We start from the raw sequence: 144,179 nt of genomic DNA, 5'->3' as shown, positions 1-144,179 counted from the left end.
ATGAATTGGTCAATTGGGATTGACATGTATACACTGATGTGTATAAAATTGATAACTAATAAGAACCAGTGGTATAAAAAAATAAGTAAAATTTAAAAAATAGAGTTAAACAACTACCGTGTAGTCCAGGGAACTATATTCAATATCTTGTAATAACCTATAATCAAAAAGAATCTGGGAAAGGAGGGGGAAGATGGCGGAAGAGTAAGATGCGGAGATCACCTTCCTCCCCACAGATACATCAGAAATACATCTAAACGTGGAACAACTCCTACAGAACAACCACTGAACGCTGGCAGAAGACCTCAGACCTCCCAAAAGGCAAGAAACTCCCCAAGTACCTGGGAGAGGGGATTAAGAGCGCTGCTTAAAGGAACTCCAGAGACGGGCGCGAGCCACGGCTATCAGCGTGGACCCAAGGGACGGGCATGAGACGCTAAGGCCGCTGTTGCCGCCACCAAGAAGCCTGTGGGCGAGCACAGGTCACTATCCACACCTCCCCTCAGGGGAGCCTGTGCAGCCCGCCACTGCCAGGGTCCCGTGATTCAGGGACACCTTCCCCGGGAGAACGCACGGCCCGCCTCAGGCTGGTACAACGTCACGCTGGCCTCTACCGCTGCAAGCTCGCCCCGCACTCCGTACCCCTCCCTCCTCCCGGCCTGAGTGAGCCAGAGCCCCTAATCAGCGGCTCCTTTAACCCCGTCCTGTCTGAGCGAAGAACAGACGCCCTCCGGCGACCTACACGCAGGGGCGGGGCCAAATCCAAAGCTGAACCCGGGAGCTGTGCTAACAAAGAAGAGAAAGGGAAATTTCTCCCAGCAGCCTCAGGAGCAGCGGATTAAATCTCCACAATCAACTTGATGTACCCTGCATCGGTGAAATACCTGAATAGACACCGAATCATACCAAATTGAGGAGGTGGACGTTGAGAGCAAGATATATTATTTTTTTCCCCTTTTCCTCTTTTTGTGAGTGTGTATGTATATGCTTCTGTGTGAGATTTTGTCTGTATAGCTTTGCTTTCACCATTTGTCCTAGGGTTCTGTCGGTTTGTTTTTTTTTTTACTTTAAAAAATTTTTTCTTAATAATTATTTTTTATTTTAATGACTTTATTTTTATCTTACTTTATTTTATTTTATCCTCTTTCTTTATTTCATTCTACTGTTTCTCCCTTTTATTCTGAGCCGTTTGGATAAAAGGCTCTTGGTGCTACAGCCAGGAGTCAGTGCTGTGGCTCTGAGGTGGGAGAGCCAACTTCAGGACACTGGTCCACAAGAGACCTCCCAGCTCCACGTATTATCAAACGGCGAAAAATCTCCCAGAGATCTCCATCTCAACACCAACACCCAGCTTCACTCAACGACCAGCAAGCTACAGTGCTGGACACCCTATGCCAAACAATTAGCAAGACAGGAACACAACCCCACCCATTAGCAGAGAGGCTGCCTAAAATCATGATAAGGCCACAGACACCCCAAAACACACCACCACACGTGGACCTGCCCACCAGAAAGACAAGATCCAGCCTCATCCACCAGAACACAGGCACTAGTCCCCTCCACCAGGAAGCCTACACAACCCACTGAACCAACTTTAGCCACTGGGGACAGACACCAAAAACAACGGGAACTACAAACCTGCAGCCTGCAAAAAGGAGACCCCATACACAGTAAGATAAGCAAAATGAGAAGACAGAAAAACACACAGAAGATGAAGGAGCAAGATAAAATCCCATCAGACCTAACAAATGAAGAGGAAATAGGCCTTCTACCTGAAAAAGAATTCAGAATAATGATAGTAAAGTTGATCCAAAATCTTGGAAATAGAATAGAGAAAATGCAAGAAACATTTAACAAGGACCTAGAAAAACTAAAGAGGAAACAAGCAATGATGAACAACACAATACATGAAATTAAAAATACTCTAGAAGGGATCAATAGCAGAATAACTGAGGCAGAAGAACGGATAAGTGACCTGGAAGATAAAACAGTGGAAGTAACTACTGCAGAGCAGAATAAAGAAAAAAGAATGAAAAGAACTGAGGACACTCTCAGAGACCTCTGGGACAACATTAAACGCACCAACATTTGAACTACAGGGGTCCCAGAAGAAGAAGAGAAAAAGAAAGGGACTGAGAAAATATTTGAAGAGATTAGAGTTGAAAACTTCCCTAATATGGGAAAGGAAATAGTTAATCAAGTCCATGAAGCACAGAGAGTCCCATACAGGATAAACCCAAGGAGAAACACACCAAGACACATTAATCAAACTGTCAAAAATTAAATACAAAGAAAACATATTAAAAGCAGCAAGGGAAAAACAACAAATAACACACAAGGGAATCCCCATAAGGTTAACAGCTGATCTTTCAGCAGAAGCTCTGCAAGCCAGAAGGGAGTGACAGGACATATTTAAAGTGATGAAGGAGAAAAACCTACAGCCAAGATTACTCTACCCAGCAAGGATCTCATTCAGAGTTGATGGAGAAATTAAAACCTTTACAGACAGGCAAAAGCTGAGAGAGTTCAGCACCACCAAACAAGCTTTACAACAAGCGCTAAAGGAACTTCTCTAGGCAAAAACACAAGAGAAGGAAAAGACCTACAATAATAAACCCAAAACAATTAAGAAAATGGGAATAGGAACATACATATCGATAATTACCTTAAATGTAAATGGATTCAATGCTCCAAGCAAAAGACACAGACGTGCTGAATAGATACAGAAACAAGACCCATATATATGCTGTCTACAAGAGACCCACTTCAGACCTAGAGACACATACAGACTGAAAGTAAGGGGATGGAAAAAGATATCCCATGCAAATGGAAACCAAAAGAAAGCTGGAGTGGCAATTCTCCTATCAGACAGAATAGACTTTAACATAAAGACTATTAGAAGAGACAAAGAAGGACACTACATAACGATCAACGGATCGATCCAAGAAGAGGATATAACAATTGTAAATATTTATGCACCCAACATAGGAGCACCTCAATACATAAGGCAAATACTAACAGCCATAAAAGGGGAGATCGACAGTAACACATTCATAGTAGGGGACTTTAACACCCCACTTTCACCAATGGACAGATCATTCAAAATGAAAATAAATAAGGAAACACAAGCTTTAAATGATACATTAAACAAGATGGACTGAATTGATATTTATAGGACATTCCATCCAAAAACAACAGAATACACATTTTTCTCAAGTGCTCATGGAACATTCTCCAGGATAGATCATATCTTGGGTCACAAATCAAGCCTTGGTAAATTTAAGAAAATTGAAATTGTATCAAGTATCTTTTCCGACCACAATGCCATGAGACTAGATATCAATTACAGGAAAAGATCTGTAAAAAATACAGACACATGGAGGCTAAACAATACACTACTTAATAACGAAGTGATCACTGAAGAAATCAAAGAGGAAATCAAAAAATACCTAGAAACAAATGACAATACAGACACACGACCCAAAACCTATGGGATGCAGCAAAAGCAGAGGGAAGTTCATAGCCATACAATCCTACCTTAAGAAACAGGAAACATCTCAAATAAACAACCTAACCATGCACCTAAAGCAATTAGAAAACAAAAGAACAAAAAAACCCCAAAGCTAGCAGAAGGAAAGAAATCATAAAGATCAGATCCGAAATAAATGAAAAAGAAATGAAGGATACCAAAGGTCAATAAAACTACAAGCTGGTTCTTTGAGAAGATAGACAAAATTGATAAACCATTAGCCAGACTCATCAAGAAAAAAAGGGAGAAGACTCAAATCAATAGAATTAGACATGAAAAAGGAGAAGTAACAACTGTCACTGCAGAAATACAAAAGATCATGAGAGATTACTACAAGCAACTCTATGCCAATAAAATGGACAACCTGGAAGAAATGGACAAATTCTTAGAAATGCACAACCTGCCAAGACTGAACCAAGAAGAAAGAGAAAATATGAACAGACCAATCACAAACATTGAAATTGAAACTGTGATTAAAAATCTTCCAACAAACAAAAGCCCAGGACCAGATGGCTTCACAGGTAAATTCCATGAAACATTTAGAGAAGAGCTAACACCTACCTTTCTCAAACTCTTCTAAAATATAGCCAGAGGGAGGAACACTCCCATACTCATTCTATGAGGCCACCTTCACCCTGATACCAAAACCAGACAAAGATGTCACAAAGAAAGAAAACTATAGGCCAGTATCGCTGATCAACACAGATGCCAAAATCCTCAACAAAATGCTAGCAAACAGAATCCAACGGCACATTAAAAGGATCATGCACCATGATCAAGTGGGGTTTATTCCAGGAATGCAAGGATTCTTCAATATATGCAAATCAATCAGCGTGATACACCACATTAACAAATTGAAGGGGAAAAACCATATGATCATCTCAATAGATGCAGAGAGAGCTTTTGATAAAATTCAACACCCATTTATAATAAAAACCCTGCAGAAATTAGGCATAGAGGGAACTTTCCTCCACATAATAAAGGCCATATATGAAAAACCCACAGCCAACATCGTCCTCAATGGTGAAAAACTGAAAGTATTTCCACTAAGATCAGGAACAAGACAAGGTTGCCCACTCTCACCGCTCTTATTCAACATAGTTTTGGAAGTTTTAGCCACAACAATCAGAGAAGAAAAAGAAATAAAAGGAATACAAATCGGAAAAGAAGAAGTAAAGCTGTCACTGTTTGCGGGTGACATGATACTATACATAAAGAATCCCAAAGATGCTACCAGAAAACTACCAGAGCTAATCAATGAATTTGGTAAAGTAGCAGGATACAAAATTAATGCACAGAAATCTCTTGCATTCCTATACACTAATGATAAAAAATCTGAAAATGAAATTAAAAAAACACTCCCATTTACCACTGCAACAAAAAGAATAAAATATCTAGGAATAAACCTACCTAAGGAGAAAAAAGACCTGTATGAAGAAAATTATAAGACACTGATGATAGAAATTAAAGATGATACAAATAGATGGAGAGATATACCATGTTCTTGGATTGGAAGAATCAACATTGTGAAAATGACTCTACTACCCAAAGCAATCTACAGATTCAATGCAATCCCTATCAAACTAACACTGGCATTTTCACAGAACTAGAACAAAAAAGTTCACAATTTGTATGGAAACACAAAAGACCCCAAATAGACAAAGCAATCTTGAGAACGAAAAATGGAGCTGGAGGAATCAGGCTCCCTGACTTCAGACTATACTACAAAGCTACAGTAATCAAGACAGTATGGTACTAGCACAAAAACAGAAAGATCAATGGAAGAGGATAGAAAATCCAGAGATAAACCCACGCACATATGGTCACCTTATCTTTGATAAAGGAGGCAGGAATGTACAGTGGAGAAAGGAAAGCCTCTTCAATAAGTGGTGCTGGGAAAACTGGACAGGTACATGTAAAAGTATGAGATTAGTTCACTCCCTAATTCCATACACAAAAATAAGCTCAAAATGGATTAAAGATCTAAATGTAAGGCCAGAAACTATCAAACTCTTAGAGGAAAACATAGGCAGAACACTCTATGACATAAATCACAGCAAGATCCTTTTTGACCCACCTCCTAGAGAAAAGGAAATAAAAATAAACAAATGGGGCCTAATGAAACTGCAAAGCTTTTGCACAGCAAAGGAAAGCATAAACAAGACCAAAAGTCAACCCTCAGAATGGGAGAAAATACTTGCAAATGAAGCAACTGACAAAGGATTAATCTCCAGAATTTACAAGCAGCTCATGCAGCTCAATAACAAAAGAGCAAACAACCCAATCCAAAAATGGGCAGAAGGCCTAAATAGACATTTCTCCAAAGAAGATATACAGACTGCCAACAAACACATGAAAGAATACTCAACATCATTAATCATTAGGGAAATGCAAATCAAAACTACAATGAGATATCATCTCACACCAGTCAAAATGGCCATTATCAAAAAACCTAGAAACAATAAATGTTGGAGAGGGTGTGGAGAATAGGAAACATTCTTGCACTGCTGGTGGCAATGTGAATTGGTACAGCCACTACGGAGAACAGTATGGAGGTTCCTTAAAAAAATACAAACAGAACTACCATACGACCCAGCAATCCCACTACTGGGCATATACCCTGAGAAAACCATAATTCAAAAGGAGTCATGTACCAAAATGTTCATTATAGCTCTATTTACAATAGCCAGGAGATGGAAACAACCTAAGTGTCCATCGTCAGATGGATGGATAAAGAAGATGTGGCACATATATACAATGGAATATTACTCAGCCATAAAAAGAAATGAAATTGAGCTATTTGTAATGTGGTGGATGGACCTAGAGTCTGTCATACAGAGTGAAGTAAGTCAGAAAGAGAAAGACAAATACCGTATGCTAACACATATATATGGAATTTAAGAGAAAAAAATGTCATGAAGAACCTAGGGGTAAGACAGGAATAAAGACACAGACCTACTAGAGAATGGACTTAAGGATATGGGGAAGGGGAAGGGGAAGCTGTGACAAAGCGAGACAGAGTCATGGCCATATATACACTACCAAATGTAAGGTAGATAGCTAGTGGGAAGCAGCCGCATAGCACAGGGAGATCAGCTCGGTGCTTTGTGACCGCATGGAGGGGTGGGATAGGGAGGGTGGGAGGGAGGGAGACGCAAGGGGGAAGAGATGTGGGCGCATATGTATATGTATAACGAATTCACTTTGTTATAAAGCAGAAACTAACACACCATTGTAAAGCAATTATACTCCAATAAAGATTAAAAAAAAAAAAAGAAATTAAAGATGATACAAATAGATGGAGAGATATACCATGTTCTTGGATGGGAAGAATCAACATTGTGAAAATGACTCTACTACCCAAAGAAATCTAAAGATTGAATGCAATCCCTATCAAACTACCACTGCCATTTTTCACAGGACTAGAACAAAAAATTTCACAATTTGTATGGAAACACAAAAGACCCCAAATAGACAAAGCAATCTTGAGAACGAAAAATGGAGCTGGAGGAATCAGGCTCCCTGACTTCAGACTATACTACAAAGCTACAGTAATCAAGATAGTATGGTACTAGCACAAAAACAGAAAATACAGATCAATGGAACAGGATAGAAAGCCCAGAGATTAACCCACGCACATATGGTCACCTTATCTTTGATAAAGGAGGCAGGAATGTACAGTGGAGAAAGGAAAGCCTCTTCAATAAGTGGTGCTGGGAAAACTGGACAGGTACATGTAAAAGTATGAGATTAGAACACTCCCTAACACCATACACAAAAATAAGCTCAAAATGGATTAAAGATCTAAATGTAAGGCCAGAAACTATCAAACTCTTAGAGGAAAACATAGGCAGAACACTCTATGACATAAATCACAGCAAGATCCTTTTTGACCCATCTCCTAGAGAAATGGAAATAAATACAAAAATAAACAAATGGGGCCCAATGAAACTGCAAAGCTTTTGCACAGCAAAGGAAAGCATAAACAAGACCAAAAGTCAACCCTCAGAATGGGAGAAAATACTTGCAAATGAAGCAACTGACAAAGGATTAATCTCCAGAATTTATAAGCAGCTCATGCAATAACAAATAACAAAAAAACAAACAACCCAATCCAAAAATGGGCAGAAGACCTAAATAGACATTTCTCCAAAGAAGATATACAGACTACCAACAAACACATGAAATAATGCTCAACATCATTAATCATTAGAGAAATGCAAATCAAAACTATGATGAGATATCACCTCACACCACTCAGAATGGCCATCATCAAAAAATCTAGAAACAATAAACGCTGGAGAGGGTGTGGAGAAAAGGGAACCCTCTTGCACTGCTGGTGAGAACGTAAATTGATACAGCCAATATGGAGAACAGTATGGAGGTTCCTTAAAAAACTACAAATAGAACTACCATACAACCCAACAATCCCACTACTGGGCATATACCCTGAGCAAACCATAATTCTAAAGGAGTCATGTACCAAAATGTTCATTGCAGCACTATTTACAATAGCCAGGACATGGAAGCAACCTAAGTGTCCATCATCAGATGAATGGATAAAGAAGATGTGGCACATATATACAATGGAATATTACTCAGCCATAAAAAGAAACGAAATTGAGTTATTTGTAGTGAGGTGGATGGACCTAGAGTCTGTCATACAGAGTGAAGTAAGTCAGAAAGTGAAAAACAAATACCGTATGCTAACACATATATATGGAATCTAAGAAAAAATGAAACGTCATGAAGAACCTAGGGGTAAGATGGGAATAAAGACACAGACCTACTAGAGAATGGACTTGAGGATATGGGGAGGGGGAAGGGTAAGCTGTGACAAAGTGAGAGAGTGGCATGGACTTATATACACTACCAAACGTAAAATAGATAGCTAGTGGGAAGCAGCCACATGACACAGGGAGATCACAAGCTTGGTGCTTGTGACCACCTAGAGGGGTGGGATAGGGAGGGTGGGGGGGAGGGAGATGCAAGAGGGAAGAGATATGGGAACATATGTATAACTGATTCACTTTGTTATAAAGCAGAAACTAACACACCATTGTAAAGCAATTATACTCCAATAAAGATGTCAAAAAAAAAGAATCTGAAAAAGAATAGATATATATGTATAACTCAATCATTCTGCTGTATACCTGAAACTAACATTACATTGTAAATCAAGTATACTTCAATAAAAGAAAAAAAAGAATTTTAAATCATCATGAAAGATATACCATGAGCAGATATATTTAAAGTTACCTTTTGGCCTCTAGAGAAGATTATTACAAGAGATTCGGGGGCTGCAGGGGTCACTTGGGGTCACTTACTGTCTCTTAAAGCAGGATGGGTCAGAAAGGAAGCACGTTTGAGCCAGAATCTCGGTTTACCAAGCCAACTTGAACATGGCCTATTGAGAGACCTGGGCTCCCTCAGAAGAAACTAGGGGATTTCCCAGAAAGGATAGGAACCCTCTTTCCCATTAAGAAGAAAATCCCAGAACACCATGCTCTGGAAGTTTTCCTCAGAAGCCCCCTCTCTCTCAGGAGAATTTCAACACTTGGAGCACCTACGTAGAGCTTGGTTTCAGGTGAGCAGCCTTCATTCCCAGGCAATTTCCCTCTTTTCCTCCTGAATAAGAAGAGCTGAGCCTCGGGGTGATGTCAGGACTGACAGCTCCCAGCTGGGGCAGCAGGCCTGTCTTTTCACCCACTGTGTCACTTCCCTCCTTCATTCATAATTACTCTCACTCCCACCACCACGCTCAGGGAGCCGCTGCCTGGCAAGGTGCTGTCATTCTGGAAGTCTCCAAATGTGAGCAGGTGTGGTGCTCAGGGGGAGGGGAAGGCAATTATCTCCTGAAATGTACAGCCACCAAAATAGCAAAGTGGTGAGTCACCAAAAACTGCCAACCATGAGGATCATGACAGTGATGTCATCACAAAGAGGAGGAAATAGGACGAAATACTCTCGAATTCATCTTCTGAAAAGAGGTGGAATATGAAATGGGGGCGAGAGGGCAAGAAATCGCTCTCAGCAATGAGCACGACACCTCCCCACTTCCTACCAGCCCTTCTACACCCTCTCCTGGAAAAGGGGTCCTTGCTGCCCTAAGGGACCGTCTTGAGATGATGCAGACACTGTTCTGCACCTACTATGTGTTCAGATGAATCAAGTGAGCCTCCAAAACAGTCTTTGCAAGGCACTCGCTCGAGTCCGATTTCAAAATTCCTCACAATCTCATCTCTTGACCGTTTTTACCTAAAACCTGCCTGAGAAAGAGCTGCCACCTAAAAATCAATCCCATTCAACTCAGTTTCCAAAGAGAACAGCCTCATCTGCCTCTTGGAAGAATTTGTTACATCCTGTACATGACAACACAGAGCTATGAGGGGAAGCGAGTGCTCCTTTAAAAATCTAACAACAGAATAGCTGGGTGCCGGCAGCTCTCTGCACCCTGGAGATGGGGTGATGCTGCCTCATCCAGCTGACCCCTCCTCAGGGGTCAAGACAGCCAAAGACAAAAGCTGCGGCCACACTGCGGCGCCTTGTAGAGCCAAGGAGGGCCCTTGCCCGGGAAGAGTTAGACCTCAAGGTCACCACCCTCTCTTGGGAACATCCTTAACATCCTTCGGTCCCCTCAATAATTAATGAGTTCAACAAATCTTTGACACATTTTCATTCTGTATTTGTTTGAGTGGCATTTTGAACATTTTGAAAATTATATATTTGACAAATCCAATAGCATTAGACAGCATATAAGTTCCAGTTTGGGTTTGAACCCATTCATGTGAAGGTTTGGGAATATTTCTTGGTGGAGGAGGAGGCGGTAGGGATGCAGCTGAAATGCATGGTTAGGGTTTGGGGGACGGGAACTTGACCATAGCAGCTATTCACGATAGTTTGGGATTCACTCGTCAGTCACTACCAAGCTCCTTTTATTTACAATCCTCCTTTAATTCCTTCCTACCCTCCAAACATCTCAATCCATCCTCTTTCACAAAGAAACTTATTGTAAGGTCCTGCCCTCTTTTCACGGAGGAGAAAGGAAAAAAATCATATTATTTCCTGCTCGGAGATTTATCGGAAGTCCTAGAAGACAAAATTACATCCAAGATCAGTCAAAACCTCAAACAAAGAGAAGAAGCAGATTGCAGGGCTGAGGCCTGGAGGGAACTCTGCTTGCCATCTGGGGAACAGAGGGGACTCAGAGGCCAGGAAGCCCCACCAGGGCCCCCATCCCTTGCTCCGAAAGGGCTGTACATTCTGTCCAGGGCCGCCTCTCTGTGACACTGTTAATTTTCTTCACCTTGCTGTGATTCATGGTTCCTGATGTGTTTCTGTGGTCTTTTCTCACCCACCTTTCCCTCAGCAGTGATGTCAGTGATAGAAATGAGGAGTTAAGAACATGCCTATTTGAAATAAGCTGAGGATGGTCTTGGTGAGTTGTCAAAGAATGGCAATTAGCAGCTAAGTGCCGTGTCCTTCCTCTGTCATTTTCCTTAACTCGATAACGAATAAATTAGGCTGCTTTGGGATTTTCTCTTTTCATTTTCAATTACAAGTAGCTGAAGCCTAAAATGTCACAAATACAAAAATAACATCTCTTTACATTTTGCCACTGAAAGGCATTTCAGAGGGAGAACTCTATATTCTGTTTGTCTACATGCATTTAGCTTACATCATTCTTTCCCACCCATGTCCAGCTGGTATAATCCCTGATTTCTTTCCTGTCCCTCTGGTTTTGCTCACTTTTCCATCTTATAAAGGATTTTTCCTCTCTCAACTTCCCGCTCTCCTCTGGTTCTAAACCTGCCCACCAGTCTCCCAGCACCACAGCCTTTAACCCAGGAGTGCCCACCACCTTGTGTGCGGGACCCAGGTTCCTTAGATTATGAGATCTTCTAGCTCTCAAACCTGCCCTGTCAATCTCTGGGCTGATGCCTGGCCTACAGATGCTGGAGCTGGGGCTCGGGTGACTGAGGACCTGGGCCCAGCTCCAATGCCATCATTTATCCGTGAGCGGACTGGAGCAAATCAATGGCTTTGATCCTGTTGCCTTGCCTACACAATGTGAGTGACACATCTCAGGGGCGTGGAGGGGACCAACAAGATGATTTGTGAGAAAGCACATCAAAGGGTCTGGAAAGCACTAAACAGATGCTAACTCTGGTTTTCTTTCATCAAATGCCTGGCCATGATTTCTCTCACTGAGAGATTTCCTGCAAGGTTTTCTAAGACAATCCAACAGGACACCTGCTTCTAGAACAAGGCTCTGGCTGATGCCTAGAGGACTTAACCCTGGCCTCTCAGCAACTGTGTGGCCCTGAGGAAGCGTTGATTCTCCCAGGGCCTCACTTTCCTCATCCATACGGTATGGGTAACAAACACCTCCAGTCTTTCTCGCAAGTTATCAGGAGGATCAAATGAACATTTTTTGAAATCATAAATGTTATAGAAATGAAAGGCATTATTGTTTCTTTTTTTTAAGATTTTTTTGATGTGGACCATTCTTAAAATCTTTATTGACTTTGTTACAATATTGCTTCTGTTTTATGTTTTTTAGTTTTTTGGCCACTAGGCATGTGGGATCTTAGCTCTCTGACCAGGGATCAAACCCCACCTGCATTGGAAGGTGAAGTCTTAACCACTGGACCACCAGGGAAGTCCCCATTATTGTTTCTTAATTTGTAAAAAGGAAGTAGCGCTTGGCTTCAGCTCAAAAAATTTTCCCATGACCTCCTGCCTCTCCTTGTGGAAAATCTGACTCTTAGAAGATTTCTCCTAAGAAATCTCACTCATTCATTCATTCATTCATTCACTCATTCAGTCAATCAATCCATCAACAAAAATTTCCTGGGGCTTCCCTGGTGGCACAGTGGTTAAGAATCCGCCTGCAAAGGCAGGGGACACAGGTTGGAGCCCTGCTCCGGGAAGATCCCACATGCCACAAAGCAACTAAGCCCGTGCACCACAACTACTGAGTCTGCGCTGTAGAGCCCGCGAGCCACAACTACTGAGCCCATGTGCCACAACTACTGAAGCCCGCACACCTAGAGCCTGTGCTCTGCAACAAGAGAAGCCACAGCAATGAGAAGCCCACACACCACAACGAAGAGTAGCCCCCCTTGCCACAAGTAGAGAAAGCCCGCGTGCAGCAACGAAGACCCAACACAGCGAAAAATTAATTAATTAATTAAAAACAAAAATTTCCTGAACACCTCCAATGTGCCAAGACCCTCCGCCAGGCACTGGGCATCAAAGTTGAATGAGACAGAGTGCCCACTATCAAGACTCGTGGGAGACAGACAGGTACCAGCTGAGATGGGCTTTGATGGAGCAGGACAGGAAGCTACAGAAGCAGAGAGGAAGGGGGTCAACTCCATAAACCCTCTCTGGTCTAGAGGGTCCTGGTGTGAAAAATAAGGGGCTTGAACGAGACAAGCCCTAGGCTCATGAAGATTAAAAAAAATAGGGTTCTAAGACTCAGGACGCCTGTATGCTCTAGCTAACTGAGATACCACACACACTGAAACTCTCTCTCTCTCTCTCCCTCTCTCTCTCTCTCTCTCTCTCTCTCTCTCTCTCTCTCTCACACAGACACACACACACACACATATACACACACACACACACACACACAGAGGCACAGCCCCCTTGCTGTGGGAAGGGATTTGGCACATAATTCATAACCAGGCACATTCCATCTAGCTCCCCCCACTCTTTTGCTCATGGCTGAGGGCACTGCAGGGGTTTTCTGAATGTAGCTCGAAGAAATCCAGGTTGGGCCAGCCTGGCACAAAGCGGCTGAAATTAGTATGGAGGCTATCCCGGTGCAGGAGGTGGCTCCGGGGCTACTTTTAGACTTTTCAATATGCAGAGCTGCTGCTTCACAATTTCCATTAACCCCTCTGAGGTTTTCACTGGCAGACTAATTTCCCAGGTCTCCAAGGAATGCTGGACCTTTATTAACCTCGTTGGACCATTTTCTTTGGGGGTTCTTTTCTCTGTATGTGGAAAACACTCGACATCTTCATAGATCTGCTCAATCTACCTTGTGCTTCTTCAGCCAGAAAAGTCAAAAAGAGCTTCCAGATTTTAAGACTCCTAAGCACCCTTCCCCAAACACCTTTCAGAGCAAACAAACTCACCATGGGGGCGTGCAGTTAGGAGAAACAATGCATGTATAAGCATGGTGTCTACATACACAAATAAATGGTAATATGTATGACTTCATAAGTATTTATGTAATCAAACCACAAAAAAGACTATCTGTATATATGTGCCACATCTTCTTTACCCATTCATCTATCGATGGACACTTGGCACAAGGAGATCAGCTCAGTGCTTTGTGACCTCCTAGAAGGGTGGGACAGGGAGGGTGGGAGGGAGACACAAGAGGGAGGAGATATGGGGATGTATGTATATGTATAGCTGATTCACTTTGTTATAAAGCAGAAACTAACACACCATTGTAAAGCAATTATACTCCAATAAAGATGTTAAAAAAAAAAAAAAAAGACTATCTGTGTGACCTGAGTTCCAGTTCTAGCTCTGCTGCCAACTATCTACATGACCTTGGGCTCAGCCTTCTATCTCTTTGGGCTTAAGTCGCCTTTTGTATCAAATAAGGGAGTTGGACTAAATCAGTGATTTTCAAAATTTTGAGCAGCAGAATTCTTTCTTGAGACCAATGAGATTATAGAGGTGCTCAGCGTATATAAGAGATGTTCCAATATATAAGGGAGATGCTCCAGTGGGTCGTGCAGGTCCTGAGTCCCACCTGGTGGGTCTCTCTTATCCCCATCCTGGAGCCCTCTGGGATCGCTGAAGCACAGCTTGAAACCCCTGAACTGAATGAGTGTTAAATCCTTACTAAATCCCAAGCTGTGTTATTCTCATTGCCAAGTTCTTGCCTCCACTGGCACAGCCACCATCTTAGGCTGTTCTGCTGTTTTAAACAGTTCAGATCTACAAGCAAAACCTTCCTGACAGAAACTCATAACGGCCACTTCACTTACGGTGACGCTGCACGACTCAGTGAGGTTCCCTCACCCCGTAGCACTGGAGCAGAAGTGACCCACTTCACAGGAAGATGCCGTCGAGTGGGGAGACTGGACAAATGGCTTGAGATCTGCAGTGATAATCCAGACCTCCCAGCACACACAGAGCACCTCTCAAAAACAGGGGTCCACCCCGCGGGCACCAGGCACTAGCAGAGAATGCAGAGACGAAGGTGAGCCCTCAGAGGAAGTCACCTCCACTGGGTGACATCCAGCTCTGAGTATCAGTAACTCTATGGGAGAACCTGGTGGCTGTGGACAGGGCAGAGTGAGCGCCATCCTGAGGGCCATGGCCTGAAACCCAACCATCCTAGATGGGGAGGGGCCGCTTTATCTTCCATCCTAAGGGCGTGGCTCACAGATGAGAGCCTCCAAAACTCTGGGGGTTCACTGATCCCTGTAGACAGTACCCTTGGTCAGGAAATCGATTTCAGGAAGTGTCTGCAGGCTCCACTGACTGTTCCATCAGGCAGACAAGTTCCCACAGGACCTGATGAGGAGAGATAGCAACTCATCCTCACCTTCAACAAATACTGAATGCCCACCATGAGCCCTGAAATGCACCAGGAATTAAGCAATAAGCAAGACAAATATTCCCTGCAAAGCCACCAAATCCAACAGACATTTATCAGTCCTTACGTCGTGGAACTTTCAGCATTTGACATAACTGACCACCCCCTTCATGGATCACTGGTTTTCCATGGATTTTACAGACAAAACTCATTTTCCCCCCTACCTGCCAGGTCTCCCTTCCAGCCCTTCTCAGCCTTATCCTCCTCTGCTTGGCCCAAGACCCTATCCTAGCATCCTAAGCACTCTCTTCCTCTTGATTTAGACCAAAGGGTCTTAACCTGGGGTCCCCAGGCCCCTAGGGGGTCAGTGAACTTGGATGTGAAAAAAACTGCATCTTCTTTTTCACTTTCCTCTTACTGACATTTAGCAATTCCTTCAATTATGAATGCAAACAACAAACCACAGCAGTATTAGCAGAACCTGTCACCTCGTCCTCAAGAAAAATTCCAGGGATCTTCATCCCACACAACAGCTGTAGCAGACTTCTCGAAATCTGTATTCATCACTACTTTACAATTATAGTAATTATTAGAACTGCCACTGGGTATTGTTATTTAATGAGTTAATAAAGAAATATCTATACTTCTATATCACAAATTTATTTTTAGTATTTTGATAACTGTATTTCAACATAATTGGTTTCCATTGTTATCTTATACATTTTATCTCACACATTTAAAATCATAGGCATTCCCAGACTACCAAAGGAATCCAAGGCACACAAAAGATGAACAGCTGGGCTTCCCTGGTGGCACAGTGGTTGAGAGTCCACCTGCCGATGCAGGGGACGCGGGTTCGTGCCCCAGTCCGGGAAGATCCCACATGCCGTGGAGCGACTAGGCCCGTGAACCATGGCCGCTGAGCGCGTCTGGAGCCTGTGCTCCGCAGCGGGAGAGGCCACAACACTGAGAGGCCCGCGTACCGCAAAAAAAAAAAGCAAAAAAACGAAGAGCTGCCACCCTTCATATGCCACCCCATAGAGGGTCTTATGTATGACTGCAGCTTTAGTTATGACCACCCCACATATATCTTCAGCTCAGACCCCTCCTCTGAACTCCAAACCTGTAAAACTGCCTGCTCTAGAGAAACCTTTGAATATCTCCAAGTTACCCTAAACTCATCATGTTCAAAGCCAAGTTCATGGTATCCCCCAACCCAGCAGAGAACACCCAGTCTAACTCCCAAAGCTTGTGCTGTAACAATGTCTGGCCCTCTGTCTCTGCCCTCCAGCCTCCCTTGTCAGTCCTTTGTACCCCACATTCTCCCTCCCACCAGAAGTGGGGTCACAGCTGTCTCACTCCACCCACTCCACCCTCCACCTCTGCCTAATTGACACTTACTTTCCACATCTCAGCCCACAGCAAAACCTTCCCTGCCCTCCTACCTGTCAAATTGCCCCATGGCACCATGTAACCCTTCTTTGTAGAACTATCTCCACTGCAATTTTACTTTTGCTTTGGTAATTACTTCTTAATGTTGGTGTCCCCATCTGATTACAAATTCCCTGAGAAAGGAATTGGGTCTATTTTTTCACCACCCATATCCCCAGCACCTCAGCACAATGCCTAGCACAGAATCGGCATTTAATAAACATTCGGTAAACAGATGAGTTAATTAATTGAAGTCCATGGAGTTTACAGTCTAGGAGGAAACACATATGACACAAACATTCAAAATAATAATTATTTAATTCCAACTGTTGTGAGCGCTACTGAGAAAAGAATGATGTACACTGCGAATTTATAACTGGAGAACCTGATCTACTTAGTCCAGATTAGTCAACGAAGATTTTCCCGAAAAAGCAACATTTGAGCTGAGACCTGAAAGATGACGACCAATTGTCCAGCTGAATGAAGGAATGGCATTTCAGGCAAAAGGATCAGCATGTGTGTAGTCTCGGGAGTGGGAAGAGCTGGGCAGCTTCAAGGGACTGAAAGGAGGCCTTTGGGGCTGGAATGCCAAGAAGTAGAGGACAGGGACCAAATCACAAAGAATTGTATAGGCCAGGGTAAGGGTTTGGGGCTGTGGTCGGTTGCAAAAGTGGCTACAGTTATTCCCCTACCAGAGTCTAGCCCCTTTGCAATGTGATTTTGCAGCTCCTCCCATCAAGAAGTGGAATCCGGGCTTCCCTGGTGGCGCAGTGGTTGAGAGTCCGCCTGCCGATGCAGGGGACACGGGTTCATGCCCCGGTCTGGGAAGATCCCACATGCCGGGGAGGGGCTGGGCCCATGAGCCATGGCCGCTAAGCCTGCACATCCGGAGCCTGTGCTCTGCAACGGGAGAGGCCACAACAGTGAGAGGCCCGCGTACCGCAAAAAAAAAAAAAAAAAAAAGAACTGGAATCCACCTCCCCACCCCTTGAATCTGACCTGGACTTTTCTCTTGATTGAGCCAAAAGAATGCAGAGGAAGTGATATGCCAGTTCTGAGCCTGGGCCTCGAGATGCCTTGAGCCTCTACTCTCTCTTTCTCTTAGAACACTTCCCAGATCCTGAAGCGTGAGAGATTATGTGGAACAAAGCCCAGCCATCCAAGCTGAGTCCCTCCTAGACTGTTCCCAGCTGACCCTAGAATCATGAGTCAGCCCAGACAAGCCCAGAAGAACCACCCTGGTGAGTCCAGACCAAGTTACAAATCATAAGCCATACATGCCTGTTAGTATCTATGTTTGGGATCATTTGTTAGGCAGCAAAACCTAACTGATATCACAGCTTTATCCTGAGATCCATGGGATGCCTTTGAAGGGATTTAACAGCCGAGTGACAGGGTGAGATGTGCCTTTGTAAGAACTACTCTGGCTGCTGTGTGAACATTGTGTGGAGAAGGGGCAGGACTAGCTCAGAGACCAATTAGTGAGTGCTGCTGCCACCCAGGGGGAGGGGCTGCTGCCCTGGCCTAGGAGGTGTCAGTGATGTGATGAGAAGTGGACGGGCACGGGACCGCTTTGAGAAGTGATAGCCACAGGACTTGGTGACTGATTCAGTGCCGTAGGTAATGAGAGAGGATGACGCCTCTGTTTCTGCTTGAGCAGCTGGGAGGACAATTGTATTAGTCAGGCTTCTCTAGAGAAACAGAATTCATAGAATGTGTATATATAGAGAGAGAGAAAGAAAGAGATTTATTTTAAGGAATTGGCTCATGCAATTATGGGGGCCACAGTACAGATCTGCAGTGTGGGTGGGCAGGCTTGGGACTCGGGAGAGCCGATGGTGCAGATAAAGCCCAAAGAAGTCTGCTGGAGAATTTTTTTTACTTAGGGAAGGGTCCGTCCTTTTGTTCTACTCAGGCCTTCAGCTGGTTGGATGGGGCCCACCCACATTACGGAGGGCAATCTGCTTTACTCTACCAATTGAAATGTTAATCTCATCCAAAAACACCCTTGGAGAAACATCCAGAATAATGATTGACCAAATATCTGGGCACCCTGTGGCCCAGTCAAGTTGGTACATAAAATTAACCATCAACACTGGTGCCGCCAGTTACTGAAATGGGGAGGCTGGAGGAGCAGGCTCGTGAGCTAAGGTGCCGAGCTCAGGAAGCACGAGGCTCAATGGACAGAGGCTGCTCTGGCTGGGACCAAGGCAACCCAGGGAAGCCTGAGCAGTGAGGCTAGTTGCTTCCACCCTTGCAGTCATTCCATCACTAGATCGTGATGTGACCCTAAGAGCTCAGCAGCCACTGAAGAGACCACGGCAAAACAGACGGCACAGCCCACACCCCGGCAGATCCTGACAGTCTAGTTAGAGGAGAAAAGTGGAACTCAAGGACACTGGACCCCAGCTGGACTCATGGAAGAGATCCTGGGGCCGCCCTTCCAAAGCAGGCCCCCACTGCAGCCGTGGGCCCTGCAGCGGGCAGCCCGACTCCATGACTGCCATGCTTCGTGGCCTGTGGGCCTGTGTGCTGCACACAAGGCCCTCCGGGGTCTGGGGCCATTCAGCCTGCCTCTCCAGACTCGCCTTCCCTCACTCTGCCCTTCCAGGAAAAGACACCCAGAAAAGGGAAGTGGTTAGGAACACAGGCTTTGCTTTAAGGCTGCCTGGGAGCAGACCTTCACCCACTGGTAAAGGGCTTCAATCCCTTAACCATTCCCCAGCGTCCTCTTCTGTGAGGTGGGGATAAAACAGGACAGACTTGCATGTGTTGAGAATTAAGTGAAATAATGCTTAGCGCAGTATCTGGCGCTTAGTGAGTATGCAGTGAGTGTTAACTACTATTGTTAGATTTTTGCTGCCACCACTATCATCCCTCTGGGCTTTAAGGTCCAACAAGCCTAGTCCACTCCTTACTAACTACTAATTAATGATGAATCCTGGCTACGTCACTTAACCTCCCTGTGCCCCAGGCCCTGAACTGTGAGATGGGACAATGGTTCTTCCTTCTCAGGGATACTGTGAGGACTAAAAGAGATGGAGCCTTGAAAACACTGAGAACCTTCCCCTCCCTGGTGCTTGGTAAGTGAGCAGTACACTTTAACCTGGAGCAGCACGGGGTATGGTAGTTCTCAAAGTGCGCCATGCTGCTTGGCTCCCCTGTGACTTTTCTGTTTGGGCACCCCTGTCCATCGGCCAAGCATCATTCATTTTGTGAAGCCTGCTCAAGTCCCTACTCCCCTAGAAGCTTCCCGGGTATCTGCCTCGACCCAAGCATCTTCTCCTGGGTATACCTGCTGTCAAGGATATGCCTGTATCACTTCCCATGTCTCATCACATCGAGGACACCTGCTTACATGTCTGGACACCGCGGGACCTCCAGAGCCCAACACAGGGCCTGGTACACAGCAGAAGTTCTATAAATGCTGGTAACACTGAACCAACTTGTCAAGAGAACATTCTGGATTGATAAAAGGTCTGCAGCTGCAGGTTCACAGCCCCTCAGACCTGTGGGTCTCTGAGAAAGGCAGGGAGACACTGAGACTTCAGGGAGGTAGCCTCTGTGCCATCTTTTCCCTACCACCTCACACTCTCTTTCCTCCAGCCTCCCCTGGAGCCCCCTGCCAACCCCAAGAGAGCAAGAGGGAAGCCACAAAGAAGGGAGAGGATGAGCAGCTGAGGAAATGCCCCAGGCCTTCTCTCCTGCTAAGAGGCCTGAATTTGCAGGTTTCCTGTGGCCCCAGCCCAACCCTTAATGAGTTGACAAGAAAAGATGCCTCGGCCCGGTTTGCTGGTCCTGCCAGAGTCAAAAAATGCTAACTGGCATCGCTCTGCTCCACAAGGCTGGAGGGTCACGCTGGGCCTGCCACATTAGATGACACGCCAGCAGCCTGGGACTCATGTGAACCTGGCCACACCTTCCTGCCACCTGCACTCCCGGTAATTGGACAGGGCTCTCCATCAGGCCCTGTCCCCAGGGCTAATGGCCTCACAGCCTGGCCCTGCCGAGGGCTCTGTGCACTCTCCCCAGAATTGTCTGCAAAAGCTCTCAGGGCTCCCCTCCACCATTAATTCAAAGCTCCTCATGTCCACACAGACCCTGGGAGGTGGGCCTGGAAGCTGCAGCCTTCACACCAGAAGCCACCCACCTGTCCTATTAACTGTCTCATCAGAGCTACTGCACGTGGGAAGGAGCCGTGGGCTGGGGGGCAGGGGGCAGAGGGCAGAGAGATATTCGCAATTTTCCTGAGAAACCTCACACAAAACCGAAACTGTTCATTCACTCGTGTATTCTTTGGAAATTTACCAAGCGCCCACTATATGCGGGGTTCTGTGTTAGATGCTAGACTACCAGTGGCGAGCAAAGCAAACATGATCCCTTTTCTCGCTGGTGGGGTCCGCATGCTGCTGGTGAGACTGGATTTGAATCAAGGAATCACAAAAACAAAAGCTTGATTCTACTGTGCAAAGCTGCTATGGACTTCAGAGTGACAGCCTGTGTCCTACACTATAGGACAAGGGACCCAGACTGAGTCGGGGGCTCGGGATTAAACATCTCCAGAGATGCTTAAAAGGCATGTAATGAAATTGCATACATTCTTAGGATGATTTCATTCTTAATAAAAAGAGGAATTTTTTGAGAATTCCCTGGCAGTCTCATGGTTAGGACTCCTCGCTTCCGCTGACAAGGGCCCATGTTCAATCCCTGGTCGGGGAACTAAGATCCCATAAGCCGCATGGCATGGGCACCCCCTGCCCACAGAAAAAGAGGAACTTTTTTACAGATTATCTTACAAACCTTTAGAAACAGTTAGTTCTCCCCAGGTTTCATCCTTTCTTTCTACAGTAATCAAACACCTGAATATTAGCTGGGTACTTGGCTACCTAGAATAAAATTACATTCTCCCAGCTAAGTGTGACTATGTAACTAAGTTCCACACAATGGGATATAAAGCAGAAATGGTCTGAGCAACTTCCTGGACATATACTTACAGGGAAAGAGAATGTCCCTTTTATTCCCTTCTCTCCTTCCTGCTGCTGGAAAAGTGGTCATGACTCCTGGAGCTGGAGCAGCTGCCTCGGACCACAAGTGGAAAAGGAATGTTGTAGATGACAGAACAACAATAGTTCATTCTAATTTAAACAGAATTTGGTACCCGCAGGTGGGGAGCCTCAGATAGCAAAGCATAAATGAGACGCTGTCCAAGTGGAGCCAGTGGGACAGCCGATGGCAAAGGTGCAGACGTGATATCTCATCATATCTAAGGTGCACATTTTTTTGTCCATTTTAACATTTCTGAAATTGATTTGCATCTTATAATTGAGGGCACATTACAATCGCCATGGGCCATTTTTTTACATTTTAACATTGTTGAGTAAGAGGTACCCAGCAATTACTAACATCTCACATAAAATATGGCATCACAAGCTGGTCATATGATGACTTGTTATTCCACACAGAGCTCTTGGTTAAACCATCACTCATGGTACCTTGGAAGACAGACAACCTTCCAATGAAGGTGAAGCATTGGGGAAAATTCCAAATTTTGATGGACTTTAGCTGTCTTTTTCTTTCCTTCCACCCAACATTACAAGGGAGATTAACTCAGTCTAAAGCCAGCCAATCACAAACACAGATGGAAGAGGACATAATTCTGCTAGGAGAGGTACTTTCTGTCTGTGGCTAGCAATCTAAGTTGACTGGAAGTCAGTGCATTTATGGTCTTTAACAATAAAAGACAAGGAAGAAAGTTGCCCACAGGCAGAGCTGGGGATTTCAGAAGACAATGACTTTTTCCCAGGGAGCAGAATGAAGTGGTCCAAATGGACGAACCAGTGAAATGTGTTCTATAGCCAGAAAAGGGAATATTTGTCATAGCCCAGTGTAATTTCTGCCATGGACCAATGTCTATCATATCTCCCATTTTCCCTTTTCAACACGGAGTTCCTGTTGTGATTAACCTGTGTCCACTGAGTTACTACATATTGGCCATGCTGTGATTAGATCATTTCCCTTTTAGTTTAAAGACCACCAGATCAAGGGAAGACTATCTTTTTGGGAGGATGGGTGGGAGATGCTCTGAGGAAGCAGCCTGCTTTCTGTTGGTCCTCAGATATCTCCACCTAGTGAGTCTGTAGGATTTGTGCTGTGACATTCAGAGCCAAACCTCTTCAATAAAACGTTGAATATTTTATATATTTGTAAAAAGTTTTACATTTTTAATTATTTTGGTTCCTAGCATATATTGTTCCCTCCATGACACAATTAACCTCAACAATGAATTTAATTTTTTTAAAAACAAAACAACTCAACAAAATAAATTATGATTCTAAATTTGATCTTCTCATACTGTGGACTGAAAAAAACTTAATCTCATAAAATAAAGATAGGACCAACTGACAATTTCTGAAAAACAAATCAAGGGAAGACTATCCTGGTCTGATGGACAGGACTGAGCATCACCCACAGATCCTGGCTGTTCACCTAGAAGCTGACCCAAGTGGGACTCTATTCCCATTAGGGGGTGGGGATGTTCTACAGAGGGAAAAGGTACACACACAGATACTTGGCTAACCCAAAGAATTGGCTATACTGAAGGTTACTAATGATGGATGCTTACCTAATGTAACAGGTATATATCTATATCTATTTTTTAAACCAGCCTCACGTTTAATGGGAAAACACAAGAAGCACTCCCATTAAAGCCAGGAACAAAATAAGAACGTCCACTATCACCCTTATTATTTACAATGGTTCTGGAAATACTAATCAAAGCAATCAACAATAAAGAGAAATATAAAGTATAAAAAAATTTAAAAGTGGAGGCAAAGTTATTTGTAGTTGGTATGATTATCAACCAATAAAAGTCCAAGACAATAAAAAAAATTTGTAGGCTGAATGGATACAAAATTAATGTAAAGAATTTAATAGCCAGTTAGAATTATCAAGGAAGAAAATATCTCATTTATAGTAACCAAGAAGGATAAAATATACAGAAATAACCTAAGATGTGCAAAATTGATGTGAAGAAAATTTAAATTACCCCTGAGGGATGCACACCAAAAAACGACTTGCATTAATGGGAAGATGTGCCATATTCTTAAATAGGAAATACCTCAAATGCAAAAAAACAAAACAAACAAAAAAACCCAAGCAAACGTTTTTAAGAAAAGTCTCCTTTTAAAAGCAAGGTGAGGGAGCTTCCCCAGTGGCGCAGATGGTTAAGAATCCGCCTGCCAATGCAGGGGACACGGGCTCGAGTCCTGGTCCAGGAAGATCCCACATGCTGCAGAGCAACTAAGCCCATGCGCCACAACTACTGAGCCTGAGCTCTAGAGCCCACGAGCCACAACTACTGAAGTCGGCGCGCCTAGATCCCGTGCTCCGCAACAAGAGAAGCCTCGCAACGAGAAGCCCGCGCACCGCAACAAAGAGTAGTCCCAGGGCTTCCCTGGTGGCCCAGTGGTTGAGAGTCTGCCTGCCGATGCAGGGGACGCGGGTTCGTGCCCCGGTCTGGGAAGATCCCACATGCCGCAGAGCGGCTAGGCCCGTGAGCCATGGCCGCTGAGCCTGCGCGTCCGGAGCCTGTGCTCCGCAACGGGAGAGGCCACAACAGTGAGAGGCCCACGTACCGCTAAAAAAAAGAAAAAGAGTAGCCCCAGCTCGCGGCAACTAGAGAAAACCCAAGCACAGCAACAAGACCCAATGCAGGCAAAAATAAATAAAATAAATAATTTTTTTAATTAAAAAATAAATAAAAGCAGTGTGAGGGCGTGAAGGTGAGCAGAGGCCTGGCCTATCTCCCCTCCTGCCCCGGCCGCCATGTGGCCCTTCCTCAGCCGCGCTCTCTTCCCACACACCACAGAGGCCTGACAGAGGGCTTCCAACCCCGAGGCCCAGGGCTGCGGGGCCTGGTGCCGCCGGGCCGGGAAGACCCCTCTGGGCCCCAGAGCTGGAGACAGGGAGGAGGAGGAGACAGGGGAAGCGGGGGAAAAGGACGAGGAAGACGCGGGCTTCCTGCCGTCTCTCTTGGAGAAGGAGGACCTGGCCGAGTGCCCGGTACCGGACCGGGAGCTGGAGGCCATGAAACTGAAGCTGTGGGCCATGGAGCAGGCCCAGGGCCCAGAGGGGGAAAAGGAAGACGCCGGGGCCCTGCTGGCCGGGCAGCTGCTGAGCCCCAAGCCAGACACCCCCATGGAGAAGGTGGAGGCCGACCACAGATCCAACTACATGGGCAATGTGGACTACGGCGGCACGGCCCAGGAGCTGGAGGCCTATTTCAACCACTGCGGCGAGATACTCCAGGTGGCCATCCTGTGCAACAAGCTCTCCCAACACCCCAAGGGCTATGCCTGCATAAAGTTTGCCACCAACAGCTCGGCCCAGGCCACCGTGGAGCCGAACAAGAGCGTCTTTCAAGGTGCTACCCAAAAGAAACAACTTACCAGGAATCAGCTCCACGGACCGCGGGGGCCTTCAGAGACACCCAGGCGCCAGGGCGGACCCTCTTCCCACAGCAGCCTCCAGGGTAGGGCCCGTGTCAGACCACGAGGGCGGAACCTGGGGCGTGGCAGATTCTCCCCGTAGTTCTCACCGTACTGAAGGGAGGACCCGATTTTGAGAGTGAGGCTGCAGCTGGGTCAAGTGTAAACACCTGTGCTCCTCATAGGACCATTTACTCTGCGCAGAATCACTGCCCCGCCCCCTTCACTCGGCGGGAGGACGGCTCAGACCCCACGGCCGAAGCCCTCAGTCACGAAACAAAGCACGGTGTGGGCCTAGCACTGGGGCTACTGGAGGCTTTGGAGGGCACCGGGCAAAGCTGCAGCCAGGTGAGGCCCAGGCGGCGCTGGGTGTGCTCCCGGTCGGCATACTCAGGGCTGTTCGACAAACGCCTTTTATTTATTTATTTATTTTTGCAGTACGCGGGCCTCTCACTGCTGTGGCCTCTCCCGTTGCAGAGTACAGGCTCCGGACGCGCAGGCTCAGCGGCCATGGCTCACGGGCCCAGCCGCTCTGCGGCATGTGGGATCCTCCCGGACCGGGGCACGAACCCGCGTCCCCTGCATCGGCAGGCGGACTCTCAACCACTGCACCACCAGGGAAGCCCCCAACGCCTTTTATAGAAAAGTAGAATCGTGTGTCTTAATGGTTATTTTTTTTTTTAAAGCAATGTGAAAATGGAAATAGACCCACAGACACAGAAAATGAACTTATGCTTACCAAAGGGGAAAGGGGGGGAGGGATAAATTAGGTGGTTGGGATTAACATACACTACTATATATAAAATAGATAACCAACAAGGACCTGCTGTATAGCACTGGGAACTATACCCAATATTTTGTAGTAACCTATAATGGAAAAGAATCTGAAAAAGTATATATATGTGTGTGTGTATGTATATATATCTGTGTAACTGAATCACTGTGCTGTACACCTGAAACTAACACAACACTGTAAATCAATGATACTTCAATAAAGAAATAAAAGCAATGTGAGAGGACTGCCAGATATTAAGATATATTACAATACTACAGTAATTAAGTTAATATGGTGCTGGTACATGAAAGGACAGATAGATGAAAGGAACAGAATTTAAAGCCCCCCAAAATATCCATCAATAAATGTGTGTATAAATAGATAAACATTTAACATATGATAAAGATGATATTCTGAATCAGTAAGAAAAATATTTTTTTCAACAAAATAATGTTAGGAAAACTAAATAGCCAGATAGCAAGGCTGCCACACATTGCAAATAGTTTTTCCTAATTTGTTGTTGGTTTTTTTACTTTGTATGTGGTGTTTTTTTGCAGTGCAGGTGTTTTTTATTTCTATTTTGCTTTAGGTGGTCAAATACATCAATCTCTTTTACTATGACTTCTGGGAAAGTCTTGCCCATTTTGAGATTAAAACTATTTTCATATTTTCTACTAATACTTTATGACCTTATTTTTTTAATACTTAAATCTTTGCTCCACCTAGATCTTATCTTAATGGAAGATGTGACGTGAGGCCAAGTTTATTTCTCCTAGTGTGATTTCTCGGAGAACCAAGGTGTGTTCAGAAAAGAAAAGTGATTCTTCCTCTGCTTCTAGGACAAGAACCTGCTCCCAACTGCAGAGAATCAAACAGCCTGCACTGGTCAAACCACCTCTTCAGCTCTAATCCTGAGAATCTTCACAATAAAACGTGCAGTCACCAGTGGCCCTGCACTGCCTCCAAGATAAAGGTCAAAGGCAGGCTGAAAGCACTTTGACCTTGCCCTGCTTTTCAGTGCAATATCCCTCTGGCTGGCTCCCTGCCCCAGAGCACCCTCATTCATTATCTGGATAAAATGCCTTGTGAATACTGGGGTTCACTCTTCACCGCATTCTTTGTCTGGCTAACTCATTTTTCAAATCTAAAGTCAGTCATTACAGGGAATTCCCTGGTGGTCGGCGCTTCTGTTGCAGGGGGCATGAGTTCAATCCCTGGTTGGGGAACTAAGATCCCACAAGCTTTGTGGGATGGCCAATAAATAAAATGTAAAAAAAAAAAAGTCAGTCATTACCTACTCCTGAGCTGCCTTGCCTTACATAAGACACACACACACACACACACACACACACACACACACACACACACACACATATTCCCCGCCCACATCTCTCCCTCTGGGCCACAGGCACATGCCCCAGACCCCTCCACACACATCACTACCAAAGCAGAAGCCACATTCCACATTGTGCTGTCCACTACTGTGTATCTTCCCTGCTGGACTCCAGACAAATGTACCCGCTGCTTCTGCCCTCCCCCAACCTAGTGCAGAGGGACGCTGAATGAATGACTCCAGAATGAGTGAAGATCTTCCCACCTTGCTCCCTTAGTAAGTATTTTTCTAATGCCGAGAATGGTAAAATCATCAGGAAGAATGTGATGTTCATAGCAGTGATACATGTAATGTGCAGAGTAATGCACACTATAAATGCTTCATTTCTAACAGAGTGATACTCAGTCTGCCATTCTGGTATACAACAGCATGGTAGTTTTTGCAAAAATGGCCCAAATTATGCTCTTCCCTGTATCCATACCTGTTTTCAGTGTGATTTTGCAGCATCTTCCATACAGAGGTGGAGTCCTTGTGGCTGACCTTGGAACTTGCTTTAGCTAATTAAGCGTGGCAGAAGACACACTGTTCCCATTCCAAGCCCAGAGCTCAGGAGTCCTTGCACGTTTTTTGCTTGTTTTCTTGCAACTCCATCCAGTCATGTGAAAAGTTCCATCTAGCCTTCTGGAAGATGAAATACATACAGTCAAGTCATCTCCATCACACCAGGTGACCCTGCAGCACCCAGTAGCAGACTCTCTAACTGACCAGCAGCAAACCACAGGCATACAACTAACCCTAGTCAGGACCAGTAGAATCACCCAAACCCCAGCACAAATTGCTGACCCACAGAATCATGAGCTAAGCATACTGCTTTTTTTTAAGTCACTAGCTTTTGGAATGGCTTACTATATAGCAAAAGCTAATTTACAACTGGTTATTGAATTGTTGCAGTCCTTCCATATCACTTAGTAAATATCCACTACCAAATTTGCCATCACCAAATGGACCCCTGACCACTCTACACCCAGCAACAAGAGCTAATGCCAGGTCCAGCAGGGGCCTTCAGTACATGCTCTGTTTCTATAGCCTGGTCTCTCTGACTAATCGATGTTAATGAGGTATCGGTTATTAAATATTTTTTCAAATAACCTCTGATCAAAGGGGAATGACTAAGTGAGCTATAGCGTATCACAATATTACATTGTCACTAAAAATAACCATATGAACTGTCAGTCCATAAAACCCTGTCTATAAAATACTGTTAAGTGGAAAAGAACAGATCACTACCAATTGGTATGCACCCACTGTAATAACATCAAATGTCCATGTACACAATGACAAAAATGAGAATTGAAATTATAGTACCAAGAGCTTGGTGTTTTTGTTCTCTGTAATTCTTTTATTCTAGTGCATAATAAGACAGAAACAACTCTAATCTTTCTTAGTAGAATGCATTTTGGAAACTTGTCTTCTTGGAATTGAATTTTCTCAGAGCAAAGTCCTGACATTGAGTAGAATGCATTAAGAAAAAAATATTTCGTTTCCTATAGGCAATATATCCTAAATGTCTACTTAGATTTCTAACTTACTTTTTTTTTTTTTTTTTTTTTTTTGCAGTACGCGGGCCTCTCACTGTTGTGGCCTCTCCCGTTGCGGAGCACAGGCTCCGGACGCGCAGGCTCAGCAGCCATGGCTCACGGGCCCAGCCACTCCGCGGCATGTGGGATCTTCCCGGACCGGGGCATGAACCCGTGTCCCCTGCATCGGCAGAGAGATTCTCAACCACTGCACCACCAGGGAAACCCTCTAACTTACTTTTAAAAGCTAAAAAGTCAAAAAATGAAAACTAAGTCAATGTGTTCTAGAATAGATCTTGCTTATTTAAGCAAATACTAATTCACGTGTGGATAACTTTGCTCCATCAGCTTCTCTCCCACATCCCAACGTGGACAAGAGCCCTGTTTTTACTAAATCCGCCCTCAAAATTCTTGTGATGCAAAATCTAGAGGATGAGTATACCAGACATTGCCAACTTCTTACCCAATATCTCTTCTTCCCATCTTTATTAACAGGACCCTCATTTTTTTCCCCAGGGTTGCAAGGTGAAAATTATACTTACTTCCCCAGGATCCCTTGCAGCTAGTGATGGCCATGTGACCATTTCTGGCCAATGGGATGTAAGTATCAATCTACTGGATGAGGCTTCAGGGAAAGTAACTGTTTTCCCAATATAAAGAAACCATTCAGATAAAGAGACAAAGAAGATGTGGTACATATATACAACGGAATACTACTCAGCCACCAAAAGGAATGAAGTAATGCCATTTGCAGCAACATGGATGGACCCAGAGATTACCATACTCAGTGAAGTAAGTCAGACAGAGAAAGACAGATATATGATAACACAGGTAGAATCTAAAGTATGACACAATGAACTTATTTACGAAACAGAAACAGACTCACTGACATAGAAAACAAGCTTAGGGTTACCAAACGGGAAAGGGGGTGGGGAAAGGATAAAACAGGAGTTTGGAACTAGCAGGTACCAACTACTATATATAAAATACATAAACAACAAGGTCCTACTGTATACTACAGAGAACTTTATTCAATAGCCTGTAATAAACCATACTGGAAAAGGATATATATATTCATATATATATATTCATATATATATATGGATAGCTTTGCTGTACACCAGAAACTAATGCAACACTGTAACCAACTATACTTCAATAAAAAAAAAATTTTTTTTTAATAAAGAAACTATTCATCAGGCACATGTCTTCTGCCTTTGTCCATTTCCCCTCTTCTGGCCTGGAATGCAAACTCGATGCCTACAGACGCAGCAGCCATCTGTGAGAATGAAGAAAGCTACACAGCATAAATGGCAGAGCAGAAAAGCAGAAGGACCTGCTGGACCAGCTGTGGAGCACCTTGCTATGGACTTTTTTGCGGGGAGAAAAAGAAACCTCTTACTTGTTTTAGCCACCGTAGGGAGGCTTCTGTAACATGTAACCAGACACAACCCTGACTGATATAAAGGTGGGATGGGCACTGAGAAAAAGGAGGATGGGACAGAGGGTATGGACAGAGAGGCCAGGCCAATCCATTTATGAAAGAAGTAGACGAGAGGAAGGAAGGAGCAAGAGAAGATCCAGCCCCAGTCTGTGGTTAGGGAGCCGTGTCGGTGTTGGCACAGAGGCCACCTGGAGAAGCTGAGAGGGGAGAGGAGGAAAGTCCTTTGGAAGTGTTACTAGAGCTCAGGAATCACATCCCCTTAAAGGTCTTCAACAGAGCCCTGTAACAATGGAATTCCTTCTCAATTACCTCTGGCTGCTTCATTTTATTTTTGTGAATTGGTGGGGGGAGGGGGGTGTCTCTGCAGTGACCCAGCCATGTAGAGCCCCAGGATTTACTAGGGTTATGTAAGCATCAATTCAGGGAAGTTTTGAAAGAGCAGAGACAAGGCAGCGGGAGATGTGAGGTGAAGTCCTCATCCTTTCATGATTTGCTGTGGAATCTCAAGCCAGTACATTGCCAAGTGTGGCTTCAGGTCCCCCTTTGTGAAAAAGGGGAGCAGATCAAACGTGCCGGAAGAAGCCTTCCATCTCGGTTCCTATAGTAGTCCAAGCGTTACAGCAAGAGAAGCATATCTAGACTCCTAGAAGGATATCCCCCCTTTGGGTAGCCTTCCTTTTGGGCTTTGATGGCAATCCATGGTGTGAAGAAAAGAAGCGTGTGCAGGGAAAATGAAGGCCATCCCACGTCAATAAACATCTGTTGACCAGCTGCTCTGAATTGAGCACTCCGATGAAGATGGCCAAAGAATACAGTCTAAGCTCCGTAGCCAGGGGCAAAGTCCTCCCCACCCGGCCCCCTCTAATCCAGGGCCTTTCTCCCCCTATCTCCCACACACATCCTCACTTCTGACACTCAAGCTGCTCACAGCACCCTCAGCCTCTTGTGATACTCCACGCCTCCCTCAATCTCCTCCAGCTATACCCCCTCTCCACGGGAGACGCCTTCCCTCTTTGACCTGGAAAAAGCCTACTCACCCTTCAGTGCCCAGATCGAGCATTTTGAGAAGAATAAAAGCAGCTAGTCATTGGCCCAGGTGCTACCAGCTAGGCTGTGATGTTCCCCTGATGAAATTAACAATTTCATAGACTATCAACGCCAGTCGAGAACTCCAACAAGACACAAACGATACCACTTGGGAATCATACCTGAGTAGAAATTGAAAACAAAGACACTGTGCAACAAGGAGAAGGACCACACCTCCCCTCCTGAGGCTGACGTGAGCTGCCATGGCTTCTTTTCCAAGGACATCTCTATCCCCACTCCATTCATCCCATCTCCTAGACTAAAGGTATTAAGATGCCCAGTCACCAAATTGCCCCTCTTTCTAACAAGACTGACCCAGAAGAGACCCCACTTCCTTGTACTCAAATCACCAAACACAAGCCCAAGCCTCTATGAAGCCCCTCCGAACCGCTCTTACCCAGACACTCCATGGTTCCGTGGGGTGCATGTTCTCTTTTCATGTAGCAGGTTACAAACCCAAGTTCAACTACATGTGTATTCCTGGTGCCCTTGGCAGGTGGTCAGTGACAATCTCTTCCTCTCTGACCTGCTCTAATCCAGCAGAGCAAATCTCCTCTCCCATGGACATCTACATCCCCTGTGCACACCTCTAGTTGCTGGAACACTCTGCTGGAACATCTCTCCTCAGTTCCACTGTCTCACTACCTCTCCCCAAAGCCTGTTCATCCTCTCATGACAGGGTTCACATCTTCCTCTGCACTGAGCAGGTCCCTCGGGTGTCTGTGGAACAAATGTCCCGAGACCCCACACCACAAATCAGCATGGCTAGGCCCCCGAGAGTCTCAACCCCAAGCACCAAAATGTTCATAACTCTTCCCCCTTCCCGGACCACACATCACGTGGAACCACAGGACGGGAATATTAGAAAGTCTGTCTTCATCAGCACTTCCCATACTGCATCTCATTTTTGCCGTGTGCGCTGTTCTTAAACTTGCAAATTTGCCATCACTGCTGATCGCCCATCGAGGCCACCTCTGTGACATGAACCTCCCCTGACAGTGCGATGCCACGTTATTGCAAGCAGAGGATTGCAACGGCAGGCAAATAACAGGAACATAAGTTAATGAGTTGAGAGCACCAAGCTCCTTCACCAGAGGGAAGAAAGGAAGAGTCCTGAGGTTTAAATCACGTCCATAAAACATCTGCAAAGAGGAGTCAGAGGGGCTGCTGGCAGCCTAGCAAACAGCAATTCTAGGAAGCAGCCTTTTAGAGATCAGTATGGCCTGAAGTGTACCTTTCTATTTCTTTTTCAGTTAAAACACATCGACGTGGAGGCCAGCTGCATTTATCCTGGCCCTGGCACGACAGGACACCACCAGGAACGGCGGCAGCAGCCCATCTTCAAAGGCTCTCTGCGAGAAACCGCATCTGCTTTTACCAAGGAAAATGTGATTTTGCTCAGCCTTATGGAATGTGGAACAAATACTTTTTTTAAAAAAATGACAGGTTTGGTTGGGGTTTTTCTCCCTCTCCAAAATGGTTCCCTAGATGACAAGGCGTAGTGCAAACACCACTCACTTACCAAAGCTTAAAATGAAAACTTCTTAAGTCAGACAGAGAGAGACAAATATATGATAAAGCTTATATGTGGGACCTAAAAGAATGATACAAATGAACTTATATACAAAACAGAAAGAGACTCACAGGTATAGAAAGCAAACTATCGTTACCAAAGGGGAAAGGGAGTGGGGGAAGGATAAATTAGGAGGTTGGGATTAACAGATACACACTACTATATATAAAATAGATAATCGGGCTTCCCTGGTGGCGCAGTGGTTGAGAATCTGCCTGCCAATGCAGGGGACACGGGTTCGATCCCTGGTCTGGGAAGATCCCACATGCCGCGGAACAACTAGGCCTGTGAGCCACAACTACTGAGCCTGCGCATCTGGAGCCTGTGCTCCGCAACAAGAGAGGCCGCCATAGCGAGAGGCCCACGCACTGCGATGAAGAGCGGCCCCCGCTTGCCACAACTAGAGAAAGCCCTCGCACAGAAACGAAGACCCAACACAGCCATATATAAATAAAAATTTAAAAAGAGTTCCAATTTCAACGGTCAGCTACTCTTACAAATTCCCACAATCAGAAAAATGCAAACTTTAAAATATATATATATAATCAACAAGGACCTACTGTACAGCACCGGGAACTCTACTCAAGATCTTGTAATAACCTATAATGGAAACGAATCTGAAAAAGAATACGTATATATACGTATAACTGAATCACTTTGCTGTATACCTGAAACTAACGCAACATTGTAAATCAACTCTGCTCCAATAAATTTTTTTAAAAAAGAAAATTTCTTGTCTGCTCCCATTTCCCCACTCACTCCTGCAGTATCAGCCCCCATACTCCAGTACCTCATCAGAAAGGAAATAGGGTCACAGACACACACACCGGAGAGAAGGGGCCCAGGATGACTCTCTGAAAAAGAAGAGAGTTTTTCTTGTTGTCTCTTCTGCCGTTGTTGAGGGGAAGTTGAAATATAACAAAATGGCCTCTTTTTTTTTTTTTCAACAAAAATTAATTCTGCAGCCATGGGAAGGGTTGTAAACCAGATGCCTCCTCTCAATAGTTTAAGAAACATGGGATCTGGAGGATCATCTCAGTTTTGTCACCCGTAAAGCTGGGTTCTTTTATCTGACCCCAACATCAAAGGGATGTTATAAGAAACATTGGTACAATAGCTTTTTTTTTTTTTTTTTTTTTTTTTTGCGGTATGCGGGCCTCTCACTGTTGTGGCCTCTCCCGTTGTGGAGCACAGGCTCCGGATGCGCAGGCTCAGCGGCCATGGCTCATGGGCCCAGCCGCTCCGCGACATGTGGGATCCTCCCGGACCAGGGCACGAACCCGTGTCCCCTGCATCGGCAGGCGGACTCTCAACCACTGCGCCACCAGGGAAGCCCTGGTACAAAATCTTTAAAGTGCTTGTGATTTCTCAGAGAAAAAAAAAATTGAATATGAGGTGAGACTGTAAAATAAAGCGTAGGCCTGTCCAAAAGCAAATGAAACAAGTTCTTAGACTACATGCCACACTGGCCTTGCTGCTCAGAATGCCAGCCTGGCCACGACTGACCACAGCTGGGGAAACACCTGGGCTCCTGGGGAGCACTGCCCAGCGTCCCACAGAGCTCTGCACCTGAAATGCACTGGAATCGGAGACAAACCTGATTCCTGAACATGGGTCTGCTTTGTAGTCACAGCATGGTGGGCCTCCAGGGAGTCAGAGGGGAGGGTCCGTCCTCCTACCTCACCACTGAGTCCTCCTGGTGCCTGAGCACCACTGCTGATGACTCATTGCTTCACCGTCAACACCAGCTAGTCATCATCATTCCCCACCTAGACTACCAGCAAAGATGCACCATCACTCCACCCACACCCCTCATCACCCACCATCACCTCCCCACCCCCACCAGCACATGCTGGTTTGCAAACTAACCCTACACACGGAGGGCAGAGAAGGATCAAGTTTAGAGGCAGCCACTCCAGATGAGGAGGCAGCAGGTGTGACAAGCCAGGGAACTTGCACACGAGGCTGGTCTTGGGCACCACACAAGGGGATCTCCCGCCCGCCTGCCAGAATTTTACAAGTTTATACAGAGGCCTTAACTGGGTTCAGTCACATATACTGTCCAGATGGTTCCAACACCTTATTCTCTCAAGGCTGTGTCCTTGAAACCGGCTCCACTGGGGGATGGCGAGTGGAAGGTACATTCCAAGGACAGGGGACGGGGTGCAGCTCTCATGTCAACCTCAGAGGAAACAGGGTCCAGGGACCTGAGACCACTGGTCCAGACTGTCTAGTAGATTCACACAAACCTTTACATTTGTCATCAGACAACATTTAACAAGTTGCCTAGGGCAATAATAATAATAGCTCATAATTTTGAGAGCTTACTATGTGTCAGAGACCATTCTAAGAGCTTTTCATGCATTAGCTCATAATAACTTCAGGCAGAAAGCGCCATTACTGCGCCTATTTTGGATCTGGGGAAGCACAGAGGCGAAGTCATTTGCTTCAAGTCCTGCAACTAATAAAGTGTCAGACCCCCAGCCCCAGAGCCCATGACTTTGCCCACTTTGTCACACTGTCATCTCACAAAATAAATCTAGGGCACGTTAGTGAAGAGCATTTGTTAAGTTCACCGGGTTATTGGGGTACCCGTGCCAGAAAGCCAAGCAGAAGTTGCAGCCGCTCACACTCTGGGCTACTGGTATTTGCATGCCCCAAGTACACCACACGCTCAAGGACAAAGCTACGATCCTCGGTGGTAACAGCCAAGCATGGCGCTAACCGTGTACACACTTGGTTTTCTTTATTCTCACAATAATCTCGTGAGGTAGGTGATACTGATCCCACTTTATACAAGAAGAAACTGAGGCGCAGATCAACAACTTGCCTGATGGGCATGCAATAGACACACCTGAAAAGATCCTGTTCAGAGCGGTCACCTGGACCCAACCTGTGCTGAGTTCTATAAGGAGCTAGAAGCCACAGCCCTTGGGTCCGGTCTGTGCTATGGCCTCAGCACCCAGGATGGAGCCTGAAAGGTCAGCTCCTGTAGATGAAGGCATGCATGCTTGCAGGAAGGAATGAATGATTGAATGAAACAGTGTTGCTCATAATTAAAATAAGAGCCAAATATACCTGGAGAAAACCATAGTTAGAAAAGACACACGCACCCCCAATGTTCATTGCAGCACTATTTACAATAGCCAGGACATGGAATCAACCTAAATGTCCATCAACAGATGAATGGATAAAGAAGATGTGGTACATATACACAATGGAATAAAAAAAGAATGAAATAATGCCACTTGCAGCAACATGGATGGACCTAGAGATTGTCATACTGAGTGAAGTAAGTCAGACAGAGAAGGACAAATATCTTATGATATCGCTTATACGTGGAATCTAAAAAAATGGTACAAATGAACTTATTTACAAAACAGAAATAGAGTCACAGATGTAGAAAGCAGTCATGATTACCGGGGGAGAAACAGAGGAGAGATAAATTGGGAGATCGGGATTGATATGTACACACTACTATTTATAAAATAGATAACCAATAAAGACCTACTGTATAGCACAAGGAACTCTACTCAATACTCTGTAACCTATATGGGGAAAAAAGTCTAAAAAAAGGGGCTATATGTATATGCATAACTGACTCACTTTGCTGTGCAGCAGAAAGTAACACAACACTGTAAATCAACTATACTACAATAAAAAATTTTTTTAAAAAGAAAAAGAAATGAAAAATTCGAGCTTATATTGAACCAAAAAGTACAGAGTACCCATATCCTAGAGATTATTTAATGTTGTGATATTAAATAAAGCTAGTATTTTATAATTTAAAAAATAAGATAACAGCCAACAATCCTTAAAGGTCAGAAGAGCAGGAAGTGTAACAAAGGTTAATTTTAGAGTCACTGCGGGAGGTTGGAACACAGAATCACCCCGCCCACCAAGTCATTTTCCTCCAGGTCGACCTACTTCTGGGCGAGTGAGGGTTTGCATAGCTGTTCCTCTGTCCCAGGCTGACTTGTAAAAGTGGCTGCTGCCCTTTTCAATTAGACACTCTCAGACCTCCATTCTGAGCCCTTAAATATATACAGTGACCTATGCACTGATGTAGCCAAAGAAGGAGGAACATGTGAAATTGTTCCCATTAAAATCAGCCCTGGGGCAACCACCGCGTCGCCAAGTGGCAGGCCTGGCTGGGTCCTCGGTTTGTAGTATAGGATCGCGGTCTCTCTGCGCCTGTAAAGTTCCGGTTTTACAAAGTCCCTCTCTCCTACCGCATCTCCCACCTCTGCCCCTTCCCCTCCCACACACAAGTGCAGCCACTTCCAACAGCCGCTGACTTAATGAAAACCCTTCAGCTTTGTTTCTACCCTAACAGCGGATCTGTTCCTACCAGAATAACAAACCAATTATGTTCTCTGCTTCACAAGTTTGGTTGTTTTTTGTTTGTTTGTTTTTCTTTGGGCGGGGGGGAGACAGCAAATGAGCTGTGGGCACTAAACTAGTTCTCATCTGGTGCCTGGGAGACTCACTTTTTCGCATCACGTCTTCCTGGACTCACAATAAAGGATGCTTCAGCTCTTGGCGGGGTATCAGCTTCAGAGCCTTATCACAGGACCCCAATTACATTGTTAACAGTAAAGAAGAAAGCTTGAACCAATTTTAGAACAAGAGTTAAGAGGAATAAAGATCCCCGCCGTGATCTTTTAAAGCATTAGTTGGGAAATAGTTCCCTCCTGTGGTGTAAGTGGAAATTGCCGCTCTTACCCATTGGAAAGTTCTCCAATGTCTAGAGGTTAATAAATTTTGTGTGCTGCTATGAACCATATGGGCAGTCAGGTAAAGCCTGTGGACCTCTTCCCAAATGCATAAAGTAAAATACATAAAATTACAAAGGAAAGCAATTATATTTAGATTTATTTATCCAATTATTAAACAAGTGGGGTCTATACTAATATATGTGCTTTTTGACAGTAAATAACAAAGACTTAGTGGCAGGTCTATTTACCATAAATGCAAAGTAGTGATAAGTATAAATGACGTTTTGAGAAATCAGTGGCAACTTTAACGTGATATACAAATAGCTAGGATTTCGAGACGGGACAAAATCACAGGTTCTAGTAATACCACAAAGGTCAATATTTGACCTTTTGTCACCATTTATAATTGAAGGAATTCTGTATTTCAGTTAGAGCGTAGTAAACACAAAGCCTCAGTTTTTTCCCATTCTAGTAGAGGAAGAGACCTCCTGAATTCCATCCCCTTGGGGACCCCTTTGGGGTTGGTGGAGCCCAGCTAGTCTCTCCACCTTAATCTATTCATGGAGCAGTTTCCGCACCTGAGGCAAGGAGGTTACCAATTTTGTAGTATTTCAGGGGGAAAATGCTATTGTTACCTCCAGGGTGTGACAACTGGGGAATCTGAATGCAATGGCCATTCCAACACTTCATGTAACTGAAACAACACTGCTCTGAAAACCAGGACACCAGTTTCTCTTCCATCCTGGCTAAACTGGCAGAAATGGAAGCAAATTTCAGCAAGATAAAATACATATAAGCCTAAAGTCAGAGAAGGGCCAACAATCTCACCAAATTCTCCCCAAGTTATGGGGAGTTTGCAGGTGCTGAGAACAATTATAACAGCCAGCAGCTCTGAGCACCTACCCGGGTCGGTCCTTCGGGCGCTGCTCCTTTGCTGCTGCACCATCAGGGAGATGGAGGCTAAAGGCCAGAATCACAAAGGATCCAGACCAGGTCAGGCTGCTTCTAACAACCAGCCTTTAGCCTTCGCACAGCGCTGCTGGTGGTTTGTAAATTTGGGACTTTCAGGGATGAAATCTGAAACTAGCCCCGGACTCAAGGGCAGGGGAAGAGCAAACAAAGCGGCAGCCAGTCCAGATCTTAGGCGGCGTGTTAACAAGCGCAAGAGCTTACCTGCGAGGTCGGTCTTGGGCGCCGCAGGGTGAGTGGGTCTGCACACCCACCCACCAGAATTTTACACACTTATGTAGAGGCATACTGGGTTTGATCATGTATACCGTCTAGAGGGTCTCAACACCGCGTACCCTCTCAAGGCTGCATCCTTGAAACCCTCTCCACTGTGGGCACCACAGATGGCGCGTGCATTTCAAGGACTGGAGGGGGTGGGGAACCTCCTGTTGCCTGGCTCAACTGCAGGTCCCGGTCTCTAGATGACCTCCCCCAAAAGCTGCCTCAGTGGGAGGGACCCTGACCCCAGGAGACCCCAGTGATACCCACAACTTGGAATGAGAAGTTGAAGGGGAAGTGTGTCCTCTGGGAAAGGCAGCACGTGAGCAGAACCCGGCGTTCAGCGGAGGGCCTCCCAGCCGTGGAGAATGACACAACAACATGGGCAACCAAGGACCCCTTGGCTGGAGTGTCCCGCCCACTTTCCACAAGCCTCTCGTCCACCAAGCAATTCCACAGCCCGTCCAAATGTGCCCCTTCTCCCTGCTGGACTCCCCAGACCTCACCTGCCTGCACCCCTCTCCTGCCCAAACCTTCTTGGGGCCTCTTGCCAACGGAGCTCTCTCACTGCTGCCCTTTCTCACCCCTGGACTCCTCACACATTGCCTTTGTCTAAACACTGCCCAACCAGCCCACCACCGCCTGCCCGCTACACACACACACACACACACACACACACACACACACACACACGGTGAGGGGGCTCTCCCTTGGCCGTCTAGACACGGTGGGAAGGGATGGAGATGAGATGGCAGAGTCGCAGGACTTGAGCTCATCTCCTCACAAAAACCCCAAAATCACAACTAACTGCTGAACAACCATCAACCAAAAAAGACTGGGAACCTACCAAAAAAAGGTATCCTACCTCCAAAGACAAAGAAGAAGCCACAACCAGACGGCAGGAGGAGCACAATCGCAATATAATCAAATCCCACAAACTGGAAAATAATTCTGTTGCAGAGGTTCTCCCACAGGAGTGGGAATTCTGAGCCCCACGTCTGGCTTCCCAGCCTGGGCGTCCGGCAGCGGGAGAAGGAGCCCCAGGAGCATTTGGCTTTGAAGGCCAGCGGGGCTTGAGTGCAGGAGCTGCACAGGACTGGGGGAAACAGAGACGCCACGCTTCTTTTTTTGGCCATGCCGCACAGCTTGCGGGATCTTAGTTCCCTGACCAGGGATCGAGCCCGTGCCCCCTGCAGTGCAAGCGTGGAGTCTTAATCACTGGACCGCCAAGGAATTCCCGTTAAACTGCACTCTTGGAGGGCATACACAAGGTGTCATGTGCACTGGGATCCAGGGCAAAGCAGCGACTCCAAAGGACCCTGGGCCAGACCTACCTGCAGGTCTTGGAGGGTCTCTTGGGGAGGCGGGGGTGGCTGCGGCTCACTGTTAGGACAAAGACACTAGTGGCAGAAGCCCCAGAGAATATTCCTCCACGTGAGCTCTCCTGGAGGCTGCCATTTTCTCACCAAGATCTGGCTCCACCCAACAGCCTGGGATGCCTCAGGCCGAACAACCAACAGGGCAGGAACAGAGCCCCACCCATCAGCAGACAGGCTGCCTAAAGTCTTTCTGACCCCAAGGCCACCTCTAAACAAACACACCCTTTGACACAGCCCTGCCCACCAGAGGGACAAGACCCAGCTCCGCACAAGAGTAGACAGGCACTGGCTGTTCCCACAAGGAAGACTGCATAAGCCCCTGGACCAACCCCACCCGCCATGGGGCAGACACCAGAAGCCAGAGGAGCTGTGATCCTGCAGCCTGCAGGACCAAGACCACGAACACAGAAAGTTAGAAAAACACCACAGAGAAATATGTTCCAGACGAAGGAACAAGATAAAACCCCAGAAGAACAACTAAGTTAAGGGGCGATAAGCAATCTACCTGATAAAGAATTCGGAGTAATGATAGTAAAAGCGAGCCAAGGTCTCGGATAAGCATGGCGGGAAGTAACAGCAGTGGTGCCCCACCGCCCACGCTCTGCATGCACCCCCTGGATTCCTGATCCACCCCAAGTCCTCCTCAGCCAGCTCACCAGCTGCAAGCTCCATGGCTGAAACCTCGTGAAATGCCCCAGGCCTCCCCACAGGCACACAGTTGCCTCCTTAGGACACCCTTTCTGAAGCAGGGTGTCCCTTACCTGTCTCACCCCGCTGTCTGTCCTAAGCAGGTATCTCCCCAGAGTGCCCAGGCCACCCCATGAGGACGGGCTGAGGATTGCCCTCACACTTGGGATGCAGGCTCCACACCCATTTCCTGAGAGTCTGAGACATATCCCCATGTGTTGGCCTCAGTGGCAGGGCCTGGATCTCCCCACCCTCTAGTACCAGCCTTTATGGCATCAGTGGTTGGAGAAGGTGTGAGGGTCGGTCAGATAGAGCTTGGGATGGGAGGTGCCACTCAGGTCTGTCAACACCTGTTCTGAGTGTCCAGGCCTTGCCTGTGAAGTCCAGAGCTCTGGGGAAGAAGGCCCTTCTGACCTACTCTCTGACCAGTGGGTGCAGACACGTTCCAGCAGACTGCTGTGTGCTCATAAGGGGTGCAGCCCCTGAGAGCCTGCTGGGGAGTCCGCATCACCCACTGAGCCTCCTTTGCTCCGAGAGCCCCGGAGGCCCAGGACGTCACCCCTGGGATTTCATTCAACTCTACAGTTTCTCAGCTACCAACCTGCTGCATCTCAGGAATGAGCCCCAAAGACAGGCAGACTCTTCTTCTGGGACCAAGTTGGAGCTTCATCCCCCAGCACCCACAGCTTCTAGTGGGCTCATCTCTACCATAGCAAAACAGGCTTCCCCACAACTGGGGCAACCCCTTGGCCTGGGCCTTACATGGCATGACCAGGCTGGGGCCATTTTAGGATTCAGGCGGCTCCCTGTGAGGTAGAGGGCACTTTCAGCTGGGAATGAGAAACATGAATCTCCTCAGCACTGTCTAATGAGTGATTTACCTTCTCTCCATCCTGCCAACCCCCATATCTGACCAGCAGGTGAAAGCATTCAGATCACTCTTAAACATCAGCAGAGGCTTCCAGGGGCCCTGTTATTTCTGCTCACCAGTTCTCCAGTGGGGTCTCAGCCAGTTCAACCAAACGAATGCAGTGCTATTGTTGGAGCACGGCATGGCATGCATGGCATGAACATTCTTTGCCCTCCCAGAGATGGCCTGAATGCAATAGGCAGCTAGCTATGAATTGAAGCTGATCAGCCCAGGTACATAAGAAATATCTATTTATTGATTGATTCAATTCTGACTCTGAAGCCCATCCCACAGGGTGATGAGAAATTCAGTCTCAGTCATTACTGGCTTCCCACACAAATACCCAATGTGGTGCCAAGTCCTGGGTCACCATTCCATGCTGCCCAGACTCATGGTCCCTTCATTACGGAAGCTCCACCTCATTTGGAGTGTGATACCCACTGGGCCTGCAGTGATCCCTCTAAAAAAGCTAACCCCTCCGAGGTGTTGCTGCTTCCTTTAACTCCTGGCCCCAGAGACTCCACCCTGCAAACAACCCCTGGAATAGGAACATGCAAGGGGTTTAGCTACCTGGTTGGCATTGAAAGGAGGGAGAAGGAAATGGAGAACTCCCACAAATTCACACTTAAACCTATCATTGTTCCCAGTTCAATTTCACTCTTCCTTGGAATATTAATTCCTTGAGGGCACAGTTGTATTCGCAGCACCTAGAATAATCAATAATCTCTCAATATACAATTTTGAATTATTGGGGAGAAAAAAATGAATAGGTGAATGGAGAGATGGATGTGAGGAATGAGAGCAAATGCCCTACTATAAAACAAATACTCCAAGAGACAGGATAAACTTTAAAAAGCCTTTAACTTTTCATCTCAGTGAGATCCCAGCTCCATCACTCAGCTCCTCTGTGCCTTCTTTCCTCCTGTCCTGCAAAATGGGATGAAGTCACTGGCCATCTCACTAGTGACTGCTCAGCTAAAATAAGTTAATGGAATTTAAATGCTTAGAAGAGGACCTGGAATGTGGCAGGCACTCAGTAGATGTCAGCTACTTTTAGCAGTAACAACAGCACGCAAGAGGAGCTATGTTTGTCATTGTAGATGTTCAGATCAGAGATGGCCGCTGAAAAGATCCCCAGCTCAGCCACTCGGCAGCCATGTGACCATGGACAAGTTGATCAACTTCTCTCCAACAAGTTGACTCCTCTGTGTAGCGTATGAATAAACATATCAATTTCATAGGGCTCTTCTGCAACAAATGAATTATTATTTGAAGACTCAGTACAGTCCTTAGAACCAGTAAGTACACAGTTGATGTTGAGCAAGTTATTATATGAAATAAGAGTAGGCAGCCATGCTATCAGTGGAACACAGCCAGCAGTGGACTAGAGAGAGAAAGGTGAGATCAGTACACAGGGCATCAGAATGTAAAGATGAGATGTGAAGTCATTAGGGGTAAAACTCCCAAAACTGGAGACACAGACGAAGACAGAGAATCACAGGTTACTGGGAGCAGAAGCCATTGGAGGCAGAATCCTGGAGGAAAACACAAACCTGAGCACAAAACAGTTTTATTCATAATCGCCAAAAACTAGAAGCAACAAAGCTGACATTCCAAAAGTCATAAGAAAATAATACATTAACAATATAAGTGCAAACCCTGTTTACAAAAATACATATAAAAAAGACAAGATTTAGCTGAGGATGGGAGGGAAGAAAATAAGAGTATTAGTGTTCCAAATAACTAGAAAAAAAGAAAGCATAATCCAAGCAATGAAACACAGGAAAAGGAAATAGGACAAAAATATTCCAAACAGACAAAATGTCTAAAGATTATATGATTATAATTTTAACAAAGTTGCAAATTATTTTAAACTTTCCTATTAGATTACAAAACAAAAACAAAAAAAACGAAACAAAAAACACTAATGTATCCAGTTAGAAAAAACAGTGGAGATATTAATAATAATATATATTAAAAAGGATCACTTCATGTTCACAATAATTGGCTTGAATATGAATCACGTGGCTTCAAAATGTGTAGAGACTAGAAGAGTTACAAATACAGGAAAACTTTAAAAGAAACACAAAGGTTATAGACTTGAACATATCCACCTGTATCACTTGGTGTCACTAGTTGAAAAGGACGTAAGCAGCTTTTAAGCAAAAAGGAAGGTTATCAGGAGCCACAGAGATGACACGAGCCAGGATCCCTTGCAGGTAGAGTACTAAGGCAAACAACTTGGATGTGCCCCAGTTGAATTAACTACAAAGGCAAGACCGGTCAGTGGATGGGGACCCTGGTTAGCAGGGGCCAGCGGCTCTCTGGTACACAGGTTCTAGGCAAGCTCCTGTCTGCTCACAGGCAGTGCCCAGGCCAACCCCACCCACCCTGTGGTCATAAACTGAAACAGCCCCAGCAGCAGAGCTGCTCAAGTCACTGTCCTAGATTTAGGTTGCAGCTGAACTCCAGTTCATGGGAGGGTCCCTTAGTTCCCCGTGTTCTCCCACCCCACATGCCTAGGTTCCCAAGCCCCTCCGTGAGAACTCTACTGTCCAACCCAGATGCCAGATAAGTGAAAACAAACAAAAAAGATTTAACTATACCCAATAGTTATGTATCTTAAATGTATATAATAGGGATTCAGACTATAGATGCATTCCTGGAGGTAGCTTGTTCAACTTCAACACACTTCAAAGACATACAAAGCCAACACATTCTCTGATAAATTGTGTATCCTGAGCTACATAGGAGAACAGCTGCATCTGACCTTAAAACATGGGAGAAGTAGGAAGAAAAGAATATAAATGTTTTAAAAGACGAACACATTTCACCATCCCCCTTTCCCTGGTCAATTGACTGTGGTAATCTCGCCAAACATTTCCAAAATTTAACCCAAAAATGACACCTGAAGAAGAAATTACTCATCTGAAAGATCTGGGTCAAATCGTAAGCGATGAAAATCATGGTCCATCCATGATCAATTATAGGGTTGACAGCTGTAAGAAAACATTTAAACAACACCGTCTTCTTGTCTCATGCAGTTAGTCAAAGTGGGTATTTTTTTATTTCCCAACCCACTGTTTGTCAAAGAAATTAGAGAAATATAAAAGCTGAAGCATAAACACTTTAAATAAGAATTCATACTACAAGGAAGTAAGAATCTTTCAACTTTTATTTCTAGGATACATTTCATCCGGAACCTTTTGTTTTCTTTACAATTTCCCCCTAAGAGAAATGAATACAATAAAAATATCATCCAACTACCAGCAATGTTTGTAAGCAGAAAAGAATCTAAAATCTCTGGTGTGATAATATAGGATTTCTTAAAAAATATAAACTTCATACCAGAAATAAAGCCTGAATATTCTCTTTTTCTCTAAAAATATAATTTTTCCTTCTTTGCTCTTCCATGTAAATCTTATAATCAACCATTTAGTTCTAAAGTCTATTTTTAAACTAGTAATTATAATGCTATAGCACTGTTTTTCTCCTACTTTGTATCCTGTTCTGTATTGTGAATCAACTAATAATTGTGGAAGTGTAAAAACAAAAAAAACAAAAATAGATGCTGCTAGGTTGTAGCAAGATTTTCCAAGATATCCTGATCATCCAAAAAAAAAAAATTCCCCATCAGCAAACTGAAGTCTACTTAACAAATTGCATTTTGCCATGTTTATGAAATTAGAAAATGTGTAGAAAAAGCACTTTTGCAAACTGTAAAGCTCTAATGGAAAATATCTTTTTAATCTTTTTTGACTAGATAGGCTGCTGACTGGTACAGAAAACCAGGGACAGAGGCTCTGTGAAAACTTTTTTTTTTTTGGTAACTACTTAAATTTGGGGAGAGATTATAAATTGCAAAGAAGTTGGATGCACAGATCTCACAAAGATTGACTGGTTTGCAGTGACGTATGACTATTTTTCTTAAATGTAAATAAAGACCAAGAGGCACAAGAGTAGACCAATACTTTACACCAGACTGAGAAGTCAAGCCATCTGTCTCCAACTAGGAATAAGAAATAAGTTAGTTTTTTCCCCACTTCAGACCAGCTCCTTTATGCAGAGCTTCATTACTTATAGTCCATTTTAAAATAGTATTCCAAAGCCTGACATAAATAAATAAAACAAATAGTGTCCTTTCTTTAGTTTAGGAAGATAATCAAAAAGCCTAATTATAAACATAGGTACAACATACCTGAACCAGAGTGATAACTCTCGTACCTCTAAATAAAAAGCATTATCCACAACAACTTTTTAGGGTATTTTGTGGAATACAGGAAGTTAAGCAAAGGATAAAAAAGTCTGGTAAGAAAAATAATCCCAGTGAGGGCTTGCTTCTTCTTTGCTAGAATGCAAAACGGACATAAGAGAAACTTCTTTCCATGAGCCACCTTAATGAAACTAGAGTCCTATGAAGACACACCCAGCAATGAAGGGCTGCAGAAATTTGGTCATCTGTACCTAAGACACTAGGTGACCAAAGGAAAGCATCCTCAATCATCTAAAAGATGAGTGAACCAACAAGAGGGAATAGGCCTGGGTTTGCTAACAGCTGAACGAGCTGGGTATGCTGAGGAGGCTGCCACGAGGGGCTGTGGAGCCTCCTTCCCTAAAGTTTCTGAACCACCTTCCTGAGCCCTCTGAGAGAACAGAGGAGGCCTAGTCTAGCACAGGGAATGGGCTAAATGGCCTTGTAACTTCTCTGGTGGCCCTCCGATGCACTTACTCTTTTCTTTAGTGCCTTCTTTCCCCAAGAGAATATTCAGGCCAATTTTGTTTTGTTTTGTTTTGTTTTTGCATTAGTGAGAATTATAAACTAGCAATTTGGAATACCCCTAATCTCACTGAGTATCTTCCGATAGAAATGATAACTTGAGTAATAATAAGAAGGAACTTAAGTGCCATTTACACAAGTCAAACAAGCCCATGTCATATTCTCATGATTCCACATTAATAGAACTTAGCTATGATATGTAAAAAACTATTTTTGCCAAGGTTTTAACTACTGAACTTTAAACCAATTTCAGTATTCCATGTAAAGGTCATTTATATTGAAGTAACATGCCTTCATGTTTTCTACATACAACAACAAAGATTTTTAAAGATATACATATATTTTAAACCAATTCACTCCCTTTACAATCACACCTTCAGTCCCACATTTAAAATATAAACCCAAACTGTCAAATGAAAACAACAGCGGACCAACTGATAGTATCATTTAAATGAAACAGTAATTCAAGAGAAGGTTAGCATTAAAACTTAGAAAATAAACAGATTCATTGGACATCTACTCATATGCCTGGTATGTTCTGAAATGAACCTCACACAGAACAGACCCCACTGGGATATGAGACAACTCATTCCTTTCTCACTTTCTCATTCCATGAGGCATGTCTATGCACTCCACTAGGCAAGTCTCACTGAGGTTTATACAGTGATTAGTTTATCCTAACAGCGGAGACTAATATTAAATACACAGCCTATTCCAGAATTGGCATATGCTCCCAACAACTGTTTTGTGCACTCCCTGAATTATAAAATAGTCCAATCTTTTAGGAGCATAAAAATGAAAGGGCTTAGATCTATTCATATACATTGTGCATTAAATGTTAGTAGGTTAAGACAGTAAGGTGAAAAAAAGGAACGGAAGGGTACAGTAAATTTTCTTTAAACAATTCCATTACATTAGACAGCATTGTTAATGACATGTATTTATTTTAACCAGATTATGAAAAAAAGAAAAAAAATTACCAGAATTTGTATCAATTTCTTGGAGAAGCTAATAATAAAACATTAAATATACATATTTACTTGTATATTTATTTGAAGAATCTTTAGTAGCAATTGTGTTTCTTCCACATTATAGGATTTTTCAAAATAAATGTCAAAATTAATTTACTAACCAGCATATGAAGGATAAATTATGGTTATTATTCTTTTGGTTTTCCTATAAAATGTACTTGAGCCTATTAACTTGCATTAATCATGCACTTAACTCATGATCTGTTTAACTTGTGTACACATAAAATGAGAGACTAATACCAGAAAGAAATTAGACAGGAATGAGAATCAATGACAAAACATAACAATGACAACTGTTCTTAAGGAATTTATTTTTAAATTATAAGATTTACAATGTTTTGATTATGCAAAATAGCATAATGAAAATTAAACCAAATCAATAAACCAAAAGAGAAAGATAACTTAGCTTTCTTGAGTATCAGTACTGAAACCATCATTGTAAGCCTCTGATGTTCCCATCATGTCTTATGTAGAACTAAGTATAATAATTTCAAACGTTTCACTTGTGGGTTTAATTTCTCATTTTCAACTTTTATGAACTGTAATGTAATTTATTTCAAATCCTATTAAACTTAGTCTTTATACTGCAACAGCAGCAAATGGCCCATGTGCAATCAAATGTGGAACTGGGGCACAGCTTCTAGCCGCAGACAGAAATTACACACTGCACTCAGTACATCGGAGTACGTTATATTAACCAGAGCGTAGGGTTTAGTACACTTATTGCAGGGTTGGTATTTCTTTCCCTCTGAGCTGAACCAGCTGAGCTTCTGAGCTGACACACTACTGCTGTGGATAGTAAGGCTGCTGTGGGGGCTGAGGGAAGGGGTATGAAGGCTGCTGGGGTCCTGGGTACGGAGCCTGTCCAGGGCTCTGGTGATACACTGGCGGATATGGCATATTATACTGGCCGTACGCGTAAGGATTATAGCCCATGGGCATGGGCATTTGGCAATACCTGATGGGAAGAAGAACACAAGAAAGCTGGATTGGTAAATCAAACACTAGAAAATGAAACATACAATAATTATTCTAAAATGAAGTTTTTTCAAGAAAGCCATTCAATGGCGAGAAAAAACAGCTGTTTCAAGGTACTTGCTAGAGAAAAGTGTTCTATCCTGTTATTAATTGAAATGCAAGAAAAAAGTGTTGAATGCTACCCAAAAAATAAGATTGTTGAAGGAAATAAGACTAAATATTCAACTATGAACAAGGAATAAAAACGGAAGCCCTTAAATCTAATGTGGCAATCTAAGTACACTTCTGTTTCACAAGATTCAATGTTCACTGTAAGGCTCATAAATTTACTATTTACAAAGTTTTAACGTTTGGAAGATACAATGTACTTTACTAAGTTTGGAAGACATTTTAAAAGATAGTTAAATGTCTGGATTTTTAAGACTAAAAAAACTATCACAAAGGCAGCCGATCTTTCAGAAAACACATGCCATAATTAGATAGATTTCTATTTAAGAGTTGATCAGAATGCCAAGACATCAAAGTACAGGTATGTAAAGAAGGCCTTATCAACCTTGCTATGCTAAGCTCAGAAAAGGCACCTACCTGTTTGTCACCTAAATAAAGAAGACCAAGGAAACATTCTGAATTCCATACAGAAGAGATATATTTAATATAAACCCAGTATGTAAAAACTAAAATTAAATAAGCCTGGGAAATGGCTATTCAACGACTCAAAAAAAGTGACTATAACTTACTTTTATTTCTACGTGAGCTGACAATGTAGCTTACTCATTCATGACACCTCCATTCAGAGAAGGGGTGAGCTTGTTTTTAAAAGACTAACCAGAGCTAGAAACATTAGCCAATTCATTGGGATATACAAAGTTTCAGCCTTACCCGGGATACCCTGGATAGGTGGGGTATGGGGGTCCCTGGGCCTGCAGAGGGGGAGCTGAACCAGGAGTTTGTGATGGAGCTGGTGCAGTGGTCCCAGTGCTCGCTGGAGCTGGAGCTGGAGCAGTAGCCGGAGGAGTTCGATTTGCTGGAAGCACAGGAGGTGGAGGCCGGGCTGGGGGCTGGGGCTTAGTAGACTGTAAGAAAAAGTCAGCACTGACAAAATGTGTCAGGTTTCTGTCAAATTGCTATCAATCAAAATAAAAGGGCATATGAGAAACTCTAGAATCCAACCAAATATATTTCTAATTCCCATTCTTAAATGTGGGCTTATTACTCCAGAAATGTACTGTAGCTGAAAAGTAATTCTCCAATTTGTGGATACTCCATAGCCACTGCTCTTTCCCTGATGCCTAATATTTAATCATTTACTGTTCACTACTGCTCCCATCAATGGTTAGACATTTGAGGTGGGAGGAAGGAGCAGGTCAGGTACCGTTTATTCCTGTTATCTCTTCCTGGCCCCATGAATTTTCATATGAAAATTTTTAAACACCAGAAAACTTAAAAGAATAGTATTATAAACAATCACGTTTACCAATTAAATTAATTATTAACATTTGGCCATCTTTGCTTTATCTATATCCATATATTTATCTATCTATATATTTGCAGAACCATTTGAAAGTTAAGTTGCAAACTTCAGGACACCAGCCCGAAAGACTTCAGCATACAAGTCCTAATATTCTCCTACATAATCACAATACCATTTCGCCTGAGAAAATTAATAATTATTTCCTAATATCATTGAGTATCCACTCCACATTCAAGTTTCCCTATTTATCACAAAATCTCTTCTAGGCGTTTTTATGAACCAAGATCCAGCTGAGGTTCATGTATTGCATTTGATTATTATGAATCGTCCCTCTCTTTTAATCTAGAATATGCCCCCTGTCTATTTTTTTCTATGACATTTGCTTTTAGAAAAGACCAAGCCAGGTGTCTCACAGAATGTTCCAGTTCTAGACTGTCCAACTGTTCCTAACAGCACAATTTAATTTCTTGTTTTATCACTGTATTTGCTATAAACTGAAAGTTGATTCTAAAGACTTCATTAGATTTAGTTAAACATTTTTAGGCAAGAATCCATGAGTGATGCTGTATTCTTTATACTGCAAAACATCAGAAAGTTGAGGTTGGTCACCTGATCAAAGTGGTGACCACCAGACCTCTACAATGTAAAGTCTGTGTTATCCTTTACAGCAAGCAAGCTGTCAAGAACACATAAAACTTGCATTTTAACAATGTGGTTGCTCACTGACCGGCATGGTTCTCGGCGCTGGAGTTGGAGGCATTGGCGTGTGTCCCCCTGCAGGAGAGGACTGATACGCAGGTGTAGGAATTGAAGGAGCACTAGGTTCTCTGGCAATGCTTTGTTGCAAGTCCCTTATTAAAGACAGAAGTGTTAGAAATTAACACAATTTTGAAAACCAACACACACAAGATACCAGATCTTTTTCTTACTTTCTTTTCTTCACATATGAAACACAGAAAATATACTCAAAACAATGACGGTATTTTAAAATATACTACATTTCTGTTCTTGACTAGAACTAACTGAAATCTTCTTTCTTCCTACTACTGAATAAAATAAAGTTAGTTCTTATTCTGTTTCTGAAGACCAGGGAAAAAGGTAAACTTTTTCAGAGATCATAGTTAGAGCCAGACTAAGGAACATGTCAAACTGAGCAAGTGAGCCTAAGAAACTGCCCTCTCTCTAACAGGAGGTCGTCCCCTAGATGAGAAACTCGTAACATAATAATCTAATAATTATCAGAAAACTACAACTGTACATAGTTACCCAGCTAATATTTTAATCGCTGTATTGTATCAGTGTTTACAAAAAACAACAACCTATTCGAAACCACTGAGCAAATTTCTTGATGAAAACTTTAAAACCATTGTGCAAATTTCTTGATGAAAGCTTTCTGAAAGATATTCGAAATGTGGCACTGAGATAGTTTATGTTAAAAGATACCTCATAATCTATTATTAAGGTAAATTCATTAAACATAGAGGTTGAAAGGACTATTAAAATACAGTATTAAAAATTTTGTTAATGTTTTAAAGTCTCCTCTAACAGTAAATTGGAATCTCACTAAACAAAACCCTAAAGTAAAATACACTCTATGAAATGCTTGGTATTGATCAACTTCTCACTGTACTGATTCACAAGCACAGAGCAGTAAACATGACGTGTCCTGAAATGTCTGCAACAGGACCTACTGTCTTGATGTAACAATTAACAGCAACTCCGAGTCCCCCAGACCACACTTTCACTGTCAAAAACAATCCCAGTTGTAAGATAAATTAGAAAGAAAGAAATAGAAAGAATACTTACACACATTCATCAAGAAATCAAAACTACTTCATAATGTTTGTAAATTTGTAATAAATGCTTACAATATAAACTGTAAGTTTTTAGTCAATATTAAAATTTGAAAAAGGTCAAACTTTGAAACATCTAATATATATGTGTGTATATATATAACTCACATATAATAAATATAACAATTATATTTAATATTTTAAATATTTTACTTATTTATTATAAAATTATCTTTACAACTATTTAATTAGATTTTGAGTATATTTAATCATAAACACAGTATCTAGCCTATATGATTATATTATAAAGCACATAAGACATAATATTTTTTCCTTTGATAGACTCCAGAGATGGTTGCAGTAAATAACACATTTATAGGACAAATGAGAATTTCCTAGCCACTTACTAATTATATAAATCAAAGCTATTAAATCACAGAGCCATTTCTGTTTGTTTCACAAACTGGGCTTCTCTGCAAGATTCAGTCTGAACAAAGGGTTCTATGGCTAAAAACAAAAAAAGGCCAGGGGTACAGATAAAATGTCAAAAATAAAGTTAGACTAGTTGGTGGTACTATAAAAAATATGAAATCCCTATAATTATTTAGATTAATATAATTTTCTGAAAAGGTAATATATTCACTTGATTCAAAAACTAAAAAGTGACAGGCCACTCGCTATCTACAAATTCTCATTCCACCATTCACTACCACAAACAGACAGCCACTATTTTTTATTTCTTATGAACCTGACCAGAGCTTCCTTATCAGAAATAAACCAATTCAAATGTGTTGTGTTTTTTTTTTGGTACGCAGGCCTCTCACTGTTGAGCGGCCATGGCTCATGGGCCCAGCCGCTCCGCGGCATGTGGGATCTTCCCAGACTGGGGCACAAACCCGCATCCCCTGCATCGGCAGGCGGACTCTCAACCACTGCGCCACCAGGGAAGCCCTGTATTTTTATCTTCTCCGTTTTTACATAAGAAGCATACTTTACACTGTCTGTAACCTTATTTTTTTTTACCATTAATTATTTATCTCAGAGATTTTTCTACATGGGTAAATAGAAAACATTCTTTTTTTTTTTTTTAAATAGCTGCATAGTATTTCACTGCACAGATGTAGCTTTATTTCACCAGCCCAACCAGGGATCGAACTCGTGACCCCTGCAGTGGAAGCGTGGAGTCTTAACCACTGGACCACCAGGGAAATCCCTGAAAAATGTTATTTCAGAGTAATTTTAATTCATATTTATTTTATATTGAGCAAGGGTAAGTATTTTTTCATATGCTTAAGAACCACTCATATTTCATCTGCAGAATTTCTGTTCACATCCTTTCCCAATTTTTCTACTGAGTTTTTTCCTCCTCATTAGTATCTAGGAGTTCTTTATAAATTACGTATATTTGCCTTTTGCCCATGAATAAGTTTCAAATATTTTTCCCCAGTTTATTACATTTTGACTCTTCTTATCATGTTATGATGAACTTTTTTTTTTTATGGCTTCTGGGTTTGAAGGCAGAATTACAAAGACCCTTCCTATTTCAGCTTTACTAAGAAATTCTCTCATATTCTCTCTTCATTTCATTTTATACATTTCAATTATGATCCTTTCAGAACTTATTCTGAGGTAAAAGTAACTTTTGTTTTCTAAATGGCTAAGCACATGTTTCTAACTTCTTACTGATTTAGGATTTTTTCTTTCATTAAATTCACATATGTATTTGAATCTACTCCTATCTTCTATTCTGTCTTTGGTCTAATCACGTGCCAGTATCACTGTGTTTTAGAGACACTATTACATATTTTAGTGTCTGGCAAATTAGTTTCCCCTTACTGTTATTATTATTCAGTTTTCCTAGCTAATCTTGTTTAATTGTTTTTCTACTTGAGCTTTAGAATCAACTTGTCTAGTTTTACATGAAAATCTGTTGATTCCTTTTTTAATCAAAGTTATGTTGAGGGACTTCCCTGGTGGTCCAGTGGTAAAGAATCCGCCTTCCAATGCAGGGGATGCGGGTTTGATCCCTGGTCAGGGAACTAACATCCCACATGCCACGGGGCAACTAAGCCCACGCGTCACAACTACTGAGCTTGCGTGCCTCAACAAGAGAGCCTGCATGCCGCAAACTACAGAGCCCATGTGCCACAACGACAGAGCCCACGTGTCCTGGAGCCCCCACACCACAACTACAGAGCCCATGCGCCCTAGAGCCCACGCACCACAACTAGAGAGAAGCCCAAGTACTGCAACAAAGAGACCACGTGCTGCAACGAAAGATCCCGCATGCCGCAACTAAGACCTGATGCAGCCAAAACAGTTTAAAAGAAAATAAATAAATAAATATTTTAAAAAATTATGTTGAGGGCTTCCCTGGTGGTGCAGTGGTTGAGAGTCCGCCTGCCGATGCAGGGGACGTGGGTTCATGCCCCGGTCCGGGAGGATCCCACATGCCGCGAAGCGGCTGGGCCCATGAGCCAATGGCCGCTGAGCCTGCGCGTCCGGAGCCTGTGCTCCGCAGTGGGGGAGGCCACAACAGTGAGAAGCCCGCGTACCACAAAAAAAAAATTATGTTGAATACATAAGTTTCTTTAGAACTGACATCTTCATGAAGCTGTCTCATCCTATCTAAGGACATGATACGTCTTTCAGCTTGCTCAAGTCCTCTTTTGTGTCCTTGAATAGTGTTTCAAAGTTTTCTTCATACCGGTCTAATAAATGACAAATTTATTCCTATGTATTTTATCTTCCTTATTGCTATTTTAAGTGAAGTCTTTTCCTCCATTATATCTTCTATGTGTTTATTTGTATGAAGGCTATTGATTTATTTTTAAATATTTATTTATTTATTTATTTGGCTGCACTGTGGGACCTTTCTTTAGTTGCTGCATGTGGGATTCAGCTCCCTGACCAGGGATCGAACCCAGGCCCCCTGCCTTGCAAGTGCGGAGTCTTAGTCACTGGACCACCAGAGAAGTCCCAAGGCTATTGATTTCTACAAATTATTTTTATAATCACCTATCTTCAGTAACAATTCCTTTATTATTTGCAGAGTTTGAGGGTTGATTCTTTTGGGTTTTCAAGATGTGTAATCATAAAGTCTGTAAGTAGTGATAATTTTACCTCCTTCTTTCCAATTTTTCTATCTCTAATTTCTTTTTCTTTTCTAATGGTGTAGTCTGGTACTGCCAATATAATATTAAATAATAGCATTGATAATGGGCATTTGTTTTTTGGGGAAATGTTTATAGCATTTCTCCATTAACCATGAAGCTGAGTTTTGTGCAGATATAAACAGATAAACAGATCTATTGTACATATACACACATACACATATATTTTCATGTTAAGGAAGTCAATTAATTCCTATTTTGAGTACCAGAATAGTTATTTTCTCATGCTTTTTCCTCATCTATGAAGAGAATCTTTTTCTCCTTAGATGTAAAAATACTGAACCAATCACTGCATTACTGGAATAACCACCCACTCCCCCTTGGTCATGCTTCTTTATTAATATACTAAAGAATATCAATGGCAAGTATTTTATTTAGAAATTTCGCATCCATAATCATAAATGAAACTGGTCTGAAGACTTTTGTTTTAATCTTTGTCAGATTCACTTATCAGTAAAACTAACTTGGAGGGTTTTTTTTTTAACCTCTAGAACCATTTAAAAAGCATTCTAATTATTTGCTTTTTAAAGGTTTAGTAGAAAAACTGCAAACAACTGGCCCTGCTCTTTCTTGGGGGGTGGAAGAAAGTAGCTCTTAACTTCGTCCACTTCTTCAATGGGAAACTGTATAAACATGGACAGAGACAAGAATAATGGTCAGGTCATCTGAAGGGCTCAAGAAAGGCTCATGAGTATAATAGTCTCTGGGTCCTTTACATTCATTACTAATTGAGCACATGGCTCTGTATACACCTGAAGGACAGGTTGACTGGATATAAAATCCTTGCCTCACATTTGCTTCGAGTTCCAACAAGCAATCATTCCACTCTGTTCTAGCATGCAGTGCTGCCAGCCTGAATTTTTTTCACCTTTCTATAAACTTACCTGATCTTTTTGCCTGACTGCCTTAATAGGATCCTACCATTATCTTTTAAGACTAATAATTTATATGCTGGGGTGTTGACAGTTCTTGTTCATTTCTCCTGACCATATTATATACCCTTTCAACAAGCCTTATTTTAGGAAAATGTTCTTGAGTAATATCATTAAATATTTGTTCTGTTCACTGTTTTGGTTTTTCTTCTTTGAAGGGAATTCAATTTTACATATATTGGATCTCCTCTGCCCACTTTCTCTAATCCTTTCCTTACTTTGGTTTCATTTTCTTTGATTTCTTCTTTTCTACTTTGTGCTCCTGTGTTTTCTTCATCGTCTATCCTCCATTTTGCTCCTTCCCATTTCATCTTATACCTGTGATGGCTTTGTTCTTCTCTTCCACTTGTTTCCTGAATCCCGACACCTCACGTTTTAGTGCCTCCTGTTTTCTTACCATTTTCCTTGAGTTCTGGCACTTGTTTGTGGTGATCCTTAATGATTGTTTCCTAGCCTTTTCTTTTTTTTTTTTTTTTTAATTCATGGTAAATTTTTTATCTGTTCTGTGATGACATTATTCTGGTGAATGTTCTTCATCTATTAAGTTTAGTAGAATTTTGTTCTCTTTCTCACCTCAATGAATATAGTATATTTGTATCGATGCTGTGTCAACTCTCTATTCATTACTCCACATGGAATGAGTCCTATGTTACTCGCCCAGCTTTCCCAGTAGGCCCCTGCAGAAAGTGACTTTACTGACATTTTCTGAGCTGTAAACCCTCTCTCCCTCATGTTCTGTGCCTCTAGCTTCATGTAAGGAATCTATTTGCCACTTCAAAGTAAACTGCTTATGCTTATTCGCATTTCCTAAGATCTGTTACCATGAGCTATTCTGCTATCACTTCTGTGGTTCTCAGATCATGCAGTTGTTTCCTTGCTGCTTTGTAAAACACCATGGAGGGGACTTCCCTGGTGGCGCAGTGGTTAAGCATCCACCTGCCAATGCAGGGGACACGGGTTTGATCCCTGGTCCGGGAAGATCCCATATGCCATGGAGCAACTAAGCCCGTGTACCACAACTACTGAGCCTGCGCTCTAGAGCCTGCAAGACACAACTACTGAGTCCACATGCCACAACTACTTAAGCCCGCATGCCAAGAACCCACGCTCCACAAGAGAAGCCACCGCTCGCCACAACTAGAAAAAGCCCGCGTGCGGCAACAAAGACCCAACACAGCCAAGAATAAAAAATAAATAAATAAATTTATAAAAAAGCAAATAAACAAACACCATGGAGGAAACGAAAGAAACTGCCAACTCACCACAAAAGTCTCCACATATGATTTTTTTAAAAGAGGTAGCAAGAATATTTTTTTAAAGAAAAATACTTCAGAAGTACAATTTAATACACAAAATAAACTTACTTTAAGAGTTCATCCCTCTCTGTCTTCCGTGCAAACACTATATCACTGCATTTGTTCTGGAACCTGATGAGTATTTCAGTCAGCTCATTGTAAAACTACAAGTAAAGAACAAACACAAGTGATACACCAGAACAATTTTTAATCTAAGAGGAACACAATCTAAAGCTCCTGTGTCAGTAACAGTTAAAGCTAAAGAGCTAAAATCCTATGCATGAGAGACAGTCATACCACTTAAGTCCAGTAACTTAATATTAAATATGACCTAAGATTCCCTAAGAAAATAAAAATAATAAAATCATCGTTAGAAAGCACTGCCACCAAAAATTAAGTGGCAACAAGTTAAAAGTTTCATGATCGTGAACAAGTTCCCAATTCCTAGAGAAAAGTCAACTTCTTAATAAACACTCTAAACCTATTTAAGTGGAAGTATTAGATCTGCACATTCACTTCAGAAATGCAGGCATCATTTCAGAAATCCTCAGAAGAATTTCCAAAGGCACTCTGGTGAGTTTTCTCAGCTTATCTATTTCAACAAAGCATTTTAAACCAAATTAAAATGGCATTTTACTATCCTCTCTCTTTGGAAGGCTTTGGCAGTATTTCTATGCTCTCTTCAGAGGGTTTTACATTATATCTACCGTATTTACATCAAGATAACTTTATTAAGTGATCATTATGGAGTTAAAGTACCAAAAGGAATTATGTATTTGAAAAACTTAAAAATCACTTGTTCCCTCAAAAGTAATTGGTAAAAACAAATATAAGCATTTCCCTAAAATATCTAAAGGAAAGGCAAGAAAATACTTAAACATATTTAGTAAGCACTCTGAGTCATAAGCAGATCACAAATCTATCATAATCCGCACCACCAGCACAGAATACAAAAGCCATACACACCCCCTTCCCCACCACGTATCAGCTTTGACTACTACTCCTCTCCCCTCATAATTCACTCAGATTGGCCAACTTTCTACCCCCCAACAAAGTGTCACTGACCTTTTGACCTCTCTGTGTTAATTCCTGCTACCTGAAATGAATGCCTACACATCCTCTTTCTGCCTGGTGAAATATAAAATTCATTCTGCAAAGTTCCCATGAAATACTCCCACCTTCATTAAGCTTTCTCCCATTTATACCAAAGCTCTCAGGAGCCAAAGTCATTAAAGCTAAGAAATTCAAGACAGAATGATTTGGTCCAACTGGAAATACCAATTAACTTCCCAAACTATATCCTCACATCCACACTGGTTAGTTAGCTCTTGTTTCTTTTGTGCTTCATACCTTTGTGCCCTCCTTCAAATTAGCTACAAGTTCAACAAAGTTGTCATACGCAGTGGCTAAATTCTTCAAAACTTCTTCTCTTAAATTAGCTTCATTGTTAGACTGTTTCATTTTTGAAAATTCCTGGTGTGAGACCTTGTTAAAAGAAAGATTTATGCAGTTACACTTATTATCAACTTACTATAGCTCATAACATTTGTACTGATACTTTCCCAACTACGAAAATCATATATGATTTCCTGCAGTTATTACTAGATATTTACCTAATATATTCCTTTTGGAGTAACACAGTACTTTACAGCTTTCCTTAAGTAAAAAATACCACAAATTCAGTGGGCATGAAAATATAACCAATAACGTTTACAGATTTCTATTAATATGTAACATTTGCAAAAAACACAATCCTAATTGGATACAGATTTAGTCCAGGTTTATCCTTCCTGTAATTTTTTTAATAAAAATCTTACTAAAGTATATAAACTTTACCTGAATATTTTTAAGAAGTCCTTCTTGTTTCTTTAGAGATTCTTGGACTTTAGTTGTAAGACCCCCATAGATTCGATCCAGTTCAGTAACAGAAATAGCTTCTTCATTTATCACACCATCTTGAGCCAGAGCAGTCAAAAATTTGCTCGTCATGTCAAAATTCACTGATTTCAGGTCATTCTCCAGCCCCTCTCTTTCCTTCTTTACTTCATCAAGATTTGTCAGTAAGGATTTTAAGACATTTACAACCTAAACAATTTAAGAAACTTAGTTTAACCGCCCAAAAAACAGAAGCCAATTTCAAGAAAGGAATTATATATAAAGGTTCACCAGGGTCAGGGAGAGACGATCTCTCAGAGAGTCAAGTATAAATTGTACATCAGGTTTATTTAGATACAGACATTGCTGTACCTTTAGTGGATTCAGATTGCAATAGCAGCAGCAATAATGAAAACAGATCTACTGAACATCTATTATGTGCGAGGCACTGTCCTAAACACTTTACAAATATAATTTAATGTATTCCTTGCAACACCCTATAGGGTATATATTTATTACCTCTATTCCACAGACGGAGAAATTGCATCCCAGAAAAATTAAGTTAACATGCCTAAGGTTGCACAGCTACTAAAAGGAGCAGAGGTGAAATCTGAGACCTAAGCCTGCCTAACTCCAAACCAATCTCTTAACCTCGCTACACTACACTGCATCCTTGTCACGAGGTAGAGGAAAGTATATATATATATATTTTTAAATATTTATTTAATTTAATTAATTAATTTATTTTTTGGCTGCGTTGGGTCTTAGTTGCAGCATGTGGGATCTTCACTGCAGCACACAGGATTCTCTCTAGTTGTGGCGTGTGGGTTTTCTCTCTCTAGTTGTGGCAGGTGGGCTCCAGAGTGAGTGGGCTCTGTAGTTTGCAGCACACGGGCACTCTAGTTGAATCACGCAGGCTTAGTTGCCCCGCAGCATGCGGGATCTTAGTTCCCTGACCAGGGATTGAACCCATGTCCTCTGCATTGGAAGGCGGATTCTTTACCACTGGACTACTAGGGAAGTCCCCAGAAGGTATGTTTTTGTCAAGTAAAGAGATACCCTATTTTGCCGACCTAGCGAGACTGAGAGAGAGAGGGACATGGAGACAGAAACAGAGATACGGATATACACGGAGAGAGCACTCGAGAGAGACAGACAGACAGAAAGCTATAAGCTGTATGTTTCTTTTATATCCTGGGAGAGAAAGAGCGGGCGGGTTCTGTATCTCTCTTCGCATCATGAGTTCTGCCTCTTACTCGGTCCAGGCAGTCTCTAACACCCACATGATTCATAAACACCCCGTTGTAGTAACAGTGTTAGAGTGTTCAAGCGCCCTCTAAGGCCACACATGAGCTGCCCCCTTTCACTCACATCTCTTCACACTTCTGCTAGGACCAGAAGGGAGAACAGCAACCCCAAGCCCTCTATTCTGCTTGCCCCAGGGATGCTTATAGAAAGAAAGTGCGGAAAGACAAAGGAAGAAGGGGCCGTCCATGAACCCCACCTACACCTCTGTCTGTCTTCTTACCAGCAGCACTTCCAGCTCCAAAGGATCTGCTCACCTACTGCCTGTTTCTAAGAAGCTCTGTCCGGCTCTTCAGTCCATGGCCTTAGTTAGCTCCCTGACAAGAGGGTCCAGAGCGACCTTCCCATGTGAAAACCAAAGCCCTGAGGAAAAGTCTCAAGTTTCTTCTACATTTTGGCCTCTGTTACCACCGTATCTCCTAAGTGTCCTTCCTATCTTAAATTCACTCTCTTAACATGCAGAGCAGTGCAAAGAAATGGTCTTAGAGGCCCAAGAAGCATCAAACCACAGACACTCTTAAAAGGAAGGAAGAGGAGAAAGAATCATACCTGGATGGACATGGCAAAGTCTATTAAAGGGATCTAGTAGAATTTGATGTTAGACAAAGTGGAGCAAAGTCTTGCTTCCAAATGACTTCCAGGACATATTGTTAAATGAAAAAAGGTACAAAAGCGTTATGTATGGTATGTCGCATTTTGAGTGAGAAGGGAAATCAGTATATAAAAGCTATACACACACATAATATATGATATGTATCTGTATGCATATGTATTTTTCACAAAAATAAAAGCACTAAGCACAAACCAAAAACTAATGAATATTGTTACTTACATAGAGCAGATGGGAAGAAGGTAGAAAGAAAAGGGGTGAATTTCTCTGCATGAACCTTTTGAATCATGAACATTCTTTTACACATCCAAAACACAAAATTAAATCAAATCGTGAATACAGAAACAAATGAAACTAGTTGTCTAGCAAAGTGAAATATGATGACATAGAAAAAAATACTTCAACTCTGACTACACTCCCTTAGTGAATATAATGGGCTTAGTTACTGTGTAACCAAGGGCAGTTTACCTGGAAAACTCAATTTTCTCATCTGCAAAACAAGAATAATAATAGTACCTATATGTCAGGACTGTTGTAAAGACTGAAACAATCCATATAAAGTGCTCAATGTAATTTCTAACATAGGCTAAGTGTTCAGTCAGTAGTAGCCATTATTATTAACTGTTAGTTAGGTTTCATGGTTTAACTCTATACTTCATGTGCATTGTGGACTAAAGAGGCTTAGGCATCTGAGCACTCAGACAAGAACAGAGTAACAACAAGGAACAGACCAAGAATTAAGTATCCCTTATTTTGCTGAATTATAACTATTTCTGTAACTATGTGACACATTTTGTATTGGGGGTATGTAACAGCATATAAATTTGAAAAGGCTGCAACAGTTTTATCTGTTGGCATATTTAAACTGATAACGGAAACTCAACCATGACTATGACCCTATGTGAAGGTTGTTTGGCTATTAGGAGAGTAAGAAAGGTCATTTTCCTCTGTATATAAGTTATGTCTAACAAAAGTTAGAAAATGTTTAAGTAGCCAAGTGAAATAAAGCTGGGGGAGAAATAGGAATATGCAGAATTGGTCTTAAAAAATAGTCTAGTAAACAAAGCTGAAAGTCAGGAACACTATTATCTTGAAATAGATAACTGTCTCTTACAGTATAAAAACGAAGATCCTCTAAGTACCTAAAACCAGATGCCCAAACAGAACAAAGACAAATAACTAGTTAGTTGGCCTGTTCATAATGAAAGAAAAAAACAGCCCTACCTGTTATGCTTGGACCTCTTAATAAAACATGTACTTTGTATCACTTTAATAATCAGCAATTCAAATGCTTGAGTTTTTCTCATAAAAACTCTGGCTAATGTGTCACCAACTACGATGACAACTATCTGAAATAGCTTTAATAAACACACGATGTTTGCCTTTTCTGATAAAGGCACATGATGAATGAATATTTAGAACACTGAAAATTGTTGATTACCTCTATGCAGAAAATCTAGTTTCAGTAAAATAACTTCATATTGACTATAAAAGTTTTCTTCCCCTATGTAATACCACTGTGAATTAACAAAGCAGCTATTACTGAATAAAATAACATATCAGTACATGCTCATTCTGATTTTGCTTAGCAAGAACCATTTTTGCTTTTCTATAGAAAGCAGGAGAATAAAAGGACAAAAGCCCTATAAGTTCTGAGTCACGCATGTGACACTAAAAAGAAAAAACGAGGATACTAAACAGAGATGTTTTTTTCTAAAATAAAAAGGGGCCAGAAAGTGTTGCTGTTCTATGGGTCTGCAGGCTCTGTTCTTCACAAGTTAATCTTCTAACCACCTTCCTTTTCTCCCCCACGTCCTCAAAGCATCTAACTGACAGTCACTGTTCCCTCAGGCACCCCTGCCTTGAGACGCAGGCTCTGTGCCCATCCACCAGCGCCGTCTTCTCTTCACTTCGGGGGCTGCTTCCACAGAACCTCAGAAACCGCTCTGGACACACCCACTCACTCAATCTTCTCGGATCCTACACATGTCCACTTTCCTGCCTGTCTACTGTTCTCATAAAGTGCCAATTTCTTAAGCCTCCTAAGCTTAAGGAGCTCCAAATGCTGAAACATAACTACTTCGTCACCTAAATTCTCACCGTATAGTTGCGACACTTTTCAATTTCTACCCTGTATTACAGTAATCCTTGTATACGTCTCATCTTCCACACTGGATCGTGAACTGAAGGTAAAGGCTGGTTATCATGTGCATGTAGCATAGTGCCTTACACAGTAGCTATCCATTAAGTCTTGGCTGAGTAAATACATGAAATGTTTCTGTGCAAAGACAAATAAGGAATGACAGTGATAACTTCTGAGAACTACTATTCCAGGAAATTCACCTTTTTCAAGAAGTTTTCAGCGCTATCTCTTGCCCTTTGGCTTATTTTCCTGTGTGCTTCGGGTCTCGTCTTCTCCTACACAACTTCACAGTGTTCAGCCCGCACTCCCCTTTTGGGACTTAGCGAATCACACGCCCCACTACTGATTTTCTCCTTCCTGTCACCAGTAGAAATGTCATGATGACGTTATCCATTTATTAGATTAACAAGCACACCTTGACAACTTTCCCTTCAGAGGTACTCCCAGTGGAATATGGTGGAAGGTGGTATAGAATGATGTAAGAAACGAAGAATCTGTGGTCAGAAGAGTATCTGGCCAATCCAGTCCTTCCACTTCAAGGAAGTTCCTATACTTCCAAGCCTCTCCCTTTTATAAAATTTGGATTAAACCTGTGAACATATGAGGTACCTAGAATACAGTACCCAGTTCATAGGAGGCATTCAATAAATGGAAATTATTACTACAGGACAGTAGTATTATTAATATAATTACTTTTTACACGGTGTATATATCATGCTACTCTAAAAACAACCACCTCAATGTACATCAGCATTTTTAAAAAGATGCCAGTAAGAAAAAAAATTGGTAATTCATTGTATATAATGACTTGAACATAGTTTTCATAAGCAGATGATCACCCACATCAAAATGCATGTCCTCACCTCGCTGCCCTGCATGGTCTTCGCTGGGTTAGCAGACGGGATGGCAGCATTCAGCTCCAGCTCTGGCTTACACAGAAGTGCAATGGTGTCCCGGTGAGCCTGGTAACGCTCTTTCACCTGTCCATCTGCTTGCACAGCTTTATCCAAAACAGTTCTGAAGTTGCTTCCCTCTGTGGAGGGAAAAAAAAAAAAAATGTTACCAGAGCACAGTACTGATTTTAACAGTAATGTATATGAGCTGGTTGTACTTTTAATTCTGTTCTCCAACTTTACTTGTTTCCCCCTTCGATAAGTCCCAATTCACTAGATAACAGAAACTGAACTCCTATTAGTCTTTGCATTTTCGGTTTTGGAAAAATGACAAAATCAATTATAAAGCAAAAGCACAGTTATATCTTAAAATACATTTGCGGTTACTGTCCACCAAATAAAAGCCAATCGACATTAGTCTAATCTTTTCCTACAACTTGTGAATATAGAAAGATAACATTTACTCCAAAAATTGTTACAAGTTATTTCAAAAGTATTCCTCTCTCAAAGGATCACTTCTTAAATCTAACTTAAAAGAAAGGCGGATATATTTTTAGAAAAATCTCAATAGTATTAATTACTTTTACAGAGAAATAAAACAAGTCTAGACATCATTTATCTTAACAAGCACAAAATCTTAATATTCAAAGTCTTAAAAATAACAATTTGGGGCTTCCCTGGTGGCGCAGTGGTTGAGAGTCCGCCTGCCGATGCAGGGGACATGGGTTTGTGCCCCAGTCTGGGAGGATCCCACATGCCGCGGAGCGGCTGGGCCTGTGAGCCATGGCCGCTGAGCCTGCGCGTCTGGAGCCTGTGCTCTGCAGCAGGAGAGGCCACAACGGTGAGAGGCCCACGTACCGCAAAAAAAAAAATAAAAAAATAATAACAATTTGGTTTCAGGTTAACTGTTAAAACTCATCTTTTACTACCCACTACTAAGTGAAATGAAATTACAAAACCATATATATAATATAATCTCATTTATGTTTTTAAAATATGCATAGAGCTTGGAATAGGAAATGAGTATTACAGGATCATTTTAATTTTTACTTTCTTAAGAATTCGAACTTCTCATAATGAACGTCGATTACCTTTGTTATTTTCTGTCTTACACGGAACTGAAGAAAAACACCTGGATTTTCATAATAGCAGTTTCAATAAAAACACGTTTACATCAGAGCCTACTTCAATCAAGCAAAAAACGCAGATCCAAACTGAGAACTTACTCAAGTCAAAGTCATTTATGCACATTCTTACCTGCTCTTAAGGGCTTATAGAGTTCATTGGATGGCGTCCTTTGCCAGCGTTCCTTGAATTTTGCTCTTAAATCATTGTCAGTTGTTTCTTCTTCATCCAACAGTCTTAATGACTTTTAAAAGAAGGTAAAGCAACAATGAAATATTTCTGGTGTAAAAAATTTAAAACAGTTTTTAAATGATCATACTCAATACAGGTGAGAATTAGTGACCTCCTACAGTACTGGTTAGAATATAAATTAGTACAATAATTTCTGTTGCAGAAACCCAAGTTATATTTAACAAAAAATCTTGTAAAAACTTAAGACTAGGTTAGCCATTACATTACTCAGTAAAATTAAGAAGACTAAGAGATTATGCACATTCATGTACCAAGACTACTTTGAACAAAGATGTTTTTAAGATTAAAACAAATAGAAAGCCTTTAGACCACTGAAGCCATAAACAAAACAGAGAAAACTGATTAATTCATGAAAATAAAAGATTTAGACTTCACTCCCAATACAACAAACTGAAAATTAACATATAAAAAAATGCCTTTCTAATGCATAGCTGAGAGCACAGGATAGTAGAGAGCCTGAAACACAAGTGCTAATCCACCAATGGACACAAGTGCTAGAGTCACTGGTATCTGCTAATTCCTGATAGCTTAGAGCAGAGGTCTGCAAACTTTTGTGTCAAACATTAGGGTAAATATTTTAGGCTCTACGGACTATAGTTTCTGTCAAATATTCTTCTCCTTTTTTTTTTTTTTACAATTCTCTAGAAGTGGTAAAAATCATCCTTAACTAGTGAACCATATAAAAACAGGCCACAAGGTAGAACTGGCCTACTGTCCATAGTTCACCTCCTACACATTCTCTAATGGCTTAGAGTGTGAATTTAACAGAACGTGAATAGGAGACAAGAAACACAGGTGGAGTTAATAAGAGGAGGAGGTTAGATCAAGGGCACGATCTTCCCTCAAACTGGGTCACTTCGGTCACTTCCAAATGGGTGACTCTCGGTGGACAAATTTTTAAAAAGGAAAACTGCCCAAGAGAAGGGAACTTAGAACTGAAAATCATAAAACCTGTTTGACACAAAGTCCTAAGATGAATTTCAGAGTAAAAGATTAACCACAAAGAAAAAAAAAAAGAAAAAACCCTCCAAATTAACAGTCTTAAAATACAGGAACACACCAAAACAAAACAAAAACAAAACAAAAAACACTGAAATAAGAGGAACAAACCACAATTAGCAAAAAATCAGCAAAAATAACAAATCATGAAACCAAACCACAAAGACCACAGATACTAAGATGATAAAATAAAGAAAATAAAATAAATATATTTACTACGTTTAGAATAAGAGATAAAAGTATGACAGGAGAAAGAGAATGAGAAGAATTGAAAAAGAACCAAATAAAATTTCTGGAAATGAAAAAAATAAAATGAAAAAGTTAGGAAGTTAATGGATAGTTAAAAACTGCTGAGATATAACTGAAGAGAACCAGTGAACTGTAAGACTGACGAGAAGAAATCACACAAGATGAAGCACAGAGCAACAGAAAATACAAGTGGTTAAAAGACCTGGAAAATAAAGGGAGAAGATTCAACATCAGAGATCCAGAAAGAGATAATAATGAGAATAGGGAAAAAGCAATATTGAAAGAAGTGAAAACTAAGAACTTTCTGGGATGGATGAAAGACACAACTCCTCAAATTCACTGGATCCAACAGAATATCAAGCAATTTAAATGAAAATAAACCCACACCCAGACACATCATAATGAACTTTAAAGAAGAAAAATAAGTGTACAACTTCCTTGCTGTTAAAAAGAAAAGAAAAAAGAAAGAAATGGAGGAAACTCAATAAAACCAGGAAAACGTAAGGGTGAGGAGGGACAAAAAAAGAAGGAAATCAAAAGAGTGAGACAAGTAGAAAATACAAAATACAGAAGAACATGATTCCAAATATATGAATAATCACAGCTAATATATACGGATTTAACCCTCTACAAACAGAGATGAAGATTGTCAAACTAAAAGAAAAGGAAAAACCTTACTATGCGCCATTTACAAAAGACACAACCATAAGGACACACAAGTTGAAAGTCAAAGACACAACAAGAAAACTACAGACCAATATCCTTTATGAATATAAATGCAAAATGCTCAACAAAATACTACCAAACCAAATCCAGCAGCACATTAAAAGGATTCTAGGGCTTCCCTGGTGGCTCAGTGGTTGGGAGTCTGCCTGCCGATGCGGGGGATGCGGGTTCGTGCCCCGGTCAGGGAGGATCCCACGTGCCGCGGAGCGGCTGGGCCCGTGAGCCATGGCCGCTGGGCCTGTGTGTCCGGAGCCTGTGCTCCACAGTGGGAGAAGCCACAGCGGTGAGAGGCCCATGTACCGCAAAAAAACAAACAAACAAACAAAAATGATTCTACACCATGACAAAGTGGGATATACTAGGAATACAAGGGTGGTTCACATCTAAGAATCAATTAATGTAATACTCTGTATTAGTAAAATGAAGGGGAAAAAACCCATATAATCATCGAGATACAGAAAAAATATTTGACGAAATCCAACACCCTTTTATGACAAAAACACTCCAAAGGCATGATTCCGTTTATCTGAAATGTCCAGAATAAATAAATCTATAGAAACCGAGATTAGATTTGTGGTTGCCAAGAGCAAGGGGAAAGGGACAATGAGGAGTGACTCAACTCCATGAGGAGTTAATGGGTACAGGGTTTCTTTTGGGGGTGATGAAAATGTTCTGAAATCAGATTGTGTTGGTGCTCACACAATACTGTGAATGTACTAAAAGTCTAAAGAGGTTAAAATGGTGAACTTTTATGTTATGTGAATTTTATCTCAAAAAAAAAAAAGACACATGTAGTTGTGAGATTAATATAGGTGATTTATTAAAAGAACCAATCAGGCATCTTGGAAATGAAAAATATGGGGGAAAAAACAATAAGGCACAGCTAAACAGCCAATTAATAAGCTGGACGGCTAGCCTGAGACAACCTCCCAGAAAGAACAAGAGCACAAAGAGAAAATGTAATAGAAACTTTAAGAGGTGTGGGACTTCCCTGGTGGCCCAGTGGTTAACTCTCCATGCTCCCAATGCAGGGGGCCTGGGTTCGATCCCTGGTCAGGGAACTAGATCCTGCATGCCGCAATGAAGATCTCGCAGGTGGCAACAAAGATCCCGAGTGCCGCAGCTAAGACCCAGTGCAGTCAAATTAATTATTTTTTTTTTAAAAAAGAGAGAGAGATGTGAAGAACTGACCCAGAAGCACCACAATCAATCTAAGAGGAATTCATTAGGAGAATGGAGGAAAAAAGAGTAACTGAAGAAACAGAATCCATGAATCTAAGATGGAAAAGGCCCAACAGCTTCCAAGCAAGATAAATTTATCATTTAAAAAATAAATTAGTGGACACTTTAAATTTTCTCAAAATCAAGACTAAAATTAAATTTGCAACCACAGAGATAAACACTCAAAAACAGTATCAGCTTCACAACTAACAACTTACTTAAAATGAGACTCTCCAAGTACAACTGACAGAATAACAGTGACTCTGACTCATAAGGCTGTTAGGAACATCAAATAAAATAAATAAAAATACCTCATATTAAGATAGGCAGACAACAGACATATCATATACACTAATAAAGCCAGTTTTTCCTTAATTATGAGATGAGCTTTTTTTCACATTAATATTTGTTTTATTTTAGTTAATCCTTTAAATAACCCTGGAAGGTATATATTCTTATCCCCAAGGTTCACACTGTCATCTCTGCCCCCAAAGTACTGGGATATGATGTAAATACAACATCCTCTGATAGTTAACTGAAAGATCAAAATATGAATTAAAGCATTGAGAACAGAAGTCACCTAAAAAAGATGTGACTCCTAAACTGACAAAAGCCAAAATAACCAGCCTGAATATATTTATAGCTAAAGAAACAAATGTATCAATTAGGGGAAAGAGGTGAAAGCACAGTAAAAGGAGAATAACATTGGCAAAGAGTTGTCTTTGGCCAAAAAACTTGAGTGTTCCATTCTTATTGATAAAATCTCCTTTCTACTAAAAGATAGGTATAGTCGGCTTATAAAACATTTGATAGCCTAACTTCCTTAGTCTGATTCGTTGTTCACCAGAGACCTAATCTTTCATAGGAAAAAAAAAATCATTAATTATGAAAAGCTTGAACAGTTTATGTGACAGTAATTTCTCACAGTATACTAGTTTTACACAATGGTCGTACGAGTTTCAGTAATGTGCATTTATATACCCTTAAGACACACATGACCCCATTTTCGCTCAATCAGAATTCCTCTTGAGGCTGAAGAGCAGACTCTGTCTGGGCCATAGCAAAGTCACCTAAATGATGAGTGCTACCTTGTGAAACCCAATAGGAAGAAGCCTTGAGTCCTAATCCTTGCTGGACACCATGGGGCTGAAAAGTTTTTACTTGAAAAGCAAATCTCTTAAAACATACCTCATCTAGGATTTCTCTATTTCTTTGTAGAAGTTCAGGTAGCTCTTTGATCAACTGATCAACAGTCTGGATGCCTCCCTGTTCAATCACAGATGTGGACTTAGTCAGTATAGACTGAGGTACAGTATCTCCAGATATATCTTCAATTGCTGCTGGAAGATTAAGTGAAGCTAACACCCTGAAAAAATGAGATAGTATGTCATCTAGAGGTCTAATCCTCCTTTAAAACACTGATGTCCTGTATCCAAATCAATAGCAGCAGAGTTAGCACTCCAAAAAAGTGGGTAAGCCCTGTCAATGGAAACATAAAGCAAAAATAGAGGAAAAACAGAAAATCAGTGATTGATAAAATTAAAACAAAATCATTAAAGAGTTAAGTTAGGTTCACAGTTCAGAACTGAAAGCTAAAAGGTAAGAAATATGCATTAAAATATACTAGATACCTTTGGCTCACAGGTAAATTTAACTTCTTTCAGTCTAAGTAATTAAAAGTCAAAAATTCTATTTTGAAAATGCAATCTTTTATCACACTCCTATTATACTGTCAGTGACAAAACAGAAGTAATACACAAAATGGTTATAATTTCATATCATCTAAGCAAAATTTCAAGAGTACATAGTTGGTCTATGTATTAACACAGCATCTTCATCTGTTCTGTTTTGTGGCACAATAACTATTATTCTATTATTTCATTTACAAAATGGAGGGGATGTTGGAGTAAACTTATGTTGCTTTCTCACTGGAAAAGGTAAAATGAGGTCAAAACCTATGCATTCATCAAAATTAAAAACATGAAAAAGCAAACAAGACTAGGAAAAAATTCTCAGTAACATTTCTGATAAAGGACTTGCCTCTAAAATATGTAAAGAACTCTTTAAAAATTATTAAGAAGAAAAACTCAGTTTCTAAAAATGAGCAAAAAGATTTCAACAGACACTTCACAAAGATATATGAATGGCTAATAAGCACATGAAGAGTTGCTCAACATCGTCAGTCATCAGGGGAATGAAAATTAAACCACTACGAGATACTGCTACACAAACACTAAAATGGCTAAAATTAAAGAGATTGACAATCCTAAGTTCTGATGAGGATGCAGAGCAAGTGCATTTCTCACACAGTGCAGGAACAATGACTTTGGAAAACCATCTGGACATTTCATGTGAAGTTAAACATACACTAACCGTACAACTCAGCAATTCTAATCCTAGGTTACTTACGCAAGAGAAATAAAACATGTCCACACAAAGATCTGTACATCAATGTTCATAACAACTGAAACGTCCATTAAAAGGTGAAAGAATTAACAAACTATTTAACCATAAAAAGGAATACTGCTCAGTAATAAAAAGAATCAAACTGATGCATAAAACATAGATTATGCTAAGTGAAAGAAGCCCAACACAGTTTTAATATATACTGTTACATGCTGTGCATACTGCAAGTATTGCATATTATACATACTGTAGCAATACTATACACTGTATATAATGTACTATCAATATATATCATATATAATGTACTATTTACTGTATATACTATATACTGTCATGTACATATTGCACATGCTATAATGATTACATTTATATTAAATTGTATAAAAGGTAAAACTAACCTATGGTGACAGGGAGCAGATCAGAAGTGGCTAGAGGGTAGAGGAGGAGGAATTGAATGGAAAGGCATGAGGGAATTTTTTAGGGTGATGGATATGTTCTCTATCTTGATCATGATGGTGGTAGTTACATGGGTATACATATTTATCAAAAAGAATTGAACTATACACTTATAATGGGTGTATTTTATTGTGTGAAAATTATACTTAATATATTTTTAAAACAACGTATTATTTTCTTAGCTTCAATCCACCAAAAACAAAAACTGTTTCAGAATACTGAACGTACATGTATCTTAACCTTGAAAGTTCAGTTCTACTTCACATTTCCCTCGAATAAATATCCCCTAAAATACAAATTAGTGGTCAAATATTTTCACTTTGTTTCAGTAATTAAATTTCTTCCAACTATATTTGCCAGGGTTCAGTAAATACAGTGTCCCCAAGAAATGTGTGTGTATTTGTTATTTCAAATATCCTTGACATTCAGCTCTGAGCTCAGAAAACTACAACGTTCATAAATAATCAATCAGGAAACATCAGAACTTTAGAGATAAATTTATGAAAGTTAAGCTCTACTCACCCATTTGCCAAAGTGGTGGCTTCTCTCATTTGAGCAATTGATCTGTTAACTAAATCAGCTTTCCTCTGACCACAGGCAGCCAAAGACTGCTGCACTGACACAGGAACCATCTTCTCAAACAGATCTAAGATTAGGAATTAAAATTTCAAGAAAATTTTAAGACAAAAACTCAAAACTGTAAAGTGACTAGTCATATTTCCTTTCCAATATTCACATTAAAAGTCTACAGATATTTAAAGAACAAAACTAAATCACTATTGAAAATACGATGAAGAGAATTTTTAGATCACCATATTCGTGGACAATGATAACGAAAGCTTTTTCTTTGAACTTAATTTTCTTAGCTTTTAAAGATGTGTTAGTCATTAAGTTTAAAGGGTCTTTGGTGAAGATCTACACAGGAGAAAACAATGCTTATTTGTTGATGAAACTGACTGAGTGGGCCACAGTGCTATGGTTTCCAGCTCTACCACTTCCTGGTTCTGTAACCTTGGGTAAATGACTTAACCACTCTGCATCAGTATCCTTATCAGTCAAATGGGGATAATAATAGTACCTGTCTCATGGAGTTGTTCTGAGAAATAAATGAGCTAATATTTGTAAAGTGCTGAAAAGAGTTTCTGCTACATGGTAGACATTTTGTGTTTGTTAAATAGAAATAAGTACAGTTATCCCCCTTGGTATCTGGGGGGATTGGTTCCAGGACCTCTAGCAGATACCAAATCCGTGGATGCCCAAGTCCCTTATAAAAAATGGCACAGGGGCTTCCCTGGTGGTACAGTGGTTGAGAGTCCGCCTGCCGATGCAGGGGACACGGGTTCGTGCCCCGGTCCGGGAGGATCCCACATGCCGCAGAGCAGCTGGGCCCGTGAGCCATGGCCGCTGAGCCTGCGCATCCGGAGCCTGTGCTCCGCAACGGGAGAGGCCACAAGAGTGAGAGGCCCGCGTAACACACACACACACACACACAAAAAAAAAAAAAAAAAAAGGCACAGTATTTGCATATAACCTACACATATCTTCCCAAATACTTTAAATCATTTCTAGCTTACTTATGATATTTAATACAATGTAAATGCTATGTAAATAGTTGCCAGAGGATGGCAAATTCAAGTTTTGCTTTTTGGAACTTTCTGGAAATGTTGTATGTGAATATTTTTCAATCAGCAGTTGCTTGCATTCATGGCTGTGGAACTACAGATACAGATGGCCAACTGTAAAATAACCACCCAATAACTTAGAATATTATCCTTGGCATCTCAGCTAGAGGCTACCATAATATTGCATATACCTACAATATTCAAGGATATTATAACATTTGATACAACCATGACTCCAGAAGTTTATATGTTTAAAGTCATATTTATGTATGTTTATTTTTATTAGCAGAATCTTAAATAACAAATGTTAACATAAAGACAAACGCTCACTGAGGTCGTTATCATTACTCAGACACAGTTTCAAGTTTTCTGACTCTGTTGTATACATACTTCATGCTTTACTACCATTTACTTTCCATCTTAAAATTTCACTGTAAGTTTTATTCTCATATTCACTTTGAACAACATGAAAGCAAATTATATTCAAAGCACACAATCGCCAATTACGTGATTTTAGCTACAAAAAGTAGATTAAACTGCAGAAAAAATAAATAAGATTAAAGTGCCTCTGAACAGTTTGACTTACCAGTGAATTTCTGGCTGATGGGTACACTGACTGGCGTAGATTTCACAAGTGTGGCTTTGCCAATAGGGTCTAGATCTTTAAGGTCTGGAACTCGATCATGATAAATGAAGTCATTATCCTTCTTTGCTGCAGTAAGGGCACGGCTGATTTTGTCAGAAAATTCCTTCACATTGACATATTCATCATAGCGAGATGCCACTGTTTTAATCAATTCTGCCGCATGCTAGTTAAAATGTAAAAAGAAAAAGAGAGAATATTTTCTTTCTTTTTTTCAACCAGGTATCCAAGCACTGTTTTCTTAAAAAAATCTTTGAGGATTGGCATTACTAGAAATGTGGTCAACAGAACAGCCTAGAAATTCTCCCATCACAAAATACCAAAATATCAAAAATGAAGAATAATAACAGAGCAGATATCCCTTTAAAGACATGAATGAATTACCAAGAAAATAAAAGAAATCAAAACTATAAACTGACATTGAGGAAAGCTGGCTCTGGCTGTTGGGTATTTCTGTACCCAAAGGACGAGCTATTAAAATGCATTAAAAGCCCTCAGGGAGACTTAAGACACGGGTCTTGAAACTACATAAGACAGAAAACTAAGAAACATCCCTTTCACGCTCCACATGAAGGCAGTAACCTCAAAGGGCTATACCCGTGATGAAAAGGGTGAGTCAGAAAAAAATTATGCAACATAGGAAATCAACAAGGAAGCATGCTGTGTCAGCACCAATAGGAATTTTTTCTTTAAAGGCTGCCCTTGTGATACATAAGATGAACACATGCCTCACATAAAGTTAGGGTTCAAATTACTCAGGTGGTATTAGGTATAGTAACACCAGATAAAATAGACAATAAAGTCAAAAGCATTATTAGGGATAAATTCAATATAAAACACTTTCCAGTTTGCCAGAAAGATATAAAACCTCTTAAATATTGTATTTAAAAGCCTTTATCGGGCTTCCCTGGTGGCGCAGTGGTTGAGAGTCCACCTGCCGACGCAGGGGACACGGGTTCGTGCCCCAGTCCGGGAGGATCCCGCATGCCGTGGAGCGGCTGGGCCCGTGAGCCATGGCCGCTGAGCCTGTGCGTCCGGGGCCTGTGCTCCGCAATGGGAGAGGCCACAACAGTGAGAGGCCCGCATACCGCAAAAAAAAAAAAAAAAAATGCAAGCCTTTATATAAACAATTATAATGAAAAATTGATAAATCTACCCAGCATTAAAGTGGAAGATTTTAACATTCCTGTCTCAGAAATAAATGGAGTAAACAAAAAATGTGTAAGATTATAGAAGATCTGAACAACACAATTAATGAGTTTGATTTACCAGACATGGAGAACCCTGGGCTCCACAGTTAGAGAATACATAATATTCTCAGGTATATAAAGACCATCTATATAAAGCGACCACATGAAGAGATAAAGCAGTCTAAAACACCAAAATTACAAGAATGGTTTAATATTAAAAAAGCTACTTATGTAATTCTCCAAATAATAAATTTAAGTTTAAAAAATCAAATTAACTCCAAAGATGCTGAAAAATCATTTGATAAAATATTCACTCTTGACAATTTTTTAAATTTTAGTAAAATAAAAATAGATATCCAGTTCCTTAACATGTTAAAATCTTAACCTCCAAAGTTAATCTCACGCTTAGCAGAAAAATAAAAGAAACATTCCTAGAGTCAAAATAAAACAAAGATCACCAGTATTGTCATGAACATAGAACACAGAACATGTCAAAATAACCAGACAAAAGGATAAAATTAGAGGTATAAAATTTAGAAAAGAAAAGGAACAATTATTATTTACCCTCTTTTGCTGCTATATATTTGTATACCAGCAAAAGCTAAGAGAATTAACTATTCTAAATAAGAGATAGCTTAGATTCAAAATCAACAGAGCGAATACAGATAACCACCACTTTGAAAAGATAATTAAAGAAAAAATCCATTGTTACTAGCAACAGGAAGACAAAATATCCAGGAATAAATTTTAAAATATATGTACAAGATTAACATGAAATAGAAACAAGGATAACCAAAACAAGGAAAACAAAAGCTATACCTTTAGTGTAAACCAAGAGATGGGAAAATACACATATTTAAATCACTTTTTAAAGTGATCTGTACATCAAATTTGATTTGTAAATGTGGTCAAACGCTCCCCCAAATTGAAAAATTATTAGGAGCATAAGAAATGCTGAATACAGCAGGAGAAACAGGGGAAGGCTAAGGGCCCCACCCTGAGGGGAAAGTGCTTAATTAAGCAAATCTAAAAACAATGAAACGCAATGAGGTGACAGCTGCCAGCTCAAAAATAAAGGTAAAGTCAAATGGCCTGCCTGGAGCCACCCAGGGGTCACAGGAAAAATGGAATACTGAGGAGCCTGGTCCCAAGGAGCTGCTGAGCACAGAGGCAGATAATTACAAGGGCAGGGATGCTGGGGGAAGCAGAACAGAGGACTGAAAGTGGGGAGAAGGAGGAAAGGGGATGAGCACTCAGAAAATGTCAACAAAATACAAACTCTGAAAATAGATGCATCACCTGGAAAAGCAAAGGCTGTGAGGAACTCAGGGAAATACAGGCACAGAAGTGGAATCCTTCCTACACCAGGCTTTGAGAAGCAGAGAGGAGGAGAGGAGGAAGGGCCCTACAGAAGGAGGCTGGGAAAGATACCCTGCAGTTCCCCCACCCAGGAACCTCTTGCTATTCCCCGACTAAAATCAAGCTCATTCAAACACAAGTGACTGAAAAGGCATCCCATCTGCCTCAACACTAAGAAACCATAAGGAAAAGGATGAAAAAGAGCAGTTTAACTTTCCAACAGATAATGAAAATTCACTGAAGAAACGCTGCCACAGGGAGTTCCCTGGCAGTCCAGTGGTTAGGACTCGCACTTTCACTGCTGTGGCCTCGGGTTCAATCCCTGGTCGGGAAACTAAAATCCCACAAGCCTCGCAGCACAGCCAAAAAAAAAAAAAAAAAGAAAGAAAGAAATATTGCCACAAAGCAAAGAACACAGCATACTAAAAAAACTAAAATAAGCTAAAAACTTAAGGATGCAATCACAGTACCAAAGACACACAAAATATGAACAGAGGACCAGATGGCCCAGATAACAGTGGGTGATAGATAGCAAGAAAATGTGAAACGGGACCTGCAGAACTCAGGAAAGGAAGTGAAGAAAAATACGAAAATAGTTTAAGGAAGACTGTAATATTTATGCAAGGAACATGAAAGAGATAACAGACATCACAGAAATCAGTGTAAGAAACATACAAAACAAGAAAAAGTGAGGACAATTTAACATGGCAGTTGGGGAGCAGAGGCCATTACAAATTAAAAATTTATGAGACATATCAACCAAATGCAACATGAAGACCATGTATGAATCCTCAATTTGAACAAACCAACTGTAAAAACACATTTTAGAAAAAATCAGCGAAAGCTAAACTATGTTTGGATACTATTAGATTACTAGAATTAATTATTAATTCGTATTAATTGTGCTAGATCGGATGACATTGTGGTTTTAATTTTTTTAAGACTTACATATACTGAAGTAACTTAAGGATGAAATGATACATAAGACAGCTGAAAGTGCTCCAAAAAAATAAGAGGGGAAGGGGAAACATGAAACGCAAAGCAAAATATTGATAATCACTGAAGCTGGGTAATGGATATTTGATGATTCTTACTTTTATATATATATATTTTTGAAATTTTCCATAGTAAATACTTAAATAAAATTCATACAGAAGCATAAACAATCTCCTTAGTATCTACAAGCTACTATCATAACAGAGAAAAAAACAATACTTTCACAAAATCAGTTTTATCCTCTCATTAGGTCCCTCATTAATGAATTAAACAAATTCATTTATTGTATGTATGTACGTATTCATTCTATCTGAGTCACATTTTTTTATCTATATAGAGTCATCCCTCAGTATCTGCGGGGGATTGGTTCCAGGACCTGCCACAGACACCAAAATCCAAATTCTCAAGTCCCACAATTGGCCCTCCGTACCCACAGACTCTGCATCTGCAGATTAAACATAGCACACGACCAGCATTTGGTTGAATCCATAAATTCAGAACGTGAAGATACGGAGAGCCAAATATTTATTCACTGAAATAAACCTGCATATAAGTGGACTTGGACACGTCAAGCCTGTGTTGTTCAAGGGTCAACTGTATTTTTATGTCTTTTTGAAGATCATACCTTGGCAACTTTAGAGACTCCACCAGGATGATCAAGTGGACCCACCTTCTGGAGCCAAATGAACTGCACTGTCCAATAAGCGCACTTCATGAGCTGTGTAAGTCCAGGTTCAACTTTTCTTGGCCCCAGAAGTGAATCACAAGCAACAATTTTCCCTTTGTTATTTTACCTACTGTTGTGATATTCCTGACTCTTGTGATTTTGTTTTTATATCTGGTTTGCTCGTGGCTAATAAGCTTTTCCCCATTATTGTTAACAATGATTGCAAAGCTGACTGAATGGTGCAACCATCAGGTACATGGGGCAGGAGAGACTATGGAGAATATGACTTGCTGGTCAACTTTTTCGTCTGTTTTGTTCTGTTTGCCTATTTCTGAGCTCAAATCAAGTAGAAAAATATCTCATACTTCATGGAAAGAGGAACAGCCCTTGGAGATATGAATCAGTAAGTATTTGTGTTCTATATGTTAACTTCTGACCTATGACTAAAGGTGTAAAACTGAAGTTATAAACTCTTGTGTGTCTATAACTGAAAAAAGTCTTCATCTCTTGTTATGTGAGTTTGAAAGTTTCCTTTTTCCAGAGGGGTTTTAAAAATTAGATTAAAATTTCAAAAGAGCCTCTTATATAACTGGTTTATAGAGAATAAAGGCTTATTTGAATATAATAGTCCCAGAATTCCCCCAAAATAAAAAAGCTAAACTTCTGTAAAACAAACAGCAGTGCTCATCACCCAGTCATTATCCACTGCAGTGGCTGACCAACACTGCTCCCTGAGAGAGGAATTCAGGATGAAAAACAAGATGAGGCACTCTATGCTTTCGAAAAACAGGCCCCTTAGACAGTTAGATGCGTATCTCAGGAAGAATTTTAATGAACCCAGATTCCCACATCTTCCCATACATAGAAAAACACTAAAATCATTAACTTGAGATATCTATTCTTTGTGACTAACAGTAATGTTACTGAGACATAAGTCTGACCGATTGTACATATTCCTTAGCCAAAATCATATATAAGCTGGTTTCTCCCATACCTCTTCAGAGTGGTTTCCCAGAGCTACTGAGAGGCTGTCTCCCAGGCCACAGTCCTCAGTAAAGTCCCTGAATAAAACTTAAACTCCAACTCTTATGTTGTGCGTTCTTCTTTCAGTCAAAACTCCTAGTACTCCTAATACTTTAAATATGCTACCCTGAAAAAAATCTCTCCCCCAGAAACCCCTTTCTCAGAAGCATTTTCATATAATGCTTTCATATGATGCTAAGTTATTACAATCAAAGTGAATCCCTGGAAAAATAAAGTATGTTTGATAATCTGAGTGTGTCCGTCTCTGATTTTGTCAGTGTGGAGGTGTGGAGCATAATACAAGCATACATTTTATTTTTTATAAAACTTGGGTTTTTTTTCTCATGAAAAGACTAATTAAACTGAACTTCCTAAATAAGACTTGCATGTATCTTCTAATACCAGTCCATATTTAAATTTCCTTAACAGTCCTCTTCCTACCCTCTGCTTACCAACCCTCAAAATACAAACAACTCATGTAAACAGCCCTTGCCCCTGCTGCAAAGTTGCCCCAGATGTCACATCAAGTTTCTCACACACCCAGTGCTGATACAACAGCATAGAAGATACTCTGCTGATTACCAAATCTATTTATGTATCTATTACCACTGTCCTTTTCAAGCTGTGGAATTGTAATGACCCAATTTAGACCAAGGCTAGGCCACAAGTTAAGTACTCCACATCCTTTCTGGAGCATATAATTAATTTAGAATATTTTATATTACAATGAACATGGATAAATAAAAGAAAACTGAATGCAAATTTTGCATGAAATTTTTAGATAAAATATGAGACTTCAAAAAGCACACAGTAGGTATAGCCTAGAAAATAAAAACCATCACCTGACTCTGTTGACAGGGGAAATGAGTGGGAAAGGTTTTTACGAGCAAACTTGGGAATCTCACTAAAAAAAAAGAGAAATCCGGGCTTCCCTGGTGGCGCAGTGGTTGGGAATCTGCCTGCCAATGCAGGGGACATGGGTTCGAGCCCTGGTCTGGGAAGATCCCACATGCCACGGAGCAACTAAGCCCGTGAGCCACAACTACTAAGCCTGCGCGTCTGGAGCCTGTGCTCCGCAACTGGAGAGGCTGCAACAGTGAGAGGCCCGCGCACCATGATGAAGAGTGGCCCCCGCTCGCTGCAACTGGAGAAAGCCCTCGCACAGAAACGAAGACCCAACACGGCCCAAAATAAATAAATAAATTTATTTAAAAAACAACAAAAAAGAGAAATCTAAGTTACTTAAATATTTCTGAGAAACTCACCTGTAACCTTGCAATCTCTTCTCCAAATTTCTTCTGCTGTTTTGCCAGGATAGACTGGTGGTACTCAGCATAGGCCTGCATGATACAGTGCTTTGCAGCCAAGACAGGGAACACCTCCTGGAAATAAAAATACTGACCAGGGGAGAGTCCAACCACACAAACCACCACAGACAACATGGGATGCAGGAAGAAAAAGGAAAAGGAGACAGAAATTAGAATCACCCCATTAATGGTTTAGAGATAGGTTAGTCAGGTGTAAACAGAGAAGACCACATGATTTTGCATGGACTGGATTCAATGAATTCAGTTTTTTTCTTCCAATTAGAATTAAGGTTCAGGTTCTTTTCTTTTTTAACTGTTAAATGAAGCCAATTAAGCTTTTACAATTCACTTTAATTGAGCCATGAAGTCAACATTTTGTTTACAAAGAAGAAAGGAAAGCATGCATTAGAAAGAGAAGTAGAATGGACATTCACAGAGGAATACCAAGCACAGGGCTTTAGAAGCTTTCTTGTGAGCCCTTACCCAGCCCTTAAGAGTTAACTAAACCACCATTACTCACATATACTAATGAAATTGCTCTATAGCTGACTGTTTCAACATGTTTAAAAGATAAAAGACAGTAAAGTAAGTTCCCTCTTAAATTCATGTCCTAAGAGACTTTTTTAATAAAGATGATTTTTAGTCATATAAAAATTACTCAGTATCACATACTCAAAAACACATAGCAAACAGACAAATGCACTAAGCTAATGACTAATATGATAAAGTGCTATTTTGCCCTAATTTGTTTTGAAAAAAATTCCAGTCAAAATTAATTTTAGAAGATCCAAAAACAACCAAAAAAGCAGTAGAGGATCTTCTAAAATGTCAAATCCTAGCCTATAACCTCATTGTTTTTAGGAAGTACATGCCATATACTATCCAAGAAATATACTAGACAATCACTGTCTAGACAAAAAAATAAGAGAATCAAAAACTGAATTACTACCTTGTGAGCTTTCCTGTCTCCCAGTGAATAATTTCCTAGCTTCCTGGGTCACTACTTGCAGATATTCCAGTTTTATAACTAGAATATGAAAATATCTTATGAGATTTATTAGTAAAAAGGCAAAAAATAAAAGACATCTAAATCTCAAACTGTACTCATGCCAGTTCTCAAGGTAAGTCTGGAGCAACTTGGTACTTAAACAGGAGATTTTCAAGGAATACCAGGATTGGTGCAGAGGTAGTTTCCAAGTCTTTGTAGGTGACATTCTTCTCTCCGGGACAGGACTGAACTAATGGCCCAACAGGATGTAACGGTACACTGTGCAGCTGATCATGAGGTCTTCCAGATGAAAAAAAGGTGAGAGGAGATCCCAAGTCTCTTTTTAAGAGCAACACTATTACTACCCAAGAGTCCTGGGCAAATTTCTACTGATCTCTTGGTGAATTTTAAATCTCCAGGAATCTTCAAATTCCCTAGTGCTCATATTCTGACTAATGTGTTGATGTACTTACATGCTTTTTTATTTCACCACAAAATTGTCTGCAATTTCATAATTTATAAAGATTCCTGAATGACTTATAAATCAATAAATTTCCCTACAAAAGAGCATGTAACAAATATCATTTGCTATCATACAGACAAAACTAATTCCTTGAACATTTCTGAAAGAAAGCAGTTGAATCATACTACATTTCAGTCTGTAAGTTTCCGTTTTTAAGCATTCTGAATTTACTTCTTAGTCTAACCATCTGCTTTGTCATTTACAAATGATCATCACTGACTAGTCTCTTCAAATGCCACTTCAGAAAGGTTTATATTAAAACAATTAATACTTCCTGTGATACATGGTTTTAGATGGTTGTTTTCCTTAGCTGTCCAATAGCAGCCCAATTTTCTAGCCCTGTTGGCAAAATTTAATTCTAATCAAAGTACTGGATGAATTTGTTAAGTTTCCTTTTCCTTTTGTCTTTATGTCTGTTTTTGCGCTTTAAGATTCATCTCTAAGAAAACAGGACAATAATTAAAAGGGTGAATAATCAACATGCTCAAGTACTCATGCTGTACCAAATAACCAATGATTCAAAACTACACAATGCCCTGATGTGATAAAATTACTGGAGACAGGTGTTCAAAATTTTCCAGCAAGAGTTTTAGCTCGGGAAAACAAGTTTAGTAAAGAGTGGAAGCAAAGGCATCCCCTAAATATGAAAGAGAATTTGTCATGCATCTTAAATAAAAAAACTGTTTCTACAAATATACTCTACAAATGCCTCTCCTTAAATTTCAAATTTCTTTAAAAAACATAATTTTTAATTTGCTTTTTATACACAAAAATGTCCAAATATTTCCACATGCAAAACCACCAAGTATTTACAAAAACAATAACTGACCTTGGGGAGAGTATCTTTGTACTGACACTGTTTAAAAGCATCACCAAAATAATCTGCAGCCTGATTAGCCAATTTAGCTATGATAGCATCTTTCATTTTATCTGGAATAAAATATTAAATTGACCATTATAATGAAAATAAATATAAAATAATCTGATATATCATAATAACTCAGTATAGACATTGAGATCACAAGTTTGTACATCTGTCTTAAAAAATTCCTATTGATGAAATCAATTCTTCTGCATACAACTTAATTATTCCACAGGCAGATCCAAAGAGTCAGAATAGATCAGCAGTTGCTAGAAGCTGGGGGAAAAGGGGAATGGAGAGTGACTGACAGTGGGTATGGGGTTTCTTTTGGGGGTAATGATAACGTTCTAAAATAAGATAGTGGTGATTATTGCAAAACTCTGAATACAATGAAAACTAATGAACTGTATACTTTAAAAGGGTAAATTTTATTGTTTATGAATTCTACCTCAATATAAGCTGTTATTTTAAAAGAAAAACTTTTCCAGTTCATTTAGCTTCCACCTGATGGACTGCTCCCTTATTTTCAATTTCTCTGTACTTACATATTCATTCAGTCTTATACTAATCTCTCATACTAATTCACAAGCCTTACAAGAATTGCTCTTATTCCCTCATTCACAGGGCCAGGGACTCTGCCTGGATGGCTCCTTCTTATCAGTTAAGTCTGGTTTAAACAAAACCTCCTCAAAGAAACTCTTCTTGAATGATGAATCTAAAATAGCATGACTCCCCCTACATACTTACCCAACTGCCAGACCACTAGTCATTATCACATCTTATTTTCTTCACAGCAATTATCTCTCTTTAAAATTACCTTGGCTACTTAATTTCTTGTTTATCACCTCCCCCACAATAAATTGTTAAGCTTCCAGAAAACAGAAATCTTGTTTGTCTGCTAACTCTATCTAAAGCCTATCACAGGGATTGGCACACAGTTGTACCCAATACTTATTTGCTGAATTAACGAATTTTTGACACACTACAAACCTATATAAATACTATTCCAGATTTCAGTGTTTTAATACAGTAACTATATATTTCATAAAAGACTTCAAACACAGCCTACATTCTTAAATGTGCATTTGTACCACCTTAAGGTCAGAAAAGGAAAGCTGAAAATTTTCAATAATCCGTGGGTCAAATTCAAAGAGGAAAGCTCTGTGTTGAACATATTACAATCACCTTCTTATTTTAAAAGCCTGTCACTTCTTTTCACATGCAACAAAATATAGGACAAACTGGAATTACCTCTTGTGGCTTTTAAAAAAAATACTTCTTGGGCCTGTGCCAGCATGATAAGACTGAGAGTCCCAACGGTATCTGGAGATATGTCCACAGTAGGCTCTCTATTCAAGGCAGATAAAACCGTCTCTTTAATATGCAAAAAGGCACCACTAGCAAACTAGAGGAAAGAAAAGAATTTCTTTTAAATCTGTAAGAATTCAGCAAGACAATTTTCTACTGTTACACACAAAACCACTTACATCTGACCTACAGACAATAAGGACAGTTTTCTAAAACACTATAGAATAACAAGAGATTTAACGTACATTAAAGTCAAGTGCAGTAACAAACAAAGTAAACTGATGGGAAAAACTGATTAAACTTTTTAGAAATACTCCCTCAAAACTAACATGAGAACAAAGGCAGGGATAAAACATTATTAAAATGTTTTTAGTCCTGAAATGCTCTTGCTTTGGTCCCAAATTCATCTCTCAAATAATTAAACATGCCATACTTAGGGGAAACCTTAAATAGTACTGATACCTAGTCCTCTGGGAAACAGCATGACTATCCATTGCTACGGATTTTTTATTTGGCTTTCAGGGCTCCCTACTGACATGTTCCCCATCAGATTTTTCTTCTCAATTATATTTCGCTGAGGTTAACACTAAGATAACTTCGCTTTTATGAAATAAATAACCCTGGGAAAAAGAAAGGTGGCAGTCTGGGATTAAAAAGTGCTGGGGGGCACTTCCGTGGTAGTGCAGTGGATAAGACTCTGCACTCCCAATGCAGGGGGGGCCTGGGTTCGATCCCTAGTCAGGGAACTAGATCCCACATGCATACCATAACTAAGAGTTCGCATGCCACAACTAAGGAGCCCATGTGCTGCAACTAAGGAGCCCTGGAGCCTCAACTAAGGAGCTGGTTACTCAAGGTTAACTGTACTGAAGTAAACATCAATGATTACTGCAGTCATGAAGTATCATAAAACTAGAATGTCTCCAAGGAGTGATCAGCTGACTTGCTTAGTAAACTCACAGAATCACAGACTAGAACTGCAAGGGATCCAGTCTCTCATTCACAAATATGGACTGGAGACCTACAGAGTTTAAAGCACTTAGCCAAGGGCACAGAGCTTCTTGGTAGCAAACAGCCAGACAGGATCTCTTTCCATCACACTAGGGGACCCTGCTGTGAATCACAGAGGTGACTCACAGAATGGAACATATCCTCAGTAATTCAGAATGCCCTCTAAGATTTCACATGCCAACTAATGGAGTTACAATGAATGGAAAATTAAATAAAATTTTACTTCACTTTCACATTTTAAAATATTTGCCATTTATAGCCTCACAAAGGAAAGGTATATGCACCATGCTTGTCATCTGCGCCCATCTAAAATTGGGAGCATGTTGTGTGCTTAAAGTACATTTTCCTCTCACTTTCTTAGAACAGCATTCTTCACCTCTCTTCTAAACTTAAACAATGGGAAAGATCAAACTCCACCTCTGAGACAAGCAAATTCCAGAGCCATGAGGGACAGTGTAAGAAGCATTTGGAATTCCATAAAATTTGGAATCAGAACACCTGAAACCCCAATCTACCACTTTAGTAACACTTCTGCCCTTTAGTCTCCTTGTCTGTAAAATGAAAACGGCATTATATAACATGCATCAAAAAGTTTATGTGAACATCAACATACTCTGTAAATTATAAAGGAACATAAAACATAAAAACATAATTACAGATATCACTTAACAATAATCACTTACTGTTTTTTAAATTGAAACAAAAAAGCAAAGCTGAGTAAATAACATACTGCCGCCAAATAATATGCCATATTAGTCAATGACTGTATCTAAAATCTAAATTTAGCTAATTTAAGAACATTACACATCTGACCACATTTAACTATGACCTCTCCACAAGCTCAGAGTTAAAATTTTCTGGCCAAAAGGTCTTAATTTTTGTGACATTGGTAACAATTTTTAGTGTGTCTAAGAAAAATTATGTAAAAATAACGTACAAATATTTTAAATGAGGTCATTTATTTAAAAGGGATTTGCCAAGGATTTCACCTCAAAACATTTAATCATTTGTTCTCCCAACATCTACTGAGCCTTTATTATGTGCCAGGCACTGTGCTAGGTGCTGGGTATACAATGGTGAGGAAAAACAGAGCTGGGTCCACAAGTAAGTAGTTTATCTAAGGGCTTCAAAAATATGTATCAATTCATTAAAAAGTACATTATTTTTCAAGAAAGCATCTGTGTGTAAAGAAACATTTATAAACCTAAACGCAAATTATTTTCAATTTAATCCAACTTAGTGTTGATGTTCTGTTCTGCGTACCTGATAATGCTTAGCAGCGATTTTCAATCCTTCATCATTATCCAGGTTCTGTTCCGCTGCAATCTGGCTAGCTAAGGCTGCACAATTGAACAACACACAGCTCTTTTCATATCCTAGGCTTGCAAGAGCTGTAAAAAAATTGAGAAGGAAAAATTTATCAGATTATTTTTGTTCTAAAGAAAACAAATGTTTCAAAGAGAAATACTATGACCTCTATCCCACTGGCTCGCACAAAAACAAGTTTCCAGACCTGTTTTCTGACCCATAATACCACTCCCATATTCCTAGCTGCCCTGCCAGGCATCTATTTCCACAACAATATTCTCATCACCTAAAACTCAAGGATCAATAAATTAATCTTTCCTTCCCTTTACATCCACACTGCTATTAGTCAGATTCAAAATGAAAAGTCATTCAAGTCATTTCAAATTCAATTAGAATAAATTCTTTCCATTCTTCCATCACCTCTCTCAAAATGATATCTTCTCATGACATTCAAGCCAGTTCCTCACTACTACAAACCTATGCCAATGCAAGTACCTCCTAGAGTAAAGGAGACATGGAAGGCCAGCTAATACATCTCTCAGAGGTAGAGAAGATTATATGGTTAAAATACAATTCTAACCAAGAATCTACACACCTCACATCCACTGGGATAGCTACTATCAAACAAAATGGAAAATAACAGTTGTTGGCAGGCATGTGGAGAAATTAGAACCACTGTGTACTGTTTGGTGGGGATGTAAAATGTTGCAGCCATGTAGAAAGCAGTATGGAGGTCCCTCAAAAAATTAGAAATAAAATTACTAGATAATCCATCAATTCCACTTCTGGGCATAAACCCAAAAGAACTGAAAGCAGGGTCTCAGTCTCAGAGATATTTGTACACCCATGTTTGTAACAGAATTATTCATGATAGCCAAAAGGTGGAAGTAACTCAAGTGTCCACTGATTCATGAACAGAAACAAAATGTGGTGTGCACTTATAATGGAATATTAGCCTTAAAAAGGAAGGAAATCGGGTCTCATGCTACAACATGGATGAACCTTGAGGACATTATACTAAGTGAAGCAAGCTAGTCACAAAAAGACAAACACTCTATGATCCCACCCATACGAGGTGTCTAAAGTAGGCAAACTCACAGAAACAGAAAGTAGAATAGTGGTTACCAAGTACTGGGGAAAGGGTGAAAACGGAAGTTGTTGTTTAAAGGGTACAGAGTTTCAGATTTGCAAGATCAAAAAGTTCTGGAGATCTGTTTCACAACAATGTGAATATACTTAACACCTCTGAACTGTACGCTTAATATTGGTTAAGACAGGGAATTCTCTGGTGGTCCAGTGATTAGGACTCGACGCTTTCACTGCTGGGGCTCAGGTTCGATCCCTGGTTGGGGAACTAAGATCCCGCAAGCCAAGTGGTGCGGCCAAAAAAAAAATAAAGAATTTTTAATAATTGGTAAAGACAGTAAATTTTATGTTACGGGTTTTTTTTAACCACAAAAAAATTTTTTAAAAAGAACAAATTAAATCATAGTGACATTCAAAAGGCTTACATAATGTGCCAGGTATTGAACACCAAGCAAAATAATCAGAAGGCTTCTTACAAAAAATACTGAACAAACCATCTAGGAAAATCAGAACAACACTACAGCTGTGTGTCTGTGCCACACAATAGTGCCATAAAGTAAAACCCTCCTTGTTATGTAGCATTTTAGTAGTCTCCCTTGTAATTACGGTCAGCTTTTAGCTTGCCTCCAACCTAATTCTAGCCTCCTCACCATAAAGTAAAGCAGACATACACACCAGCTACTCTAACCTACTTTCTTAAATAAATGTATTAAAAATCTAGAATAACCAGGATATGAGTAGAATATGCAGCAAAATAAAGATCAAGGTGAACTAAAAATCTAAGCCCAGAGTAAACAATTCTAATAACAGAAAACATTTCAAAGATCCACATTAACATCCTTAAAGAGATTCAAAGATGGTACATCCAGGGCTTCCCTGGTGGCGCTGTGGTTGAGAGTCCGCCTGCCGATGCAGGGGACACGGGTTCGTGCCCCGGTCCGGGAAGATCCCACGTGCCGCGGAGCGGCTGGGCCCGTGAGCCATGGCCGCTGAGCCTGCGCGTCTGGAGCCTGTGCTCCGCAACGGGAGAGGCCACAACAGCGAGAGGCTCGCGTATCGCAAAAAAAAAAAAAACAAAAAAAAACAAAAAACAGATGGTACATCCATAAACAAGTACATGATGTTATTAAAAAAAGAACAATCCATGAATAAGAAAAAGCCCCTGGAAATTAAAAACTTGATTGCTAAAAGTTTTTCAAAAGAAAGGTTAGAAAATATCTAGGCAGCCCGTAAAGAGAAAACAAAATGAAATGTGTAAAAGTTGTGAGTGAGTAGCTCAGAACAACTAATATCAGTTAATACAGCATTCTGAAAAGAGAGTAAAAAATGAAGAAATTATCGAAGAAATGTATGAAAATTTCCCAGGGCTGAAGGGAGATAATGAGTCTTCAAACTGAAAGGACCAACAATAAAATGCCATACCCCAAATGAAAGCCAATTAGATCTTTTGAGATTTCTAACCATGAAGTATAAAGAGAAAATTGTAAAAATCTTCCCAAGAAAAAAGGATCAGGTCACCTACAAAAGAATACTCAGCAGACTTTTCATCAGTAACACTGGATAGTAAAAGGCAAGGGAACAATGCCTTCAGGTTCTGAAGAAACATGATTCTAATTAATTCAACATATATTAAAGCCAGTATGGCTAAAAAAAGGGGGAACAAGGGACTAATGGGAAGCAATGATGTCAGGGAGGTAAGAGAGCCAACTCTGCTGTAAAGCTTTAGCTTTTACTCTGAGTGAGGCAAGAAGTCAACAGAGTTTTGAACAGAGACACATTCAGCCTGCCTGGTGGACAACAGACTGTGGGGAAGCAGCACTGGTGGAGGCCAGAGATTAGGACAGGTAGCTGCTGCAATAGGTGCAAGGGGTGATGGTGGCTCTGACCACAACAGCACGAGCAGAGGTGCTGAGAAGTGACTGGATTTTTAATACCTTTCAAAAGAAAATCTGATAGGATTTGCTGATGAATTCACTGAATGTGGGGAATGAAGTGAAACAATGTCAAGAGTGCCTCCAAGGTTTCTGACCTAAGCAGAATTTCAAACCAAATTCATGTGAGGGCAAAATACAGACATTTTGACAAAGAAGAGATTCAGAAATGTGACCTTTTCTGAGAAAGTTACTTAAGAGTATATTCCAGCAAAAGAGAAAGACACAGTAGCCAGAAAACAATGGCTCTAAACTAAGGGATAATAGTTATACAGCAGATTTAGATAGCAAACAGTCCAGATTCAAGCAAGAAAACAGTCGAGGCCAAAGGGAACAGAAGAGTCACTCAGGAAAAGGTGAGTCCAGAGAGATAAATAATAAGACCAAGAGTTTGCAAAGTCCTGAGAATATGATAAAAGCACAGAATGTGTGTGGTGGTGGAGCAATTAAAACTTCTAAAAACACACACACACGCACGCAGAGCCATACAAGAAAGTCACAGTCTAAATATGAAGCAACTCATCCAGTATATATGACAGTCAGTGAACTTAAAGAAGAATGAAATATATTCCAAGCAACAGATAAAAGTAAACTTTTTATATATAAGATATATATGCCAGCCTATTATATTTCCTATGAACATTATCATCCCAGACTGTTGTCTTTCATTTTGTTTTGACAATTTCTCACGCATAAGAGATTTTGTGAAAACTTTTTCCTGTAATTAAATCTTTTTTCCTTTATGATTTCTTCTATCACATCTAAAGTTAAATCAGGGTTTCTTTAAAATAAATGTTCAACTCTCCTTTCTTCAAAGAGCTCTTTTTTGTTAATATTGAACTTCATTCTTGTTTTTTTACCTGAGCTTTTCAAAATGACAAAAGCTTGATTATAAATAAAAATAATTGTTCTAAAATTCAAACAATTGTTTAAACACACACACACACAAAAGAAAAAGAAAATAAATTAAAAATCACTCAATATCCTCCCAGAGTTACCCACTAATTTTTGGTGAATATCTTGACAAATAAGTACATACATGCTCACATACCCAATTTTTCACAAGTAGTACACTATACCGTATTCAGGGTGCCTGGAATGCACAACTCCAGGAAGCAGCAATCACCCTGGTTTCTATATAAAAGGTGTTCCAAAGAGACCAGCTCTGGGGCCCCGAGTTACATCAATTCAAGGCAACAGCTCTCACCTGTAACAGGTCTTTTATTGGATATTCAATGGACACAGATGTATATGTCAACAAATATATATTTGCATTATCATTCTTAATATTCTAAATTATACAATATTCTAATGAATGGGCAGCCTGTGCTTTATTTAACCAAAACATTAGTGATGGACATTTAATTCCCAATATTTGCTACTAGAAATGCCTTGATGATCTACCTGCAGCTTTACTTATGCTCTCAATTTTTTGTGTGTCCCAATTCCTCTAGGACCTCAGTTCATCAACTTAACCTATCTCACTTAAATGTCTCCTGGTTCTCCTGCTACCTGCTCCTTATTCTCAGCCAAACAACTTGCTTGTCACAACAGCACTAGAAGTCCTTTTCTTGACTTTGCCTCCCTCTCAGCATAACGCTCCCTTTGTCCCCAACTCTTTACTGTATATTTTCTGAACTGAGCAACCCACACCTGCTGCTTGCACTTCACTTCCAGTCCACCCCTTGACGTGACGCAATCTGACTTCAGCATGCCCCTAGTGACACTTCTTTCTCTGCCAAATCCAGTGAATTCTACAACCTTCTATTTCTTGACCTCGGCCACAATGACTCTGTCAATGACATTTCGACATCAGAGTCACCTGAAGGTATTTTCAAAGGTATCAATTCCAGTGGCCCACCCTGAAATGTCCTCCTATCACATCTGGCATTCTGTATCTTTGTCTGTAAAGATATAATCTGTATTTCTAACATTCTCCCCAGATAACTGTAATATGCAGCCAGATTTGGGAACTACTGGACACAATCTCTGAAACTCTTCCAGCATTCAATCCCATTGTCTCTATTTTACCCTGGTTCCTCTGAGATTTGAAAGTCTTTTCTCAACCTCATTCCCAGGAACCTCTTCTTCTCATTCCGCTGAACGTTGTATTCCCTAGCTTGGCTTTCATATTTTTCCCAATCTACAATCTACCAGAAGAGATAAATTTATTATCATTTAATGAAAATTGTTCCCAAATCTACATCTCGACCTCTTTTGAGCTTTAAATATATTATTTCTAAATGCCAAAGAGAAACTTCTACCCAGATATAACACAGAAAAGTCAAACTCAACCTGTCTATTGAAAGGAATAATTAGCCACAGGTCAAACCAAGTTACAAACCTTAGAGTCAAACATCAACTCCTACTCTTTCTTCTGACAGCCAGCCAGCAGATCCATCAGTTTCATCTCTGAACCCTCTCTCAAACCCATCCCTTCCTTGACCCACATACACTACACCTAGTCAAATCTCTTCATCTCTCACCAGTCTAACTGGTCTATTTCTCTCTAGTCTCTGGACTTAGGCTTTCTGGAGTTATATCTGGCTTCATTAAATCTTTGCCATATGATCTTGGAAAGTCACTTAATCTTTCTAAACCAGTTTGTGCAACTGGTGATAACAGTGCCTTTCTTCATTGGGCTGAGAAGGAATTTACTAAGATAATATGTGTAAAGCCCCTTCCACAGTGCCCAGGTGGAATAAGCTATAAACATATAAGAGGAAAGAGCACAAATTCACAGTACACTTGCAGCTCTTCACAATCTACTCTCCAATATCTTCACCCTCCATAATCCCCAATTCACCTAAGGTTTCAAGCCTTAACAATAATTATATCAATATGTATTACATATAGTAACACACTATATGACACTGTTATATAATATTATATAGTATATATTCTATGATGCATACACATTATATATATGTATTTCATATGTAATATAATACTCATATTATTGATTGTAGCTAATAGTTATTGAGCCTTGTTCTAAGGACTTTACACATATTCACTCATCTTATCCACAGAAGAACCCAATGAAATAAACAGTACTTCACAGTACTATTCCCCACTTCACAGAGGAGAAAGTTAACACACAGAAAGGTTAACATGATGAGCTGGTAGATCAAAAAGCCTTGTGACTTTCAGTTATAATATTCTACCTGTAATGTTATTTTCTACCTGGAAAAACCAAATTCATCCTTCAAGGCCTCACTCAAACATCACTTGCATTCAAACAGGCAGAATTAACCACTTCCTCATCTATGCTCCCGGAAGTTTGTTCACAGACTAATATACTCTCTACAATATTTTAGAATGATAGCTACCTTCCCAACCTGACTGAGTACAACTATCTTATTCATTTTTAAAACTATGACAGTGCCTGGCAAGGTGTAGGCTCTCTACAAATATTCGGAAATTTCATTAAAAGTTGAAGTTAGAAAGAAAATAAAACATAAAAATTTTTATTATTTACAAAGAGTCATAAGGAGAGCAATTTTAGAAACCTACAACAATACAAAGTATTTAGAACAAATTTCCTATCATTTTTTATTTAAAAATTACATACCCAATTTTACAGATCCTCCAAAAAGTGAACCTTTATCAAAAGCATCCTTCCAGGTAAATGTCAAGCAGATCTTGATAAAAAGAGGAAAAAAAGAAAAGAAATTCATGTTACCTTCCTGAATCTCATTAAATATTAAGTCTCTTTCAAAGAAAAATCCACAGTGAAGAAAAGGACAAAAGCTTCAACCCATCTAAAATACTATATTCTCTAACTAACCAATTCCTTTTCCTTTTTGTGGACCATAAAATTTTCTTTTTTGAAAGTAAGATACTGGCACTAGGATATTTCAAATGGTCATTCTCCCTCAGTAACTGAATACATATTGTCTTCTTCAGAAAACACAATCTTACTCATCTTTACAAACACACAATGGCTTGAACAGAACAGATACTTAATAAACGATCATCAAATAAGCCAAGAGAAGTAAAGGCAACGAAGTAAGCTCTACAGGTTTCCCAGAGGATAAAATTTAAAACTACTCCATGATGACAAAAGTAGGAGAATGATTACCTTTCCAGGATAAAATGAGACAATATTTTATTTCTTGATCTGGGTGGTGGTTATACATATATATTCACTTTCTGAAGATTCAAGCTATATACATGATACTGTTCACTTTTATGTATGTATACGAATAAAAGTTTACTTAATTAAAAACTGCATCTCACTCTACTCTAAAATATTCCACACATGAAGGTTAAAAAGAACTTGGCCTCTTTTAAATTATGTATTGCAATCCAATACAAAATTTTTCAATTCTAGATTAGAGAAATTTTCAATACACACAAAACTAGAGCGAATAACACAAGGAACTCCCATACACCCATCAGCAGTTTTAGCCTTTTGCCCTTCTTGGTTCATCTACCCTCACTTCCTGACCCCAACCCCACTACACACATACTTTTTCTCCTGGAATATTTTAAAGCAAATCTTACCATATTATTTGACTTGTAAAAACTTTAGTACAAGAACGTTTAAAGTATTTTGTATAAACTATTTTAAAATTTAGAAATGCCACACAAATTAAAAACTTTTAACAAGTCTCCCAAATAAAACTGTAATAAATCATCAGCATTTTCAATATCTAGCCTTTAAGAGAAAGTAAGATTGACATTCTTATAGTGCAACATCTAATCATAGTATCTGCAAATTCATATGCAAATATAACTTGTGCAAATAATTTTTAAAGCACATAAAATGAGACTAGTACTTCCTGAATCATACAGTTTTCTTTATTCTGTAAAAACCAAAGGAAAGGGCACCACAGATTATATTAGTCAAAAGATCCTATTGATTAAAAACTGCAAGAAAAAAAATGCAGTCCAATGCACTAAATGAGCCCAGAAGTGACTGAGGAATGGCATGAATAGAATTTCCAAGAGACTCTTTACAATGGGCTTAAAAGTTTCTAATTTGTATTTTTAAAGTCTCATAAAAACCTAGGGATAGTGAAGAGGCACCATTTATTTTAATAAAATACCATGGGTAGGAGGAAATGAGTTATTTACCATTATCATATAAGTTTAAAACAAATTAAAATTAATGACTTACCTGGTTTTCAGAAAATGGGAATTTGGGTTCAATGGAACAGATCTGATCATAGTATCTAAAAAACAGAGCAAATTTGTTTATTTTTCTTTTTGTTTCCCTTGACTGAGGAGACATATTCAAAAAAATATTACGAAGACTCATGTCAAACAGCGTACTATGTTTTCTTGTAGAAGTTTTATGGTTTCAAGCTTTACATTTAAAACTCTTTAATCCATTTTGAATTTATTTTTGTGCATGGTGTGAGAAAGTAGTCCTGTTTTCCCAACACCATTTATTGAAGAGGCTGTCTTTTCCTTACTGCATAGGAGATTAAGAGGTATAAATGTCCTGTTGCAAAATAAATGAGTTACGAATATGGAATGCACAATATGGGGAATATGGTCAATAATTATGTAATATCTTTGTACGGTGACAGATGGCATCTAGACTTGTGGTGATTATTTTGAAATGTACCAAAATATCAAATCACTATGTTGTGTGACAGAAACTAACATAGTGTTGTAGGTCAATTATATTCCAAAAACAAACATAGAAACAGAGATCAGATGTGTGGTTACCAGAGGTGGGGGGCTGAGGGGAGTGGGAACTGGATGAAGGCAGTCAAAAGGTACAAACTTCCAGTTACAAGATAAATAAGTACTAGGGATTGTTAAGTACCACATGATAAATATAATGAACACTGCTGTGTGTTCTATATGAAAGTTAAGAGAGTAAATCCTAAGAGTTCTCATCACAAGGAAAAGAAAACTTTTTTCTATTTCTTTAATATTGTATCTATATGAGATGACGGATACTCACTAAACTTATTGTGGTCATCATTTCATGATGCATATAAGTCAAACCATTATGTTGTACACCTTAAACTTATACAGTGCTATGTGTCAATTATATCTCAATAAAACAGGAAGAAAAAAGAACCTTAAAAAATAATTTATTAATTAAATATAAAAACTGGTCAAAATTTAAAATTACCAAAGCTAAATATTACACACATTTATGTAAATACAACTGGAGTACACTAAAATTATACGTGTTAACTTTGAGTGGACCACAAATCAGATTTCAATCAGCCATTTTAAAGTTAATTAACGTAGTCTTTTTTTTTTTTTTTTGGTTGCACCAGGTCTTAGCTGCGACATGCATGTGGGATCTAGTTCCCTGACCAGGGATCGAACCCAGGCCCGCTGCATTGGAAGCGCAGCACCTTATCCACTGCACCACCAGGGAAGTCCCACACAGTCTTTTAATGTGTAAACCTGTATCTAAAATGCATGCAATGAAAAAACTGTCAAAAAAAAAACTCTTACCACCAAAGAAAAATACTTATCAACTATTATTGGCTAAAAGCAAACTAATATCTGCCTAGGTAACCAATGTATATCTTAAAATACTATTTCTTATTAAGATAACTTTATATCCATTGGGCAGATTAACACCTCTGGTAAACTACTGATTAAAAACAGGTTTACCAACTTTCCCATATGATTTGGGTATGTCCTCTCCTGTCCATCTCCACCACTGCTACACAGTCAACAATTCCACTCTCCCTTGAATGTAAACTAATCCAAAAGTTCCCTAGCCAGTCGCCCTGTCTCCTCTTCTCCTTTCTCATTCTCTTCAATGCGTTCTCCACACAGCAGCCAGAATGATTATCAAACATGAGGCAGTCTTCCCCTATCAGGCTGAACTCTGAGCTAGCCAGGGGGTTGGGGGGGTGTCCAAGGCCAAGCTTTCTAACTGGCCTGTAATCTTTCTTCCTTCCCTTATCACCTCCCTGCTCCTCCACCCCCATCACCATGGCTCTTTGCAATTGTTATTTCTGAGGCCAAGTTTTCCAGAGGGGTGGGAGCAACATGTCAGAGATCAAGTTTGGGGCTGCCATGGCCACAAGTTTGGTTACACAGAGGAAGAACTGAGCAATTAGGTAAATACAATGAAGATAATGGGAGTCAGGCTTCTAACTACCAGAGAAAGGAGTTACAAACATGGGAAGGTGGACAGCTAGAAGAAATGCTGGCTTTGGATTGGAACGGGAGGTAACAGTGTGAACTCATTTTTTAATACAATGTAATACAGATACAAAAGAGGTATAAATGTGTGTGTATATGTATTTCCTAAGTGTATATGCTGAGAGGTCCTAGAAGCAATAATACCTAAGTAGCAATAAGCACACCTAGAGGCCAGATAAATAGTACTATGCATTAAACGGAGCCAGCCAGTCCTTAGAGAAATTGCTGGCTCCATGGCTGCAACTGAGAAAATTCAAGCGGCAAGCCTAAAACATCTAGCTATGCTAGGAAGTTAAGGACTCAAAAAATGATGAGGATATGTCAGAACACAGGAACTAGCTTTAAGCAGCTCCTACTAGCCAAGTCCAGAATAATTCAAATAAATAACAAATCATATCCCACTAAGGAAAATAAGAACACCGTTCTAAAGTAAACAAAACAAACAGGTGAATAGGGAAAGCTCTACCCTACTGTACAATGCCAACTAATAAATCTAGAAGAAACAATGAAGTGAGAAATGTCACCATTTGGCATCTTTCATAATATAATATCTGATTCAGGTAAAATCATTAATGGAAGCTAAAACACAAAAGTTTGATGGAAACAGGATATTACAAAGCTGCAAAGTACCTCCCCACAAAATACTAATTAGTATAACTTATTAATTGTAAGGCCAAAAAATCTGGCAGACAGCATCTTAACAAAGTGATAAAAGTTAAACATTATCAGCAATGGGACAAATCAACCTCGTGTTTTTCCTAATATGCACTAAAAAGAACACAGCATCACTTGGGTGGTACTAGAGCCCCCAAATGCGTAAAACACAAGAAAATATGAGGCAAGCCCTTATTGAGGGACATTCTACAAAGTAAGCAGCCAGTACTCTTCAAAAATGCCAACATGGTGAACGACAAGGAAAAACTGAGGAACTATTCCAGATTGAAGGAGACTAAAAAGGCAATTAAATGCAATGCCAAGATCTGGGATTAGATCCTGGACCTGTAAACAACATTATTGGGAAAATCAGCAAAATCTGAATGAGTTTTGTAGATTAAATGGTAATATTCAATCAATGTTAATTTCCTGATTTTGAAAGCTGTACTTTGGTTATGTAGGAGAGTATTCTTGCATTCCCATTATACTTATAATTACATCCAAAACTTTTGACATCATTCAACTCTACAGCCTCAACTCAGAATATTCACTACACATTCTAGGCACTAAAATTCTATGCTCTCTCCTGGCTCAGGGCTTTCACCCATTTTTTTCCCCCATACCTGGAAATTTTCCCATCACAATTTCCCATTTTTCTTGTCCTCATTCATATTCACTCATTCAACAAACATATACTACAAGTTTACTATGCACAAAACACAGTTCTAGGACATAGGAATTCAGCAGAACATAAGCATTTAAAAATTTGCACCCTTGTAAAGCTTACTTTTTGAGTGGGAGACAAAACAAGATAAAGTAAAAATGTAGTAAAGTAGATAGTGCTAAGTGTAGTGGCACTTAAAGAAGTGAGAGAAATAAGGTATGTGTATGGGGTGAGGTGAGAAGGCTGTAGTTTTTTCAGATAACATGGTCATTTGACTACATAAAAGTAAAAAATAAAAAATTTTGAAACATCCTGGGGGCTTCCCTGGTGGTGCAGTGGTTAAGAATCCACCTGCCAATGCAGGGGACACGGGTTCAAGCCCTGGTCCGGAAAGATCCCACATGCCGCAGAGCAACTAAGCCCATGTGCCACAACTACTGAGCCTGCACTCTAGAGCCCACGAGCCACAACTACTGAGCCCATGTGCCACAACTACTGAGCACATGTGCCACAACTACTGAAGCCCATGCGCCTAGAGCCCGCGCTCCACAACAAGACAAGCCACCACAATGAGAAGCCCACTCACTGCAACAAAGAGTAGCCCCCGCTTGCCACAACTGGAGAAAGCCCATGCGCAGCAACAAAGACCCAAGGCAGCCAAAAGTAAATAAATAAAATAAATAAAAATTTTTTTAACAATCATGAATAATAGAGAGGGCATGAAGGAAGTGATGGGATGTGAGGGAAAAGCATTACCAGTCAAGGGAAGAGCAAGTGCCAAAAAGCTGAGACCAGAGTATGCCTGAAAAGATCTCTGCCATGATTAGGAGGCATATGGCCAGAGTGAGCACTGGAGAAAATAGGGGGAGATTAAATCAAGGAAGTAATGATGCCTTGAGTGCAACGTGACTTTTGGCTTCTACTATAGAGTAAGAGGAGGAACCATCCAGAGGGTTTGGACAAGAGTAACACGAGCTAATCCATTTTCAGAGTCACCCTGGTTGCTATGTAGAAAACTGACTTGCAGGTGTGCCAGGGCATAAGTACAGACAAGTCAGAAAGCTACTGCAGTAATCCAGTAAACAGATGATCCACGGTGGTGGCAGAAATGATAGAGGCACTCAATCTCACTCCTTTTCTAAATTAGTTCCCCTCTCCATTTATAATCTTAGGCCCCTGAATTTTTCCTTCACAGAACTTACCACAGTTGGTAATATATTTATTTGCGGGACTTTGTTTAATGTCTTTTCTCTCAAAGGACTGTAACAGAAACTGGGTCTATTTGCTCCGTTTCATTGCTAGCTCCAAACAAATGAATCAGTAAAATGCAAAGTTTTTAAAAGGCAACTTTTTTTAATCTCTGAAAAGTAAAACCTGATATTCTCTGTTTTGGTAATAAACAGGAGCTACCAAAGAACCTGTCCATAAGGAGAGACTAGCAAGTACCAAGACCCTGAGGCAACAATGTGCAAGGAGGCCGACAGGGCTATAGGGCGGGGACTGGCACACTTTTTCTGAAAAGGGCTATTCTAGGCTTTGCCAAAAAAGAGGCAAAATCAAGGATAAAATGTAGGTACTTGTTATAACAAGAAAGAAAACTCCTGCCCTGCCCTGGGCGCTTTTTACCTGGGTTGGGCCATCTCAGATGGTGGGTACACTAAGTACACAGCTATCTAATTGCCATTAGCTGGAGACTTCTCTGAGGGAAGAGGATCCAGTCTGGTGTTAAGAAGCCCAGGGGAGGGAGGTGAGTAGTGGTGAATACAGTCTGTTTCACTCTCTGCCCCAGTGACACTCAAATATCAGCACGCCCTTCTCTCCTGCCAGAGAGTCCAGCCATCTCAAACTTGGGCAGCTGGTACAGCTGGCAGGAGAGAGGGCAATTTGCTGAGTCACCAAGTTCCGGTGTGAGATTACACCATTCACTGCCAAGCCACTGCCAAGCAGAAAACCCAACGTGTAGGGCACCTGAGCAAGCCCTGGGCAGCAGTGAGGCACGGCTACTGGCCAGAGAAGCAAACACTTGGAATAAAGGGGAGGATGGGGCAGAGGGGAGCACCCCAGCTAGCTCTCCAAGGCTCACAACGCTAGAGTGGTGCCCTGGACCATACAAAAACAGGCAGCTAGGCAGGCCTCTGCTCTACAGACAGCAAGGTAGGAAGTAGGAGGAGATGAAGCTACTTGCTCTGCAAGTGAATCAGGAAAAAAAAGAAAGGCTAAAGAGAATGTACTAAAATTTTATACCTACCCTATTTACTCCAAAGCTTTTGGGGTCAACTCTGAAAACTTATGTGGGGTAACAGCGCATGTATATCCTACATTTAAATGACTAGGAAGATACGCGATGGAATCTTCAAAGTAAAATAGCTGTCTTAAGACAGGTTATATAATATGAAATATAAGTATGAAAAAATGAAATATAAGTACTGTACAACACTCATTGGAAATCAATAACATCTGACTTCATAATATGGAGTAAACTCCAACAAAGAGACCAACTAATGCTTTTCAAAAGAAAATAGCCATTGCTAACTGCAGGTACCACAGGGAAAATGCTGTTCCTACAGTACGAAGTACAGTAAGCTATCCTTTCAATATAATTCCACTACATACGACCCCTCATAGTTCAGCCTAATTCTCAGCTATCAAAGCTCTCTAGAGACGGAACAAGAGAATCTACCACACCCCTCTCTTTATCATTTAAATATGCTTTACTCAATCAGCAGATTCTATCCCAGGGTATACCTCTAACAAATTAGACCTAGGCTGCAAGTTTTCCACAAGTGGGGAGAGAGAAAGCCAGTATGCTACACCAGAGTACTGGTGTAGCAAAAAAAAAAAAAAAAAAAAAAGAATCTGTACCGTTAAAGATTTTATTTTAAAAATAAGTAAAAATTAACTATAAAATCCTAAACATAAAAAGGTAAGTCACACAACCCTGAGTTTGAATCCCAACTCCACCAACTCTTAGCTGTGTGACTGCATGCAAGTTACTCCTCAACCTCTCTAAGCCCTTCCTAAAGTGAGGGCAAAACCTTATTTAATTTAAGCATGAGGGACAAATGATACAATATATACTCAAAGCTTAAAATATTGCCTGGACACACTGCACATGTTGGAAAAACGGTAGCTACAGATTCTTATTTTACAACTATTCATAAGTGTTTTTTACATGTTCTCCAGTATTTCATAAAACTCAATCACTTTAGAGCACATATCTAAGAACTCAACGTTTAAAATCTCATGGGGAAATAAAAAGGAAATGAATATATTTCTTTTAATATACCAGTGATAGGTACAGGACAAATTCCCATTAGAAATTCTAGTTCTAAAGTTTTTTTTAAGGGGAAGGTGTGAAGACCGAGAACAACCAATCTACGTTAGGCAAAGTGATACTGCAATGCAAATTCACATAACCCATCCAGCTCCAGCCAGTACTGAGGGCTGGGCAACTCCCAGCCCACCAACCAGAGACAGAAACAAGAGAGCTGGGCCAGATATTGATCAGAGTTAACAGATGCCTCCTGAACCTTATTTTCACACTTCTTTCTTTGCCCAATTTACCTCATGAAGAATCACTAATGAAGCACTACTGCAGAAGAGTATGGCAGAAAGTAAATAGGGAGTCAAGAAGTCAAGATCTTAGTCTAACTCTACCACAAAGCTAGCTGCATGGCTTAAACCTCCTGTGTGCAGAAGATTCTGAGAGAAGGTTCTCTCTAGGGTTACAAAGAGTGAAGAAAATCCTGACAAGCTATTTTATTTATTAAATATTAGAAAAGTCAGAACACAGAAAAGCAGAGATTTAAAATTTTCCTTTAAATTTTCAAGTTTATTCATTTATGCACAATAAAATTACTGAGCCAATTTAAGGTCTGGCTACTACAGATATTCCTTGAGACCAAGGGTCAGGTATTATATATCTTTATATTCCCCACACTGTTTTATTAACAAATTGTAGCAACGTCATTAGGACTAATATTATCTCAATATCTTAAGCAACAATCAGAATGTAAGCAACAGCTTGAGAAGTAAAATGGAACAGCAATATTTTCTTTCCTGATCTGTAAAACACCAATGCTGGGATAAAATTTCAGAAATTATGAAACTAATTCCATCACCTTTATTTTACAAATGAAAAAGATACTACCATAATGCAGCAAACTAAGTATTAACCCACAAAAAAGTGACACACAAATCTATTTAGAAATTTTACAAAATCTATATAAAGGACTCTTGAGTTAAAGAAAACTAAAATTACAAACTATTAAAAAATGTCAACAAGAATACTATATACCGGGGACTTCCCTGGTGGCACAGTGGTTAAGAATACACCTGCCAATGCAGGGTACCACAGGTTCGAGCCCTGCTCTGGGAAGATACCACATGCCGCGAAGCAACTAAGTCCTTGCACCACAACTACTGAGCCTATGATCTAGAGCCCACAAGCCACAACTACTGAAGCCTGCATGCCACAACTACTGGGCCCGTGTGCCTAGAGCCCGTGCTCTGCAACAAGAGAAGCCACCGCAATGAGAAGCCCACGCACTGCAACGAAGAGTAGCCCTGCTTGCCTCAACTAGAGAGAGCCCGGGGACAGCAACAAAGGCCCAATGCAGCAAAAAATAAAATAACTAAATTTATTTAAAAAAAAAAAAAAAAGACACATGCACCCCAATGTTCATTGCAGGACTATTTACAACAGCCAGGACATGGAAGCAACCTAAATATCCATCAACAGAAGAATGGATAAAGAAGATGTGGTAACATATATATATATATATACATACACACACACAATGGAATACTACTCAGCCATAAAAAGGAACGAAACTGGGTCATTTGTAGAGACGTGGGTGGACCTAGAGATAGTCATACAGAGTGAAGTAAGTCGGAAAGAGAAAAACAAATATTGTATATTAATGCATATATGTGCAATCTAAAAAAATGGTATAGATGATCTTATTTGCAAAGCAGAAATAGATACACAGACATAGAGAACAAACATATGGATACAGGGAGGGGGATGAATTGGGAGATGGGTACTGACATATATACACTATTTATACTATGTATAAAATAGATAACTAATGAGAACCTACTGTATAGCACAGGGAACCCTACTCAATGCTCTGCGGTGACCTAAATGGGAAGGAAATCCAAAAAAGAGAGGATATATGTATACATATAGCTGATTCGCTTTGCTGTACAGTAGAAACTAACACAACGCTGTAAAGTGACTATACTCTGATAAAATTTTTTTAAAAAATTCCTTTACCTATCCTACCCTTCTATTAGATGTGGACACACATAATGGCCAATAACATATGAGCAGGGTATTCCGGGGCAGTTTCCAGGAAACATCGTGGAGGCTGAGCCCTCTGCCTTCTTCCTCCCTCCCTCCATCCTCCTAAAACTTGGGTATGACTGCTATCTGGACCTTGAGAGCAAAGACTCTAGGTTTTACAGAGCAGCTCACTGGAGGAGCCAGAGCCTGAGCCTGATGAACTTCACAGAACCACTACACCATCCCTAGGCTACCAGAACTACCCATCCACCAACTTTTCACACAGAGTAAAATCATAATTTTTTTTCAATTTATTTTTTGGCTGCATTGGGTCTTCATTGCTGCACGCAGGCTTTCTCTAGTTGCAACGAGTGGGGGCTACTCTTCGTTGTGGTGCACGGGCTTCTCATTGCAGTGGCTTCTCTTGCTGCGGAGCACTGGGCTCTATGCATGCAGGTTTCAGTAGCTGCAGCACATGGGCTCAGTAATTGAGGCACATGGGCCCTAGAGCACACGGGCTTCACTAGTTGCAGCGTGCGGGCTCAGTAGTTGTGGTACACGGGCTTAGTTGCTCCACAGCATGTGGGATCTTCCCAGACTGGGGATCAAACCCATGTCCCCTGCACTGGCAGGCAGATTCTTAACCACTGAGCCACGAGGGAAGTCCTAAAATCATAATTTAACTCACTGACAATTTGAGATCTACCACACGCAGATGACTTCACCCCTAACACAGCAACATAAATAATATAAAACTAAAACAGATAATATAAAAAACTGCATACATGACTGCTGAGATCCTCAACCTCCATTCCCCCTGACCAAATTTCAGAAAGCTGACAACCAGGCTTTTTCATGGAAGGAGACTGGAAGCTTTCTCTCTAAACAGACTAATCACAACAAAAGACATGGAAGGTGGTATCTGGAGCTTCCCCCTCCCCCCCAAAAAAACCCAGCAGGGTTCCCATCTGATCACCTAGTGTAAAATTCACTATTTACCAAGGCTCTCCTAATCAATTTGTAGTTAAAGTCACTTTACAAAGGATGACATTCACTCTTATAACTCATAAATGTGTATTTTAGGAAATTTTAATAGGTCATCTAGAAGTTAGTAACAATAAAAAAGGCAAGTCACTGAACCTATATGTAGAGCTGTGTATCATTACCAAGCTAGCTTCTCTTCTTTAGGAATTAGATTAAGCCCTCTTTTTTTAAAATTTTATTTAAAAGTTCATTAAGTTTAAAATATGTAAATTAATGTTCAGTTTACACAATTATCCAAATATAATTATTAAAAGTAAGACAATCTGCTTGATTGGATGAACACCCCACAATTGTTTCATTTTTACAGCATGTATACCAAAGGTACTTTTGTACACACCTCCATTTAATAGACTGTACTAATATCTATTAGTTTACCCTAACTCTCCTAGAACAGCAAGAAGTGAAAAAAGCGTAGTTGTTGAACGAATGTGTTAATATGAGGATAATACAGACAACTAAAGAAACACAGTTTCAAAGAGACTATCTGCTCAACAGCCCTAGAACCTAGGAACAGTTCTCACATTTACACCTTGGAAAAGACTAAAGGAATGAACAAATGAACAAAGTTAAACTTCACAGAACCACTACTCACTATTCTCTCATCTTTTAGTCTCTGAAGACTACACACTCCTTAAGGGCTGAGACCAAACCTAATGTATTCATATGTACATTATACACAACCCATGCTTTTTTACTACTACTAATGAAAAATCGTCACTGAATGCCACTCATGTCTATATAAGAATTGTACTGGAGATTTTTTTTAAGTATGTTAATTCTAAAGAATGGCTAAGTATTCATAGGTTAATTTTTTTTTATATTTGTTTCTTTTTTAAATATTTTAAAATTTTATTTATTTTTGGCTGTGTTGGGTCTTTGTTGCTGCGCGCGGGCTTTCTCTAGTTGCGGCGAGCGGGGGCTACTCTTCGAGTGGGCGCTACTCTTTGCTGCGGTGCACGGGATTCTTATTGCAGTGGTTTCTCTTGCTGCGGAGCATGGGCTCTAGGTGCATGGGCTTCAGTAGTTGTGGCACGCAGGCTCAGCAGTTGTGGCTCATGGGCTCTAGAGCACAGGCTCTGTAGTTGTGGCGCTTAGCTGCTCCGCAGCATGTGGGATCTTCCCGGACCAGGGCTCGAACCCGTGTCCCCTGCATTGGCAGGCGGATTCTTAACCACTGAACCACCAGGGAAGCCCTAGCTTTTAAAAAAGCTTCTAGTAAGTATCAAGTTAGTGATCTTTGCAACCCAACAGTCTTATCTTTAAAACTGACACCAAGGGGTCATCATCTCTCTAAGCAATCTATTCAGTAGCCTCCTTCTGGAGAACCAGCTCTTCCCCAGTCCATACTAATATTACTTTAATCCATGCTGCATGGAGAAATTAAACCAGCAGAGTGACTCAGACAAGGGCAATTAAATTAGGCCATTTCCCACCATCATACATGGGCACAAGCCAACCCAATCAGAGGCCTCCATGGACTTTCACCAGGGTGTAGGAGAAAAGCACTCTTACCTAAGATCCTGAGTGTTAAGACCACTGTAATTACAGGAGAGCCAAGATCCTGAGTGCTAAGACCACTGTAATTACAGGAGAGCCAGTGGCCATCTCTCCCAATAGAGAAACAAAGCTCTCCTAAGAGGTAATCATCATAGAGGCAGGATGATCTCCTGGAATACCTAAAGATAAGGAAGCAATATTCCTTGACTTTGCAGTTACTAAGCTAGTTTAACCTGAGCTGCTCCTACCTGCATCCTAATACAGCTGTGTTTTTCCTGTGAAACAAGGAGACTATGTTACACATAGGTAATGAGATCATTAACAAGATGGGTGAAATAAATTTTTTTAACTATAAAGTGCTATAAAAATGTTCTGCCATCCTAACTAGAAAGAACTACAAAAGGAACTCTCCTTAAATACAGCCTGAACTCAATAAACATTTGCTAAGATAACAAATTTACTCCAATATCTGCATACCTGTTTGTGAGCAAACTGATTAAAAGCAACCTATCTTGAACGTTAATGTCACTCAAGTTTAACTTCAAATAATGGCAGCTCCTAACCCATGGAATTCTCCATTTGTCGTTCGGTTACGATGAACCTAGGAAGATGGCTCATTCCGAAGTGGACAGGGTAGTACGTAATAAACATGGGTTCCAGTGTTCCAATTCTGCCACTTCCCTGAAGCAACTACGATTACGAAATCCAAACCTGGCCAAGAAAGTTTTGCAGTGATGCAAAAACTGGGGAAGAGAGGAGTCTCAGAGACCCCCTCCCCCCACCAAAAAGTGAAGAAAACCAGTTCTGGGTAAATGTGGCAAGAGAGATCAGTACGTGGCTGACCGTTCCTCCCAGGTGGCCGACGGCCCGAGCCTCGGTGGACCAAGGGCTAGGGCGGGCAGCTAGGGGAAGCGGGTCGGGTCCCCGGGGCCTTCGAGGCCGCTCCTGCTCAGCAGGAAGGAATGCAGACCACACCTACGCGCCCGGCCAGCAGGGGCAGGACGGCCGGCCCGGGCAGTGGGTTTGAAGGAGGGAGGCAGGAAGAGAGAAAGAAGCAAGGGGAGCAGCAGGCCGCCGACGGCCTCCCCCCGCCCGGCCCCAGGCCCACCTCAGCAGCGTCTCGAGCGCGCCCTCGTGCTTGTCCAGCGGGCGGCCGAGCGCGGCGCGGCGCAGCTTGCTGAGCTCTTCCGCCGCGCGGCAGTACTGGGCCTGCTCCTCCCCGCCGCTCGGGTACGTCTGCTGGATGAACTTCACCAGCGGCTTGGCCAGGTCCACCTCCGAGGTCTTCTTCAGCTGCACTGAGACGAACGTCGCCATGGCGAGCGCCTCGGCCGCCCTTCAGGCCAAAGACCGCGGGACGGCGACGAAGGCCGAGGCGCGCGGCGTACCGGACGGACGGACTGACGGGCTGACAGAGCTCCGCTCGGCCTGCGCTTCGGGTCTGGCCACTTCCGGGAGCTATCGCGCAGGCGCAGTCGGCGCGCCGCCTCCGGTCACGTGAGGGAGACCGGGCGCCGGCGCTGCTCACCTGGGCCCCCACTCTTCCTGCGCCCAGCCTTACGGCGCCGGCTTTCTCCACAGGCGGAATTTTCTCATTCCTCCGTACTTCCTCGGCAGGTGGGCAGAGTGCTTTCATGTAAAGATAATTCTTCCTCCGCTCTAACAATTTCCCGGGGAAGTGCTCCAGTTACCTCCACGTGCGCGAGTTTGCAGCCACCTGTCCAAGACCTGGCAGCCTCAGGGTTATTGTGACCTATGGTAATTCATTCAGCGGGCTGCTGTGTATGAATACTGTGTGCACAGTGAGCCGAGTAGGCAAGGTCCTGGCTATTGTGCAGCTTAATGTCAGGTAAGGACACAGATATTAAGGTGGACCAAAAAAGTATCTTGGTACAAAAAGCAGGGTGCTTGGCATGTAAGGGTATGAGGGTCCCTCGAAAGAACCTAGTTTAAACAATAATAATTATTAAATAATAAGAGAAGTCTTTTCTGAGGAGGTGAACTTTAAAAGACCTGCCGTTTGAGAAGATGCTTGACATTAGGAGAAGGGAAGAGTGGCCGGGAGAGTAGTGGCTGGGGAGAGCCTCCCAGACCAAGGAGCAACGGCCCTAGGAGGCAAGCACTTCCCATGTTCAGGGAGTGGAAGCAAACAGTGTGGCAAAAACTTAATAAACAAGTAGAGAATGGGATGAAATAAAGTTGGAAGAGTAAACAGGCATCAAATCGTTCAGAACCTTGTAAGCCAAGTTAAAGAATTTGTATTGTAGAATAAATGGAAAGGAAGCTATAAATGCCATTTAAGAAACGGTGACATGATACAATTTATTGATACATTTTTGAAAGGCCACCCTGTGCGTCAATCTGATGGGATGTCATATGAAGTATACAATATCGTCATCTATGATCTATTCCAGGCAAAAATGTTTAACTTGAATCTGTCAATTCTTTGCATCTAACACACAATTTATAAAGAAGTACAGGGGATAGAAGAGCAAACTAAATGATACCATGAAAAGTAACCAAACAAATCCAGAAGGTGGAACATTAGGCAGAATAACTGATCCCATCTCTTTAAAAAATTATAGTTATAAAAAAGCCACTGCTCTGTAAAAGAAATTTGAGGGACATAGAATCTGGATTGAATCCTGATTTGAACAGACCAGCTATGAAATGCGTTTTCAGGACAATTGAAGAAATTTGAACATAGATGGACTGAATATGAGATGAAAATGTATTGCCATGGAAAGGTGGAGATCATTAACTGAAAAGAGCAAGTCACAAAACAGTATGTATGCTACAATATCTCATTCTGATTATAAAATGCACATATGTGTATTTATGTACTATGAAAAAAGATCTAGAAGGATTATACCCTAAGGAATTAGCAGTTGTAATCTTTAGAAGTGGAAATGTCTTATTTTCTTTATTTGTTGCCTATCTTTTTTGTGTAATTTTTTACAGAATATATACTACTTTTGTTACAAAAGTTTATTTGGCCACAGTTTTTTTTAGTTTCTAAAAGTTTATTTTAGTTAAAATGTTCCAGGTTAAAATAAATAAAGTAGCCACTCTGGGTGCTATGTAGAGAATGTATTAGAGGAAGGCAAGGTAGAAGCATGGAGCCAAATCATGAAACCATTTCAGAAATCCAGGCAAGGGATCATGAAAGCTAGCATTAGCAGTAGTAAGCCAGACTCCCAGATTTGGGGCCTGAACATCTGAGCTGTCAGTGGAATCATTTACTGACATATTTAAAAAATATAAAATAAAAAAAACTGATGGATAATCCACTGATGGGCCCAGAGGATGGGAAGTGTTTATACCAAGCATTCAAGTGGAGTCATTAAATTGACAATTGGGTATATGAGATTAGAGCTCCAAGAAGAGATCTTGTTTGGGAATCAACAGTCGGCACACAAATTAATTTTAAGCCTCTGGGCCTAGAAAGGAACACAAAGAAATAGAAATAGATCAGAAGCTGTCAGGAAATAGAATATCAGATTATGTGTTTTTTTAAAACAGAAGATAGTATTTTGTAGGTTGGCTGACAGGACTGATCCACTGGGGAAAGAATGAAGATTCAGAAGAGCCGAGGATAACCAAAGGAGCCAAGTGCATGAAAAGAGGAGAGGAAAGGGTAACCAGAGTAGGGAGGGTACAAGAGAAGGGATTAACTGTCAGAAAGATGAGGGATGTGTCATTTGTTGAGGCAGATGGAGGGAAAAAGGAAATGAATATAGATGTGTTTAAGTGTGGCATTGATCGAGGAAAGATTAAGGTGATCTTATGTGATAAAACATGATCTGTCTCTGCATGTCTCTCAAACTTTATGTTTTGCCACTTGTTCCTCATGTATTACTGCCCAGTCATGTTGGTCTTACTTCAGTTTCTCAAACTCTCACTAAGATCTTTCTTTCCTCATATGACCTGAAATAATTTACCCCTTTCTTCATATCTTGGAAGAAATGTCTCCTCCCCATAACACCGTCTAAAGTAGATTCCCCCCTTGTTAATGTCTAACTCAGCCATTGTTTATTTGCTTCATAACACTTATCCTAACTAGCAGGTTTTTTGTTACCTGATTAATTTTTTTCTGACTTTCTCACTAGAATGTAAACTCCTTAAGGACAAAAACTGTGTTTGTTTTGTATACTGTTAAGTCTCTAGCACTTGGCACTTAGTAGGCAACGCAGTAAATATTTTTGAATGAGTCAATGAGTTTCGCTGCTTGCAAAAAAATAAAAAGGTTTCTACTATCAAAATAACACAGCTTTCCCCTCAATACCCTCATTAAATAGGCATTAGGCCAGTGGCCAAAGAAGGAGGGTATATAAGGGTAGGCTAGCTCATGTTCTGATAATAAACAATTTCAAAATCTCAGCATCTTAACATAATAAACATTTGTTCCTTGCTCTTGCAAAGTCTTCTGTGGGACAAGCAACTGTCCAGGGTCGCTGCCCTCCAAGCAGTGTCTCAGTCATTCAGACGAGTTTGATCTTGTAGCTTAACTGTCTTGAGACTCCAATTTCAAATGGGAGGAGGGAATCTGTAGCATCACATAGCAACTGTTCACTGCCTCTACCCTCTCACTTTCATTACCTTTCACTGTCTAGAACTTCTCACATAGCTCCGTCAGACTGGAATGGGATCAGGAAGGGTGGTCTTCTGTATGCCCAGGAGGGAAGGGAGAACTGGATGTTAGGGAGCCCTAGTGATGCTTTCCAAAGATACGTTTCACTGTTTCCAAACTCGCTTATGGTAACATTGATTTTCCATCTGTGTGATGAAACTTCATAAAATGTGTTCTTAGAGTGTATCCGCAGTGTAACGTTTCAGGGAATATTAAATCTATAGGTTTTTTCCTCCCTGATAATCCCTGGTTCCGGTGAGCCCATCATTACCCCCACTGATTGAACCAATGGAAATAAACCTCTCTGGATGGACAGAACCCTGCTGAAAACAGCTTTGAGTTTCAAAATAGAGCTTTTCAAGTCCATGTTGAGACAGTAGCCTGAAAGTAAGCACTTGTGATTTGGGGGAGGAGCGAAGCCTTGTTGAGGAGAAAAGAAGTTTATCAAAGCCAAGCCCAGAGGACTGTAACAAAGAGTTTTTACAGTAAATGAGAGGGTAAATAGTACAAGGATTTGATGTAAGGGAAGTCCCTGCAATGCAAGAAAGAGAAAGCCCTTTTGGGTGCTAAGAGGAAGAGTCTAAGAGAGAGAAAGTGAAGGGCAAAAGGTAAATGAGGTGTCTTCACTCCCCTACTCCACTCTCTCGGGGTAAACTTAAGGGTGTTGGGGGGTCATGGGAGAGGACCTACAGGAAAGGAGGCATGGAGTAGAAGAGTTCAAATAGACTTGCTGAAACCAATAACTAGGATGGAGAGGACTTCCTTGGCGGCCCAGTGCTTCCACTGCACGGGGCGAAGGGTTCGATCTCTGGTCGGGGAACTAAGATCCCACTGCCACATGTCACCTGGGAGACACATCATGTGTATGGAATGGAAAGGGGAATGGTGTGGGGCAGGGCACTCAGTTTTTTGCAACATATAACGTGCTTGAGAACTATTTGTCTCCTTAATCTATTTGCATATTTCTAAAAAATTTAAAATGCAAGAAGAGAAAATTACCCACTTTCCACTTATGGGTGTGTAAATTTTGAGGTCCACATGGCCTCGAATTTTTTTAAGAGACATAGGGAAACTATTAAACTTTTTATGTAGAATTATTCCCTGTGCAAGCCCATTCTCATCCCATATACTAATGATCATATTTCCACCAGCTGCCAGTTCTCTAATACCATTCACGGCTATTTAAATAACCTGCCCTTTGCCACCAGTGTCTCTTAGACAGGAGTTGTTTTACTTGTTTTACTCAGAAGATAACTTCTGAGAATAAATATCAGCATTATTTTGAAAGAATTGCTTTACAAAGTAGAAATAATTCTGGACAGCTGTGCGTATTAGCTTGTGTGTATCTCGACGTTTGAGGGCAGGTTTCTCCTGTTTTCACCAAAATCCAGTATGTGTTTAAGTAGTATCCAAAGTTGAAGAGGAGCTCCCTCACCGTCTCTCCCTTGCTTTTGTTAATTTGCTTTTAGAGTTATATGCGGTTTCTTTAGTCTGTTCACTCAGGCATACACTAGCTTTCTGTTTCAGATTCAGGGAGCAGTAAGTAAATGGTTATTGGTATTTCTTCATATTAAACATACTTGAGTTTCCTTGTAAGAAAATTATGCATGTACACAGACATGTGTGATTTCATTTATCTTTACTTATTTAATATTTATGATCATATATTAAAAACCAAGGGCTTCCCTGGTGGCACAGTGGTTGAGAGTCCGCCTGCCGATGCAGGGGACACGGGTTCGTGCCCCGGTCCGGGAAGATCCCACGTGCCACGGAGCGGTTAGGCCCGTGAGCCATCGCCGCTGAGCTGCGCGTCCAGAGCCTGTGCTCCGCAATGGGAGAGGCCACAACAGTGAGAGGCCCGTGTACCGCAAAAAAAAAACAAAAAAACCAAACCCTCCCCGTAAGCTTCATGGTACAAAGGAAAGTATCAATAACATGTGGATGGCCAAACTAAGTTATTCAGCAAGTATCTGTTCAGGTTCCACTGTGTGCCAAGCAAAATTTAAATCAGGAGAATTCTGTAACCAATATGTCAATCTATTGTATATACTTACAAAGTTCTTGGTTCCACACTCATAGAAGATAGTTCAGGAGATGGTTTATAGGATGGGGTCTAGGACAGGAGGTAAGCCCTACAATGGTGGCTGTGCAGCAGAGTAGCCAGACCAGATTAAAACAGGAAAATGAAGGGCTGCAGAAGGAAGGTCCCATAGAGAAAAAAAGAAAGATTAGAGAGGGACTTCCCTGGCGGTCCAGTGGTTAAGACTCCACGCTTCCACTGCAGGGGGCACAGGTTCGATCCCTGGTCGGGGAACTAAAATACTGCATGCCACGTGGCGTGGCCAAAAAAATAAAAAAGAAAGATTAGGGGGATTAGATAGAATACCTGATGTGATGGAGCTTTCAGAAAAAACTAAGAGTTATTACAAAGAAGAACAAAAGACTGTGACACTAAGAAAAGCAAAGGAAATAAAATCATTGTGCATCTCTTGGTGTTTACAGTCATAATAAACACTAATTGTTTAAGGTTGTGTCTACCAGGTTTCTTTCTAGAAAAATTCCTATTTTTAAAAATTTTTTATTGAAGTATAGTTGCTTTACAATATTTTGTTAGTTTCAGGTGTACAACAAAGTAATTCGGATAGATAGATATTCTTTTTTTCAATTCTTTTCCATTATACAAGACATTGAATACAGTTATTACAAGACATTGACTATAGGTCCCTGTACTATATAGTAAATCCTTGTTGTTTGAAAAATTACTATTTTCTCTTTGTAATTAATAAATAATTTGGGGAAATATACTTTGAGACTATATTAATGTGTTGTTCCTCATTAAACTTTTTTTTTACTAGTTTTAGCATCCTTTGATGATTCTCACCTGACACTATTATTGCTATGATAGTGGCAAAATGGTGATTTTCTAATCCATCATTTCTCCTATGTTTATTAGTAGGCATTATTCTATAAGGAAAACTTTTCCTTTCTCTCCAATTTATTAATTTATTCAGTTACATATTTATTTATATCAGCACAGACTCATGGATTTTTATTCAGTAGATTATAATCCACTGCTATCATTATTTATTTTGATACTCTACCTTGTCCAGGAGTTGGCCAATGGAAGCACCTTTAGGCTGGCTCCTATGTTCTTTTTCTCCCAACGTTTTAATTTTGTAAATTTCAAACACAGCATAGAATTTTACAGTGAACACCTACATACCCACCCACTTAGCTTCTAACATTAACATCTTACTATCACACATATCTATCTTTATCACACCCCTCTCTATCTAATCATCCCTCTATCCATCCATCCATTAATCTGCCTTACTTTTTTGGATCCATTTCACAGTACATTGCAAACATCAGACAGGAAAAGTAAAATAAGTACCTTGATTGGTGAATAGGTAATAGATGGGAGTCAAAAGATATTATCTAAATTATATCAACAAATATCATTTAAAGCTGACAAATCAAATAGTATAAGGAAGGAAAGAAAAAGGGGACCAAATAATTTTCTAAAAGGCATTATTATAAAGATAACCATTGAAACAAAAATATAAACTTTCCTAAAACCAAAAGAAAATTTAAAAGAGCAAACAGGCCACACAGGCAAAAACATAATAAAAATAGCAACACAATAAATACAGCACAGAATGATATAACAAATTGAGATGAAACCTAACAGTCATGTAATAAATGTAATTGGGTTTAAATTAACATTGAAAGAAAAAAGACTTTTAGACTGAATCAAAAAGGAAAACCCAAATATGATAGATTGTAAAATTGGCTACAAATTCTTCTCCCTTCATCTATGACTTGCATTGTGATGTTGTAGATCCTCTCATCAAGAACTGGAGTCTGTTTGACCACCCTTAAGTCTGGGTTGTTGATGTAAATTGCTTCGGCCAATGGGGCATTAGCAATCGTGATGCAAGCCGACACTTCAGCCATCAGAGCTTGTTCCTTCTTGCTGCACTTGAAACCCTGTGATCTCTCTGTAGAGACCAGCCTGAAAGGTGGTCCAGTCATCCCCCTATCCTCAGCCAATAGTCTACTAATTGGCAGACAAGAGAATTAGGCTATTGTAGATCATTCAGCCACCAGCCAACCCCCAGCTGTTGTTAGTTACATGAGTAAGCCCATCAGTTTTGCTGAGCCAGCCTAGACCACAAATGCCCAACCAACCCACAGAATCATGAGCTAAATAAATGGCTCTTGTTTTAAGCCACTAAGTTTTGTCACAGTTTGTTATGCAGCAAAAGCTAACTGATACCCCAACATGGCACACATAAGCAGTACACCTAAACAAAGTGATTCAGAAAGGATAAATAGAAATAGAGATATGCCAGGCACATAGAAACAACAAGAATGCAGAGGTTATCATCTTGATATCAGACAGTTCAAGCCAAGGGGATATAAATATGAATAAGAACACTTCATAATGCTAAAGGATAAAATTGTCCAGAAAAAAAGTGTAACTAAAGCTACAGTTACAGGTTTTTAATATCTATGTGTTGGGTAACCCAAAAATCTATGTATCAACACAGCAACCACCATCACAAAAGAGAAACTACAAGATTAAATTTTGATTTCAAATCTTTGAAATCTAATAATTTCAAATCTTTTGGCCAAATGTTTGAGTAGCTAAGAGAATTAAAAGGAATATCACTCAGGGGTGATGCAAAGAGGATACATCTGGAGGCAAGATAGATGAATAATATCCTCTCTGAATAATGTGTAATACCTCATTATGAGAGATGTGGCCATGCAAATTACAGGGCAGTTGAGAAAGTATATATTTTCCACTTTGCAGTTAGGCTGTATTCTCTATGAAAAATAATATTTGCTTTTCGGAGATGGTGATTCAACAGCCACCTGCAGCACCTTTCGTAGAAACAAGAAGAATCTCATCTACAACTCCCAGTAGGAGTGAGTTTGTTCACCTACCTTGTACTTTGTAGGATCTGAATAGTCGAAGTTCCCCACCCTAATTTGGGAGTATGAGAGGACTCCACTGCCCTTACCCACCACACTCCCCCACAGGGTATTCATCTAGCCCTGTGGTTCCAACTTCAGGTAATTTTGCCCCCCAGGAGACATTTAGCAATGTCTGGAGACATTTTTGGTTGTCACAACTTGGGGGTTGGGGGGTTGCTACTGGTGTATAGTGGGTGAAGGCCAGGGATGTTACCTACAATACACAAGACAGCCCTACACAACAAAAATGCATCCTGCCCAAAATGTCAGTTGTACTGAGGGTGAGAGTCACTCTTGAGAATCATGCAGTCATGCAGTCAGCCCTCTGTATCTGCGCATTCCCCGTCTATGGATTCAACTAGTAGTAGACTGAAAATATTTGGAAAAGAACGTCCAGAAAATTCCCAAAAGCAAAACTTGAATTTACCATGATGGTAACTATTTACGTAGCATTTACATTGTATTAAGTATTATAAATAATCTAGAGATGATTTAAAGTATATGATAGGATGTGCATAGGATATATGTAAGTACTACACCATTGTATATAAAGGACTTGAGCATCTGTGGATTTTGATATCCATGGGAGTCCTGTAACCAATCTTCCATGGATACCAAGGGACCACTGTACTCTGTCCAGTAGACTTTGAGGTCTTCCTACCTCCTGTATACCTTCACCTATTCACCCTTCTCTAAGTATCCTAATCCTCATCTGGGTATCCTCACCTCTCTCTTTGTCCTTTTTTTTTCTTTGTCCTTTGTCTTAAACCTTAACAGATAAGGATGTGGCTCAGGCCTTAGATCATTAGTATAATCCCATCCTCAAGCCTCAGTAATTAAAAAAAAAAAAAATGACCCAATTCTAGCTATTGAGGTATGAAAGAGGTTTGCCAGAGGTCTCAGAGAAGGGAATTTCTTTGCTGTTTTGAGAGAATTTCTGAAAGTGACCTTTCTTTCCCTAGATGTGGATGAGGAAACATGTTTCTGTACGTCAGAGTTCTTTATTGTGCGCAATAGAAATGAACTGTGGATAGTTTAAGCAGCAAGAGAATTTATTAAAGTATATCAGAAACTTTGCAGAATCTCTGGGAAAGCCAGAGAATTATAGGACACACGGCAGAATATATCCTGTTGCTCCGGGGAAAACACCACTGCTTCCCCACTGAGCACGACTACCCCGCTAGCAGATAATGGGGGGCCCTTGGGGGGCCTGAACCGCCACCACTGCTGCTTCTGAAGGTAGTACTGTCACCTCTGCCAGGGAGTCTCTGCATGGTTTTTGCAACTTTTTGACACCAAGAACCATTTGAACATACTGGCAGAGCTACAGGAGAGTCTGGAAAACAATTTCTGAATTCCACATTGGTGAAGTAAGGACTCATAAGATGGAGAACTTCCCCACAACCCCAGGAAAGGTTTCAAAGGTGCCTTGCAGCCATTAAGCATGCATATGTCCACTATACCTTGGAAGCTGTTGACAACCATCTTATGACCTTGATGGAGAATTAGGCTTCGGATGAAATTCACATGCCAGAAGTCAGAGAGGAGAGCTAGAAAGAAACTGGGTCAACAAAGATATCACTGAGATGCTGAATCAAACCAGAGCTAAGCCCACCTTGTGTCTGGGATCTATGTCCAGGGCCTAGTAAACCTCCATTGTTGTTTAAATTGGATTTTCTGTTACTTACAAATAAATGCATCCAAAGCGATATGTAAACAAAAAATAATTGGAAAATATTCCTGAATTCTTAACAATGGAATTACTAGATTACAGGGTATGTGCATTTTAAATGTGGATATATGTGAGTCAATTACCTTCCAAAATTTTACATTAATGTTTATTTCCACTAACAGTTTGTGAGAGTTTCTTCACACCATCACTAACACTATACTTTATCCTACTTTTAAATATTTATTAACCTGTTAGATGAAAAGTAGTATCTCATTATGCTTTTAGTCTTAATATTTAATAAGTAAAATTAAAACTCTTTAAGTGTTTTTTTTTCTTCTGTTAGATACTTATTTTTATCCTTTGTCCATTTTTCTATTGGATTACTCATCTTTATTGACTTAAAAGTATTCTTGGGCTTCCCTGGTGGCACAGTGGTTGAGAGTCCACCTGCCGATGCAGGGGACATGGGTTCGTGCCCCGGTCCGGGAAGATCCCACATGCCGCGGAGCGGCTAGACCCGTGAGCCATGGCCGCTGAGCCTGCGCGTCCGGAGCCTGTGCTCCTCAATGGGAGAGGCCACAGCAGTGAGAGGCCCGTGTACCGCAAAAAAAAAAGCATTCTTTATTAATAAAATCATTCTTTTGTCATATATTTTGCATTACCATTTTGTCATTTGTCTTTTGGTATACATATCTGTTTTTAACATTGAAATTAAACTGGTGTGTCTATGACCATACCACCCTGAATGCACCTGATCTCAGAAGCTAAGCAGGGTTGGACCTGGTTAGTTCATGGGTGGGAATATCTGGTGCTATAGGCTTTAATAATATACATGAAGAACAGTTGTACACAGTGCATTATGTGTACTGTATGTTTGTGTCCTTCCATAGTAGACTCAGGAAGAGAGTCCAAAGTCTTAATCTTGCTTATAACTGGCTTTAATAATGAAAGATGGATGAATTCAGTAAAGTTGCAAAATACAAAATCAATATATAAAAATCAGTTGCATTCCTATACACTAACAATGAACTATGGGCTAAGAAAACAATCCATTTTACAATAGAATCAAAAACAAATACTTAGGAAATAAATTTAATGAAGGAGATGAAAGCTCTGTACACTAAAAACTATTAAACATTGATAAAAGAAATTTAGGAACACACAAATAAATGGAAAGATAACTCAGTGTTCATGGGTTAGAAGAATGAATATTGTTAAAATGTCCATACTGCCCAAAGTGAGCTATGGATTCAATGCAATTCCTATCAAAATTCCAATGGCATTTTTCACAGAAATAGAAAATAGAAATGGAAAATCCTAAAATTTGTATGGAACCACAAAAGACCCTGAATAGCTAAGCAGTCTTGAGAAAGAAGAACAAAGCTGGAGGTATAACACACTTCCTGATTTCAAGCTATATTGCAAAGCTATAGTAATCAAAATATTATGATATTGGCATAAAAACATACACATAGATCAGTGGAACAGAATAGAGCCCAGAAATAAGCCCATGCATATATGTCAATTAATCTGTGACAAAGGAGATGAGAATATACAATAGGGAAAGAATAGTCTTTTCAATAAGTGGTGTTGGGAAAACTGTATATCCACATGCAAAAGAACAAAACTGAATCCATGTTTTACACTGTACACAAACATCAACTCAAAAATGGATTAAAATCTTGAGTGTAAGACATAAAACTATAAAACTCCTAGAATAAAACATAGGGAGTAAACTCCTTAACCTTGGTCTTGACAGTGATTTTTTTTTTTAAGTTGACACCTAAAGCAAAGGCAACAAAAGCAAAAGTAAACAAGTAGAGCTACATTATACTAAAAACTTCCTCACAGGAAAGGAAACCATCAACCAAACGAAGCGGCAACCTATGGAGTGGGAGAAAATATTTGCAAACCACTCATCCAATAAGGGATTAATATCCAAAGTATATAAAAAACTCAAACATAAAAACAACCCAATTTTAAAATGGGCAAAGGACCTCAATAGACATTTTTTCCAAAGAAAACATACAAATGGCCAACAGGTGTCTGAAAATATGCTCACTAATCATCAGGAAAATGCAAATCAAAACGACAATGAGATATCACCTCACACTTGTTAGAATGGCCATTGTAAAAAAGACAAGAGATAACAAATGCTGGCAAGAATGTGGAGACAAGAAAACCTTTGTACACTGCTGATGGGAATGTAAACTGGTGCAGCCGCTTAGGAAAACAATATGGAGGTTCCTCAAGAAATTAAAAATGGAACTACCATCTGGTCCAGCAATCCTACTTCTGGATATATATATTCATCCAGAAGTTATCATCTCAAAGAGATATCTGTACTCCCATGTTCATTGCAACATTATTCACAAGAGTCAAGGTATGGAAACAAGCTAAGTTTCTGCTGATGGATGAATGGATAAAGAAAATATTATGTATAATATATACAAATAATATTCCATTTTATATATAACATATATGTGTGTGTATATATATACACTAAGAAAGAAGGTAATTCCACTATTTGCTACAACATGAATGAATCTGGAGGGCATTTTGCTAAGTGAAATAAGCCAGACAAAAACAAATACTGCATGGTACCACTTACATGTGGAATCAAAAAAAAATTTTAACAAGAGTTGACCTCATAGAAACAGAGAGTAGAATGGTGGTTGCCAGGAGAGATAGGAACAATAAGGAGAGGTTGGTAAAGGGTACAAACTTTCAGTTATAAGGTGAATAATGCCTAAGGATCTAATGTGCAACACGGTGACTGTAGTTAATAATACAGTATTGTATGATTGTAATAGGCCAAGAGAGTAGAACTTAGGTGTTCACTGCCCCCCCCACAAAAAAAAAGGATGACTGTGTTCATTAACTTGATGGTGAGAAACTTTTCACAGTGTGTAGGTACACTTTAAAAATATTACAATTTTATTTGTCATTATATTTCAATAAGGCTGGGAAAAAGTGAAAAATGGAGAGATGAAATATGAAAGACTAAAAGATGGAAAACTGCTGCAGTTCACACAGACCCCAGTCTCTCCTACCTCTGCCCCACAATGTGTCACTATTGAAACACAGAAGATTTGCTATATCAGGACTGTTCACAAGATGGAGCTATTAAAACTTGAGTGCTCTGATAGTCTGAGGTTACAAACTTGAAGGACTCTTTTTCCTAGGGCACACCTGTGGTGCTAGAGGGAAATTTATAAGGGCTGAGCTAGAAACCTGTTCTCACAACCAGCAATGTTAAGCACAGGTAAGCAGCCCAGGCTTCCCTCTCCTTCGTGGTGAATTTTTCCTGGGTAAGCCTTGGTGTCTTTTGTTGCCATCTCAGGTCAGGGATGCTTCAGTGCATCAGAGGTGATGTATTAACACTGATCCTCCCAAAGAAAGTGGTCAGGATCTCAATAACTTCCTTCCCAGAAGACTACTTAGGCTTTGGGAAAATTTGCTGACCCTCTTCTATCAACCTTCAAACTCCTGTACTAAAGGACATGTTGTGAAGAGCAGCATTTAGATTCCACATATAAGTGGTACTATGTAGTATTTGTCTTTCTAATTTATTTCACTTAGCGTAATGCCCTCAAGGTCCATCCATGTTGTCACAAATGATGGTGAAGTCACAATGTCCAGATAACAACTGCACAACAGTCCTGACTGGGGCAGTGTGACAGGCAGATCGACTGTGGTCCTCACCATGGTTCTGCCATTGTAACTTACCTTTTTTTAAAAAATTTATTTTATTTTATATATATATTTTTTGGCTGTGTTGGGTCTGTTGCTTTGCACGGGCTTTTCTCTAGTTGCGGCAAGCAGGGACTACTCTTCATTGCGGTGCGCAGGCTTCTCATTGTGGTGGCCTCCTTTGTTGCAGAGCACGGTCTCTAGGCACACGGGCTTCGGTAGTTGTGGCACGCAAGCTCAGTAGTTGTGGTTCGCGGGCTCTAGAGCACAGGCTCAGTAATTGTGGCACACGGGCTTAGTTGCTCCACGGCATGTGGGATCTTCCCGGACCAGGATTCGAACCCGTGTCCCCTGCATTGGCAGGCAGTTTCTTAGCCACTGTGCCACCAGGGAAGCCCTGTAACTTACTTTTAACCTGATGAAACTTCTAGAGGATCTGCTTCACCAAACAGGGAATAAATCTAAATGTAAAAATACAGATCAAGGACCCAGGGAATCTAGCCCAGAAGAAAAACAAAGGGAATTCCAAGATTGACATCAGAAGAAAGTCCTAGGATTATGGTTGTACAGAACACCTAGAGAGCAACCAACAGAGACAAGACAAGGAGATTTACAGAGGAAACATTTCCCAAAAGATTGGAACTAATACATTCCAAGGCAATTAACATATCCAAGGAAAAAAACTGAGAAAGGAAACCAAATAAAGACTTAAGTGTCTGTTAATAGCAGAACTGGTTTATTCAGATCAACCCTACCACCGAAGACAAATAAAACATCTGCATAGAATATTTAAATTAAACTTCTTAAGGCACTAATGAGCTAACAACACTCTGAGGTAGTGTTACCCAACTAAATGTGGGTCCGCTTGCCCTGGCGCAGTAAAGCCAATCTACTGACACAGGGTTGTGGTGAAGGAGAGCGTAGCCTTTATTGCAGGGCACCAAGCAAGGAGTCCAGGGCAGCTAGTGCTTAAAAGACCTGAACTCCCGAAGGCTTTCAGGGGAAGGTTTTTAAAGACAGGGTGGGGTGGGGGGTGGGGGGGTGTATGATCAGCTCATGGACGTTCTTCTGATTGGTTGGTGGTGAGGTCACCGGGGGTCAACATCATCAACCTTCTGGTTCCAACAGGTCTGAGGTCTCTGTGCTTGTGGGCAGCATACAGTTCACTTCTTCCACCCGGTCAGGATTTCAGTGTCTGCAAAACAGCTCAAAGGACATGGCTCAGAATATTCTCTATAGGCCCTGAGGAGGAACTAGAAGTGCTTGACTTTGTTTAACGGCTAAACTATTATTATTTCGTCTTGTTTGACTGTTTCCCTTTCTTTCTGCATTTTATCACTTCTCTGATTACATTTATTCTTTGACTAAAGTTTTTTTTACAGACAAAAAGGCAGGCGGAAGACATGGTGGGGGTGGGGTCCTGTCCTGGGAAGGCCCCATAGGGTCCTGCTCGGTTACAGTAGGATGCAGGAGAGGATGGAATCTAGAAGGTGAACATAGTATTCAGGGCGCTTACATCCTGGGAATTTGCCAGTCTAAAGGGGTGGCTGAGTTGTGACACTTTTGAAAGCTTCCCAGAACTAGAGGATACAAATCAGAGTTCAGAGCCCACTGAGGGTGGTGTACCCTGGTAAATAGTCTCCTGCTTTGGATTAGGATCTCAAAGTACTGCACCCTAGAAGTCAGAGTAAATTGACAGTAAACCAGCCTTCACACAGATTGTCACCAGCTTTGAATGATGAGGTGGGCCCCAAATCTAAGACTTTGAAATCAGATTAAAGTGATCCTAGATTACTAGCGGTCCCAGGAGCCTGGCAGAAACAAATAGAAATCCTCTCTGGAGAGAGATAACATCATCCTGAGTCTTAACTTATTTCTATAACTAATTTTTGAAATACATTGTTCAACACACAATCAAATATAACTAGACATGTGAGGAGCCAAGATAAAATGAACAAGAACCAGCAGAAATAACTGACATCAGACACAGCCCTGGATGCCTCCAAATCTTGGAATTATCAAACACAAATAGTAAAACAAGGGCACTTCCTATGCTAAAGGATGCACAAGCCATGTTGGAAAATTTCAACAGGAAACTGGAAACTATAAATAGTGACATACCACACTTATAAAAGAACCAAATAGAATTTGACAAGAGAAAAATACTATAACCAAATTTGTTAAGTGAATGAGTTTACGAGCAGATAAACTGGAAGATATGTTAAAAACCGAATCATAAAGCATTACAACAGTCTGGTGAGAGTTACATTTGCATATATATAATAATATAAACACTGCATGTTGATTTGACCAACTATTATAACGATATTCAGAAAATGAATACCACTAAGGATCCTACAGTTATTAAAAAGATAACAGTTTATTTTAAACTTATGATAAATTTCAATTTTAGATAAAATAGAAAACTTCCTTGAAAAACACAACTTACCAAAACACACAAGAAATAGGACATTTGAATAGTATTATATGTATTAAAGAAATTGAATTTGCAGTTAAAAACTCCCCCCCTTCACACATACAAAACTCCAGCCCCAGATGGCAGTGAATTTTTGAAAACATTTAAGGAAGAAATAGCACCAACGTCACACAAACTCTTTCAAAGAATAGAAAATGGGAGAATGTTTACCAATTCACTATATGCTATCAAAATAACACATAAAAAAAAAATCTGCCAAGGACGTTATAAGAAAGAAAAATTACATGTCAATACCTCTGATGCAAATAAATTTTAAAATTCTTTTAAGATATTTTAAAATTGAATGCAGTGATATATAAAATGGATAATCATCATGGCCAGGTTGGGTTTATTCCAAGAGTTCAAAGGTAAAATGATATTCAAAAAAGTATTCAATTAATATATCAAAATTTTGATAGCTCAGTTTTAGGAGTATGGTCTTTTTCAATGATTGATTTAACATTTTTTCCAAATACTTTAATATAAACTTATTGAATATTGACTCCATGCTAATAATAAAAATTAACTTTTTGTAATAAATGAACAAAACAAACAAAAACAAACATGCAGATAAAGAGAACAAAATAGTGGTTACCAGAGGGGGAGGGGTTGGAGAGTGGGCAAAATGGGTAAAGGGGATCAATGGTCTGGTGGAGGATGGAAACTAAATTTTAGGTGGCAAGCATGCTGTAGGGTATACAGAAGCAGAGATAGATTGTTGTACACATGAAACATATAATGTTATAAATCAATATTACCTAAGTAAAAAGATAATAAAATAAAATAAAATTTTTTGTAAAGAAAAGAAAAGAAGATGAAGGATAGTAGGAGAGGAAATGGCACTGTGAGAGAATAAATTTGCATCTACCATAATATGAAGTTGGTAGATAACGTCTAAAGTAGCATGTGCATGTTATTTACAAATAGGTAGAGATGTAAATGCCAGAGGAGACAGCTAAAGGAGTAAAAATTAGTTGCTTCCAGAGAAGAGGAATGAAGAAACTAGGGAGGGATGGAAAAAGGGAAATGCTATAGTTTGTCATAAGCCTTTGTAGTCCTGAAAAGGAAAAACTCAGTTGTTGTTGTCTTTCCTATGTAGGGAAAAACCCAGTTCTTCCCTACTGTGTCTTTCTTTCCTGTGTGTTGCCTTTACCTTCACAGAGAATACTTCACTTCTGACACTTGTGGTCACCAGATGTTTGAGTTTTTTTTCCCCACAACAGCAAGCTAGTCTCCAGCACCAGCTGGATGTCCTACAACTTAAGTCTAGCACTATCTACCTGGAGGTAGTGTCAGATCCCACAGATTAAGGGCTCAGTCCCATAAGACTGTTCTTACCCCCCGCACTTCAGACACCAGGGGCAAGCCCAAGTTGTCACCTGTGCTTCGGACCAACTGGCTGTAGATTAGAGACTCCTTGGGTTCGATTAATTTGATAGAGCAATTCACAGAACTCAGGGAAACACTTTTACCAGTTTATTAAAGGATATGATAAAAGATACAGATGAACAGCCAGATGAAGAGATATATAGGGCGAGGTCTGGGAGGGTCCGGATCGCAGGGGCTTCTGTCCCCATGGAATTGGGGTATGTCACCCTTCAGGTGCACATGAGTTCGCCAACGTGGAAGCTCTCCGAATCCCATACTGTCGGGATTTTATGGAGGCTTCCTCATGTAGGCATAATCAATTATACACTCTGTTTTTAGCTATGTTCTCCTCTCCGGGAGATGAGGGGTGTGGCTGGAAATTCCAAGCTTCTAATCCTGGTGACCAGCCCCCATTCAGGAGCCAGCCAGGAGCTCACTCAGAGTCACCTCAATAGAACAAAAGATTCTCCTATGGCTCTTATCACTTAGGGTTTTAGGAGCCCTGTGTCAGGACAGGATCAAAGACAAATAGTAAAACAAGAGATGCTCCTAGTGTTCTTATCACTTAGGAAATTACAACAGTTTTAGGAGCTGTGTGTCAGGAAATGGGGGCAGAGGCCAATATATATATTTTCCATTATCTCACAAGTACTATTTGACTTTTCTAAATATGTACATATTATTTCAATAAAACAAAAATTAATTTAAAAAGTAAAAAAAACAGGACTGGATGAGATCATGAGGTAGACAGAGAACAGAAGAACTCTAATACCTGAGCCAGGGCCCTTGCAATGTTTAGAGCTCAGGAAGATGATGAAGAGGGACCAGCCAAGTAGACAGAGGGAGCAGCCAGAATCACAGGAGGACTTAAGAGAGTGGTGGCCTGGAAACCAAGTGAAGGAAATATTTCAAGAAGAAGGGAATGGTCAAGCATGCCAAGTGCGATTAGTAAGACTGAAAATTCATGAAAAAGAATATAAATATGTATTCAAATATATATATCATTAATGTATATTATATTATTTAATATATTATATTATAATTATAATAATTATTGTATATAATTATCATTATAATATAGTTAATATAAAATTATTGTATTGTAATTGTAACATAATTATAATTATATATATTATATTATTAATATATGCAATATATATTAATGTATTATTCAAATATATATATATGAATCACTTTGCTGTACACCTGACAGTAACACAACATTGTAAATCAACTGTACTTCATACTTCAATTAAAAAGAAAAGAATGAAAATTGATCATTGAATTTGATACCATCAAGTGTAATCTTCAAGAGCAATTTTGTTGGAGTTGAAAGCCTCATCTAAGTGAGTTCTACAGAGTATAGTGAGAATGACAAGTAAAAACGGCAAGAACAGCGACTCACTGGTAAGGAAAAGAGGATGGGTATTTGTATGTCAACAGGGAGCTTTGTGCATCTAAGTGTGAGTCTGTGTGTATGGTTTCAAATGAAAATATTTGAATGTTGATGGGAATGACCTATTATGTTATAGGACAGGTATGTGATTTATATACATATATGCCTGAAATATACTCAAGTTAGACAGCATTAATCATTTAAAATGATCCTGGATTTAATTTGTTAAATTTTAAGATTTTTGCATCTATGTATAGTATAGCTTTGGAAGAATAAGCTAGTTTTCCTAAGAAAATTAGAAAGATATTTATTGTTTTCTGTGTTCAAAAGACACACAAAGATGTTAAGTTATTCATTAGATTGGCTGGACCAAGTGAAGAAATACAGGTAAGAGAATCCAACAAACTTGGGTCCTACTCCAGCTCTTTCACCGTAAGTGAAATTATAAAGCTGTTTAACACTGGGCAACATTACTTCTTTGAACCTCAATTTCCTTTTCTATAAAATGGTGTTAATATCTAACTCATATTGTTATTGAGGATTAAATAAGATAATTTTATTGTGTTCAGCATGGCACTTAAATATAGCTAAATGTTTCACTACCATTAAATGTAGTTACTATCATTAATGATCATCAGTTATTTTTTTCTTTAATGGTTTTTTCAATTTCTTCTATTAGTTATTGACCTACAAATGTTTTGTAGAAAACATTCTTCTTGAGTTAGTTTTTGTAGAGAGGTCTTTGGTTTTGTTATCAGGCTGGGAATTTTGAGCTCAATTATAAGCAGCAGTCCAAAAGCTAGCAGAGAGGGATAGAATGAGGCCAAGGAATGAAAGGGGTAATTGATGAACCAAAGTCCACAGGGAGATGGGGGAGGTGAGGCCAAGCACACAGATTTATGCATCAAACAAAAACGCACATCTACTGAGGCTGGCAGTAAGGGATGGATTGGTGTAATGGATGGTGTTAAATATGGAGGGAGGGAGGAAAAGGAGTTTCATGTTAAGTGAACATTCTAATTATTCAACAAAAAGCCTTTAACTTACATCTTATGGTCACAAACACTGTGAAACTGTATTTATTTCTCTAAACTATATTAATGTCACAGCATAGTATTGTACTTCAAAGTACTTACTTGTGATTGATGTAAAAAAACTAAAATGTGGGCCCTTCCTAGAGAAAGCAGTGTGGAAAAATATATAGACAACTGTACAACACATTGAGAGAAAGTAAAAGCCAAATTCATGAGCAAAAACCAAAGCATTTCAGCAAAGCACATCATCTTCAGGGTGTTCTCATCATACAGAAACAACAGAAGTTCTCTGTGGAAATAGGATCATGAAATATATACTATGGTTATGCTATATTTATTGAATAGACAATTTTACTCACAAAAATACTTACAGAATAGACATTGATTGTTTTATTATATTCAGACTAGTAAAACTAAACAAGCAAGAGAAAGTTTGTTAATTCATATGAGTATATCATGGTTAACGTGGCCACTTCTGAGGTTTCCTTGTGCATAGATTACCAAGCATCAAAATATCACATCTGCTACCAAAAAAAAAAAAAAAAGGCAGATAATAAGAGTGTAGCAACTAAATGTTAGCTGGGGAATAATTTCTTGTTATGAGTAAATTATGTTATAGGTCATATATTATACATGTTATATAACAGTATCTTTATCAACTAAATGTTAATTGGGGGTAAGTACTCTCTATGTAAGCTTAAGTTCTTATCAGTTTTACAGTTGTATGTGGTAAACAAGAAGATGAGCAATTAACCAGTGGAAGGAATGGATAAAAGATGAAGACATTTTGAATAATTGAGAAGAACAACCCCTTTCTTTGTACTTAACAGTAGGACTTTTTTTTAAACCCAGATTATAAGTATTTGATAAGTCTACTCATTTTCCATGTGTAGTGGTAGACTAAATGACATTCAACGCATGTCAAACCTTAAAGCTAATTTTAGAAAAGTGTCCTGTTATAATGGAAAAAGTATAGGATAAGGAGACAGGCAAAACTGGGTTCAAATTCTAGCTCAATTACCTACTATCTGGGTGACTTTAAACCAGTTATTTAAGTTGTCCAAGCCTGTTTCCTTAGCTAAAATTTGGGCCTCATAATACTTTCCTCACAAGGCTATTTTAAGGACTTAATAAAAATGATAGCTCTTATTAAGAGAAGAAAACCGATTTTTAAATTTTGAAAAATTGAAAATCAATTTTCTTTTTTGATATTTTCATATTTACTATTAACTGCTTTAAAAATCTTTTTTAAGTCCACTAAACCAGGCTCCATTTATTACAATTTCTAAAATCTTCAGGTAATTTTTCCTATAACGTTGGCATATATAACTTCATTATGTACTTCCTATATGTTGATTATTATAGGAAAAAAGTCATTTTTTTCATGGTATCTTTAGCAATAAAAGATAAATTACTTGTTCAAAGCTATATAGCTTGCTAAACTACTTTTGTTATAAGCAATTATCAACTTGTTATTTCTACTGTGGCAAATCATTTTGACCCACTAAACCCCATTTTAAAGCTTCAAATGGATTAATTCTGGCCTCACACACCATACTGAGGTAACTATTGCCGCATGACAAGTTACCCCAAAACTTAGTGGCTTAAAACAATGAACATTGATTATGTTATAGTTCATATGGGTGGCCAGGCCGAGCCACAATTTTTTTATGGCTGAGCCTTGGAAATCCACCTACCATCACTTCTGCCATATTCACAGACCAGACCTGATGCACTATGGGAAGGGGCTACACAAAGGTGGGAATACCTGGAGGTGAACATCACTGGAAGGCCATCTTGGATTCTTGCTGTTGCCCCACATACAGGAGTAAATGTTCTGAAGAGGTACTTTTAACAGTGAAACTGTTACTAAAGGCAGAGTATTTTGCCTTATATATAAAAATGCTCAACAGTTTATTGAACAGATAAAGATTCACTCTTACAACCTAAAGAGAAAACAATTAAGCAAATAGATCCATTGCCTTTTTTTTTTTTTGTCTGAGCTTGGATGCTGATTGGTTATTTTGTACAGTTTGGCCATCTATGTCTTTTAGATGGAGCTCAGCAAAAGTGAGGAAGATGGTTATACAACCGGGCACCTACGACAATGATGACACAATTGATCACTACAGGTTTCCACACTAAGGAGAGACAGAAAGAGGATATGGCAGGAAGTCTCCAAAGCACCTGGTAGCTTGGGTCTTGGGGTACAGTAATCAAGGAAGATGGTCTTTGGAGGACACCAGGGACATCACAGTAAGAGATAATGCTTGAAAATATACAACAACCAGCATATCATTTCTTCCTTATGAATGTCTTTCTAGTGGTGATATATGCATGGTCAGCATATTTTCAAGATTTCATCAGAAACACTCCCTCTTCCTTTTTACTACCATATACTCATTTGCAGGAAGCTGAGGGGACCCATCCCAAAACTCAGACCTGTGGAGATAACATTTATTTCAAAGAGCATCTCAAACTAAAGCCAGTCAGCCTGTGGAGGTACCAGAAATGAAATGATCAGTTTCCCAAAAGCCTCCATCTTGGGAATGATGCTGATAGCTCTCATCCATCCACAAATGGTGCTTAATAGATATTTTTGGATGAATAAATAGAAGAACGAATGAAAGTTCCCACATGTGAATTGAAGTTTTTAAACTATTTGATGGGAGACTGAGTCAACTAAAGATACGTAATACGGACTTATTCAGTGCATCTGCATAATGCCACTTCGTTCAGACCCAAGCTTCCTGCTGCTGTGCCCTCACTGTATGATGGAGGTGGATACCTTGGGGAAAAGCACCAAGTTCCTCTGGAAAGCCGAAGAGGCTGGCACGACGCTCTTTCTTTTGAATTCTAGCCCCAAAACAACGAAGTTTACTAATAGATGTATACTCACTATGAAATGGTGTCTCCTAAATGATTTATTATCTATCAACTCCAGTAGCAATAAAGAATAATTGCTGAACACCTGAAAGAAAGAGCTACCTTGCTTGTCTCAACCCCTGCTGGCACACAGCAGACACTCAGCAAACATTTCTTGAATGAATAAATGTTATGCCAACTGTTTTATCTGTTCTGCCAGTACAGTCTTCGTAACTAGTTAACCAGAATTTAAACTGGACTGTAAAGCTCTTAAATCTTTTGAAAGAGATAAGTGTTGCTTATGTGAAAAGGAGACAAAAACATAACCCAAACTAGAAATGTAGATTTGATAAGAAGCTTTAAGAACTTTAAGAAGAAGAATTGAATTAGCTAATGACAAGCTACATTGTAATTATGAATGCAGTTTATAACCAAAGACATTATAAAGTCAGGACAGAGAAGAAGTGGTTCAACCAATTACAGGAGCTTTGAAGTAAACCATTTCGACCTGGCCCCAGGTAAAACTATGAAACTGGTTTGGTCTGTGTGGTCCCCAAACTTCTCTTTCCTTCAACCCTTTTCCAGGCTAACAATACCTTCAGGTTTTCTCCACTCTCCCACTAACTTTTTTTTAACATTACAAGGAAAGTGCAATGGTGATAGGTTGAAATTAGCTCCAAAAATACCCCTAATCCATGTATTGTAGTGGCCTCAGGGCAAATTTCCCAGGCTATAGACAGTGAAGGCATCACCGATGAGTTGAAGTAAAATCCAGTATTTTTCCTAGAAGAAAGAGCTGGGATTTCTGGCCTTTATTTCCTACTTTTTTTCCAGAAGTGTGCTTGTTGAAAGCCCAGCTCCCTCCTCAAGTAGTGCAATTAGAACTTGACATGGATTGGTTAGGGGAGGCAGTGCAGAGAAGTATAGCCTCTTTTAAAATAAATTTATTTATTTTGGTTGTGTTGGGTCTTCACTGTTGCGCACGGGCTTTTCTCTAGTTGCGGCGAGCAGGGGCTACTCTTCGTTGTGGTGAGCAGGCTTCTCTTTGAGGTGGCTTCTCTTGTTGTGGAGCACGGGCTCTAGGCACGCGGGCTTCAGTAGTTGTGGCTCGCGGGCTCTAGAGCTCAGGCTCAGTAGTTGTGGTGCACGGGCTTAGTTGCTCTGTGGCATGTGGGATCTTCCCAGACCAGGGCTTGAACCTGTGTCCCCTGCACTGGCAGGCAGACTGTTAACCACTGCGCCATCAGGGAAGCCCTAGCCTTTTAAAATGTTCAGTGATTACAAAAGTTCTGGGGTTCAGGGACTATTCAATGTGTAATCAACAGCTCCTAAAAAAAATTTACTTAGATAAGAAGATAATTCAATGCAAACAGAATTGGGTATTTCTTTGGGCAATTTATTTAGAATCTTCTGCCCTTTCATGATTCAACCTGCCCTTTGTAAAACTATGAGTCACCATGATTCTCATTCTGACCAATATTTTTCTGCTTCACTGCTTGGGGGGGAATGAGTACTGCATTTTGAATCCAGCACATTTTATCTACTGTATCTAGTCTTAACTATTGAAAGAAATTGTGAAGACTTGATAAATTGCTATGCTACAGCATGACAAAAGGTAGCCTCCTAATACTGTGTGTATGGATTTGGCCTCTGGAACTGCTGCAGCCATCTTGTGACCATGAGGAAAGTGATTAAAGAAACTTTTGCTGAACCTTGAATATATGCATTCAGACTTGCTTACTGCACCCTGAGCTTGTAATATGGCAAAGAATCAGAGCAACTGCTTCCGCAGAAGAAGAAACCAGAGCAACTGGTTTTCAGAAAACTAGTCAGTCAGTAGAAAAGCGACCTGATAGGGAATTTGTGACTGTACTATCTAGACTCAACAAACTGACCTGGGGCATAGCAGTCAGCTGTGCCAAGCTCCACTATCACCAATCAACTTTGAACTGGCAATCGAAGTAGTTGTTGAAACCACGTAATCATTATTCTCTGTGAAAACTTGTGACTTCTGCCTTTATAGGTCCCCTCCTTGCCGTTGATCAGAGACACCATCTCAGAAGGCTGTATTCTCTCTTATATACCTATAAATGAGTAAATCCCGAAGACTTCACACTAAATTTGTCTCCAAAGTATTCTTTGCAATTTAACACTTACTCTGCCTCGGAATCTTTGTTTCTTTTGTTGGCAGGTCAAAACTGATACACCAAGAATGGCAAAGCAGGAAGACAGAAAAAACCTGGTTCCTTGATGATATCTGTATTTTACTAACTATGGAGCCTTCCTATCTCTGGACTTTTTGTTTTGTGATAAAATAAATTGCCTTTTTTGCTTAAGCCACATTGAGTTGGGTTTTCTGTTTACTTGTACCAAAAGTAAAATAAGTGATACACCTTTCATTGCTCTTTTAAAAATAGTGCTCCCACCCCAGAACACACTGCCCCCTCATCCTCCTTATTATGTAGTTATTTCTTTGTTTACTTGTTTATTGTCAATGTCTGCCACTAAAGTGTAAGCTCTACAAGACAGGGAACTTGGTCTGTTCAGATGCCTGCCTAGAAAGTGCTAGCACATTACGGATGCCCAATAATATTTGTTTAATAAATATTTGTTTAATTCATAGAATTGTATATCATCTTTGATTGGGTTTCCTAGAAGCAAAGCCTGAGAGAGGGATGCACAAGCATGTGATTTATTGGAGGAGTGCTCTTTGGAGAAAGGTAGTTCAAGGAGCAGGGTAAGGCAGGGAGAGGAACTCAGGAGGGATGTGGTCTCAGCTGAAGTTTATACTCAGCCTGATCCCTAGAGAGCTCTAGACTATGAATTGCACCACAGAGTTGGTTCCATTTTGAAACAAGGGGGCAAGATTTTATTTTTCACCCAAATTAATTAGTTATGAGTCATTAGCTATTGACTACGAGCTGCTTGGTTACGGTGGAGGGAAATGTTATCTCCTAGGCAACTCAGCTCCCATCCAACCAAAGGCAATTCTCCAGAGAAGGGGCAAACTGTGAGTAGTTAGTAGTCAACATTCACAGCAGCTGGGGGACGGGGGTATTGGGCTTGTAAAGGGAGTCTGGGTGGGACACCAACAGTGTTTACAATATATATCTAGAAAATAAAAACCCTAGAGAATGACTAAAAACTATTAGAAGCAATCATAGAATTCATCAAAACGGAAGGTTATACATTGAGTATATAAAAATCAGCAACATATCCCTAATTAATAACTATGAAAAAATCTAGTGGAAGAAGATATTTTATTTTAAAAACTATAAACTGATCAAATATCTAAGCATTCACAAACAAAAAATATATAGAATTTAAATGAAGAAAACTTCAAAATTCTATTTGGGGACATAAAAGAAGATAAGTAAATTGAAAGACAACATTTCTTGGATCAAGAGACTAAATATGTTAAGTATATAAATTCTTCTTCAGTTGTCATATAAATTCAATCCAATCCCAATTAAAATACAAAGGATATTTTTATCTTGAAAAATAGTTCTATAATTCATGGTAGCCAGGAAAATTCAAAACAAGGTATGGATGGTCCTACTACAAATTGATGCTGTAATAATTGAAGTACTTTAGAACTTGTAAAGAAATAGGTAGATCCATGGAATAGAATAAAGGGTCCAAAATAGATCCAAATATATATGGAGAGTTAGTTTGTGATAAAGGTGTCATGTCAAATTGATGAGGAATGAGAGATTATTATGTACATGGTATCAAAACAACTATATTATTATATATATGGGGAGGAGGACAAAAATACTGAATCCCTATCTCATTCTTTAAACCAAAGTAAATTCCAGAGGGAGCAAAGATGTTATGTAACTAATGAAACACAGAAACTTCTAGAAGAAAGCATGGGAACATATATTTGCTACTGTAGAAGAAGGAGCCTTACTAAGTAGTATCTAAAGTCCAAAAACCATAAATCATAAACAAAGTCAAGGGTCAAATGACTGAGAAAAATATTAACATGTCCATACTTTACAAAGAGCTCTTGTAAGGGCAGATAGTTCAGAGAAAAAGAAATACTAATGATCAATAAACTCATAAAGAGAGGCTTAACTTCATCCACAGTTAAAAAAAAAAATGTAGATCCAAAGAATGGAAGATATTTAACACCTTTTGGATTGGCAAAATTGAGAAGTTTAATGGTATCTAGTTCTAACAAATGTGTGGGAAGATGGGGAAACTCGCATAGGATTGGTGGTATTGTAACTAGTGGGACTTTTGTGAAGGTGATCTGGCAGTCACTACCAATGTAGAAAGCACATACCCTTGGCCTATCAAGCTCACTGCTAGAAATATTCCATAAGGCTATACCTGCAAAAGTTCATTAAAATAGGATGTATACAGATGTTCAATGAAGCATCATTTGTAACAACCACAAAAAAAAAACCTGGAAACAATCAAATTGCAATTAATAGGGTATTGTTTTAATAACTAATAGAGAGGGAATTCCCTGGTGGTCCTGTGGTTAGAACTCTGCACTTTCACTGCTGAGGGGCAGGGTTGGATCCCTGGTTGGGGAACTAAGATCCGGCAAGGCACATGGCAAAAAAAAAAAAAAAAAGAGAATATTCTGCAGTCTTTTTTTTTTTTTTTTAATTTAAAGTATGAAGTAGTTTAGTTTGTGCTGATACGGAAATTATATGCAAGTGGGATATTTGGTTTAATTAATTAGTCCCCTTATTACATTCACCACTCACAGATTAGAATATCAGTTAAATGAGTGTGTGATATTAAACTCCCTAAATATATCCTTTCAGTTCATTGCCTCAGCATTGTCATTTAAGTATCAGAGTACTGGCAAAGCAAAAGCCATCCCAGACTTGTATCTGGGGACAGAATACAACAGTGATTGAGAATACAGGATGTGTTGGTAATCTATTGCTACATAACAAATTACCCCAAAATATAGCGACTTCAACAATGAATATTTATTATCTCACAATTTCTGTGGATCGGAAATCTAGGAGTGGTTTAGCTGGATGGTCCTGGTTCAGGGTCTCTCATGAGGATACAGTCAAACTGTCAGCTCCGGCTGCGGTCATTTCAAGGCTCAAATAGGGCTGAAGAATCTGCCTCCGAGTTCTCTGCTGTGGTTGTTGGCAAACCTAAGCTCCTCGCTGGCTGTTGACCGGACGCCTGCATTCTTCACCATGCGGGACCCCGCCATGGGGCTGCGGGACATGGCAGCTGGACGTGGGTGTCTCCCAAAAAAGGGAGAGGCACCCAAGTCCAATCTCAGAAGTGACATAGCATCTCATATAGATACCAGGAGGCCGGGGGCGGGGGCCACCTTGGAGGCTGGCCATCAGACTCCAGGGTTTGAATCACTCAATAACCTTTGCCTCAGTTTATACATATGTAAAATGGGAATAATAATAGTATCTGCTTTTGACGACTAAAAGAGCTAATATATTTTAAAAGTTAAGAATGTATTTAAGATATTTATGAGTGAATTATAGGGCATGTGGCATTTGCTTTAAATACTCCAGAAAAAAAAAATTGAGGGAGGAGAATGATGGTGGTAAATAAAACATATATGGCAAAATGTTGATGATAATGATTTTTTTTCTTTTCTTTTTTTTTTTTTTTTGCGGTACGTGGGCCTCTCACTGTTGTGGCCTCTCCCGTTGCGGAGCACAAGCTCCGGACATGCAGGCCCAGCGTCCATGGCTCACAGGCCCAGCCGCTCCGCGGCATGTGGGATCTTCCCGGACCGGGGCACGAACCCGTGTCCCCTGAATCGGCAGGCGGACTCTCAACCACTGCGCCACCAGAGAAACCCCGATAATGATTTAAAGTGGGCGATGCACAGGGAGATCACCTCGGTGCTTTGTGACCACCTAGAGGGGTGGGAGGGAGATGCAAGAGGGAGGGGATATGGGGATATATGTATAGGTATAGCTGATTCACTTTGCTGTACAGCAGAAACTAACACAACATTGTAAAGCAATTATACTCCAATAAAGATGTTAAAAATAAATAAATAAAGTGGGCAATGCATACACAAAGGTTTTTTAATGATCTTTAATTTTTAAAAATTTTATTGATGTATAGCTGATTTGCAATGTTGTGTTAATTTCTGCTGTACAGCAAAGTGACTCAGTTATAGATATATATATTCTTTTTCAGATTCTTTTCCATTATGGTTTATCACAGGATATTGAATATAGTTCCCTGTACTATACAGGAGGATCTTATTGTTTATTCATAATGATCTTTATTTCTTAAGTTTAAAATTTCCCATAATAAAAAGTTACATAATTTTTTACATAAAATGTTTATAGCAGTACCTGGAACATAGTAAACAGTCAATAAATGCTGGTTATTATTTTTGGAAGGATGAATAAGCCAGATTTTTCTTTATTCAAGTGGTTTAATTTCTTACATACTGGGTCTTTATACATGTATAATTCTGGATGAAATAAGTTAACTTAGGTCTTTACAATGTTTCCTTAAAAATTATTGATCTATTCAGCTATAATCATTTGTCTATCAGGGCCCAAGTAATCTTTGCAGCTGCAAAAATGAAGATATAGTTTCCTATATCTTGTATGTCATAGTCCTATCCTATGAACCACAACAGGGAGCCCATGTCCAGAAACAAACTGAAAGTAACAAACTTCAAATTATCATTGACAAGAACAATCACCTGCTTAAAATGCACTTAATCACTAGGTGAAAGAAGTCTACTCTCCATTAACCTGGGGCTGTTTATCAGGTTATCCAGGAAAGGCGATAGGAAAAGAGTGCATCACAGGTCATATGAAGAGTGCAGTTCTGGGAAGATAACTGGGTAGGGCAAACTAGAGGAGCCCAAGGGAGACACTACCTATTTCAGACTGCCCCAGAGCGAGCATGAAAAATCACGCTAAGACACTGCTTATAATAGTTCATTAAAAACTGAGATTTGCCTCATTTTTATAATCTAGGACTCAATTGCATTAATTTTCAGCTTTCTAACCCATTTTTGGTGGAAGCTTTGTGAAATATGCCCAAGCTTGGCTATTTTGAGACAAACAAATTTTACACTTTTTTCATGTCTCCTGATCACTAAAACTTTTTTCTCTTATCTAAATCCTGCTTTTAATTACAGAATTATGGACTTTGGTCTTTTCTGTAGGATGCAATTTTCCTCTTAATAAATAGAAATTTTGTCAGTCTGTTTACAGATTTGGATCTGACTTGGTTACAGTAGAGCCCTTTTTGCAAACATTCAGCATATCAAGATCCAACTGTGGTGCACAACTGAATATGTAAAATACATCTTAAGTCTCTGTGCAATGTTACCTCCATTTATATTTAATAGACATTCACTGAAAGTAAACAGTGGGGGTACCACAATGTATAAGAACAGTGATGACTTGCACACAATTCTTGCACAAATGGCATTTCTGAGTCTGATCTATCTGCTCCCTACTATTCCCCCTTCTTTTTTTTCTTTTCTGTTTTTTTTTTTTTCTTTCTGGGAGGAGGGACAGCTATGACTAATACAGCTATGTCAAACTTGGGAATATCCTATCCTTTTACATTTTATAAATCATGCTTAAGTTTACAGAACAAAATCATAGGGATAGGATTTTCTCTTCCTGAGAGTAGCCAAGTGAAATGAACTTTTTATCCAGGTGACCAAATGCATTTAATATGTGGTTTCAGTATACCTGGTACTTACCAGAATGGAAATAGAGTTGTCTGCTTTTACACCCCCCCCAACCCCAAAATGAAGCCAACACTGTTATTAAAGGCTCTTTGAAGGAAGCTTATGCAGGATTCCCCTGGAGAGAGAACAGGAGGGATGGAATGGACCAGTTTAGTAGAGAGTGATGTAGGGGGACACAGAGAGTCCCCAAGGCTGAGGGAGGCATAGGATTTGGTGAGGTCAGTGGGGTGACCTGTGTTTAGCTTCTTAAAGCTCCTGAGAGGGTGTCACCCACACTTAATTGTGAAACACTGCAGCAACCTTCTACTGAAGAACCCTGAATAGGGCAGCTGGCTAATTGACCCTGGAATTGGCCATCGTTGCCCTTCTCTGGTGTGACCTTTGGCCTGATCTTGGCATCTCGTAAGATGTCATGGAGGAGGGAGATACTACTTTACCTTCCTTGAAGGGTAGTGTAGTGGGGAAGCTCAGAGAAGTGCCAGAATATAAATGCTGTCTAGTAGTTACAGAGGATAAGGCAAAGAAAGGCATCTTTTTCTTCAGATAGCAATTAGTTTACTGATTTAGAATTGTAAATGTAACACATGCTCATTGCAAAAATTAAGAAGATAATAGAAAAGTATAAACTCTGTGTAGCATTTCAATGGGATTAGTTGACAAATACTGATTGATAACCCGCTTTTTTCATCATAATATATTCTGGACATCTTTTCATGATAATGAATATCAATCTATGGCCACATAGTATTTCCTTTTGTAAATATGTCAAACTTAATGCCTCTTGATAGAAATGTAGATTGCTTGCAGAGACTTTTTGTATAGAACAGTGATACAATGAACATTGAACGTTGCACACTAATTCAATTATTTTCTTAGGATATATTTCTAAAATTGGAATTGTTGGGTCAAAGATTACAGAAATTTTTAGAATCTTAATGCTTACTACCAAGTTGTTCTCCAGAAGTTTAGTATCAATTTATATTTGAGCAACAAAGTATTAACAGTGTCTATTTTTTCCACATTCTAATTAATTCTGGGTATTATCATTTTTTAAATTAACAAATTCATTTCTTACTCAAAATGTTAAGAATCTTCCCAGTCCCAGATACCAGTGATACTTTTTAAAAAATGGATAAATATATACTTACATATATGTAACTGAATCACTTTGCTGTACAACTGAAACTAACACAACTTTGTAAGTCAACTATACTTCAATTTTAAAAAAAAGAACTAAAAAATGTATAAAATAGTAATAGTTGCTCAAACATTCAGCAAGGTAACTTTCAATAGATGCAATTCTCAGGCAATAAGCTTTAGTTAAGGAAAAAGTAACAAGTTAAAATTTTATTTGCATAACCTCTCATACAAAGCAGGGTATGCTATTACTCTGTAATGTTAGCTGTAAAGTAACTATGACAATACTTGGAATTCAAGAGCAATTTGGTATTGAGCCACTCTATATTGATCTTCTTTGTCCTAAATATAAAAGAACTTTGTCAAAATGTGGACCCAGGAAAGGACTCCAAAAACAGAAGTAACTATAATTTGTTCTTTCTTTTTGGTAGTTTATATATGTAAAAAAGTAAGTAGAGAGACTTCCCTGGTGGCGCAGTGGTTAAGAATCTGCCTGCCAATGCAGGGGACACGGGTTAGATCCCTGGTCAAGGAAGATTCCACATGCCATGGAACAACTAAGCCCACCACAACTACTGAGCCCACGTGCCACGGCTACCGAAGCCCGCGCGCCTAGAGCCTGTGCTCTGCAACAAGAGAAACCACTACAATGAGAAGCCCGCACACTGCAACGAAGAGTAGCCCCCACTCACCGCAACTAGAGAAAGCCCACACGCAGCAATGAAGACCCAACGCAGCCAAAAATAAATAATAAATTTAAAAAAATTTTAAACACTTAAAAAAAAAGTAAGTAGATATTTAGGCCAAATGATTAAATCTGAAAATTATAACTATTAACACCCACTTTAATGTCCAGTAAATGCTTTTTCAAAATTGTCTCAGATTGATGTAATTACATTAACTAAAACCACGTGCCTAGAATGGTTGTTGGGTTTCTTATTCTTCCCATAAGTGAGCACGGTCATTTAAAGAATTCAGACGGAGACCTTCAAGATGGCGGAGGAGTAAGACATGGAGATCACTTTCCTCCCCACAAATACATCAGAAATATATCTACATGTGGAACAACTCCTACAGAACACCTACTGAACGCTGGCAGAAGACCTCAGACTTCCCAAAAGGAAAGAAACTCCCCACGTACCTGGGTAGGGCAAAAGAAAAAAGGAAAAACAGAGACAAAAGAATAGGGACGGGACCTGCACCACTGGGAGGGAGCTGTGAAGGAGGGAAAGTTTCCACACACTAGGAAGCCCCTTTGCGGGCGGAGACTGTGGGTAGTGGAGGGGGAAGCTTCGGAGCTGCGGAGGAGAGCACAGCAACAGGGGTGCGGAGGGCAAAGCAGAGAGATTCCCGCACAGAGGATCAGTGCCAACCGGCACTCACCAGCCCGAGAGGCTTGTCTGCTCACCCGCTGGGTTGGGCGGGGGCTGGGAGCTGAGGCTCCGGCTTCAGTCAGATCTCTGGGAGAGGACTGGGGTTGGCGGCGAGAACACAGCCTGAAGGGGGCTAGTGCGCCACAGCTAGCCGGGAAGGAGTCCGGGAAAAGTCTGGAGCTGCCGAAGAGACAAGAGACTTTTTCTTCCCTCTTTGTTTCCTGCTGCGCGAGGAGAGAGGATTAAGAGGGCTGCTTAAAGGAGCTCCAGAGACGGACGCGAGCCGCAGCTAACAGCGCGGACCCCAGAGACGTGCATGAGACGCTAAGGCTGCTGCTGCCGCCACCAAGAAGCCCGTGTGCGAGCACAGGTCACTATCCACACCTCCCCTCCCGGGAGCCTGTGCAGCCCGCCACTGCCAGAGTCCCGTGATCCAGGGACGACTTCCCTGGGAGAACACACGGCGTGCCTTAGGCTGTTGCAACGTCACACAGCCCTCTGACGCTGAAGGCTTGCCCAGCATTCCGCACCCCTCCCTCCCCCCAGCCTGAGTGAGCCAGAGCCCCCTAAACAGCTGCTACTTTAACTCCCTCCGGTGTGAGCAAAGAACAGACGCCCTCAAGTGAATCTCTCCCAGCAGCCTCAGGAACAGCGGATTATAACTCCAAAATCAACTTGATGTACCCTGCATCTCTGGAATATCTGAATAGATGACAAATCATCCCCAAATTAAGGCGGTACAGCTTGGGAGCAACTGTAGACTTGGGGTTTGCTTTCTACATCTAATTTGTTCCTGGCTTTATGTTTATCTTAGTTGAGTATTTAGAGTTTATTATCATTGGTAGGTTTGTTTATTGATTTGGTTGCTCTCTTCTTCCTTTTTTTAAAATATATATATATTTTTTTCCTTTTTCTCTTTTTGTGAGTGTGTATGTGTATGCTACTTAGTGTGATTTTGTCAGTATAGCTTTGCTTTTACCATTTGTCCTAGGGTTCTGTCTGTCTTTTTTTTTAAGTACAATTTTTAATGTTTCTTATCATTGGTGGATTTGTTTTTTGGTTTGGTTGCTCTCTTCTTTCTTTTTTAAATTACTTTTTAATTTTTTAAATTTTTAATAATTATTTTACATTTCTTATTTTAAAAACTTTATTTTTTTCTTTCTTTCATTCTTTTTTTCTCCCTTTTCTTCTGAGCCATGGGGCTAACAGGGTCTTGGTGCTCCAGCCGGGTGTCAGGTCTGTGCCTCTGACATGGGAGAGCCGAGTTCAGGACATTGGTCCACCAGAGACCTCCCAGCTCCACATAATATCAAACAGTGAAAGCTCTCCCAGACATCTCCATCTGGATGCTAAGACCCAGCTCCACTCAATGACCAGCAAGCTACAGTGCTGGACACCCTATGCCCAACAACTGGCAAGATAGGAACACAACCCCACCCATTAGCAGAGAGGCTGCCTCAAATCATAATAAGGTCACAGACACCCCAAAACACACCATCGCACGTGGTCCTGCCTACCAGAAAGACAAGATCCAGCCTCATCCACCAAAACACAGGCACTAGTCTCCTCTACCAGGAAGCCTACACAACCCACTGAACCAACCTTAGCCACTGGGGGCAGACTCCAAAAACAATGGGAACTATGAACCTGCAGCCTGCAAAAAGGAGACCCCAAACACAATAAGTTAAGCAAAATGAGAAGACAGGGAAACACAGAACAGATGAAGAGGCAAGGTAAAACCCCACCAGACCAAACAAATGAAGAGGAAATAGGCAGTCTACCTGAAAAAGAACTAGGAATAATGATAGTAAAGATGATCCAAAATCTTGGAAATAGAATGGAAAAAATACAAGACATTTAACAAGGATCTAGAAGAACTAAAGAGCAAACAATGATGAAGAACACAATAAATGAAATTTAAAATTCTATAGAAGGAATCAATAACAGAATAACTGAGGCAGAGAAACGGATAATTGACCTGCAAGATAAAATAGTGGAAATAACTCCTGCAGAGCAGAATAAAGAAAAAAGAATGAAGAGAATGGAGGACAGTCTTAGAGACCTCTGGGACAACATTGAACGCACCAACATTTGAACTATAGGCGTCCCAGAAGAAGAAGAGAAAAAGAAAGGGACTGAGAAAATATTTGAAGAGATTATAGAGTTGAAAACTTCCCTAACATGGGAAAGGAAATAGTCAAGTCCAGGAAGCACAGAGAGTCCCATGCAGGATAAATCCAAGGAGAAACACACCAAGACACATATCAGTCAAGCTATCAAAAATTAAATACAAAGAAAAAATATTAAAAGCAGCAAAGGAAAAACAACAAATAACATACAAGGGAATCCCCATAAGGTTAACAGCTGATCTTTCAGCAGAAACTCTGCAAGCCAGAAGGGAGTGGCAGGACATAGTTAAAGTGATGAAAGGGAAAAACCTACAACCAAGATTACTCTACCCAGCACGGATCTAATTCAGATTTGACAAAGAAATTAAAATATTTACAGACAAGCAAAAGCTAAGAGAAGTCAGCACCACCAAACCAGCTTTATGACAAATGCTAAAGGAACTTCTCTAGGCAGGAAACACAAGAGAAGGAAGAGATCTACAATAACAAACCCAAAACAATTAAGAAAATGGTAATAGGAGTATACATATCAAAAATTACCTAAAAGGTAAATGGATTAAATGCTCCAACCAAAAGATATAGACTGGCTGAATGGATACAAAAACAAGACTAGTATATATGCTGTCTACAAAAGACCCACTTCACACCTAGGGACACATACAGACTGAAAGTGAGGGGATGGAAAACGATATTCCATGCAAATGGAGATCAAAGGAAAGCTGGAGTAGCAATTCTCAGACAAAATAGACTTTAAAATAAAGACTATTAGAAGAAACAAAGAAGGACACTACATAATGATCAAGGGATCAATCCAAGAAGAACATGTAACAATTGTAAATATTTATGCACCAACATAGGAGGACCTCAATTCATAAGGCAAATGCTAACACCCATAAAAGAGGAAATTGACAGTAATACAAACATAGTAGGGGACTTTAACACCCCACTTTCACCAGTGGACAGATCATTCAAAATGAAAATAAATATGGAAACACAAGCTTTAAATGATTCATTAAACAAGATGGACTTAATTGATATTTATAGGACATTCCATCCAACAGAATACACTTTCTTCTCACGGGCTCATAGAACATTCTCCAGGATAGATCATATCTTGGGTCACAAATCAAGCCTTGGTAAATTTAAGAAAACTGAAATCATATCAAGTATCTTTTCCGAACACAATGCTATGAGACTAGATATCAATTACAGGAAAAAATCTGTAAAAAATACAAACACATGGAGGCTAAACAATACACTACTTAACAACCAAGAGATCACTGAAGAAATCAAAGAGGAAATCAAAAAATACCTAGAAACAAATGACCGTGAAAACACTATGACCCAAAACCTATGGGATGCAGCAAAAGCAGTTCTAAGTTTATAGCAATACAGTCCTACCTCAAGAAACAAAAAAAATCTCAAATAAACAACCTAACCTTACACCTAAAGCAATTGAGAAAGAAGAATAAAAAAACCCAAAGTAGGGGCTTCCCTGGTGGCGCAGTGGTTGAGAGTCCGCCTGCCAATGCAGGGGACACGCGTTCATGCCCCGGTCTGGGAAGATCCCACATGCCATGGAGCAGCTGGGCCCGTGAGCCATGACCACTGAGCCTGCGCGTCTGGAGCCTGTGCTCCGCAACGGGAGAGACCACAACAGTGAGAGGCCCCGCATACCACACACACACAAAAAAAAACCCAAAGTAGCAGAAAGAAAGAAATCATAAAGATCATATCAGAAATAAATGAAGAAGAAATGAAGGAAACAATAGCAAAGATCAATAAAACTAAAATCTGGTTCTTTGAGAAGATAAACGACAGTGATAAACCATTCGCCAGACTCATCAAGAAAAAAAGAGAGAAACCTCAAATCAACAAAATTAGAAATGAAAAAGGAGAAGTAACAACCAACACTGCAGAAATACAAAGGATCATGAGAGATTGCTAGAAGCAACTCTATGCCAATAAAATGGACAACCTGGAAGTAATGGACAAATTCTTAGAAAAGCATGACCTTACAAGACTGAACAAGGAAGAACTAGAAAATATAAACAGACCAATCACAAGCACTGAAATTGAATCTGTGATTTAAAATCTAACAACAAACAAAAGCCCAAGACCAGATGGCTTCACAGGCGAATTCTATCAAACATTTAGAGAAGAGCTAACACCTATCCTTCTCAAACTCTTCCAAAGTAGAG

The 144,179-nt window shown here is 40.2% G+C and overlaps 1 protein-coding gene, 1 long non-coding RNA gene and 1 pseudogene across 7 annotated transcripts; 2 read left to right on the top strand and 1 right to left on the bottom strand.

Moving 5' to 3' along the window:
* The first annotated feature begins 24,163 nt into the window (after positions 1 to 24,163).
* On the top strand, positions 24,164 to 26,838 carry LOC149748238 (embryonic polyadenylate-binding protein 2 pseudogene; annotated as a pseudogene).
* Positions 26,839 to 44,884: 18,046 nt separating this feature from the next.
* PDCD6IP (programmed cell death 6 interacting protein) lies at positions 44,885 to 106,984 on the bottom strand. Of its 5 annotated transcripts, none has more exons than XM_089919002.1 (18): positions 106,647 to 106,984; positions 94,384 to 94,438; positions 92,833 to 92,902; positions 86,200 to 86,327; positions 83,869 to 84,022; positions 82,585 to 82,685; positions 80,203 to 80,334; positions 73,646 to 73,868; positions 71,960 to 72,083; positions 69,764 to 69,941; positions 65,261 to 65,372; positions 63,974 to 64,143; positions 59,014 to 59,262; positions 58,528 to 58,662; positions 57,247 to 57,341; positions 50,712 to 50,835; positions 49,393 to 49,637; positions 44,885 to 48,493 (listed from the first exon to the last, which is right to left on the bottom strand). In XM_089919002.1, exons 1-18 carry the CDS (start codon positions 106,853 to 106,855, stop codon positions 48,319 to 48,321), a joined length of 2,679 nt encoding a protein of 892 aa, XP_089775128.1. In that variant the 5' UTR covers positions 106,856 to 106,984; the 3' UTR covers positions 44,885 to 48,318. The 5 variants fall into 5 exon arrangements, with proteins under 5 accessions (XP_089775128.1, XP_089775130.1, XP_022409394.1 ...); XM_089919004.1 differs by having other exon boundaries at positions 80,203 to 80,319; positions 106,647 to 106,983; XM_022553686.3 differs by having other exon boundaries at positions 49,393 to 49,586; positions 106,647 to 106,982.
* LOC149748237 (uncharacterized) lies at positions 106,844 to 135,461 on the top strand. Of its 2 annotated transcripts, none has more exons than XR_016394677.1 (2): positions 106,844 to 108,323; positions 131,847 to 135,461. It is a non-coding gene; the product is annotated as an uncharacterized LOC149748237 (long non-coding RNA). The 2 variants fall into 2 exon arrangements; XR_016394676.1 differs by having other exon boundaries at positions 131,679 to 135,461.
* The last annotated feature ends 8,718 nt before the right edge of the window (positions 135,462 to 144,179 follow it).

Source organism: Delphinapterus leucas, chromosome 10, assembly GCF_059928025.1.
Source record: "Delphinapterus leucas isolate spDelLeu-1000000601 "Yukka" chromosome 10, BTC_Dleu_Yukka2, whole genome shotgun sequence".
Lineage (NCBI taxonomy): Eukaryota > Metazoa > Chordata > Mammalia > Artiodactyla > Monodontidae > Delphinapterus > Delphinapterus leucas.
The sequence above is the reverse complement of the archived record's forward strand: the minus strand, read 5'-3'. Positions and strand labels throughout refer to the sequence as shown.

Coding starts and splice junctions, on each gene's coding strand:
- PDCD6IP (XM_089919002.1), bottom strand. CDS start 106,855: ATGGCGACGTTCGTCTCAGTGCAGCTGAAGAAGACCTCGGAGGTGGAC. Junction 84,023..86,199: donor TCGCTGCTAAGCATTATCAG/GTACGCAGAACA, acceptor TCTTTCCTCTAG/TTTGCTAGTGGTGCCTTTTT. Junction 57,342..58,527: donor ATTTGAAGGAGGGCACAAAG/GTATGAAGCACA, acceptor CTTTACTTGTAG/TTTTACAATGAGCTGACTGA.